This window comes from Urtica dioica, chromosome 1 (genome assembly GCF_054948205.1).
Source record: "Urtica dioica subsp. dioica isolate 48M chromosome 1, U.dioica_male_clone48M_v1_H2, whole genome shotgun sequence".
NCBI classification, from domain to species: Eukaryota; Viridiplantae; Streptophyta; class Magnoliopsida; order Rosales; family Urticaceae; genus Urtica; species Urtica dioica.
In genome coordinates, this window is record NC_142756.1 from 7,389,465 (window position 1) to 7,531,409 (window position 141,945).

At 40.3% G+C, this 141,945-nt stretch overlaps 11 protein-coding genes and 3 pseudogenes across 13 annotated transcripts in view; 8 read left to right on the forward strand and 6 right to left on the reverse strand.

The window, feature by feature from the left end:
* Window positions 1-3,836: 3,836 nt before the first annotated feature.
* LOC149406910 (GDSL lipase-like) lies at window positions 3,837-5,919 on the forward strand. Its single transcript, XM_089617941.1, has 5 exons — window positions 3,837-4,086; window positions 4,213-4,334; window positions 4,707-4,919; window positions 5,244-5,502; window positions 5,639-5,919. The coding sequence occupies exons 1-5, from the start codon at window positions 3,837-3,839 to the stop codon at window positions 5,830-5,832; spliced, it is 1,038 nt and encodes a 345-aa protein (XP_089474067.1). The 3' UTR covers window positions 5,833-5,919.
* A 6,669-nt stretch (window positions 5,920-12,588) lies between these two features.
* Window positions 12,589-18,436, forward strand: LOC149406911 (protein STRUBBELIG-RECEPTOR FAMILY 5-like). 2 transcript variants are annotated; one of them, XM_089609840.1, is made up of 17 exons: window positions 12,720-12,732; window positions 13,349-13,447; window positions 14,104-14,233; window positions 14,330-14,401; window positions 14,483-14,548; window positions 14,687-14,758; window positions 14,851-14,922; window positions 15,232-15,303; window positions 15,381-15,446; window positions 15,530-15,595; window positions 15,677-15,975; window positions 16,061-16,332; window positions 16,449-16,720; window positions 16,812-16,932; window positions 17,125-17,261; window positions 17,370-17,526; window positions 18,153-18,436. In XM_089609840.1, the coding sequence occupies exons 2-17, from the start codon at window positions 13,363-13,365 to the stop codon at window positions 18,279-18,281; spliced, it is 2,088 nt and encodes a 695-aa protein (XP_089465966.1). In that variant the 5' UTR covers window positions 12,720-12,732; window positions 13,349-13,362; the 3' UTR covers window positions 18,282-18,436. The 2 variants fall into 2 exon arrangements, with proteins under 2 accessions (XP_089465972.1, XP_089465966.1); XM_089609846.1 differs by lacking the exon at window positions 13,349-13,447 and having other exon boundaries at window positions 12,589-12,732.
* A 9,333-nt stretch (window positions 18,437-27,769) lies between these two features.
* Window positions 27,770-29,035, forward strand: LOC149406912 (uncharacterized). Its single transcript, XM_089617947.1, has 2 exons — window positions 27,770-28,324; window positions 28,523-29,035. The coding sequence occupies exons 1-2, from the start codon at window positions 27,770-27,772 to the stop codon at window positions 29,033-29,035; spliced, it is 1,068 nt and encodes a 355-aa protein (XP_089474073.1).
* A 9,844-nt stretch (window positions 29,036-38,879) lies between these two features.
* Window positions 38,880-40,420, forward strand: LOC149406913 (cyanidin 3-O-galactoside 2''-O-xylosyltransferase FGGT1-like). The gene is made up of 2 exons (XM_089609864.1): window positions 38,880-39,560; window positions 39,648-40,420. Exons 1-2 carry the CDS (start codon window positions 38,880-38,882, stop codon window positions 40,308-40,310), a joined length of 1,344 nt encoding a protein of 447 aa, XP_089465990.1. The 3' UTR covers window positions 40,311-40,420.
* Window positions 40,421-48,201: 7,781 nt separating this feature from the next.
* LOC149406914 (cyanidin 3-O-galactoside 2''-O-xylosyltransferase FGGT1-like) lies at window positions 48,202-50,269 on the forward strand. The gene is made up of 2 exons (XM_089609875.1): window positions 48,202-48,927; window positions 49,449-50,269. The coding sequence occupies exons 1-2, from the start codon at window positions 48,235-48,237 to the stop codon at window positions 50,136-50,138; spliced, it is 1,383 nt and encodes a 460-aa protein (XP_089466001.1). The 5' UTR covers window positions 48,202-48,234; the 3' UTR covers window positions 50,139-50,269.
* A 3,822-nt stretch (window positions 50,270-54,091) lies between these two features.
* On the forward strand, window positions 54,092-56,040 carry LOC149406915 (cyanidin 3-O-galactoside 2''-O-xylosyltransferase FGGT1 pseudogene; annotated as a pseudogene).
* Window positions 56,041-56,419: 379 nt separating this feature from the next.
* Window positions 56,420-59,259, forward strand: LOC149406916 (cyanidin 3-O-galactoside 2''-O-xylosyltransferase FGGT1-like; annotated as a pseudogene).
* Window positions 59,260-59,401: 142 nt separating this feature from the next.
* On the reverse strand, window positions 59,402-64,512 carry LOC149406917 (acyl-coenzyme A oxidase 3, peroxisomal-like). Its single transcript, XM_089609920.1, has 13 exons — window positions 63,926-64,512; window positions 63,618-63,735; window positions 63,384-63,491; window positions 62,220-62,392; window positions 62,021-62,120; window positions 61,592-61,666; window positions 61,382-61,512; window positions 61,050-61,185; window positions 60,820-60,939; window positions 60,461-60,607; window positions 60,273-60,377; window positions 60,081-60,182; window positions 59,402-59,901 (listed from the first exon to the last, which is right to left on the reverse strand). Exons 1-13 carry the CDS (start codon window positions 64,381-64,383, stop codon window positions 59,650-59,652), a joined length of 2,025 nt encoding a protein of 674 aa, XP_089466046.1. The 5' UTR covers window positions 64,384-64,512; the 3' UTR covers window positions 59,402-59,649.
* A 2,074-nt stretch (window positions 64,513-66,586) lies between these two features.
* Window positions 66,587-98,081, reverse strand: LOC149406918 (acyl-coenzyme A oxidase 3, peroxisomal-like). 2 transcript variants are annotated; one of them, XM_089609892.1, is made up of 13 exons: window positions 97,363-98,081; window positions 97,078-97,195; window positions 96,847-96,954; window positions 96,523-96,695; window positions 96,323-96,422; window positions 96,176-96,250; window positions 95,966-96,096; window positions 95,658-95,793; window positions 95,431-95,550; window positions 94,611-94,757; window positions 94,422-94,526; window positions 94,229-94,330; window positions 66,587-67,021 (listed from the first exon to the last, which is right to left on the reverse strand). In XM_089609892.1, exons 1-13 carry the CDS (start codon window positions 97,818-97,820, stop codon window positions 66,770-66,772), a joined length of 2,025 nt encoding a protein of 674 aa, XP_089466018.1. In that variant the 5' UTR covers window positions 97,821-98,081; the 3' UTR covers window positions 66,587-66,769. The 2 variants fall into 2 exon arrangements, with proteins under 2 accessions (XP_089466018.1, XP_089466025.1); XM_089609899.1 differs by lacking the exon at window positions 66,587-67,021 and adding an exon at window positions 93,214-93,843 and having other exon boundaries at window positions 97,363-98,022.
* Window positions 70,931-73,930, forward strand: LOC149406919 (cyanidin 3-O-galactoside 2''-O-xylosyltransferase FGGT1 pseudogene; annotated as a pseudogene).
* Window positions 78,960-83,738, reverse strand: LOC149406920 (acyl-coenzyme A oxidase 3, peroxisomal-like). Its single transcript, XM_089609910.1, has 13 exons — window positions 82,994-83,738; window positions 82,692-82,809; window positions 82,458-82,565; window positions 81,723-81,895; window positions 81,521-81,620; window positions 81,109-81,183; window positions 80,900-81,030; window positions 80,493-80,628; window positions 80,262-80,381; window positions 80,006-80,152; window positions 79,818-79,922; window positions 79,628-79,729; window positions 78,960-79,449 (listed from the first exon to the last, which is right to left on the reverse strand). The coding sequence occupies exons 1-13, from the start codon at window positions 83,449-83,451 to the stop codon at window positions 79,198-79,200; spliced, it is 2,025 nt and encodes a 674-aa protein (XP_089466036.1). The 5' UTR covers window positions 83,452-83,738; the 3' UTR covers window positions 78,960-79,197.
* Window positions 98,082-126,808: 28,727 nt separating the features above from the next.
* On the reverse strand, window positions 126,809-129,275 carry LOC149406921 (ras-related protein RABA1f). The gene is made up of 2 exons (XM_089609931.1): window positions 128,887-129,275; window positions 126,809-127,563 (listed from the first exon to the last, which is right to left on the reverse strand). The coding sequence occupies exons 1-2, from the start codon at window positions 129,105-129,107 to the stop codon at window positions 127,131-127,133; spliced, it is 654 nt and encodes a 217-aa protein (XP_089466057.1). The 5' UTR covers window positions 129,108-129,275; the 3' UTR covers window positions 126,809-127,130.
* Window positions 129,276-130,220: 945 nt separating this feature from the next.
* EMB2785 (elongation factor family protein) lies at window positions 130,221-139,168 on the reverse strand. Its single transcript, XM_089609956.1, has 19 exons — window positions 138,607-139,168; window positions 137,891-137,965; window positions 137,646-137,796; window positions 137,387-137,455; window positions 137,104-137,276; window positions 136,069-136,206; window positions 135,577-135,702; window positions 135,341-135,439; window positions 135,016-135,136; window positions 134,793-134,856; window positions 134,596-134,650; window positions 134,391-134,515; window positions 133,132-133,205; window positions 132,628-132,677; window positions 131,517-131,603; window positions 131,245-131,295; window positions 131,067-131,150; window positions 130,779-130,829; window positions 130,221-130,648 (listed from the first exon to the last, which is right to left on the reverse strand). The coding sequence occupies exons 1-19, from the start codon at window positions 138,925-138,927 to the stop codon at window positions 130,565-130,567; spliced, it is 1,998 nt and encodes a 665-aa protein (XP_089466082.1). The 5' UTR covers window positions 138,928-139,168; the 3' UTR covers window positions 130,221-130,564.
* A 2,011-nt stretch (window positions 139,169-141,179) lies between these two features.
* The window catches only part of LOC149406923 (rac-like GTP-binding protein RAC2), a 2,746-nt gene continuing 1,980 nt past the window's right edge, over window positions 141,180-141,945 (reverse strand). The window contains exon 7 of the mRNA XM_089609965.1: window positions 141,180-141,629. Within this exon, the coding sequence (XP_089466091.1) occupies window positions 141,531-141,629 (99 nt within the window). The 3' untranslated portion in view covers window positions 141,180-141,530. The remainder of the gene's footprint in view (window positions 141,630-141,945) is intronic.

The window sequence follows — 141,945 nt, forward strand, 5'->3', positions numbered from 1 at the left end:
ACTTCGGCATGATTTAAGGTTGAACACGGCTCTCTACCTACCAATGGAGACCCGACCTTATTCGGTTAATTACCTAACAACAAAATCAACGATCATATTCCTAAAATTCTTATTCAGAGCTCATAAACAACTCATCACGAGCTCGGATTATTACTTCCAAACAAAGTTCATTAAAATTTCACAAGTGAACTTCATTAACTTCAAACATTTTTCTCAAGCTACAATTACTGTTTCATTCACACATTTACGGAGTGCAACACGTACGCCGGGAGATCAACGAGGCGTTCATGGAAACACTGTTCAACCGGGAGATATGGCTCACCAAAGCGATCCTGCCAAATCGGCTGGGGATTCCAGCGCCGGGTTAAACCTGAAATGGGATGGGTTTCTTAGAAGATTTGGACATGGCTCAGTGGTGTATTGTTGCAAAGGCAGATAAGGTAAACAGCAACAAGAACAAAAAACAGAAAAAAAAAACCTTGCCCATGATCGTTGCCTCAATGAACTATCACAAAATTGGATCATGAATTTGGTTAAGCAAGGAAAATAAATTTAATTTCACGAATGGAGGGGGATATGAAATTTATTTTGTTTTTGGAAAGAGAATTGCTAATGATAGGAAGAAAAAAAAAAGATGTGTGAACTTGTGATTGAGAATAAATTTTTTATTGAAATGAGTATTTTTTTTTGTTTTTTTGAATAATTCAATTTTACATCACACGTCATATCATCAATTACACTGAATATTTAAGTATAAAGCTATAATCTTTAAACGTTGCATTTTTTAAAGATTGAACCATCGCCCTCTTGCAGAGGTCACTTCACATTCAAGAAGCTTTGCCACTCAAGTTAAGTCCTTGAAGAAGGTAAATGAGTATTTTTGTTTGGAGCGTGAAATACACATTTTTATTTTATAATTGACCATTGTGAGCGATAATCTCAAAGCATTAGTTAAAAGTCATGAGATAAATCGTGAAGATTTTGTGTCATCACTAATGGTTATTTTGGAATCATCTTCTTTTGTCCAGACATTAACACAGACTTTGTTCTTGATGGATTTTTATTTATTTATTTATTTATTTATTTTTTTTTTTTTTTTATAGCTATGACTAATTGTGGTTAATTATAATGCTTATTGAAGCTATATACCCAAAAATACTAGACTTGGACTCTTGACGTATACGGTATATTTTGTTACAAAGATATAATCAATGTTGGCATGAACGAAGGAATCTTTTTCTTTTAAGGCATATCTAAATGTTAATAACACCAAGATTGAAGAGAAAACGAGTCCTCGGTTGAAATCTGTCTCAGATTGAAGAACTGTTTTTAAGGCATGGACTTTTATCTTTTTTCTGCTTTCGGTTAAAAGACTGACGTCACAGTGAATTTTTTTTTACATGCCCTTGTAATGGAAAAGTGTGTAAGCCCATGGCAAGGTTTAAAATTTCGAGAAATTGCATGGAAATTGCGCCGAAATTGCAAAAATTTGAGAAGTCCGGCACATTTAGGACCATATGTGCGTTTCGCCATTTTGAGTCGCGAGTATTGCGTCGAAATTGCGTGAAAATTTCCATGTCGTTGCGTCCATCAATGTTGTTTAGCCCATAATATAAAACACAAAAAATCGTGTCATTTTCGTCACAGTTTCTGTCGCATTTCAGGTCGCAATTTCGATTGCGTCGTCCAAAAGCCGACCAACCTAGTGCAAATTCAACAATATTTATGAAAATTATGTGAAAATTGCGTTTATTTGTGTTTTTCAACATATAAATTATAATTTTTAAGGTTTTTTTTTCATTGGATGTTGTTTTTACTTGTTTCATGGTGAACATGTTATTGTTTTAATATTTTTTGGAGAGGTTACAAATTTTAAATTGATTTTAATTGGAAGTTAATTGTTAGGAAATCGTAATTATATATATGTATTCGTAAACAAGTATTTGAAAAATGATACATTGTTAGTGAATTTCATATATGGGGTAGTATATGAAATTATGATAAGCTTAGAACTTATTACGTATTTTTTTTATATTGTGTTTGACTTTGATATTTTTCAACTTATTATTTGTGTTTATTGTATGAGATTTGTAACTAACTAGGTCAATTTAAATATGTAATTTTGGATTAGCCTACGTTTGACAATTTTTAGGGATATAACCAAATGGCTTATGTGGCAATAATTAAGGTCTGATTTGCCTTTATTTCTTAACAAATTCGTCACTTTATCTCTCCTATTTTTTTTCAAATAATTTTTTTTTGCATCAAAACTTCAAAAATTCGTATCTTTCTCATACGAACTCGAAATTGAGTGATTTCAGATCCTACAAACTCGTGGCGTCGAGATCTTCAAAAATAGACCCATTGTGTTTGATGAAAAATTAAGTTTAATACATCATATTTACGTTTCCATTTATTTTTTTGATAATTTCAAAAAATTTCAGTTATTTCCATATTTAAGTAGTAACGTGATTTTTCCACATCTGTGGTATTAAACATGATTTTTCATCAAACACAATGGATCTATTTTTGAAGATCTCGGCGTCACGAATCCGTAGGATTTAGAATCACTCAATTTCGAGTTCATATGAGATAGATATGGTTTTTTTGAAATTTTTATGTAAAAAAAGTGTAGAAAAAAAGTAGGAGAGAGAAAATGACGAATTTGTTATTAAATAAAGGCAAATCAGACATTCATTTTGACTATTTTGCTACACTGCCCTGTTTGTATTTGACTTTGAAGTTCGAACTTATTATGGTTGTGTAATATGTGTGTTTGTGATTGAAACTTATTATGTATGTTTAGAACTTCTTATATGTGTATGAAACTTATTTTTTTTACTTCGAATTGTGCAACATTATTTCCGTCGCAATTTCTGTCGGCCACCGCAATTTTCTTCGACAAAAGAGAAAGTGGGGTAGTTATTTTTGCATAGTTATCTATTATATTTTGCACGATTACCTTTTATATTTTTGTATTAATTTTAATAATGAATTGCCTTTTAAATTTCTGTTTTGATCGTAGTTAAATAATGCAACTTTAATATTAACTTGATCCATCCATAGTATTTTCTTTCCTTTTTTGTAGTCCAATAGTTACGATATCAAGTTTTTTGAGTTAATTTAAGTTAATTTCCATTTATTTTACACGCATTAAGTTTTGATTAGCTGAAACATTGATTAGTAGTTTGTTTCTATGATTTATGTTACATAAGGATATTTTGGATATTTTATAACCGTTTATTTATGTAAATGGCTAGATTATAAAATTTACCAAACGTTGACTACATCCTTAAAACCATGTTTGAATTGGCTACGTTGCTAGATTACCCTAAAATATAATTTAATCTTCGAAAAATAAAAAGTTCTTCACTTTCATATCTGTGAAATTCTAAAACAAAAATTGTGTGCATTTTAACTAAAAAGTCGTTTTCTGTGGTTGAACTCACTTTAACATTAGCACATTTGATCGCAGTTATTAATTAATAATGATCAACTAGAATCAACCTGCGGTTTACTGAAGAGTTTAAATGTTTTATTTAAAACTTATGTACATGTTCAAGAACATTCAAATAAAATTTTAATTTTTTAAAATTATTTTGACATATATCAATTGCATCAAATTCACCAGTATACATCGAATAATATATATATATATATATATATATATATATATATATATATATATTAATGTGGCCAAAAAGCTCTCATGTCACTGATCACGTCACGAGTCATGACACACCCAAATTATTCTCTCTATATATAACCGTTTATAACACATCCAAACTCACATAATCCCTTGATAGTACATATATATCAACATGGGAACAAGAGTAATGAGCCACCACCGCTTCACCACCGTCACGTGCCTACTGCTCATCCTCGATGCCGCTGCGGTGGCCTTCCGGAAGAATCCAGAAGAAGGACACGTGGCATTGTTTGTGTTCGGGGACTCGCTTTACGACCCGGGCAATAACAACTACATCAACACAACTTTCAAAGCCAATTTCCCGCCTTATGGCCAGTCCTACTTCAGATTCCCAACCGGAAGATTCTCCGACGGCCGTCTCATTCCCGACTTCATCAGTAATGAAAATGATTCCTTCATCACCCCTATAACTACCTTGTTTAGGGTTTGATATTAATATTATGCTCAAAAGGGTTGTTAGTTTATGATGTTATATGTACATATTTTTATTATTAAATTTGTAGGCGAGTATGCAAAGTTACCATTAATTCCGGCGTATTTAAATCCTGGAGTTCACAACTATGCGTACGGTGTGAATTTCGCCTCCGGTGGGGCTGGTGCTCTCGTTGAAACTCATCAAGGTCTTGTAAGTAAAGCTTTAGTTTTTTTTTTTGTTTTTTTTTTATTACTTATAGTACTAATTTTGTGAGATTTTTTTTATTTTTTTTTATTACTTATAGTACTAATTTTGTGAGAATTATCTAACATTACTAATTATAGTATTATTCACCTCCTTGATGTTCAAATTTACTCTCTTTTTTATTTATAGCTATTTTTATTTCCCTTCGAGCAGTTAGTGACGTGTTTTCTTTTACATTACTAAAATTGTGAAAATATATGTTACGTTACTATTTTTATAGTATTATTCACATGCATGATATATTTGAATTTATTTATAGTATTCCTTCACTTGTTTGATGTATTCTAATATTATAGTATTTTTTTCTCTCTTAATAAGGTGGTAGACCTTAAAACACAGCTGAGGTATTTCGGGAAAGTGGAGAGGAAACTAAAGTGCAAACTCGGGATGGAGAGATCAAAGGCGTTGTTCTCCTCGGCTGTTTACTTATTAAGCATTGGAGTCAACGATTATCCCTTGCCTTTCACGGCCAAATACTCTAAGCAAGAATACATTAGCATGGTTCTTGGCAATATGACCCAAGTTATCCAAGTACGTAACTATTAGTGTCACGTTCTCACTAAAATATTCAAATTGGCTAGTAGATAAATTTTATTAGAAAAAATTAAACAAAATTATCATTTGAATTGATTAATAATTAGTAAAATATTTAAAGTTTCAATTTTCAAATAAATAGCTACAGTTATGATATCAAATTTTTTTTGACACTATAACTAAGTATTTTTTTTTAACAATTTATATAAGCAATTTATTACTTTCAAAAAATTAATCACAAGGTCCAAATATATAAACAAACTTTGACAACATATTTGTTAATTTTAATTGATTATTGAAATAACTTACCCTATTTTCTAGGGAATGCACAAAATCGGAGCAAGAAAATTTGGATTCGTGACACTACCACCGATGGGGTGTGTTCCAGGGGCGAGAATACTCGTACCGGGAAGTTCCACCGGTGCTTGCTTCGAAGAAGCTAATCAGGTATCGAAAATGCACAACAAACAACTTCATAAGCTCCTCGAATCGACTCAAACTCGCCTCCCAGGCTTCAACTATTCGCTCCACGACATGTACACTTCGATTACACAGAGACTAGAGAGTCCATCAAAATATGGTAATCCATTAATTAATGAAAAATTACCATTTAGAAACCTTGTTTTCCTATATTGAGGAATTCTATCATAATTGACTTTTGATCATGACCATGCATATAGTTTACTTTTTTAATAATTTATTTTGTGTGGATTAAGGGTTTAAGGTAGTGGATAAGGCATGCTACAGAAGGAAGAGAGGAATCGAAGAGTTTAAGGTGTGTGAAGACTACTTATTCTTTGACTCAGCTCATCCAAGTCAAAAGGCCTACAAACAACTTGCTGAACTTATGTGGACCGGACATTCTCTTCTCACAAAGCCTTATAATCTCAAAGCATTTTTCGAGCTTTAGTTATAAGTCAAGAGAGAAATCACTTTTATTTTCGTCTCATCAATAACAATAATAGTGGTTATTTTGTAATCATTTTCTTTTGTCACGCATGACCGCGCAAATGTTCCTATTAGGGGTTTTTTTTTTTTTTTTTTGGGTGTGTGTGTGTGGTAATAACTAAGATTAAAGCTATAACCAATTTAGTGATCTTAGGTGTTTGTGATTGAGAAATTTCGTTATATGGACCTCAAGATAACATAATATCAAGATTACTACCTCAAGTTAAATTCTGATAATTGACCATAAATGAAAATGTTATATATATATATATATATATATATATATATATATATATATGCGGTTAATTTACGTATGATATATTAAGTAACACAAAGAAAGAAAAAAAGCCCCTGAAAGATAAAAACTGGCGTGGAAACAAGATATGTCGTTTCACATTTGGATCATTGCTCTATTCAATGTTTTTACTCATGTGTCTAACTGACCCTTCATACAACTAAACACGTCTACTTTCCATATGGTATCGGCATTTTTGAGACTAGGAAATTGTAGAATTTGAGAGAAAGAGAATCGGAAAAGAGAGAGAGTTTCGAGAAATTTGAGAAATATATAATTTATTTGTTACTATAAATTGTGAATTTACAGGTATATATAGAATTACAGAAAAAGAGAGGAATTAAATGAGAATATTCCTAACTACCTACGTCGAAAAAGACAAAGTAATAACTACACACAACTTTCGATGTTAAAGTCTCAGTGGTGATTCCGAGGGCGTGACAACGTGATCAGTCTGGTTGGGAAGACGAGAAGGAGAAGAGAATAGCTGAATTTCAACAACACTCCCCCTCAAGCTCGATGGTAAATACCGAGAAGATCAAGCTTATTACACAGCTCGGAAAAACTAGCTCGATGGAGAGAGTTGGTGAGGGTGTCGGCCACTTGATGACGAGTCGGAATATACTCCATTTCAACAATCTTTGAATCTATCTTTTCACTGATGAAGTGACGATCGATCTCGATATGTTTAGTCTGGTCATGATAAACTGAATTATTTGCAATGCTTAGTGCAGCTTGGTTATCACACATAAATTTAAGAGAAATTGTCCAATTTGCCACCAATTTCATAACATTTTCCCACTTTCCACCAAAAGACTAATTTGACCCAAAATGTCACCGATATGTCAACAATGTTGACATCTATGTCAACAATGCTGACATCTAATAGTGAATGGCAAAAATAGATGTCAACATTATTGATATAGATAGTGGCATTTTTGGCTAAATTAGTCTTTTGGTGGAAAGTGGAAAAATGTTATGAAATTTGTGACAAATGGGGCAATTTCTCTAAATTTAATAGGATCCTCGAGCTTGATCTTGAGTTCGTCTAGTATCCGCTTCAACCACAAGCTTTCACAAACTCCATTAGCTAGCGACCTGAGTTCGACTCCTTCACTACTTCGAGCAACATGGTTTGTTTCTTGCTTCCCCAGGTGACGAGATTACCCCACACATAGGTACACATTCCAGATGTAGCTTTTCGATCTGATACAGACCCTGCCCAGTCTGCATTTGTGAAAATTTTAATTCTTCGGCTACTTTTTTTTTTCTTGAACCATATAGACTTGTTCATGGGGCGGATTTGAGGTATTGAAGAATTCTCATGACGGCTTCCATATATGGACCTTTGAGGGGTTGCTCATAAATCTACTGATCATGCTCACTAAGAATCCGATGTCAAGTCGGGTGTAAGTGAGGTAGATCAGTTTTCCCACGAGTTGTTGGAATCTTTCTTTGTCGGTGGCGACTTAACTGGTGTGAGCTGCGAGCTTGACGTTTGAATCTATAGAAGTATCAGCTGGTTTACGATCGAGCATGCACGTTTCTTTAAGAGGTCGATGGTGTATTTTCGTTGAGATAGAGATATGCTTTTTCTCAAACTGTGCGACCTCCATACCGAGAAAATATCGCAAACCTCCGAGATCTTTTACTTCGAACTCGGAAGACATGATCTGCTTCAATCTTGCTATTTACTCGAGATCGTCTCCGGTTATGACTATGTCGTCAACATATATACACTTAGGATGAGTGTTTGCCTCGGGTTGAGATCTTTGAGAATAGCATATGATTGGCTTGACTTTGAGAGTAGTTGCATTGCTTGAGGACGTGAGAAATTTCGAACCAAGCTCGAGGTGAACTGCTTCAGTCTGTATAAGGATTTCTTGAGTTTGCAAACTTTGGTAGCATTCTGATTGCTTTCGAAACCCGGTGGAATTTGGTTGTATACTTTTTCTTCTAGTTCTCCATTCAAGAAGACATTCTTTACATCGAGTTGGAGCAGAGGCCAATCTAAGTTGGAAACCATAGAGAAAATGACCTTGATGGTGTTGAATTTTTTGCTACATGTGTGAATGTTTCTTGATAATCAATGCCATAAGGCTGACTGTACATTTTAGCTACGAGGCGAGCTTTGAATCTCTCCACGGTACCATCCAATTTATGTTTGATTGTAAACAACCATCTACATCAGACACTTCATTTTTCGGGTGGCAGTTCTGTGATCTCCCAAATATCGTTATGTTCGAGAGCTTGGATTTCTGCATGAGTTGCAATTCGCCAAGCTGGGATCTGGAATCTAATCATCAAGGTTTACATTTGAAAATTCAAAATTGAATCCATCAACGAGATTGAAGTTAACAAATGCATCTTGAGTTCCTCTATCATAAAAATGCCCATCTTTTCTAACAGTTAATAATTCATCCACCATTTCAGGGCTTAGACTACATTTTCTATCATTGATAATGCGAACGGAGCTACTAAATGCAGCTTCGGATGAAACAGTCGGGACCGGTATCGAGAGTACGCCACTATTTTTGGCAATATGGGAAACATGTTTCCTTCACCAAGCCAATACGTCAAATGTGTCTCGTTTCAATCTCTAAAAAACCGGCACCATACGGTTAAAAAAACGGTAAATTTTTAAGTTACATAAACAAATCAACAAAAAAAGTAGCAACTTTTTTATTTCAATGATTCTTTCGTGGATGCGAGTAATGGTGTTTCGCAAATATCGTATGAGTTCACATTTTTTTTTTACCGATATACGAAGTTTTGGATTCACTATTGTATCCACACACAACCTTTTCCTTGTTGAGTGTACATATGTACAGCGGATCCAATCCGAACACAAGTTCACCTAGTTTTAAACAATTTGAACATTTTCAATCTCATTAAATCTGATGATTGATTCACTATTGTATCCAAAATGATATTTCATGGATTTTTCTCGTGCATCGGTGTAGTACTCACTTGGAAATACTCCTAGGTCACCCAAATTCGGGAAAGGAACAACAGACGTTCTCCAGCAAAGATTCGAATTCATCAACAATCTTCTCTATTATACAACACTCTCTATACAAATATAAAAGTTTTGAATACAAAATTACAAATAAATTAAATTTAATTTAAGAATATATAAGTGGTCAAAAGTATATAGAGGCTAAACTTAATTAGTAGAAAATGCTCTGGTCCTCCATACAAGAGTCAAATCAAGGGCAAAAAGCAAAAATCTACGAGACTAAAATATTACTTAGAGAATAAAATAAAACAAATTAATTTTAAAAAATGAGATAAATTCATCAAGTATTTATATAGTGTATTATATAGGAAAATAGTTGAGTGTGGTTTGAAAAAAAAAAGTTTGGAGGACGGAAACTGACGAACCGGAGGGCACTGGGAAGAGACGTGCATTAACCGTTTCCATGTCCTGAACCCGGTCGGAACCCGGTCGAACCGGACCGGATTCCATCAGACCGGATCCCTTTTTAAATATAAAGGATTCGGGCTTGTTTTCGGGAAACCTACCATCCCGCTTCAATTTGTGAAAGCTATACTTTTTTTCACAATTTTTAATTTATTTTTTTAATTTACTCCAAATATTTACAAATTAGCCTTTCCTCAAATTTTTTGCATATTAGCCCCCCGTAACTTGAATTCCTGGCTTCGTCCCCGTCACACAATCATTTGTTGTCGAGATTTATTTTTAACTAGATGTTCGATTTTACACTAATGATCAATGAGATGAATTTTCACCATTTTTTCTCACATTATTCACAAGATTTGTTATATTTTCCTCTTTACAATTGTAATTCATAAATCAAATACAGCACAACGACTCAAATACTCAATCCTCCTGACCCATTTCAGTCATCGATCTTCTGAGACTCTTTATTGGAGCTATTTGGGCTATTGGATCTGATCAAAAAGTCTAAAATGCTTCAAAATTGGAAAATAGGGTCTTGAGGGCGTACAACACTCAAAATCGGTGCGTGGAACGCGCAGAACGTTTAGTCTGGTGTCCGCAACGCAAAGTGATACTTAAAATGTCCATCACTTTTTACTCCGATATCCAATTATTGCAAATAAATATACTTTAGAAATCTAAGAAAAAACTCTATTCAATGGTGGTAAGAATTTATCCAGAATAATCGATAGAAAATCTCAAAATCATGCAAAATAGGACTCAGTGTTTCTTGTTCCGCTCTAGTAATTTGTTCGAAAAGTATATTCGAATCACTTCGAAATTGCTCCATTAGCACCAAAACACTTATAGCTCATTAGGAATCTAAAAACAAAAAAAAAAAAATAGAAAAAATATCATGTTACTTCAGAGTTCACCGTGTGAACCAGCGTCTCTACCAAAAAATATCTTCGGAGTTCACCGTGTGAACCAGCGTATCTATCAAAATTTGGTGTTGTCAAATGAGAAACAAAAGACACCTCAAGTTAATTGGAAAGATTAATATTTGTGACTGTTTTAAATCCTTTTATAAATAGTGTCTTTCAAATTCTAAACAATCATTTTTTTAATTATTTTTATAATAAATGAAACTATAAACAATATAAAAAAAAATTGAATATATCCCAAAACAGTCAACAAATATTATTTTGAAAAATACTATTTTTAAGATAAAAGCTCTAAACGCGCTATTATTGTGATAAATTTCGAAAACACATTTTCAGATGCAATTTCCAAAATTTTGTCTAACAGATATAATATGAAAATTGCTCCATTAGCACCAAAACACTTATAGCTCATTAGGAATCTAAAAACAAAAAAAACTAAAAAAAATATCAAAAATACGTGTACGTACACGATAAATACGTATGAAATGCACTTATCAGCTGTACTCGTAATAAAGACATTCATTAGTTTTCAAAATGCCTTGAAATCAAATTCCATCTTTCATAACTTCAATTGTAGCTGTGTATTAAGCTTCTACAGTCTACAGAGAGTCTCAACATGTTATAGTTGACTTACTATTGTCCCTATCTCCTGCATAGCCCCTTCACCTCAACCATGTTGCAGATAATTAACCCAATGCATATGGTACTGCACGTGTGTTTCATAGCCAACCAATATTTTTATTTCCTTTCTATGATTAGACATCAACCAGTTTCGAACACTTATGCATATAGTACATGTTAGCAATATTGTATTAATATTGATGTAAAATAAGACAAATTGCATGAAAAGAAAAACACATAAAACCAATGAATTGAAGCATACAAACCGTTGGCTTTAATTCTCAAACGTACACTTCGTCACTTCGTCCGGTCGAGCTCGTCCAGTCGAGCTGGAATGACTTCGTCACTTTGTCCAGTCGACCTAGCCCAGTCGAGGTGGAATGACTTCGTCACTTCGTCCAGTCGACCTCGTCCAGTCGAGCTGGAATGACTTCGTCACTTCGTCCAGTCGACCTAGCCCAGTCGAGCTGGAATGACTTCGTCATTTCGTCCAGTCGACATCGCCCAGTCGAGCTGGAATGACTTCGTCACTTCGTCCAGTCGACCTCGTCACTTCGTTCAGTCCAGCTCGTCACTTTTTCATTCACCTTAGGTCCGATTTTGGCAAACAAATATTCAATTTTATAGCCCTCGTTACGAGAAATCCGTATCACTTGGAATTATTAAATTCCGATGAGTGGAGCCCACTCAAAATGTTGCAACAAATCAGCCATACACATGTTTAATTCCAATAGTACATATGATTGAGCTTACTTCACTTGAGTAAGGAACATTTTTCATATGTAACCTTTATTAGATGCAATCTTGGAACAATTCAATCTAAGCTAGAAGAGTTGTTTGACTCGTAACTAATTTGGCCATAAGATAAAGGTTTGGATCAATATTCTTTTCAGACTTTAAGTGATTTAAGCTCAAAAATGATTTTCAACTTATTTCTAGACAAGTTTTAGATTCTTAAGCGTGTTTACTCAACACTCAACATATTCTTTTACTTTTATAATTTAAAAAGCTCATGAACTCATACGAGAATAAAATTTTAGATTCAAAAGTCTTCAAACATATTTCGAGCTCCATCACGCCGTCCAGGATTATTAAGGAACAAAAATCTTCAGTTCTTGTTAAGAAAACATTTTGTTGAATATCACCCAATTTACTGCTATTTTTTTTAAAAATAAAATAAAAAATGTATAATTTATAATATTTTAATTAATGTGACCTATTAACTTAAGAAAAATGAAAAGCTTCTGCATAGAGGTTGACTGCAACGGTGTCGGAGCGGGAAATTGCAACCAGAGAGGTAAATTTTAATAATAAAATTTTAGAGAGGGAAATTTAAAAAAGTCATATAATTTTAAAGCTAAAATTATAAAATCCCAAATATATATTGAAAAAGATTACAGTTATCGTAGATCAGTAAATCCCATGCTCAGCCACTGATTGCAGAAGGTTCGGCGAGTTATTGTAGAGCAGTGAAACTGAAAGCTACGAATGAAAACGATGAGAAAGAAAACCGCAATGAAGAAAGACGGCGGTGAGGGACGCCATAGCAGAGACGACGGCGTCGGAGGAGGAGAGAGACGGCGTCGCTGGAAACGGGAGGTTAGTGTAATGAAACCCTAAATGAAATCAACCTGGACCGACTATACTAGTCCGACTATATTGCGCGTGTTTTTAGCATAGATTGTTTATATGAGCGATGGAATTTTCGACGCCAAATCGTCACGTCGCTGATAATCCACTTTTGTCGTAGTGTTCGTAGCAGAAAATAAAAACGAATGGAGGGTCGAATTTATTTGCTGAGGTTTCGGATTTCGGCTTCTGACTCTCTCTCTCTCTCTCTCTCTCTCTCTCAATGGCTTCTCTAATTTTAGTATCTCCGTTTTGCCACAAACAAGTCAAGCAACAAAACGAGAAACCCACCACAAACTGATATCCGCAGAGTCTCTTACACAAACATAAAAAATAAAAGAAAATTAATCAAAAAAATTCCACCTTGGGCGGTGGAACGTAACAGCCTAGGTTGTTCATGTTCATTGATTCCACTTTTACCGTGCAAAACCTCTTTCGGGTTCATTTAGTTTCTCATTCTTGATCAAGATAAAGAAAAGTGGAAGAGAAGAACCGTCACAGTTTGGGCTTTCATTACTTTGTTTTCTGGGTTTCTCTGTGTTTCTGCGTGTGTTCTTTTTTTATTTTTTATTTATTTTGGTTTTAGTTTTACGTGGGACGATGAATAGCGAGATTCTCAGATTATGGGCATTTGTGTTTGGAGTCTTGGCAACTGGGGTTCTTTCAAAGACCAATCCGTCGGATGGTATGGAAATTCAATCTTCTGATTACATAGTTCTTGTCGATCGAGTTTATATGTGCGTGTGCGAGAGATACCGAATTTGCATTTTGATCAAACTAGCTAAATTAGGGAGATATTAATCCTTCCAAACTTAAGTATGGTCTGTGTTATACAGAGACGTCATTGTGAACATCGAATTCTATGTAATGTTATTTAGCACAAAAAAAGAAGTTGTAATGCAATTACTTTATGTATAGCTGGATGTAGAGATGTTAAAATAAAAGATAAAATTTTCAATTGGATTGTAAATCCTTTATGAATACTCAAATTTAGTTAAGATGTCTTTTGGTAGATACTTGACATGTACTAAAAATCAGCGAATATATCAAACCTTATTGTTTCCAAATCTTGGTTTAGAGAATTGTATTTTTGGTGGACTGGATAGTATGGACCACATTCAAGTTCGAAGGGCTTTCGAGCCGTCGAAGGAAAAAGGCCTTTGCTTACAAAGCAAACAAGACAGAAAGGTTATGGTTATGAACTTCGTAAAAATGTTCAAACCCAGTCAAAACAAATAAATAAACCGAATGAAAGCAGATGCTTATTGATAGTTATTAGGATGAATATTTATGTCTTATGGTAAATTTCTTGATTTAATGTTTGCTTACCTTTTATTGCAGTCTCTGCTCTTAATGTGATGTATAGTAGCTTGAACTCTCCTAAACTAAGTGGCTGGAAGTCAAGCGGAGGCGATCCGTGTGGTGATTCGTGGGAAGGAATAAAATGCTCCGACTCCGCTGTCACTGAAATGTAATAAAATAAATCCGTGCCTTGATTTGGAGACACATGTATAATGAAATTCCAAGTTTTGAAGTACTTATTCTAGCCAGTGACAATTTTTTGCAGAAATTTATCCAACCTTGGACTAAGCGGATCAATGGGCTACCAGTTGGCGAGTCTCACATCCGTCACTAACTTGTGAGTTATATTATTCACTTCAGTCCGTCATCATTGGAATGAGATGCTAAAATGGAGGTTTTTTGGTTTGTGATAGTACAGTGACTTGAGCAAGAACAAGATCAAGGGTGATATACCTTATCAACTTCCTCCTAATGCACAGTACATGTAAGTTTGATCAAAATTTGGGCTTGTAAAACTCGCTGTGACTCTATAATCACCTTGATACTTATCCTTTAATACATGATTAATTGCTTAGAAAGAACCTTTCATATTTTTATTAATGCTGCAATTCACATTATGCAGAGATCTGTCAGAAAACAGCTTCACGAATAACGTGCCGTACTCATTCTCTCAGATGACGGAACTCGAATACCTGTGAGAATATGTCTTTGAAGTTGGTTTGGTGTATATATATCATTGAAAGAAGTAATTCTCATTTTGTTTGGAATTTTCTGTTCTATATGCAGGAATATTGCTCATAACCAGCTCAATGGACAGTTGAATGACATGTTTGACAAACTATCTAAACTTAAAGAAATGTGATTTTCTAATTTTCCTCTGCAATCCATACCCTTCTCTTTATCTTTTCTTGGCATGACTTCCAAGTGAAGTTTTATTTTGTTTTTCCGCTTCTACATCAAGCGCGTAATTTTCAACAATGACTATCCCTCTATTATGTCTTCACACTTTTCTCTTCAAAGTATTTCCATACATTCATTTTGTCTGCTAAAGAGGCTTTATTCATTTTCAGCTTCAATTGCTTATACTATGGCTTCTTCTCCTTTACCGCCTTTTTCCCCCAAATTACATTCTTGCTTATATAGGTGAAATTTTGTTTGAAATGGCAGAGATCTTTCTCAAAATTCACTGACAGGCAATCTACCTCAGAGTTTTGGGAAACTGTCAAGCCTCGAAAAATTGTAAGAAAAAAACAAATAAAATGGAGATTCAGGACGCTCACAAAATATCGTCCACTGAAACTCGTGTACGTGTGCAGGCATTTGCAGGACAACAAATTCACCGGTCCAATAAATGTCCTTGCCAATCTTCCCCTTTACGATCTGTAAGTTGAATTAGGGTTATCTGATAAAAAAAAATTAAATGAAAATTCATGAAACCACTAATTTATTTTAAATTTTACTTCAGGAATATTGAAAACAATGACTTCTCTGGATGGATCCCGTCCGCGTTGAAGGGAATAAGAAAATTGAAGTCAGAATTTCTCTTAATCTTATTTCCTGATTAAAAATGATACCTTTTATTTTATTAATATATTTTTTTATGAACATGAAGGAGTGGAGGAAATTCATGGTCATCCGGGCCAGCTCCACCTTCATATGCAGGCGATTCCGACGAAAAAAAATCACAAGCGCAAGGCATGAAATCTGTTGTCACTGGAATAACCATAGCTGGAATAGCTCTAGCCATACTGTTCTTGCTTGTGGTTTTGATAGCTTTATTCTCCAAAAGATCGTCTAGACATTCTTCGCATTTCTTTGACGAGGAGAGGTTCAGCCGCCAAAAATCTTTCTCTCTCGCATCTCAGGAGCTACCAAAAGTTCTGAGGTCTGAGATATGCCACGACTACAAAGGTACCATAACTACATTTCCCTAAATATATCTAAAAATGTTACTAAAACGAGTTTTTTTTTTTGGGGATAATTTTTCTTTTCGTAGATCTTAGGTCGTCGTCCAGTTCGTTTGATGTTACGTCGTTTCAAAGATCATCTTCGGCTGCCAGTGGTAAGCCTGGAGCTCCTTCCAGAAAGCAATCATTAAGCGAAACAGAGTTTGTGAACCGACTGAATGCCGGGCGAAGCATGTCTAGTCATGCCACGCCTTTCCTCTTGGGAGACTTGCAGACCGCTACTGCTAATTTCGCTTCGGGCCGACTCATCGGCCATGGAACGATTGGCCGTGTTTATCGGGCAAAATTTACAGATGGAAAGGTCTTTTTTTTTTTTTTTTCAAATTCTCAAGTTTTCTCTAAATCATATTGCACTTTTCTGTTGTCAGTATTTGATTTCAGTAAAGATTAAGAAATTTGATCTAATCAAATGTTCAGGTGTTGGCAGTAAAAAAAATCGATTCCTCGCTTTTTAAAGGTGGAAGACCAGATGAGTTTTCGGACATTGTTGCTAAAATCTCAAAGCTTCGCCATCCAAACATTGCGGAGATTGTTGGGTATTGTTCGGAGCTAGGGCATAATATGATAGTTCAGGAGTATTTCAGAAACGGCTCACTTCACGAGTTCTTGCATATGTCAGACGAGTATAGCCGACCACTGACTTGGAATACAAGAGTCAGAATCGCTTTAGGAACAGCTCGGGCTGTTGAGTAAGCAATAATTTTGCTCTGCCAAACAATCCTCTAGTCAGATCATACCATGTTTTTTTTTACTCATTATAATGTTTCAATTATCATCCAGGTATCTCCACGAGATTTGTTCTCCATCAGTTATACACAAGAATATCAAATCGTCGAACATTTTACTCGACGCGGAATTGAATCCCCACCTCTCGGACTGTGGCTTGGGAATTTTCCACCAGGTGATCCTTCGCAACAAATCTCGCACTGTTCTTAATCACGAAAAGGGTGATTGTATGCTTACTTATCGAGTAGAGAACTATAGCTCTTTGAATCAACAATGCACAATGGAAATCTTCCTTTCTTCTCTCGCGTTCCTTCTTTTCTCGCGTTAATCTTTTCTCTCTCTCTCTCTCTCTGTCTCTCTCACTCAGCGGACTAGTCAAAACCTCGGCATTGGATACAATGCACCAGAGTGTACAAGGCCAACAGCGTATACACAGAAAAGCGATGTTTACAGTTTTGGGGTTGTCATGTTGGAATTGTTGACGGGTCGTATGCCTTTGGACAGGCATGTTCTCCCGAATCATCATTGATTTTTTTTTTTAATTTTTTTATATTATATATATTGTACATATTACCTCGTTACTGATTACTGTTAAGTTGCGTAATCTTTTAGCTCAAAGCCCAAACCAGAACAGTGCCTTGTGGTGTGGGCTACCCCACAACTTCACGACGGCGATGCCTTGGAAAGTATGGCGGATCCTGCTCTGCGTGGACTATACCCTCACAAGTCTCTTGCCCGATTTGCTGACACAATTGCCCTTTGTGTTCAGGTCAGAACTAGTTCCCAATTACTACTGTGATACCCTGCTATAAAGTTTTTGATAATACCAGAGGAATAAAATTACACCAATACAGAGCCTTAAAAATATATACTAGAATACAAGAATCACGAATCTTGTTCCATTAGATAAATTATTTATTTGGGCTCTCTAGATATGAAAACTCAAGTTTTTGTCATATACCTAACTTTTGGTAAAGTTTAAGTAAATAGCCACGAAATATTATTTATAAAGCTAAAAAAACATTAATAGTTATAAATATTAGTTAATAATTGTAAATAACCAAGATATAAATGGAATGCTAAAAACGTAACAATAATTTGTATATTATGATATACTATGACTAATCACGACAGAGGTCTTTTAGAAGTTGTATGCAGAGTTTAGATTATAAATCTAATTTTCGAACAAGATAATTACGTAACAATAATTTTGAAAATAGCCATCCACCACTCTCGACTCCTATAGCTGCTTAAAGCTTTGAATGTATTTGAAGCGTTGCTAGAGAAATAGCACAAAATTCTATACCTGAGAGAAAAACGAAAGCGAAAGAGATTTAGTTTGCAGATCTAACTAATCTGATATTTTTGTTTTTGCGCATATGATTTATACAACAGAAGGAGCCTGATTTCCGGCCGGCTATGTCAGAGATAGTGCAAGCATTGATGCGATTAGTGCAACGCTCGAGCATTAACAAGAGAGGAGATCATGGAGTTTCTGGTCAGCTAGATGATAATGAATTTTAGCTTTTATGATAACCAGTTCAGTTGTTGACAATATTATATTTTTCTTTTATACAATAGGCCTTTGACTATTTGGAACCTTGTAATCGATGTTATAACATAAAGGCAACACTACTAGGGAAAAAAAAAAAGTTCTACACGACACGAACAAGCGCAACAGGGGTATTCTTTGGTTTGGCAACAAATAAAATAAGCCCTTTTACTGTTTTTTTATATAAAAAAATAAGGTTGTTTACTTTTTATATACTTAATAGTGATGTTAGTAAGATAATTATCCAAATAGAAATTCCGTAGAGTATATAATGTTGCCTGAAATTTGATGTAGTTTGAAAAAAAAAAGAATAAAGAAAAAAAAAGTTTTTTCCGGTGAAAAATCCAAAACAAAAATAAAAATAAAAATAAATCTTGGATTTTCATATACATATAATAAAGTATAAAACTAAAGAATAATGACTTACCAATAAGAAAATAAGAAAAATCTTCCTGAAATCTCCAATAATTTGAATCTTAGAGAACGGGAGAGATTAAGTTCTGTAGGTTTTAAGTTTGCTTTCCTAATGATATATTGGTAAAAATGTTCGTACTAGTAAAATTTTAGATAGTATTGACTTGTAAACCGAATTGGACCCATTTTCACATTTAGAACATCAAATTTATTTCTCTCTCTAACAAATTGTAAAATATTTTATTGATGTAATATACGACCATCTTCTTTCCCTTTTAATATTTTATATGCTGTAATTTTACTAAAAAAAAATACATGAGAAATAAATGAGGGTGTCGTGGGGGGACTGAAGCAAATGGTCCCTGAACTTTAATAAATTGATGTAATTACTAGTAGATAAATAAAAAACATAGCAAACATGAGAAAGAAGAGTACAATACCAAATTTCACTAACACCTAAATAAAAAAAGAAAATTTTATTAAAACTCACACACAAAATCATCAAAGAAGTTACATGAGCAAATAAAATAAATGAGCCATAGTATTTATATTGGTTGTTATATCAATAAAGTACAACCATTTTAAAAGCAAAAAAAAAAAAAAAAAAACATACTTAAAAAAAAAAAACGGACAAAATATTGGTTGTCTTAACTACCAACGTGCATGATCTACATATGCGGAATGGCTTCAACAAACTAATATATTAACAATGCATTTCATCTACTTCCCTGCTTACTAATTTTTTTTTCTACACATTACTTCACCGGAGCCCAATTTCATTTATTCATCTTCGCACATTGCTATGCACCCATATGGTTGGCTATTGGCCATGACGCCATTTCTCCTCTTGGCCAATCACGTTGTAGCTGTTCATTTTATTAAAAAAAATAATTTATCAGTTCCCCAACCGAAAAAATAAATTTAATTTATTCTTTAAGTTAATTTGATTTATTATTTAGTTAATTAATTTATTGTGAATCTAATGAGATATTTTTTAATAAATTAAAACTTTATCTATTTTTCAAAAAGAGATTAGGCTATTGGACTACTAATCTAGTTGTCCAAAAAATAATGAAAATAGTCTCCAGTAGCCGTTTTTCATAATTTTTTTTTTTTTAAAAATGACACATATATACCATGTGTTTTAGTGAACTGTCGAGTTCATCATTTAATTTTAAAAAATGTTGAGTTTGTACTCTCTATTTAATTAAAATGATGAAATTATACCATAAAATAGACAACGGAGCTATGAATCTTTCTTTTATTGACTTTTCATTGATGTTCTATTATATAAGAAATCGAATCGAACCCAAACTACTACCCTAACCCTCAAATTCAATCTTAAATTAAAAATAGCTCTAAATCGAAATAGACGAATAAAAATCGTACCTCCCAAGAGATGGATTCCTTTCATGTTTGAATTGCAACTCCGAGTCTTAGATTCCCTGCTCGAATCAGTGATTTTGATAACCTATCGATTGTCGATTTTTACCCCTTTCTTTGATATGTATTTTCCATGATTTATAGACATTGTTTTTTTTCGTTCTTAAATAAATTACATATAGAGCGCGAATGAATAAGTGTAAAATAGGGTTTACATACATATATATTAGAGTCAATATCAATAAAAAGTTAATCAAAAGAAGATTCGTGGTCCAATTTTCTATTTTAGGGTATAATTTTGTCATTTTAATTAAACAGCAGGTACAAACTCGACATTTTTTAAAATCAAACGTTAAACGACATTTAACTAAAACACATGTATTGATACGTTATATATATATATATATATATATATATATATATATATATATATATATATATATATATATATATATATATACACACGCATGCATGGGATAATATATAAATTATGATCATTTAAAATATATATATTTTTTACCTAGGTCTGGGTTCTAATTTCGTAACTAATAACTACTTATTGATTGATGACTTTGTCAATAAATAAACTTGTTTATTTTAGTGCAAGTTGTGTGGAAAGATGTCGGTCGTTATGCTTCTACTTCTGGTGTGACATCTTTCCTCCTGTGTGCAGACTTTATTTAAGGAAAGTTTCCAGTATTGACAGATTGCTTCACTGGTGACTTGATTATGAGATATTGCCTCGCTGCTGACTTCATTATAAGATATTTGCCTCGCTGGTGACTTGATTATGTGATATTCGTTTGAGGCTGGGTAAGGAAACCCTAGATTTACTTCCAGGCTTGTGAAGCTGCTATAAAAGCCATGCGTTCCCCCTTAGCAGCCTTGACGCTTTTGATAAAACACTTAGAGCTCTTAGACGTGCAAGACCGACGGACTGGGAGGCTTTGTGTTTTGTTGATCGCGGTGTATTCTCTCAAACACTATTCCACAAAGATTGAGTGTCTGTGAGAGTTGGGTTTTGTGTTCGCGTGATTGAAGGTTCACGAACAGCTGAAGACTGAAGGTCATCCGAGCCAGGCGGTTGCTTGAAGGGTGGAATTGAGACGGAGCTCAAATTCAGGGGGAGTCCCTGACTAGGTGTTCACTAGTGGTAATAGTCTCTAGGTTTTTATTGATTTGATGATTGTAATCATATATAAACCTTGTGTGTACTATTGACTACAAGATAGTGAAATCCTTTCCACTGGCAGAGTGCCCCCAGACGTAGGTGTGTTTCACCGAACTGGGTAACCATATCGTGTGTACTTTGTTTTTGCACTGTTTGTTGTTTATCCATAATCTGTGTTCAAGCAAGTTGTCGGACACATTGTCAATACATTGTGTGCGACATCTTGTCTTCGCAACTAATCAAAATTTCAATTGGTATCAGAGCGGGTCCCATCTTGGTTCCAACACTCGGAGTGGTAGCCCACGGAGTGGTGGCCCACGGAGTGGTGGCTTGGACCCAAAGGGGGTGCCAACCGTGACCAACGTGGCCGTGACCAACATGGCCGTGACCAACGAGGACGTTGGTTCTTCAAGCGTGGGGTATTGTTACGATCCTAGTTGACTCTCACATTGTTAAGTATGATATTGACATGTGAGAGTCCCACATTGCTAAAGTATGGGCTTGGCATGTGGGTTTATAACCTCTTGGGCACCCTCTCCCTAATAGCTAGCTTTTGAGGATGAGTTCTACCCAAAGGGTTGTATCAATTGGTAGGCGCTCATGCGGGCTTTCCAGTAACCATAGTTGGTTCCATCGAGTACTGGAGGGCGATTGACTGAACCTCCCTCTCTGAAACTATCCATATCTGGTAATCAGAAAAAAAACAGGAAACCACCAAAAGATCTAGGTGCCTGCTCTGAGTAACTCTCGTGCACTTAATGCCATTTTTAACGGAGTTGATAAAAATGTTTTCAGGCTTATAAACACCTGCACTAGTGCCAAAGAGGCCTGGGAAATTCTTGCCGTTGCCTATGAGGGAACCACAAAAGTCTGTGAGCAGAAACTACAGTATCTCACAACTAACTTTGAAGCCCTCACTATGCTTGAAGATGAATCAGTTGCTGAATTCAACGTTCGCATCCGAGACCTTGGCAATGAATCCTACTCTCTCGGGAAACCCATGACCGATGAAGATCTTGTTCGAAAAACGCTGAGGGCTTTAAGCCCAAGATTCAAAATGAAGATCACGGCCATTGAAGAAGTCCATGACCTGAAAACGCTAAAGTTTGACGAACTCATGGGATCCCTCATGACTTTTGAGCTTTCTCTGCCCAAGATGGAGAAGAAATACAAAGGAATGGCCCTCAAAAGCTCTATTCATGAACAAAAGGAACATGTATACTCGGATTCTGACAATGATATTACTATAGCTATGCTGGCAAAAAATTATAGCAGGGTTATGAAGAGACTCAATCAGATGAATGATAAAAATGTCTCGCAAGATGTCAAGGACAATTTCCAACAAAGATTCTAGAAGAATATTAACCCTCACGGGAATGGTAAAAGTGGTGAACGCTCCGGAAAAGGGAAAGGTATTCAGTGTCATGAATGTGAAGGTTTCGGACATATTCAGAAGGAGCATCCCAACTTCATAAAGAAACAGAAAAAAGGTACAACGCTACTCTATCGGATGAAGAAGATGAAGATAGCGACTCCGACCAGATAAGTAACTTTGTGGCCTTTACTGCCTCTATCCATACTCATGAATCTAATAATGAATTTGGTGAATGCTCTCAGAAATTTGTTCTAGATGAAAAACTATCTGACGATGCCATGAATGATGCATACAGTACTCTGCACACCAAATGGGTTGAGGAATCCCAGATTCTCGATAAACAGAGTGCTCTTATCCTCACTCTGACTGAAGACAAGCAAGGCGCCTAAAAACCATTGTAGATCTGAAAAAGGAAGTCAGTCGGCTGAATGGATAACTAGATCAGATGGCTAAATCAGTCAGGATGCTGAACTCCGGGACTGACAGTCTTGACAAAATCCTCACCATTGGTAAATCTGCAAAGAACATGAAGGGGTTTGGATATACTCATGGTGCTTCATCATCCCACACCACTTTTGTTCCCCAAAAGCATGCTAGCCATATGTCACGAAACATGCCTCAACCATCTGGTAATGACAAGTTTCAAGATCTACATCAGCAACATCCCTCTGGACCAACCAGGTCACTTGTCAACAGACCTCATTGGGTCTGCCATTGTTGTGGTAGAAATGGCCATATTCGACCTTTTTGCTATCGATTATACGGGAGAAATGTCCGTCAGCAAAAGTTCGTTCACAGAAACACCCTTCCTCGCCGACAACCTTCTACTCGGTTGGAATGGAGAGTAAAAGACACGTCCTACCATCCCAATATTGCTTACACATCTCTGAGTGCGTCCATCGGGAGTGACTGGTACTTCGATAGTGGTTGCTCTCGCCACATGACAGGTGATCATACCTTCCCGACCAACATGAAACTTTACTCTAACTGTCATGTTACCTTTGGAGATGGAGTGAAAGCCAAAATTATGGGTAAAGGTCAGCTAAACTATCCTGGTATGTCTTGCTTGACTGAGGCTTTGCTGGTAGAAGGTCTTACTGCTAATCTTATCAGTATTAGTCAGCTTTGTGATATGAATTTACGTGTCAATTTTACTAGTGATAAGTGTGTGGTGGTAAATGAGGAACAAGATGAACTGATGCGAGGAACCAGATCTCGTGACAACTGCTACATGTGGTCTCCCGTTCAAAACACTCAGACCAACAACTGTCTCATGACCAAGGTTGACGAAACCAAGCTGTGGCATCAAAAACTTGGTCACTTGAATCTCAGGAGCATGCAGAAAATTATTTCTGAGAAAGCCATTATCGGTGTCCCCAATCTAAAGATTGTTGAAGAAAGAATATGTGGTGAATGCCAGATTGGGAAACAGGTCAAGAAGTCTCACAAGATGGTGCAACATCTTACCACATCTCGTGTTCTGGAACTTCTCCACATGGATCTGATGGGACAGATGCAGGTCGAGAGTCTTGGAGGGAAGAGATACGTGTTTGTGTGTGTGGATGACTACTCCAGGTATACTTGGGTTGATTTTATTCATGAGAAATCTAACACTTTTGCTGTTTTTGAAGCCTTATGCAAGAAGGTTCAAAGAGAAAAAGGAGAAAGCATCGGCAAAGTGATCAGAATTCAGAGTGATCATGGGAGAGAATTTGAGAATATGAGCTTTGCTAAGTTTTGTACTGCAGAAGGAATAGCCCATGAATTCTCTGCTCCCATCACACCGCAACAAAATGGAATTTTTGGAAGGAAAAATCGAACCCTTCAAGAAATGGCCAGAGTGATGATATTGGCCAAAGATATTCCAGCACATTTCTGGGCTGAAGCTCTCAATACTGCTTGCCATATTCATAATAGAGTTACTATTCGTCCAGGTACTTCCATCACTCACTATGAAATATGGACGGGGAGAAAGCCAAATGTGAAATACTTCCATGTCTTTGGTTCTGTTTGTTATATCCTTGTTGACAGGGATCCTCGACGTAAATTTGACCCTAAAAGTGATGAAGGTATATTTCTTGGGTACTCTAAAAATAGTCGGGCCTATCGTGTCTTTAACAAACGCACTAAGGCTATGATGGAATCCATAAATGTGGTGGTAAACGATGATCATGATGTTACTAACAGTACTAATGATGAAGATGAAGTTTTTCCTAGTGACACAGATGTCAGGATAGTTGCTGAGAACTCGTTGGACGACATCTCCTCTGGAAGCCCTAATGTCAGGACAGATGCTGATGACAAAGTGAGCGACATTGTTCCGGATGAAGGGACTCCTCCTGTGACTGAACAAAGAATTCCTTCCAGAAGAATTCAGAAAAATCATCCTGCTTATGAGGTGATTGGCGAAATCAATGAAAGAGTGAGGACTCGCCCAAAACCTCCTGTAAACTATCGAGAGATGATTAGTAATCTCTGCTTTGTCTCTAAGATTGAACCTAAGAATGTAAATAAGGCTATTGATGATGAATACTAGGTTAATGCTATGCAAGAGGAATTTGTTCAGTTTGAAAGAAATGAAGTCTAGGAGCTAGTTCCTAAACCCGACAATGTGAATGTCATTGGAACTAAGTGGATTTTTAAAAATAAATATGATGAGCATGGCAATATAACTCGAAACAAAGCTAGACTTATGGCGCAGGGTTATACACAGGTGGAAGGCGTAGACTTTGATGAAACCTTTGCCCCTATTGCAAGACTTGAAGCCATCAGACTCTTACTTGGCATCTCCTGTCATCTACACTTCAAACTTTTCTAGATGGATGTTAAAAGTGTCTTTCTCAATGGGTACTTGAATGAGGAAGTCTATGTGGTCCAACCTAAAGGCTTTGTAGATCTCAGCTTACCACAACATGTCTACAAACTCAGAAAAACTCTCTACGGCCTTAAGCAGGCTCCTCGGGCATGGTTATACCAGAGGTGGCATTGATAAAACCTTGTTCATAAAGAAAGAGGATGGCAACCTCATGATAGCTCAAATCTATGTTGATGATATCGTCTTTGGAGGAATGTCGAACAAGATGGTGGATCTTTTTGTTCGACAAATGAAGTCTGAATTTGAAATGAGTATGGTTGGTGAGCTTAATTATTTTATGGGCTTTCAGATCAGGCAAATGAATGATTGTATTTTTATCTCCCAAAGTAAGTATGCTAAAAACTTAGTGAAGAAGTTTGGCTTGGAAAAATCCTCTCACAAACGGACTCCCGCCGCTACTCATATTAAACTTACTAAGGATGAACATGGAGAATCTGTTGATCAAAGCCTCTACAAGAGTATCATTGGTAGTCTCCTATACCTCACTGCTAGCCAACCAGACATAGCCTACTCTGTAGGTGTGTGTGCTCGATATCAAGCTAATCCCAAAGCTAGTCATCTGACTCAACCCAAGCGAATCATAAGGTACATCTCAGGAACTGCTAATTTTGGCCTCTTATATACTTATGATACCTCCTCTACGCTTGTGGGATACTATGATGCTGACTGGGCAGGTAGGACAGTCGATAGAAGAAGTACCTCTGGTGGATGTTTCTACCTTGGAAACAATCTCATCTCCTGGTTCAGCAAGAAGCAGAACTGCATCTCCTTATCCACAGCTGAGGCTGAATACATTGCTGCAGGGAGCAGTTGCACTCAGCTCCTTTGGATGAAACAGATGCTTGCTGAATATGATGTTGGACAAGATGTCATGACATTATTCTGCGACAATATTAGTGCCATCAACATCTCTAAGAATCCAGTTCAACACAGTAAGACCAAACATATTGAGATCAGACATCATTTCATTCGAGATCTTGTGGAAGATAAAAAGATCAAACTCGAATATATTCATACCGAAAAACAGCTCGCAGATATTTTCACTAAGGCTTTGGATGTTAACCGGTTTGAAAATCTCAGATCCTCCCTAGGATTGTGTGTGATTGAACAATAGCAATTACTGTTTTTCGGAGGGATTTTTGGTTTTATCCTCTGTGTTGTCAAAGCTGGTACCTCACTGATTTTTGTTCGCACATGTTTCGTGAAAGTTCTCTCATGGGCCCATTTTTCTGGTTGGCCCATTCGACTAAAGTGCCGGGCTAAAATGCCATTTGTTCTTCTCTTGGGCCGGTGGATGACCATGGCCCATTCCTTGCTACGATGTCGTATTACTCCTTGCCATGCTCTCCTACATGCAGACGGTTGCGTTTTCGAGATAAACTGGGAAGTTACCTTCTGCTTATTTCTAATTTTCTCGCATTTTTCTTCGCCCCTCTTTCACACTATTTCCCTTATTTGCGCTCTCACTCCTCTCGACGGTTATCTCTGTGACAGTTTTATTCGAATTCCTGACAAAATGGTTGGGACCAGAAGCGGGATCATTACTACCATTCCTCCCAAGAAAGAGAAAACCGCGATGAAGGCGAAAGATGTCAAATCTAAGGGGCTCGGGTTAGAGAGTAATAGACACGGGGTCCGGGTTCGAGGTTTGCGATCCAATAAACGCGTCGATGGTCAGGCCGGAGGTGCCCTGCTCAAGAATCCTTCTCTCTCAGCCGCACGAAATGCCCTACTCAAGAAAACCGCTCTCTCAATCACATACATTACCGGAGAAGTAAGCACCAGCAGTTCTTCTGAAGAAGGAAGAAAAGAAGACGCTACTCCTGAAGAAGAAATCCACACTGGTGGATCCCCCATTGAGAGCCCTCACAAGGTTGTGCAAGGTAGCCCTGATACCTCTCTTCCCCCTAATGAAAATCCTAGGGACAGTGATATGTTGGATTCGCTCCTCGGTGAACAAGAGCCTCCTCCAGTTGATGCCATTGGCGGCATTCTGGGTTTAAGTGGAGATGTCGCGAAAGATGTTCCAACATCTTCTTCTCTGAGTCAAGAGGGGAAAACTGATCAAGTTTAGGATGGTGGAGAAGATATTCTTGCATCTCTGAAAGAGAAGGTCCAAAAAGCTGACGACGTATGTATTGCCACTCTTCTGTCGGAGAAGAGAAAGAAGAAGAGAAAGCTGTTGGAAGAAAGTGCTCAGGCTGCTCTCATCCCTGCAAAGAAGTAGAAGAAGAAAGAAAAGATGGGCATGATAAAGAAGCGTGTAAAGAAGCCTGCTGAGACTCCTATGTCTCCTACTGACGAGGGCCATGAGTTTGAGGAAGAGGAACCTGTGATCTCTCTTGGGTTGGGAACCAAGAGATCGGTGGGAGGGCAAAAGCTCCCAAAGAATGTCCCTGCTGCCCCTATGGACAATGTCTCGTTCCATAAGGAAGATGATATCCTCAAATGGAGGTATGTGTATCATCGAGCCATTTTTCCTGAAAAGGAATTGTCTGCTGAGGCTCTCAAGATAGATGCCGTTATTGAGCTTTTGCACGACGCTGAGATGCTTAGGACTGTCTCAAGCATTGGAGTATACTATCCTGTTTTGGTAAAGGAATTCATCGTCAATCTCTCCTCGTCCTTCGATGCTCCTGATGATGCTGAATTCCGAAAGGTCTTCGTCAGAGGACATTGTTTTGAGATCTCTCCTTATGTCATCAACGAGTACCTTGGTCGTGGGAAGATCATTACTGCCGATAGAGTTCCCTCTCTGAACATCATCGCTCAAGAAATCACGGGTGACGAAACCAAGGTCTAGCCTTCCAAGGAGACTTTGTCATCTGCTGATCTCTCTGCCAAATATTCTATCCTCTATCGCATCGCCATCGCCAATTGGGCTCCCTCCTCACATGGGTCGAGTATCAAGGCGGATCTGGCTCGCCTAATCTACCAGATAGGTACCCGTTCCTCCTTTGATTTTGGTGATTTTGTCTTTGATCACTTGGCAAAGCATGCCAAGTCGTTTGCAGTGAAGCTCCCCATAGGTTTCCCTTCCCTCATCACTGGTATCCTGCTCAAGCAAAACAAGAACATTCTGCGAAGCACAGATGTGGTGGGAAAAAGACCTGGTGTTCTCAACTTCAGTCACAAATTGTTTGATGGGAAACATGCTCAAGATCTTGTCAGACCTTCTACCGAGACATCTGACATCTCAGGGAGCAAACTTCGTTTGGGGATAATGACAGAAGAAGTTCAGAGGATTGTGTTGAAAGAACTTCTTGAGGAGATTGAGACTCTTAAAAGGACTATCGAGACTCTCTCCAACAGGAAGTCCAAGTGCGAAGCTCTTGTTCGTGATCTCACTGCTCCTAGTTCAGCTACCGCTTCTCAGCCTGGCCAAGCCACTGTGTCTGATGTTTCTGATGCTGTTGAAGACTCTGAGGATGCTGACAAGTCTGAAGACGATGAAGAAGGCATTGGCAGTGACCGGGTTGATGTTCGTAACGATGGTGATTTGGTTTAAATCTCTCTCTCTCTCTCTGTTCAAGATCTGGTCTGTATTATACAACTTCTTTTCAGACTTCTTTATGTTTGGTTTGTGCTACAGTTCATCATATGTTTCAGACTATGTTAAGTTGGTGTGTAAAACCTGAACATCTTTCTTTTGATGGTTTATATAATGCTGTTTGTTCAAGTTCTCATCCTTTTCAGGCCGCTGTTTGTTTCTCCCTCTGTGTTGGTCGATCCTTGCCTTTGGTATTATTTTGAGGCAATCAGGGGGAGAGGTGTCATGAGGTCATTTATTTTGTCCTCTTCTCTGGTCATGACGCTTGTATGAGAACTGTTCCTAAAAGTGCTTGCCTAAAAAATAGCCAAAGGGGGAGATTGTTGATACGTTATATGTTGGCTTTATTTTTTAGTGCAAGTTGTGTGGAAAGATGTCGGTCGTTATGCTTCTACTTCTGGTGTGACATCTTTCCTCCTGTGTGCAGACTTTATTTCAGGCAAGTTTCCAGTATTGAAAGATTGCTTCGCTGGTGACTTGATTATGAGATATTTCCTCGCTGCTGACTTCATTATAAGATATTTGCCTCGTTGATGACTTGATTATGTGATATTTGTTTGAGGCTGGGTAAGGAAACCCTAGATTTACTTCTAGGCTTGTGAAGCTGCTATAAAAGCCATGCGCTCCCCCTTAGCAGCTTTGATGCTTTTGATAAAACACTTAGAGCTCTTAGACGTGCAAGACCGGCGGACTGTGAGGCTTTGTGTTTTGTTGATCGCGGTGTATTCTCTCAAACACTATTCCTCAAAGATTGAGTGTCTGTGAGAGTTGGGTTTTGTGTTCGCGTGATTGAAGATTCACGAACAGCTGAAGACTGAAGGTCATCCGAGCCAGGCGGTTGCTCGAAGGGTGGAATTGATACGGAGCTCAAATTCAGGGGGAGTCCCTGACTAGGTGTTCACTGGTGGTAATAGTCTCTAGGTTTTTATTGATTTGATGATTGTAATCATATATAAACCTTGCGTGTACTATTTACTACAAGATAGTGAAATCCTTTCCACTGGCAGAGTGCCCCCAGACGTAGGTGTGTTTCACCGAACTGGGTAAACATATCGTGTGTACTTTGTTTTTGCACTGTTTGTTGTTTATCCATTATCTGTGTTCAAGCAAGTTGTCGGACACATTGTCAATACATTGTGTGCGACATCTTGTCTTCGTAACTAATCAGAATTTCAACATGGTATGTATGTGTCATGTTCCCTAATTTTTTTTTCTTTCCAATATTAACCGTTGAACCTTTTATTTTTCATAAATAATTGTTTGATTTTTGAAGTGTCTATCTTCCTCTTACTAAATGTTAACCAGATTTTAATAACTGTTGACAAGATTTCAATAATTGTTAACCAGATTTTAATAATTGTTAACCAGATTTCAATAATTATTAATCAGATTTTAATATACCACTATTTTGAAATAGATTTCAATAATGGTTAACTAGATTACAATAATTGTTAACCGGATTTTAATATATCAGTATTTTGAATTATATTTCAATAACGGTTAACTATATTTCAATAACGGTTAATTAGTTCAATCCTCCAAGACAACAATCTGTGTCCATTATTTAATCTTTATAAGATTTCTTTGTATTATGAACTTAAATATTTCATATAATCAAATATATGAATTGTGTGAATGAGAAACTTGTGGAAAAAAAAATCCATTATTGGCCTATTTGTTACATTTTACACGTTGGCAATAGATTTGAACCAAGATGTCGAGGTAGGGCCTCGTTTGCTAGCAATAATTAAAAAGATAGATACCTCAATATATATTAAATTATGCACGTTGTCAATATATTTGAACCAAGACGTCGAGGTAGGGCCTCATTTGCTAGCAATAATTAAAAAGATATATACCTCAAAAAGAAAAAAAAAGGATAGATCGATGGATACAGGTTCATATGTTTGGAGAAGCCTGTGTTGGGGTAAAGAGCTCATTATCAGAGGCTCGAGATGGAGGATTGGAGATGGAGAGAACACGTCTGTGGTTTCCGACCGTTGGATTCCCCGGCCCCCGAACTTTATGCTCAGCGATGCTCCTCCTATCCCAGACGAGATGCGAGTTTCAGAACTCAGAGATGTCAGGGGAGCTTGGAATATCCCTCTCATTACTGCCATGTTCTCCCCCGAGGATGTGGATGCCATTCTTAGTATTCCGGAAAGCAGAGGCGGTGGACCGGATATGCTTAGGTGGCATTTCACAAAAGATGGGGAATATTCGGTTAAGAGTGGTTACAGGGTTGCCTTGGATTCGACTATCATAGAGGGTCCATCTTCTCCGTCCGGAAACAGGGAGTGGTGGAATAAGCTCTGGAGTCTTAAGATCCCGCCAAAGGTTAAGCATTTCGTTTGGCGTGTATGTAAAGGGAGGATCCCGACTCGTTCCTTACTACGTAAACGGCGTATCATTACTGAGACTCACTGCCCGGTTTGTGAATCCGAGGAGGAGACTATTTTTCATGCGATGTGGGATTGTACGTGGTCCAGGAAGATGTGGAAGGTTGGAGGTTTTAAAGACACCATCCGGATGGTTCAGGCCGGGGATATCATTGGATCTCTTCTTCTTGCCTCGACGGATCTTAAGGTATGTGATTTTGAATTCTTTCTTATTATTATGTGGGAAATTTGGAATCACAGGAATAATGTATGCTCGGGGAGGAAGGTGGGTTCTCCAGAAGGCCTTCTTGAATGGGCCGGGGGCTTTATTCACGACTACCGAGAAGCGTGTCTTGGGACTAAAGATGAGAAGTCCCGGCGGAAGCCAGAAGCTTGGGAGCCTCCTCCGGTTGATAAGGTCGCCATTTCTTCGGACGCAGCCCTTCGCGTAGAAGAGAGACAGATATGCCTTGGAATCGTGGCGAGGAATGATAGAGGAGAGATCCTTGGCTCGGAAATTAAGGTTCTCCATCTTGGTCTCTCTCCCCAGTTATCGGAAGCGTCGGCGATTTTTCAAGGTATGATCTTTGCTATGGATATGGGTTGGTCTCACATTATTATTCAATCGGACTGCCTCGAGGTGATCTCAGTCATCAAAAGATCAGTGATAAACACTACGGAGCTTGGTATAGTGATTAAAGACATTTTTTTACTTACGCCTAGTTTTGATAGTGTTATCTTTAATTTTCACCAGCGTGGTTGTAATAAGGTAGCTCATGTTCTTGCTAGCTATGCGCTTAATTTTGTTTCGGGCGCCAGGTGGTTGGGATCGGCCCCTCCCTCTGTGTGTCGGGAGGCCGAGAACGACCTACATGGTATTAGTCCATAATGTAACCACGGTATTCCTCCGCCACTTAAGTGAGGGTTTCTAATATATTTTACGTGGTGCTGCCCACGATTTCAAAAAAACAAAAAAGTATAACTACCGAAGAAATGAATAAAAAAAGTAGTGGATTATAAAATTTTAAACCAAAGAAAGAATTACAATTCATGTAGATATAAATGGCTAAAAAAAACTCTCCCATCTCACATAGCAATTGGGTTAATGTCTAGCATGTGTCAAGAGAAAATCCTATGCGCGTCACTAGCTCACTTTTTCTCTTTTTTTCAAGTGACGAGCGACCATAAATTGACTTTCTGACGAAGTAAGAGCTTCAATGCGAGGAACCCATGACCCTTCGGTCCACGTGTGATCATAAGGTATAGCCTTTGATCTCATCGCGTGGTTCTTAAGTGTTGATCTATTTTTCGGTCCAATGTTATAATTTTAATTTATTAAAACAACATACGTTTCCGTCATTCCCAAATCGGAAGAGATTGTTATTTTCTTTTGCTCAATAAATTATGGGAGGGAAAATATCATATGCATCCCCTCCGTTTAGTCGAAATGATGCAATTATTCTCACAGTTTTTAAAAATATCACATCTGTCCATTCAGATTACCACTTATATCATAGTTATATCATAAAACTCATTTATATATCAAATATATCCCTTAAACTAAAATTTTATTGACTTTAGAGTTTTGACTTATTTACCCTAAATGTTATTCACCTATTTATATTTTATTTTATGAAAAAAATATATTAATGAATACCTACCATTTTGTTATTCTCAAAGATAAGAAATATTTTAAAAAGATATAAAATTTAGTGTGGAGACGGAAGAAAATCGTATTGGGCACATTTCCTTTTTCTTCTTCATCAAACCCACAAAAGTCCAAGTTCATCGGTATCGTTTTATTGGGCCGTCGGAGCCAATCTCCAAGCTCATCTTAAAATGAAGGAGGATTTTTTTTTTTTTTTTTTATAAAATGAAAATAAATGGAGATATGTTTTTTTTTATAAAATGAAAAATAAATAGAAGATCATATTATTATTGGCATTTCATATGTTTTTTAATTATAAAGTCAATTACAAATTATGAAAAGGATCATATTTGATAAAATACATTTTTTTAGGGTATAAACATGTTATAAATAGTAATCTAAAGAAATACATGTGATATTTGTGAAAATTGTGGGAATAATCGCAACATTTTGATTAAACAATAATGATACATATGATATTTTTCCATAAATGATTTATTAACAGATCTTGCTCTGCTTGGACTCTACCCTCACAAATCGCTTGCCCGATTTGCTGACACAATCGCCCTTTGAATTCAGGTCAGAACTAGTACTCTCGCTCAACCCAATTACTTCGATACCATATTATATAGTTATTGATAATTCTGGGGAATAAAAATAGACCAATACAGGGCTTTAAGAGTAGCTATAGTAAAAGAAAAAAAAAAGTACTTCATTGATAATATACTCAGTGTTATGCCATTATTTCACACACAACGAAAATTGTAGTTATATTATATTTCCCCAAAAGAGAACAAAACGTACAGATAGCCTAGTGGTAATCGCTGGCTGGAGGATTGAAGTGGGTGGTCCCCGGATCGAATCTCGGCAGCTAACACGCAAGGATTTATTTTGCTTTCGCCACGTCATCCGCCTAACTCACACTTTCTCCTAATGGGCCTTGCTTCTGCGTGGGCCTCCTGCCTGGTGGATTTCCCTCTGAAACACCAATCTTCCCCCCAGGCGAGCTCGACCTCCAAGCCGGGCTTGACCACAAGGCGAGCTCGACCCCCCGGGCGAGCTCGATCTCCAGCCACGGTCGACCTCCAAGCCAGGCTCGTCCTCCAGCGAGCTCGACCTCCAGCCTGGTTCGACCTGCAGGCGAGCTCTAGCTCAAGGCGAGCTCGACTTCCAAACGAGCTCGACCTCCAAACGAGCTCGACCCCCAGGCGAGCTCGACCTCCAAGCCTTGAGCTCGACCTCCAGGCGAGCTTGGCCTCCAGGCGAGCTCGGCCTCGAGGCAGGCTCGACCTCGGCCTCACGAGCCCGGCCTCGGCCTCAGCTCGACCTCGGCCTCATGAGCTCGGCCTCGGCCTCAGCTCGACCTCGGCTTCGTGAGCTCGACCTCGGCCTCAGCTCGACCTCGGCTTCGTGAGCTCGACCTCGGCCTCAGCTCGACCTCGGCCTCATGAGTTCGGCCTCGGCCTCATGAGCTCGACCTCGGCCTCATGAGTTCCGCCTCGGCCTCATGAGCTCGACCTCGGCCTCATGAGTTCGGCCTCGGCCTCAGCTCGACCTCGGCATCATAAGTTCGGCCTCGGCCTCAGCTCGACCTCGGCCTCATGAGCTCGACCTCGGTCTCAGCTCGACCTCGGCCTCATGAGCTCGACCTCGGCCTCAGCTCGACATCGGCCTCATGAGCTCGACCTCGGCCTCATGAGTTCGGCCTCGGCCTCAGCTCGACCTCGGCCTCATGAGTTCGACCTCGGCCTCAGCTCGACCTCGGCCTCATGAGTTCGGCCTCGGCCTCATCTCGACCTCGGCCTCAGCTCGACATCGGCCTCATGAGCTCGACCTCGGACTCATTTCGGCCTCGGCCTCAGCTCGACCTCGGCCTCATGAGTTCGACCTCGCACTAGTACAAAAAACAGCATTGGGTGCGACTTTTTTCGCACCTAAAGGTCGAAAGTCGCACCCGTTGATACCTTTAGGTGCGACTTTAACAATACCAAAAGCCCCAAAACCAACCATAGTTCATGAGATTTTCGGCCAAAACACTACCAAACCAAGGAAATTCGAGTTCAATCCACAAATTCGAGCTATAAACATCAACAATCGAGTCCAAACAACATATAATACTAACCAATTTCACTGAATTCAACTTGGATTCAAAACCCCCAAAAATTAAAACCAAGAACCCTAGATCTCAAAATCCATTTCGGGTTTGATTTTCTTACCGAGATTCTCGTGAATTTTGGACTCCTCGGCGTGTTATCTCTCCTTCCCGGCGTCTCTTTATCGGGCGGTGGCCACGGCGAGCTCGCGGAGGTGTTGCTTCCTCGACTGGAGCGCGCGCGATGGTGGAGGGGTTCGGCCAACAGCTCGCGAGGTAGAAGAGAGGAAGAAGGAGGAGAGAAGAGTGTGGCGGCGACGGTAAGGCTCGGTCATGCACTAGTGGTGGCTGAGAGAGAGTGGTAGTGGTGGCGCCACCACTTGTTGGTGCAGAGGCGTCGAGGGGTCGCGCGAGGAAGAGCGGTCGGAGGCTGAGAGAGAGTGGTAGTGGTGGCGGTCGGAGTGGTGGCGGCGACGGGGGTGGGAGCAAATGCAGGAGAGAAATCGGAGAGAGAAATTGCAGGAGTTCTTTTTTTTGGGTCTTTGGCGATAGAATGAAAACCCGAGCTGCTGCTTAATTTATACAGACTTTTGAATTTGGGTGCGACTTTGTCGCACCCAATGACACCTTTGGGTGCGACTTTGTCGCACCCAATGACCTGTGTCAGTGATTTCGGGTGCGAGAAAGTCGCACCCAATGACATTTGTAAAAAAAAAAGGGGGAGTTTGGCCGCGGAAAAATTTAGGAAAAATTTAGGTCATTTAGGTGCGACTTAGTCGCACCTATTACTTTGGAGAAAGTATTGGGTGCGACTAAGTCGCACCCAAAAGTATTAACACACTTTTGGGTGCGACAAGTCGCACCCAAATTTTGCAGCGCTTAATTGATTTTTGGGTCCGACTATTCGTACCTGAAAGCCTTTTTGGTGCGACTTTTAGGTGCGAATAGTCGCACCCAAAAGTCATCCGCACCGGAAAACTGTATTTGTAGTAGTGTCGGCCTCAGCTCGACCTCGGCCTCAGCTCGACCTCAGCCTCATGAGCTCGACCTCGGCCTCAGCTCGACCTCGGCTTCGTGAGCTCGACCTCGGCCTCATCTCGACCTCGGCCTCAGCTCGACATCGGCCTCAAGAGCTCGACCTCGGCCTCAGCTCGACCTCGGCCTCATGAGTTCGGCCTCGGCCTCAGCTCGACCTCGGCCTCAGCTCGACCTCAGCCTCATGAGCTCGACCTCGGCCTCAGCTCGACCTCGGCTTCGTGAGCTCGACCTCGGCCTCAGCTCGACCTCCAGACCAGATTCGACCTCCAGGAGGAAGTCCAACCCAAAAATTGTGAAGGCAATCCCAGCCCTGCCAAGGGCCAATCCCACCTCTGGTGAAACTCACAAAACCGGAGGACACCTCTGGTAAAGCTCACAAAACTGGAGGACACCTCTGGTAAAACTCACAAAATCGGAAGATCCCTCCGGTAAAGCTCACAAAACCGGAGGATCCCTCCGGTAAAACCCACAAAACCGGGAGATCCCTCCGGTAAAGCTCACAAAACCAGAGGATCCCTCCGGTAAAGTTTCCGTAACTTTTCACATTCAAAATCCTATAAATACCTCAATTTTTCCCTTTTGGAGGTAAGTTTTGGCTCACACTTACAAAACCTCAACTTCTCTCTCTAGAACTCAAAGCGCGACACCCAGACTAATGTTGAGCGTCGGAGTGCCCGCCGGAGGAAACCCCTCTGCGGTCCTTTAGCTTACGTCTCTCTCTTTTCTCAGGTGACGAGTCGTCGGAAATCCTTTTCCGGCACGGCGGAGGTACACGTGTTGAGACAACTTCTCCGTTCGACCACCGCGCGGTCATAGGGTCCGGCCCTAGACCGAACCGCGGACCGGTTCTCGTGTTGATCCATTTTCAGGCATTAGCACTCAGAATACAAGAATCACCATTCTTGTTCTATCAGATACATAATTTATGGTCTGGTTAATATATGATATTGATGGAAATTTTCCTTAACGAAAAAAACTCACACGATGCAAGCACACGAGTCGTCAAGTAATAAAATGCAAAGAGCATGATATCGATCCCACGAGAATTTTGATCAATTTTCGATGGAAACTTATTAGGTTTTCTTTTTAAGTATGAAAATATAAATATGAGGGTTTTTGATGTTTTGAGAATGAAATTAATTCAAAAGCAAGATTGAATAAAAGAGATTAATAATGATTAAAAAACTATAAAAAAAAACAAGAGGCGCGACTTCGTTAGTTCTTCTACTCGGTTGCTTTTGGTGACGATTCTAAGTTCGGGTTAGAGTGGAAAAACTTAGTCTAAATTCTCCTAAAACATCCACTCTCTAGAGTCTTTAGAGATCTAGCTATTTGACGAACCTACACCTCTCGGTTTGAGTTCTATTAAAACAAACAACCGCATTTAGCCCGGAATTTCAACGAACTACGTTTACCCCCTAGTCTTCGTATAGCTCTAAGTAGGTGAACGATGGACGGGTAGAACTCGCTCGTTTATCACCTCTCTGTTTCTAAATTAGTTTATGAATTCACTAATCAAGTAGCTAGACTAATTAGAGATAACAAACACTAGCCAAACACTTTTTTAAGGTGGAAGACCAGATGAGTTTTCGGACATTGTTGCCAAAATCTCCAAGCTTCGCAATCCAAATATTGCGGAGATTTTTGGGTATTGTTCGGAGCTAGGGCATAACATGATAGTTCGGGAGTGTTTCAGAAACGGCTCTCTTCACGAGTTCTTGCATATATCAGACGAGAATAGCCGACCACTGACTTGGAATACAAGAGTCAGAATCGCTTTAGTAACAGCTCGGGCTGTTGAGTAAGCGATAATTTTGCTCTGCCAAAAATCCTCTAGTCAGATCATACCTTGTTTTTTTACGCATTATAATGTTTCAGTTATCATCCAGGTATCTCCACGAGATTTGTTCTCCATCAGTTATACACAAGAATATCAAATCGTCGAACATTTTACTCGACGCTGAATTAAATCCCCACCTCTCGGACTATTCACCAGATTTCAAAAAATGTCAAAACATATTTCAATGGTTGTTGATCATATGTCAATGACTGTTAACGAGATTTCAATAATCGTTGATCAGATTTAAAATACAAAGATATTTTTATTAGGAGAAAAAAAACATGAGTGAGATATGAAAAGTGACGGACGTTTAATTAGTTATATAATTTTTTTCTCAAAAAATAAGCATACTAGTTAGTACCAAGGATAGTCCCCACATCGACTGGGTATTACGATCATGGGCTCTTTATAAGGCTTGTGGGTTACTCCTCTAATTACCAAATTTGGTTTTAGATGGAACCCCACACACTTTTAAGAGTTAGTTAAGTTGTATAGAAAAAAATAGTTTTGATCATATGAATAAAGCTCTAATAACAGTTAAAGATATATAACACATCCACGAATAGCCTTCATCTTTCATATATCAAAAAGAAAAACGCTGTCTCTCTCGGTCCCATAACTAACCAATAAAGGAAATTTGTACGATATAGATTTCATCTCGCGAGGTTTGCATTAGATTCAATAATTACTCTGAAAATTTTCAGAGCAAACTGAAATAAATAAAGTTGTTGTGCTGCCCTGCCCACATTTAAATCGACATATTATCTATTTATCGATTTCCTTCACTCAACCTTCACCGCACATCCATGGAGTCTTCTTCTTCTTCTTCTTTGCACATTGCTATGTACCCCTGGTTAGCTTTTGGACATATTACTCCATTTCTCCACTTGGCCAACAAACTAGCCAGAAAAGGCCACAGAGTCTCGTTCTTAATTCCCACGAAAACACAATCCCAATTCAAACACTTGAACGAATTCCCCGACCTCGTCGCCTTCGTCCCCGTCACCGTCCCCCACGTGGACGGCCTCCCGCCCGGGGCCGAGACCACCGCTGACGTGGCAGCCCCTCTGTTCCCCCACATCGCGACCGCCATGGACCGCACCGAGCCCGACGTCGAGATCCTCCTCCGCGATCTCGCGCCCGACGTGGTCTTCTTCGACTTCGCGTACTGGCTCCCCAAGCTCGCGCGTTCCTTGGGCTTCAAGACGGTCTACTTCAGCATCGTGAGCCCCGTTTTCGTGGCTTACATGATCGGCTATACGTCAACCGCGCCGGAGAGGCTTCTGGAGCCGCCGTCGGGATTCCCCGACTCCTCCATCAAGCTCCGCCGCCACGAGCTTCCCTACTTCATCGAGACAGACTCTCATGCTTTCGGAAGCAACATGAAGCTCCCCGAACGGATAGGAATCAGCGTTAGGGAGTGCGACGCCTACGCTACTAAAGGCTGCCGTGAGATCGACGGCCCGTTCGTCGACTTCACGGAGAAGGTTTGACGTAGTTCATTTTTTTGCCCTACAAATCTTATACTTTATTTATTGCATTTTAATCTCTCTAAATTTATATTTCTGGCGAAGGTATTCCACCGGGAGATATGGCTCGCCGGACCGATATCTCCTAAGCCGCCGGCTTCAGAGGAAAGCGCCGGACTCGACCCGAAATGGGACGGGTTTCTGAGCCGGTTCGAGCGTGGGTCGGTGGTGTATTGTTGCCTCGGAAGCGAGCAGAGGATGAGCCGAGGCCAGTTCGAGGAGCTCGTGGCGGGTCTGGAGCTCTGTGGACGGCCCTTTCTGGCGGCGGTGAAAGGGTTCGAGGACAGAGTGGGAGAGAGGGGTGCGGTCCACGGAGGGTGGATCCAGCAGCAGCAGATCCTGGCCCACCCCTCCGTCGGCTGCTTCGTCACGCACTGTGGAGCCGGGTCGCTCACGGAGGCCATGGTGAATCCGTGCCAGCTCGTCATGATTCCGCACGAGGGCGATCATTTCTTCCAGGCCAAGATGATCGGAAACACCCTCAAGGCGGGGATAGAGGTCGAGAGAGACGAAGAAAACGGGTGGTTTTGTAGGGGGAGCTTAAGCAAGGCCATTCATACAGTGATGTGTGATGAGCTAAGTAACGAATTGGGCAGAGAGATTAGAGTCAACCGTGCCAAGCTGCAGAAACTGCTACGGGACAAAGATCTTGAGGATGGTTATATTGATGATTTCAGTGACAAGCTTCGGAATTTAATTATTTGTTGATCCATATTTAAATTACTGTTTTTCAATAAAGTTGTTTACTACCAAAATAAGGTTATGGTTATGAACTGCGTAAAAATGTTCAAACCCAGTCAAAACAAATAAATAAAGGGTGATGCGATTATCTAGCTATTTTAAAGTTTTTATTTAGTAAAATAGTCCGACTTTCTAAAGTTGAGGCAAAATAGTTAAAATTTGACAAAATCTCGAAAATACCCACACACAAATATGTGTTGTCGTCGTTCTCCTCGGCAGCCAAATCGCCGAGACTTCGATGTCGAAGGTCAGCACTTCCTCCTCATTCAAACTCGCGTCCATGGCGGCTCCGGCGCGAACCGCGGAGTCGGAGTCGGCTTTTTCCAGCGCGGCTAGGATTTGACCGAGGTCTAGAGACGTCGCGGTCTGGAATCGAGCTCGAAGGAGCTTTGAATCCATCGCTGGCATCTCCGTTGTCCTCGTCGCTTTGGGGATCGTTGAGATCGGTCGTCATCACCACCACCGTCGATCATCATCTCCGTCATATTCGAAGGTGGTTTCATCGTTGATCGTCATCACCACCGTCATCATCATCATCTTCTTCTTCTAGTTTTTGTTTTTTTTTGTTTTTTTTTTTTTTTGAGGAAGAGGGGCTCGGGGCCTTCTATTAGAAGATGAGTATAATACTCACAGATACAGCTTTAAACTTTCTTGATCCAAAGAACAATAAAGACTTAGATCGGAAAAGATCGATCGCTAACGCTAACGCTAACGCCAAATACAGGTAAAAGTCCAAGTTGTGCATAAAATGCACAATAAAAATAGAGCGAACATCAAGCTCTATCAGATATCCCTTTATGGATGGTGGAGAGATCCAACCAACCGTAGCCCATTGGCCAGGAAGAAGACACGTCTTTAGTCTGCATAGACAAAAGCCTAACGGAATCCCCGAGCGGGAAGATGGACGACAGCTAACCTGTCTCCATACCAAAACATAATACAACACAGAAATGACAAAGCTGAAACTAAAGCAAGAACAAAATAGGACTAAGACCCAAGACAAATCAAACCCAACCTACACACAAACCAGAGTAGACCTCCTTTCGACCAAGATCGACGCTGCGAAGAGCCCGGCCAATCGCAACCAAAACCCCGAGACGAGCGGCGGAGAAGAACTTCCTCCACCAAAGATCGGGAGACAACAAAACGCCACCCAAAGACGGAAGCCCGAGGAGAGCGCCAGAAGGAAGGATGCGAGACCGTGATTAGCCGACCCAGGCGAAGAAGAACACCGGAGCTGCGGAACCGGAAAGATGCAGAAGGAATCTGAAAATTCTCAGATCTGGAAAAGAAAAACAGAAGCAAAAAGCTAACAGACAAAAGAGAAAGGCGCAAAAGGCACCCTCCAGGTCGGATCTCACCGCAGGAGCGGCGGTGGCTCCTCCTGCAACTCAAGGTTTTTTTTTTTTTTTTTTTTTTTTTTTTTTTTTTGAAAAGAGAGATATAGTGTCAACGAAATATTGTGTGTTCTTCTAGTTTATTAGAACAGTAGATAAAATTGTTTTGAAAGCAATATTACATTTTTTGACATCTTCTTTTTATTCATTTGGTTTATCGAAGGGTAGATTAATTTTTTTGAAAACAAGATTAAATTTTTTGACATCTTCTTTTTCTTTTCTGATTTATCGAAGAGTGGATTAATAAAGAAAGTGCAGTAGATTAAAATTTTGAAAACTTAGATGAATTATTTTCAAAATAATTAAGGGTATATTAATAATTTTATATTATAAGTGGCTAAAATGCATCAACCTGTGAAACTTTGACCATTTTGCTAAACACTAAGTTTAAAATGACTACTGCATATAAAAATCAATCAATAAATAAATAAACAAACCGAATGAAAGCGCATGCTTGCCATGCAGTCTCTGCTCTTAATGTGATGTATAGTAGCTTATTGGAATTAGTTTTGGTTTAGGTCGTTTAGCTAGTTAGTGGTCGTTTTATTCTCTTGTCATTTATGTTGTTATCAATAACTATAAATAACTCCTTTTGTACGTTGTTATCAATTAATGAAGAATATTCCTTTTTCAAATTTATTCTTCGATCTTTCTCTGCAAATCTTCGACGAAGCTTAGTCGTGAAATGGTATCAAAGCGATTCGCTCCGCTCATCTCCACCTTTGTCTAAAGCAGGATTTCGGCTTTTTATCCTTATCTCCAATCAACTTTCTTCTCCGAGTCAACCTGAAGGATCCAACAACATCAACATGACTACCATATCTACAGGTTTATACTGTTATTCTAACAGTACAGGTTCTTCTAATCACCTTTACAAATCATGGATTCTAGATTCAGGAGCTTCTAGACATATATGTGCATACAAATCTTTTTTTTTCAAAGTTTTAAACCTCTGCATAATTCTACGGTGACTCTTCTTAACCATACTATGATTCCTGTACATAGTTATGGTGATGTGTCCATTAAGAATTTAATGCTCGAGGATGCACTATTTTTACATGGTTTCAAGTTTAATTTGATATCAGTCAGTGCCTTGCCACAAGATTCTTTGGTCACCATAACATTCTCAGACTCAGATTTCATTATCCAGGATACCAAGTCGACGAAGACGATTGGCAAGGGTGAGATCGTTGATGATATGTATGTGCTGGAAAGTGAGAAACAATCATGCATCAACCATGTATTATCTCACGTCTGGCACAACAGATTAGGACATCTCTCCTTCAAAAGACTTGATATCTTGAGAGACAAGTTACATTTTTCTTCAGCAAATAAAATTGTACCTTGTTACATATGTCCTTTAGCTAAACAAAGACGTCTTCCTTTTATTTCTCATAATCATCTTGCTAGTAAAACGTTTGACCTCATACACTGTGATATATGGGGCCCATATTGTGTTACTTCTCATACAGGTTTCAAGTTTTTCTTGACCCTGGTGGATGATTGTAGCCGTTTTACCTGGATCTATCTAATGAGAAATAAATCTGATGTTCATCATGCTATTATATCTCGTTTTTGTGCTATGGTTTCTAACCAATTTTCTACAACTATTAAACAATTTCGTTTTGACAATGCCAAAGAATTGATCTTCTTTGATTTTTTCTCTAAGGCAGGTATTATTCACCAATTTTCCTGTGTAGAGTCACCCCAACAAAATTCAGTGGTTGAACGCAAGCATCAACATTTGCTGAATGTGGCAAGATCCCTCTACTTTCAATCTCAGGTTCCCATCCAATATTGATATGAGTGTATTCTCACCTCTGTGTATTTGATTAATAGGACTCCAAGTCCACTTCTTTCTAAAAAATGTCCTTATGAAATTTTATAGGCTAATGATGTTGATTATGATTTTCTGAGGGTCTTTGGTTGTCTTGTTTTTGCCTCTACCTTAAAGGCTCATAGAACTAAGTTTCAACCTCGTGCTCGAAAATGTGTTTTCATTGGATGTCCTCCTAATATTAAAGGATATAAGTTGCACGATTTGATCACTAGAGAAGTGTTTATTTCTAGAGATGTTGTGTTCCATGAATATGTTTTTCTTTTTCATGATCAAAAGACTAACAATGCTCAAGCTGATCCTTTCTCGGATCTAGTCTTACCTGTTCCTATAAGTTTCACAGATTCTATAGATCAATCTGCACAATCAATTCAGTCTAAGGACATTGAAGAGGCTCATATCTCTGACCCTGAGCCAGTTCTTCAACCTGGTATCCTACTTGAACCAGTCGCTGCAGTCAGAAGATCTACAAGACCACGAGCACCACCAACTCATCTGAATGACTTTCACTGCAACCAATCAGGTGTACATCTTCCATCTCTTCATCTTTTATCTGATGTTCTATCTTATGACAACCTTTCTAGCAAGTACAGATCTTATGTTCTTTCTATTTCTGATCACTTTGAGCTTCAATTCTACCATCAAGCTTGTAAATTTCCACATTCGAAACAAGCTATGAATGATGAGCTCAAAGCTATGGAAGACAATAAGACTTGGCCTATTGTTAATCTACCTCCTGGTAAGAAAGCCATTGGCTGCAGATGGATTTATACAAATAAATTCAATGCTGATGGTACCCTTTCTAGGCATAAAGCCAGATTTGTTGCAAAAGGGTACAATCAAAGGGAGGGTATTGATTTCTTTCACACTTTTTCCCATGTTGCTAAATTAGTTACAGTTAAGGTTGTTCTTGCTTTAATTTTTCTCAGAATTGGTGTTTAGCTCAACTGGACATCAATAATGCTTTTCTTAATGGTGATCTTTTTGAGGAGGTATACATGGATGTCCCTTTAGGTTGTTCTCTTCAGGGGGAGCAAAACCATATTGGTCCCAAGCCGGTTTGTAGATTACATAAGTCTATATATGGTTTGAAGCATGCCTCTAGACAATGGAATATGACGTTCACCAAGTCTATTCTTGATCATGGGTTTGTTTAGTCAAAATTTGATTATTCCCTTTTCACCAAGGGTACTTCAGATAATTTTGTTGCTATATTATTGTATGTTGATGATATTATCGTTGCAGGTCCAAACCCTTTGATCATTGCCGACGTGAAAGCTTACTTGCATTCCAAATTTAAGCTGAAGGATCTTGGTCCTTTGAAGTTTTTTCTCGGGATTGAGATTGCTCGTGTCGGGGATGATTCCCCCATATAACCATATTAATGCGGAAAAGTAATTAATTAAAAAGATAGATACCTCAAAAAAAAAAAAAAAAAAAAAAAAAAAAAGAAGTATAACTACCTAAGAAAAGAAATGAATAAAAAAAGTAGTGGATTATAAAATTTTGAACCAGAGAAAGAATTTACAATTTGCTAAAAAATGACTCTCCCCATCTCACATAACAATTGAGTTAATGTGGAGCATCAGTGTCAGGAGAAAATTCAACGCGCCCTATTAGCTCACTTTTTCTCATTTTTCAAGTGACTTTGGAGTTTTGACTTATTTATCCTAAATGATATTCACCTATTTATTTTTTATTTTATGAAAAATAAAATATATTAAATAATACCTACCATTTTGTATTCTCAGAGGTAAGAAATATTTATTAAAAAAATATTAGCGTGGAGACGGAAGCAAATCGTATTGGGCACATTTCACACATTTATTTTTTCTTTTTCGTCAAACCCACAAAAATCCAATTTCATCGTTATCGTTTCTTGGGCCGTCGGAGTCAATCTACAAGCTCATCGTAAGATGAAGGAGAAATTTTTTTTTTTTTAATAAAGTGAAAAGTAAATGGAGATATGTTTTTTTTAATGAAAAATAGATAGAAGATCCTATTTAAGGTATTGTGTGCATTTCATATATATATATATATATATATATTATAAAATCAATTAAAAATTATGAAAAGGGTTATATTTGATAAAATACATGTTTTTAGAGTATAAACATACTATAAATAATAATATGAAATGATATATGTGATATTTTTGAAAATTGTGAGAATAATCGCGGTATTTCAATTAAACACAAGATATACGTATGATATTTTCCCATAAATTATTTATTAAACACATCCTGCTCTGCGTGGACTCTACCCTCACAAATCGCTTGCCCGATTTGCTGACACAATGCCCTTTGCGTTCAGGTCAGCCCAATCCCCCGTGGCTCTGAAAATCCCGACCCTCGTGGTTTATGGTCGCTCGATCCCCGTGATCGTGTCGCGTAAGGCCCCCGTGCCTCCGAAAATCCCAACCCCCGTGGTTTAGGGTCGCTCGATCCCCGTGATCGTGTCGCTTAAGGCCCTCGTGGCTCCGAAAATTCCGACCCCCATGGTTTAGGGTCGCTCGATCCCCGTGATCGTGTCGCTTAAGGCCCCCGTGGCTCCGAAAATCCGACTCCCGTGGTTTAGGGTCGCTCGATCTCCGTGATCATGTTGCTTAAGGTCCCCGTGACTCCAAAATCCCGACCCCCGTTGTTTAGGGCGCTCGATCCCCGTACGTGATCGTGTCTCTTAAAGGTCATGTGGCCCCGAACATTCCGACCCCCGTGATTCATGGTCGCTCGATCTCTATAATCGGGTCTCTTAGCCCTCGAGGTATAATCTTTCGATATCCATATCGTGATGCCCCGAGGAATCACAAATGGAAAACCAAATGGTCCAAAGACATCAACGACGAAGCTCTCGAGGATTTCAAATTAAATTTCTCGCACAACAAGTCGCTCAAGAAACTGGGGGATTAATGTTATGTCGTTATTTTCACATGGTATAAATAACATCCCGAGAGAAAAAAATGACATATCAAGCCCATACACAAGGCCCAAGCCCACACGCAAACTCACGCGCTAAACTCCGGATCAACACTCATAAGATGTCTCTCAAATAACCTCTCAAAAGAGACTCTCAAAGCATGTTTTCAAGCTAGATTCTTTGACAAATCTTCAAGACAAAGCTATAACAAGACCACCCGGTCGGCAAAAAAAAAATGACCACCCGGATGGCCAAAGAAAATGACCATCCGGCCATCTTCACTCGGCCAAGATCACCCGGTCATCTTCACTCGGCAAAGATCACCCGGTCATCTTCACTCGGCCAAGACCATCCGGCCATCTTCACTTGGTCAAGACCACCCGGTCATCTTCACTCGGCCAAAGACCACCCGGTCGTCTTCACTCGGCCAAGACCACCCACTCGTCTTCACCCGGTCATCTTCACTCGGCCAAGACCACCCGGTCGTCTTCACTCAGCCAAGACCACTCGGTCGTCTTCACCCGGTCGTCTTCACTTGGCCAAGACCACCCGGCCATCTCCACCAAACCAAGTACTTCTCACCAAGCCCCTCGGCTCCTCTCGACTCCTATAAATACCTCACTCATTCACAACACAAAGTAAGTTTTCTCTCAACTTGTCAACAAATCGTTCACCAAGAACACAATACAACACGACTAATGTTGAGCGTCGGAGCACGCGCCGAGGGAAAACCCTCCGCGTCCCTCTAGATTCACATTTTCTTGTGGTTAGGTGAAGGTGCAAGGATTCGAAGACCTGGCGAAGAACACGAAGAACGTGGAAGATCCAAAGACCCGGCGACTCGAAGATCCAAAGACCCGAACACTTGAAGATCCGAAGAACACGATGAACACGAAAAACACGAAGAACACAAACACGTAGAAAACACGGAGAACGTGGAAGCTTCAAAGGGTTGAAGACTCAAAGAAACAAATACTCAAGAACTCAACAAAGAACGTGAAGAACACGATGAACGCGGAAGATCCAAAGACCTGGAAACTCAAAGATCCGGAGACCCAAAGATCCAAAGAACACGAACACGACGAGAAGAGAAGAACTTCACCAAACCCAAACTACGTGCGGTCATAGGGTCCGGCCCTAGATCGAACCACAGACGGTTCTTAGTGCTAATCCAAAAACGAGATTAACATTAACAAGATTAAAAAACTGTTAATCAGATTTCATAAAATGTTAACCATATTTTAATAGTTGTTGATCATATTTCAATGACAATTAATCAGATTTAATAATTGTTGACCAGATTGAAACACAAATTTTTGTTCGGAGAAAAAGAAAACGTTGTTGTCGAAATGGTTTAGAAATATTAGTGTGTTTTAAATTAATTATATAATACTTTCCAAAAAAAATAAGCATACTAACTAGTTAAGTTGTATGGAAAAAAATAACTTTTGATCATGAATAAAGCTCTAAACATTAAAGACATATAACACATCCATGAATAGCCTTCATCTTTCATGTATAAAAGAGAAAAGCGCTCTCTCTCGGTCCCATAACTAACCAATAATATGAAATTTGTACGATATAGATTTCATCTCGCGAGCTTTGCATTAGATACAATAATTACTCTGAAATCTTAGAAAGCAAACTGATATAAATGAGGTTTATGTGCTGCCCTGCCCACATTTAAATCGACATGTTATCTCTTTAACGATTTCCTTCACTCAACCTTCACCGCACATCCATGGAGTCTTCTTCTTCTTCTTCTTCTTTGCATATTGCTATGTATCCATGGTTAGCGTTTGGCCACATCACACCATATCTCCACTTGGCCAACAAACTAGCCAGAAAAGGCCACAGAATCTCATTCTTCATTCCCACAAAAACACAATCCAAAGTCCAACACTTGAACAAATTCCTCGACCTCGTCGCCTTCGTCCCCATCGCCGTCCCCCACGTGGATGGCCTCCCTCTTGGCGCCGAGACCACCGCTGACGTGGCAGCCCCTCTGTTCCCTCACATTGCGATCGCCATGGACCGCACCGAGCCCGCTGTCGAGATCCTCCTCCGCAATCTCAGACCCGACGTCATTTTCTACGACTTTGCGTACTGGCTTCCCAAGCTCTCGCGTTCCTTGGGCTTCAAGACAGTCTACTTCAGCATCGTGAGCCCTGTCTTCTCGGCTTATATGACCGGCAGCTACACGTCGGCAGGGCCGCCGGAGAAGAGGCTTTTGGAGCCGCCGCCGGGATTCCCCGACCCGTCCATCAAGCTCCGCCGCCACGAACAGCCGTACTTTGCTCACACAGGCTCTCAAACGTTCGGAGGCGGCATGAAGCTCCCCGATAGGCTGCGCATCAGTAAGACCGCCTGCGACGCCTACGCCTCCAAAGGCTGCCGCGAGATCGATGGGCCATTCGTCGACTACACGGAGAAGGTCAGGGACGGATTTAGTTAATTATTTGGGATTTGCGGAGGGACGAATTTAATTAGTTAATTTTTGGGATTTTGACGGAAATATTATTGAACTCAAATCATTTTACCAAACTCAACTAAATATAAAACTTGATAATCTATTACTAAATGAGCTGTGAAAAGACTGAAGTATCCATAATTTCATGACAGATGGGTCACGAAATATAAAATTTTGTGACAAATCTATCAAAAAATTAGGTATTTTGTGATCAATTTAAAATTTTTGTAACAGATTTATTGCGAAATAAGATAACGGTCATGAAAGTGTGTTTTTTTAGAAAAAATAATACAATCATCATCTTCATGAAGATTTGTCAAATTTTGAGTTTGGTTAATTTCGATGAATTTAGTAATATTTGTGTCAAATCCCTAATTTCGTCTTAGTTTCTAAAAGTTCCATAGAAATTTACAATTTACCCACTTGAACATTTTTTTTTTTGCATATTTCATAATTTGTATTTCTGGCTCTGTCCCCTGGAGAAGGTATTCAATCGGAAGATATGGCTTTCCGGACCGATCTCTCCAGAGCCCTGGGCTTCCTACGATAACGCAAGATTGGACCCGAAATGGGACGGGTTTCTGAGCCGGTTCGAGCGGGGGTCGGTGGTGTACTGTTGCCTCGGAAGCGAGCAGAGGATGAGCAGAGGCCAATTCGAGGAGCTCATGGCGGGTCTGGAGCTCTGTGGAAGGCCCTTTCTGGCGGCGGTGAGACCGCTAGAAGAGATGGCTTTGCCTGAAGGGTTTGAGGAGAGAGTAGGAGAGCGGGGTGCAGTCCACGAAGGGTGGATCCAGCAGCAGCAGATCCTGAACCACCCCTCTGTCGGCTGCTTTGTCACGCACTGCGGAGCCGGGTCGCTCACAGAGGCAATGGTGAATCCGTGCCAGCTTGTCATGATTCCCCACGAGGGCGATCATTTCTTCCTGGCAAGAATGATCGGGAACACCCTCAAGGCGGGGATCGAGGTCGAGAGAGACGAAGAAAACGGATGGTTTTGTAGGGAAAGTGTTAGCAAGGCAATTCAAATAGTGATGTCTGAAGAGCCGAGTAATGAAGTTGGTATAGAGATTAGAATTAACCGTTCCAAGCTGCAGAAACTGCTTCAGGACAAAGATCTTGAGGCTGCGTACATTGATGATTTCAGTGATAAGCTTCGGAGTTTAGTAATTTATTAATCAATATTTAAATTACTATTGTTAATAAACTTGTTGCTACCAAAAATTCCTAAACCGGCTGTGTGTCTATGTCACGGTGTCACCCATCATGGACCCAAAAATAGTAATTCGGTTTTTTCTTCATAAGTCTAGATTTGGTTCAATTTATAGCTGACTTTAGCTTTATCTTCCTCTTACTTTTCATCTCTTGTGAGTAAACCTGGCTTAGCGGTATACACCGCACGTCCCGCTACTGCCCCCGCCTGGACTCCCTTTATTTGACCAAACGAGAGTCCCGTCCCGTTAAGTAATGGGATGGTAGCAGGACCCGCCTAACGGGATTCGGACCCCGTTAGGCTTAAAATTTTTTTTAAAAAAAAAAGGTTTTAAAAGATTTTAAATAATTATATAGAATGATTTAATTGAAAAGATTTTAAACTAAATGAGTAGAAAGAAATAATAAAGAAGAATGTCAATTTAAAAATGGGCCTCTTAAAAAACCTCACCGGCCTCTAGAAAGGTGCGACGGCGAGGAAAAAGAGCACCCTTTACCTCGTTAATTATTTGAAAAATTATCCCGAACAAGGGCCGGGATATCCCTTAGTTATACAAGTTAGACTAAGCATTGATGTTTACATTTGCGAAATCAACTTCAAAATCGTCAAGAATATCAAAGCACATGAATGTTTCTTGTGCTCGATTTCTATGTTGAATCCAATCTTTACCACATGTCAATGCTTCGACCATCTTCGGTTTCAAGCTACATCTTCTATCGTCGATGATGCGGCCCGCGCTACTAAAAGCCGCATCAGATAGCACGGTTGAAACAGGGATGGTGAGGATGTCTTGTGCCATAGATGATAAGACCGGGAACTTCCTTGCGTTCTGTCTCCACCAAACCAAGAGGTCGATGGCTTCGTCATCCGGTTTGACTCACTCGTTCCGGTCATATTCTTGTATCTTCGGATGGGACCGTGTGTCGGCTGGGCTCGACTCGGTTGAATTGTCCCACCTTCTTGTTATTGAGGAGATTGGGCTATAAGCAGATGCGTTGACGAACACATTCGTGTATTGGTGTCTTCTTGGATACTACGTCTGTGATTGATTTGGTTGTGTTCGATATTGCGGTAGGAGTTTCGCTCGTAAACCATGAAAAAATCATAAAAAGCTTGCACGATCCTCGCAAGATCAAGTGCGACGTAATCTTGGTCCTCGAAATGATTTCTAATGTATTTAAGAAACTTTTTTAATCCACCGATTTTACATCGGCAGTCTAGAATGGCTCAAAAACCGTATAATAATGGAACCTTTACAGCCCCCCAATATTTTAAAAACTTGGCTCTCATTGCTTGAATACAATCTTCAAAAATTATTTCGTTTTTATATTTATCAAAATGCACAGCAATTGCGGTCATAGTATGAAGACCGAGAAAAGAAGTAGGAGTGTAAACAGCGGAAATATAACAAGTTTCTTTGTAAAAAAAACATCAAAAAAAGAAACAAATGATTCAGCCATCTTAATATCATATTCGGTGATAGCATCATCGTCATGTTCACTGTTAATGTAAGAAACAATAACATTGACATAATGCTCGGATAAAAAAGTTGGTCAACATAAGAAATGTAGAATTCCACCTAATTTGTTATCTAGATGAAACGTGCGCTCTTGGAGATCGTTGTGTCTATGGCGTCTCTTAAACTCGTCTACTCTACTGGTTGAACTATTGATCCAACTAATGTAATTCCTAATTTTGTTGATGGATGGGTCATAACTAGCGGCTCCAGCTTGAACTATAAGGTTTATGATATGGTTAGCACATCGTTGATGCAAAAAGGTATCGTCACAATGAAGTCTATCCTTTAACTCTCTAACCATGGCGTTGTTGCTTGTGGCATTATCTAAGGTTACGGATATAATCCTATCGGTCAAACCTCACTCAGTTATAATACTAACTATGATATCTAAGATGTTTTGACTAGTGTGAGAACCTTCTATCCTCCTAAAGGCAATGATACGTTTGTTAAGGTTCCAATCGTCGTCTATATTATGCACTACAACACTCATGAAATCCATCTTTGATTGATCAGTCCATATATCCGAGGTTAAGGCTACACTATACCTACCAGATGATATTGTGGCTTTCATTTGTTCCTTTTATCCTAAAAACCATTTTAGGATATCGGATCTCAAGGCTTTCCTAGACATGATTTGAACGTTTGGAATTATAGAACTGAATCTAACAAAGCCTTGAGATTTGATATGACTAAAAGATTGATCGGTGGAAACAAAATATTCTACTAAACCACGTGTAAAGAGTACATGATCGATGTGACTTACAGTGCTTGACGAGGCTCCAGATTGCGTCCCCTTGCAGTGCATGTGATGACTCCACAAGAGCGACATCCCGACTCTTGTGTTGTGACCGCTGAAGATTTTTCCACAATTGTGACATTTTCCGGCTTTTTCGCCGTTCGAAATCACCTCTTCAAATCACGTCCACACAACGGACCTACTTTGACGTTGTGATTGTTGTTGTGATTGTTGAGGTGGTTGTTGTTGTTGAGCACCTTCATATTGTTGTTGTTGTTGTTGTTGTTGTCGTGTTCGTCGTTGTTGTGTCTCCTCTTGTTGTTCACGTTGTCGAGGGCGTGGAACTCTAACGGCAGGATCGACTTGACTTTGACTTCGACGTTGAGGTGGTGGTGGTGATAGGTCTTCTTCTTCCTCCTCATCCTCTTCTTCATTTGGATTCTGGGTTTCATCTTCATCTTGTTCTTCATTTCGATTTTGAGATTCACGCATATGTTGATCGTATTCTTGAAATGCTTCATAAGCCACTTCAGATGGCAGAATTTGAGCTTGATACGCTTGCTCGGGATCCATTTGAGGGTAGTATGACACTTGGGTGTTTGGAATTTCGGTGAATTCAAAATGGCCGAAAGTAGGAGCAACATAATTTGGATCGAAACTTTATTCGGTGTTTAGGCCGGGGGCGTTTTGAGACAAGTGCAACTAATTTTCTTCAAATCGGTGCATTTGTTGACCTCGGGAAGCTCTTCCCCTTCGACCTCCTTGGTTGTGGGATGAGGATGCCATGAAAAATTGAGAGAGTTTGAGATTGAGATTGAGAGAGTTTGAGAGAAAGGTGTGAAGAAAATGAATGAAATTGAGGGTATTTATAGACTTTAGAAATAAATAGGTAAAAAATAAAAATAAAAAAGTCTCTGAAATAGCCACCAACGGCTCTTTTAAAACGGTCAAAAATAAAACGGCTCTTTTTTTTCGGCCGTTGGATCAAAAGGTAAAAAATAAAAATAAAAAAGTCTCCGAAATAGCCACCAACGGCTCTTTTAAAACGGTCATAAATAAAACGGCTCTTTTTTCGGCCGTTGGATCTTTGATCCAACGGCCAAAATAAAAAAAAAAAAAAAAAAAAAAATTCTCGCCCTGGACTAACGGGACTCTCGTCCCGTCCCGCCACAGTAGCGGGACTCCCGCTCCCACTATTGTGCCTAACGGTAACGGGGATTCCGTCCCGTCCCACTACCGTTAGGCCAGGCAGGCCGGTTTACTTGTGAGTATGGAATATGGATTCATAAATGACAGGTTCAGTTAATCACACTTGTATTACAGTTAAATATTAAAAATTGAAATCTAGCTTGGTTCAATTTATAGCTCACTTTACTTTTGTGCTTCCTTCGTTGCTTTTACTTTTGTCACTGTCAAAATAATAAATAAATAAATAAAATGCCCAATTGTTACCCCGAACGAAATATTGGCAATTGCTTTCCAATAAGTAGTGCATGAGTCATGACAAATGAGCAAATAAAATAACAAATGAGCACACATGTGGTTCAGTGGTTGCCTTCTGCTGTAACAAACTAGCATTATTGCACATATTAAAATCGAGATGTTGAACTTTGATATAATCTGAAACACTGCTCTTCTTTCTTTGAAAACACACACATCATCTATGGAGTCCCAATCACCTTCTACTTCTTTGCAGATTGCTATGTATCCTTTTTTAGCGATTGGTCATATTACACCATTTCTTCACTTGGCCAACAAATTAGCCAAATTGGGCCACAGAGTCTCATTCCTCGTGCCAACGAAAACGCAACCCAAAATCCAACATTTGAACCGAGTTCCTCGCCTCATTGCCCTCGTCCCCGTCACCGTCCCCCACGTGGACGGCCTTCCTCACGGCGCCGAGACCACCGCTGATGTGGCAGCCCATCAGATCCCACTCATCGGGACCGCCATGGACCGCACCGAGCCCGAGGTCGAGAACACCCTCTCCCGCATCAAACCCGACATCGTGTTCTTCGATCTCGCTCACTGGGTGCCCAAAGCGGCGCGTTCCTTGGGAGTCAAGACGGTCTATTTTTGCACGGCGAGCCCAGTCATGATCGCCTATCTGTCTGGCTACGAGTCGACCTCCTCTTTGCCGGTGGAACAGAGGCTTCTCGAGCCGCCGCCGGGGTTTCCCGACCCGTCCATCAAGCTCCGGCGACACGAGATTCCCTACTTTGTCGAGATTGATTCCCAATTGTCTGGGAACGGAATCAAGCTCGACGATCGTATCCACGTCAGTGTGACAGAGTGCGACGCCTTCGCCTCCAAAGGCTGCCGGGAGCTCGAAGGGCCGTTCTTCGACTTCCTCAAAGAACGCCGCGGTTGGGAAATATCACTCACAGGCATGTAAAATTAGTGGTTTTTCTTATAATTTTCCCAAAATGCTTTTTTTCTTTGAAACATTAAATAATTGAAACTGATTGATTAGCGAAATAGTTAAAATTTCAAGTTTTCAACAAAATAATTAAATTTTCGTTATCATAAAAAAAATTGATGGTCATTAAGTTTTTGTTGATGATTTATATAAACAATTTATCACTTAAAAAAAAATATTCACAAGCTCCACCTTAAAATTATTTTATCGCAATGTCAAAAAATTTATTTTATTTATTTAACTAATTTTAGAAAAATCTTAGTTATTTTGTAAATTAATTAAATTCAATTGCTTATTTTTCTTACACGCCCCTCTAAACTAAATTAAATATTAACTAGTATATTATTTTTATATATAATTCATATATATATATATATATTTTTTTATCAAAGGTGCTTCTCTCAATAAATTTCTGGCTTCCGCCACTTATCTTATTATATAGGTCCGATTCTCCCGGAGCCACCAGCTTCTGAAGACAACCCCGAGTTCGGAGATTTCTTGAGCCGGTTCGAGGCCGGCTCGGTGGTGTACTGTTGCCTCGGAAGCCAGACAAGGCTGAGCGTGGGCCAATTCCAGGAGCTCGTCCAAGGGCTTGAGCTCTCAGGTCGTCCGTTTCTAGCGGCTTTGAAGCCGCCGATCGGTGCCAGCACGGTGGAGGAGGCTCTGCCGGAGGGCTTTCGCGGCGACAGAGGGATTGTGTTCGGTGGTTGGATTCAACAGCCGGCGATCCTGGCCCATCCTGCTGTGGGGTGTTTCGTAACGCACTGTGGCTATGGGTCGATGATCGAGGGCGTTATGGCCAAGGAGTGTCAGCTCGTTTTGTTGCCGAACGAGAGCGACCAGTTTTTCAACGCGAGGCTGCTTGGGACGAGGCTCCGTGCCGGGGTCGAGGTCGAGAGGGACGAGAACGACGGGTCGTTTACGAGGGAGGGCGTTTGCGCAGCCATTAAGGCTGTGACCACTGGGAGGGATATTAGGGCCAACATGGCTGAGCTTCGTGAGTTGGTGCTCCGGGAAGGTCTTGAGTCCTCTTATCTTGATCGTTTTAGTCGGATGCTTCAAGCTTTAGTGGCTAAGTGATGACTGTTCTAAAACTAATAGAAGTTGTTGGAATATTAGTATTCAAGAGTATTCACTTATATGTGCGTGGCTGATTATTATTATTGGCAAATATTAGAGTGGGGTTCATTCAATCGGAATTTGATTATTCCAACGAGTTCTTAATCCTCGTTGCCAAAATCGGGTTTAGTTGAACGAGAAATTGATGCTCAAAGTATGTTAGAAAACACCAAAAATTGTGAAGGAAAAATGAAAGTGTTGTGGTTGATTGTGCATTTACATATGTTCCACTGCAAGAAATATGTGAACTTTGTAATGTTTATATATGCATCTCTCTCTCTCTCTCTCTCTCTCTCTCTCTCTCTCTCTCTCATTTAGATGAAGACAGGATCATAAATTGTTGCAGTGTAAATAATACACTGAAACTTTCTCTAATCTTGAGTTTAAATGCCACTTCAAATGCCTCCTAGTTTCTAATTTCCATCTACACATTGAATCCGAAACACTCTTTGTTCTCCTTCTTTGCACATTGCTAGGTATCTATGGTTCTCTTTTGGCCATATTACACCGTACCTCCATTTCGCCTACAAACTAGCCAAAAAAAGGCCATAAAATCTCCTTCATCATACCCGCAAAAACACAGTCCAAGATCCAACACTTCAACAAATTCCCCGACCTCATCACCTTCGTCCCCATCACTGTCACCCACGTGGACGGCCTCCCTCCCGGTGCCGAGACCACCGCTGACGTGGCAGCCCCTTGATAGGTGCGTTTATCACGCGTAAAACTCCTATTTCCTGAACCAAAAACCGACGAGTCCTCAAGTATTTTAATGTTTTTTAGTGGGTTTTTGAGTAATTTCAGGTTCAGATGAGCATTAGAGCATCTACAATCAATTTCGTGGAAAGATGATGGGATTCGGAGTAAAAAATGGTCAAAATGGAGTCAAAATTGAGATGGGCAAGAAACTTGGCGACTACGCGCGCCGCGCGACCTCCACCGCACAGAGTCTTATGCGCGGAGCGCGCATAACCTGAAGCTGAGTCCGCGCGCCGCGCATACGGGATCACAAACCACGAAATCGCACAGAGTCTTATGCGCGGAGCGCGCATAACCTGAAGCTGAGTCCGCGCGCCGCGCAGTGACTACCGCGCGCCTTCGGATTACTGGAATACTAAATTAGCGATTTCTGAAGATTTTTGACCCTTGGATCGAATTGGAAGGCTCAGATCACTCCGAAAAACATACAATCAGGGTTAAAAACGCCTCTTGTAACCTAATTAACTCATTCTAGTTTGTTTTTGAGTTTTTTTTACTTTTGGGCTGCACTTTTCTTTGGAGAGCTTTTGTTTGGGAGCGAAGTTGAGTCGACGATCCGACGAACAAGCAACCATGAACTTCCGTTTTTAATAGTTTTTCTTTCTTTCCTTCACTCTCCGTTACTTTTATTTCTCAATTAATTGATAGTTTCATTCTTCCCGTCATGAATCTCGTAGTGTTTTTTTAATTTATGATTATGTTGATTATTGTTTTGATCATTATGTTGTCAACTATGGATTCCGTTAGAGGCTAGATTTTTAGCGGGGTTGCGATGTAGCCGGGTTAGATTGGGTCAGGGGGTTTCGTTAGGGTGAAATTATGCTTTGATTTACTTAATTATTCATGCTTGTGTGGATGTGTTCTTAATGCGTTCTTTAGATTGGCCATCTTTAGGATTGTTTTTAGGAGAATTCTGTCACTCGAGAGAGGGCGAAAACTCATGCTCATAATCCATGCTTCGTTTTGGCCTTAGGTTGCTAGACGGCTTAAGCTTAATGTAATCGTTTGAATTCTCGTGTTTATTGCTCGTGATTGTTTTAATAGGATTAGAGGCCAAGAGGATATATAATCCGTCAATTGCGTACGTTGCTAGATCACTCGAGAGAGGCTAGTAATATCGTAGGGAGAATGAGATTAGCATGAGTAGAGTAGGTCAAGTTGTAGGAACCCGAAACCCCTGAGTCTTAATTTTCCGGTGAAGTCGTGACCCCCATTTTCTCTTATTTGAAGTTTCGTGTTAAATTTCCGTTGCTGTTTTGTTATTTTTTATTGTAGTTAATTCCTGCACCTCCCACCTTAATATAGTGAAATCAATTTGCTTTAGGTTGTTTAACTTCGCTAGAGTAACTAGTCTCTGTGGGATCGATATCCGTTACTTACGTAACACTATTACTTGTTCGATACGTCCACTTGCGTGCTAGTTATAAAAATATCGCAACACCCCTCAAATCCCACTGATCACGACCGCCATGGACTGCACGGAGCCCGACGTCGAGATCCTTCAGCGGTACCTTAAGCCGCAAGTAATCCTCTTCGACTTTGCATCTTGGATCCCGAAACTGTCGTGCCTGTTGGGCATTAAGACGGTTCATTACTCTGTGGTCGGCGCTGTGACGATGGCCTTCAACTCGCCTCCGGCGAGGTACCTTAACAGAGAAGATTTCTCCGAGGACTACCTGATGAATCCCCCGCCCGGATTCCCCAACTCCTCCATCAAGATCCGCCGCCACGAAGCTCGGGATTTTTCAAGAGAAGCTCTATGTAGTTCGGCGAAGACGTCCTTTTCTACGATCGGGTGTCTCGGAGCCTGAGCGAGTGCGACACCCTGGCCTTCAAGGCGTGCAGAGAGATCGAAGGCCCATTTCTCGGATTCCCCGAGAGAGAGGTTCGAGAAACCGGTGTCCGTCTCGGGGCCGGTGATACCCGAACGGCTCGCGCCAAGCCTGGACGAGAGATGGCCCGAGTGGTTGGGCGCGTTCGAGCCGGGCTCTGAGCGGACACCAGTTTCTAGAGCTTCTGTTGGGGTTTTAGCTCTCGGGGTTGGCGTTTCTTGTGGTGATGAGACCGCCGATCGGCTCCTGGAGCGTGGAAGAGGCTTCGCCGAAGGGGTTTGAGGAGAGAGAGAGAAAGTCCATTAAGGGTAGACACAGCAACAGTTGATTTTGGAGAACCCTTGTGTGTGGTGCTACTTCACGCACTGTGGTTTGGGGTCGCTTTTCGAGGCTTTGGTCGGCGGGTGCGAGCTCATTTTGATGCCGTTTTTGGGCGATCAGATCTTCAACGCGAGGCTGATGATGGAACAGACTCAAGGCGGGGGTTGAAGTGGAGAGTGGTGAAGAAGACGGGTCGTTTGCGAGGGACAGCGTGTGTAAATGCCAATCCGAACGGTGATGGACAGAGATCGTGGGGATATCGGGAGAGAAGTGAGAGCAAATCGAGCTAAGTTGACAGAGCTTCTTCTCAGGAAAGATTTAGAGTCGTCTTATGTCGACAAGTTCAGCAATAGCCTTTGCAAATTTATAATTTTGAAGTGATCTTCTCAATTTATAATGTTGACGTAATGCTCTCATTAAGCTAGTTCTTTATGCTGCTCCATTAGAGAGCTTAAGGTCGGACTACCAGGATTGTATCGATCGCTCTAGAACAAATTAAATTTTCACACGTTTTAACAGCACCATCAAATACACCTTATTACATATCACACATCTTATAATATTATCTATTTCACATATAAATTCAAATGCCACATAAATTTACTTTTCTTACAACCATACAAGAGGTCGACAACTTGATTGTCACCAATTATTCTCCTTGTATTATTAAGACATTAAAACATATTTTTATATAGAGCTATAAAGAGACAGGGAAGCGGGATAATAAACTCACCCGTTTATTAGAACAAACAAGTAACAGCAGATCTGAGCTTAGTGCTGAATCGTAGAGGACCATGAATTGGACTCAACCCAGTTGAAAGCAATGGGGCTCAAGAAAGCGTCAGGAATCCCGAATGAACTGACCAATGCAAGAGCGTGCGGTCGGAGCTCGTTGCACAGTCTCATCACTTCTTTTCTGACTGAAGCTGCCTTTTCTGCGCACAAGAGGCCGTATCGGAGGAACGCTGAATCTTCTTCTATGCAAATTAGAGCATACAACGACCTCAAAGTTCCTAGCACGTTCTGCACGGATCAACAGGAAAAACTTCAGTAAATCATCAAGCTCATCTACTGAATTATAAACAGTACCTAGCATTTCGAAGTTCTTGACGAAATTCATGTAAACTAAGCAGTCCATGAATTACCCACCATGTTCGTATAGTATATATCAAAATAACGAGAAACTCCAAATGCGTAGATACCTTTAAGGAACCATCGGCTACAGCAGCCTCGGCGTCCAAGAAAGTCTGCAATATCATGCGATCTGAGAAAGCCCTGCCTAAATCTTCTGCAAGCTGATAACTCTGTTCCAAGAAAAGGTACAAAACAAGGTGAGAGCGATGGCAGAGATGTTAGAGAAGACGACTGTTTGAGGAAATAATAATTATTCTCACCAGAGCGAATGCCTTCTCTTTGCTCTCTCCGAGTTTCATGAGTTGAGACACCTCTGCCACAAAAAGTTCCAAAAGGCGTCGCTCTCTCAAGCTGAATACATCCATCTGTGACGTGTTGAGTGATGATAAATATGTCCAATCATTACAGCTTCCTATAAAGATAATCTGCATAGAAAGCTCAATGTCACCTGAAATTGGCTGTTTCTCAGAGATGAGCTGTTAAGATGCAAAGGAAGTACAGGGCAGGCCTTGTTCATGTGTTCTAATCCACATTTTTTAAATGGTTTATTTCGCTTCTGGGCTGTAATGTATTCTCCAAAGAGTGCCTTGCTTACCTGATATAAAACTCAAAAATCAGACTGCTAGGTCAACTACATAGAAAAAGAATATGAAGAAGAAGAAGAAGAAAGAAAAAGTATATCTCTGGAATGAGTAAAATTCATTTTTTTTCACCTCCGCTTCGTCAATATCATATAACCCTAAAGCTTATCAAATTGTTTCAAGTACCATAAAATGTATATCATGAGAATGAAAAGGAAATCTGTACCTGTTGCATGAGGACATTGTTGTCTCCCTCAAAAGTCAACTGCACATCATGTTCACCTTTTAAAACACCGACGCGATTTTCTGACTTTAGACCTTGGCCTCCACAAGCTTCACGGCACTCCTGCTTGTAGACAGTTTAATTTAGATCTTGGGACTCGTAATAGAGGATGGCCATTTGCTTTGTTTCTTATATGCAACCATACATTTATGTCAGAGTACTTTATAACCAACCTGCAGAGTTCGCATGTTATGCCAAGTAAACGTAGCCTTGAACGAGCTTGACACGACATGGAGTGTTTTGTTTGTCTCCGGTGTTCTCTTCATATATATCATTTTCAAGTAATTTCCCGCAGAATTCATGGCATATCTGAGAGACAAGAACCGAACATGCAAGTTTACTATAAAATACAAAGGAAATATCTGGTTTATTGTGAGCTATATGCAAAATCATAATGAGTAATGAAAGAAAGTCACGAGTTGCTCGGGGACGTACCATCACACTTGCAGCAGCTAGGCCAACCATTTCCAATAAAATTCAAAAGGAAACCTCATTGAATACTTACGTTTTAGCAAGAAGAGGTATGAGTCTCCTTTGATGACCGGGATAATTAAGCAATAGAACTTCTGTCCCATTTGGTGCAAGAGAAAAAGCCCTCTTTGACAATGCGTAGCGAATGGCAATTGCCAAACCAACCTGATAGGGAACACCATGTATCGAAGAAGAGACTAAATTAATTTGAATGAAACGACGAATCAAGCCTATAAAATATTACCTTCGATTGGCAAATTGCAGCGAGTGAAACATATACACGCCCAAAAGTCAGGGGAGCCAAGAATGCTGCAAACCTCTGAGTAAAATAAACAAAAAAAAATTAGGTAACTAGCCAGTTAAAACGTTTGAGATTGCTATATAGCCACGTTTCGTAAATATTAGGTATATAGCCATTAAGATGACGTGACATTCCTGATTTTTCTTTTCATTGAAATAAAATCATGGGGTATTTACGTCAATTTACACGTGTAAATACATGGACGTGATTATTTATCTAAGATTTACGAAACGTTGACTATATAGCAATGTATAACTGTAAATATGACTATATATCTAATGGACCTAAAATAAATATATAAATATGACTATGAATCTGAAGAAAGATACACTTAGTAAAAGAAATAATCAAAAGATGTTCTCAATAAAGTACTTGATCCGGGTCTTTTATCACACTCGAATAGTGGCCATCTGGGGAAACATCAGCTACTGAATTCAATAGATTTTCTCTCGGAATCCGCAGGTTGTCAAACCTGAAAAAAAAAAATAGTTCAAATTTCTCAAAACTCCATTTTTTTTAAGTCCTCAAATATATATATAAACATGAAAACCAGTCAGCTAAGGGCATTTACCATATCCGACCATTATCAACGCCATTTAGACCAGTTTTGTGACCACAATCAGCAGTTCGGATGTTGGGACAGACATTTCCATCCTCATCCCTGATTTGAGTTATAAACGCATGGACTCCTTGGTTGCTCCCTTTAATTTCAAGCTGCGAAAAGACTATCGCGTGCGTCGCATCCTAAGCACAAATATGTAACATCAGTGAATAAATGTGACAGCGCTGAACAAGGCCTAAAGCATACGGGGGCTTAGGTATTGGAAATATTGAAGATCACAAGAAAGGGCTGTTATTAGCCAAATGGCTATGGCGGTTTCCTTTAGAGACCGACTCTCTCTGACTATAAGGTTATCAAAGCCATCCACGGTACTATGGAGAACTGTTGGGATCCTGACTTATAGTTATCCCTTTGGGAAACCATCCGTAGCCCATGGAAATCAGTTTACTCAGTTTCAGAAGATTTGTTTTCAACAGTTTCTTGGTCAGTAAGACACGGCTCCTATAGTCAGTTTTTGGAAAGATCCGTGGCTCTTTGACGACTCTCTTGAGTTCAAATTTCCAGGCCTCACTCGTATCAGCCAATCTGTTAACGCCACGGTCAACTAGTTTGCTACGCCTTCCTACTCTGCGCACAACTACACAATATGCTTTTAACGGCACTATATTTTTTTCGGCGCTCAGCCCAAAAAAGCGCAGTTAAAACTAATTTTTTTATTCGGGCCAATAGAATGAAGTGCAGTGGAATATATCACGCGGCATTTCTATATAAGCGCAGTCTAAACATTTGGTCCAATCAAATCGCGACACGTTGGTCGGGGACATCTCCTGGGATTTGAAACTTGCAAGAAATCTGACCATAAGCGGCTAGAACAGCTTTTTTGCTTATTTGGTATCGGAGAAAGAGATGTATTTTCGACGTTTAAGCTTTCTCGCTCAAGGTTCTCTAGGACAATATATATTTAAGAGTATCGGCTTTTGGACCTAACCCTTAATTCGGATTTTTCCAGTTTTAGCCTTTCCGATCTCTCCCAAGATTGGCCTAATACGATCTAGCTTGTACTTTACTTTCTTCCAGATGAACCTTCTGAATTTGTTTTAAAAAAAATTTCGTTTCTCTTAAAAAAAAAATTAATAAATCAAACAAGCCATTTTCAAGAGTAATAAAGCTCACATTAGCTGCCCCAGCGATCCAGTATTTCTGAGCTGATTCACAAGGAGTGATCATGACAAACTCGCATGTATTTCTATCATAAGTTGTCACCGTTTCAATTCCTCGAACCTGGAAAAAAATTCGTCCTAAACTAATTAGGAAAAACGAAACCGAAAAAATAATAAAATAGAGAGCTACACATTTCCTTCTTCCTTTCTCTTACACTAATTTTTTTTAAATAGTATATATCCGTACATTACTTCCATGGCCCAACTCGGACATTGCAAAACACCCTTTAATTGCATAACTCTCAGTGGCCTTAAGCCATTTCTCGTGGTGTCGCTCTGTCCCGAAGAACTGAATAGCCCCGCCCCTGAAGTGAATTGAATGTATAATATCAAATCTCATAAATTCAGATATTTCACTAGAGATTAGTACAAAGCACAAACACAAGACAAAGCTTACCCCCAAAATTATTGAAAAGCACAAAACAAATCCCACCCTCAAACTATAGTAGTATCTACCAAATAAATAATTAAACAAATTGTCTTGAATTTATTTACCACAAGAGGAATTGAGCAACGAGCTTAATACCGAGCGAATGATCATAGATCCCGATGACCTCGAATAACGCGAACTTTCTCAGCTCGGAATCGATTCCCGTGTCCGTAAGACATCCCTTGAATACGCCGCGATCCAACAGATACGAAATCCTCTTCATCGTCATCTCTCTCTGCTGTTGCATCGTCTGATTGTAATCCGGCGAGACGAAGACTTTTCCGGCGACGATCCGCGGATTGAAGAGGTGGCTCTGAGTCATGAGGCCGAAGAGCCAGTCACGGTCCTCGAGGTTGTGCTCGTCGAGAAGAGACCTCATCGATTTGGGATCAAAATCAAAAAGCTCGGAGAGCTCCGGCGGAGAGTAATTGAGGCACGGACTGGCAATCAGACTCGACTCCGACGAAGTTTGGAGACGGAGGTGGTTGGAGAGGACTCTGGTCCGCCGCGAAACGCTATCCATGTTTCTCAAAGGTCCTTTAATGGAGTTAGGGCTCTCCAAAGTTTACTTCAGAGATAAGAAATGGTTTGGGGGTATCGGAGACTGGAAAATATCAAAATGATGGTGATTTTTTTTTTTTTTTAAAGAAGATGAAGATTACTTTTCTTTCTTAGCCTTTAAATTGAAAATTAGTTTTCAAGGAAATTAAAAGAAGAAAAAAAGTACGTTGGACTTCTGCGCGGGATAATAAATGTAATTGATAAATTGAGAGCCCGTGACTTATTCGTTAAGGCGATTGATTTTTTTTTAATGGAAGATGACGTGTGATTTTTTTTTTTTAGCATCATTTAATTAAGTAAACCAAAATGTGCTGAAATTGCAAGGACAGCTTCATTTTCCCAACTTACAGCATTAGAAAGATGATGGGGCAGTAGGAGAAAAGTGATTTTAAATTTACTTAAGATGAAAGGTTTGGTAGTTAGGGCCGTCGGATTTAAGATGAGTTGAATGAGCGAGAGGCAGTCGGAGAAGATGGCAATTTGGTCGAAGTTGCGAGTGCGAGCAAGATGAAGGCCTTCGAAGATCAATGAATCTTCGGGTGTATGATACACTTCATCTTGCTTCGGGGGCGAGCAAGACGGCAAAATGTCGTAATATATATTGTTTTGAGTTCATTAAAAGTCGTACACTTTATTTTGATTATTAGCATGAACATTTATAATAGGAATCTTTAGTTCGAATCATTTAGGGAGCTCTTCTACGTTGACCTCTAAAGTAATTTTTTATATATTGTTTTGAGTTCATTAAAAGTCGTACACTTTATTTTGATTATTAGCATGAACATTTATAATAGGAATCTTTAGTTCGAATCATTTAGGGAGCTCTTCTACGTTGACCTCTAAAGTTTTTTTTTTTTTTTTTTTTTTTTTTTTTACTTTTTCACTTTTTTTCTTTGTACTTTTAGCGTGTTCTTCTTTGAGGCCGTCGATTTTTAATTTTTTTTATAAATATTTTTTCCATGTCTATATTTATATGAAGAAAAAAATCAACACACAAAATGACGAGAGGCATAATTTGTTCTTTTTAAAACACGATTTGTAAAAAAAAAAAAAAAAACACGAATTTGGACTTTCATCAAACTTATAGTGTGCTTTGATAAATTAGAAAACTCAAACCATGTAAATTGATCATGAACATTGCACACAAATTCATAAATAAATAAATAAATAAAACACTTCCTTTGTTAATGATAAACTAGTAAGTGAAAGACTTGAAATGATGAAAATTAGAAGAAAAATAGATGGTTGTATTTGGTGTTTTTGTGTAGAAATAAAGATCATGGAATTAAAGAATGAGTAATTTTTGTGAACATCACCTATTAAAAAACCCTGATTTGAAAAAGAAAAAAAAATTGAAATTGCTGGTGCTTGGCTTTGGCAACCACCAACTTCATGTCTCTTAATAGTTAAATTATTTATTATAATATTTTATTTTTTATTTTTTTTCGTGCACCCACTAGTTTCCACGTAGTCCCTAGGTGTATCTATGACTAGACCGGTGATAGTTAGGAGGAGAACTCAGAGGCCGCGTCGGTTGGTAGTAAAACTAGTTGTAGCATCTACATTTACGAGGGTCACAGAAGGATTGCGAAGTGTACCTCTGAACGGATTTCTTTTTATGTAGCGGAGGCAAGTTAGTCGGATGCTATGGAAACTCACATTGTCGAAAGCTATCAACCGATGGTATTTTGGTCTTTATAGCCTTTATTTTACCAAGAGTCAATTTGCGAGATACCGACGGTGTATCGTGGTATACCATCGATATTTTAAACCTTCATTTGTCTCCGTACATCTCAAAAATTAGTAATTCTCGTTACATATATCCTATTCAAATGCTGAAAATGAGTCATCGATGATTTGAATTAATATATCTTTAATTTGAAAATTACACATTAGAATGTATTATAGTCATATCCAACAAAATGAATGGTGAATTTATAATTTTGGAGTGATCTTTCTCAATTTATAATGTTGACGTAATGCTCTCATTAAGCGAGTTCTTTATGCTGCTCCATTAGAGAGCTCAAGGTCGGACTACCAGGATTGTATCAATCGCTCTAGAACAAACTAAATTTTCACATGTTTTAACAGCACCATTAAAATACCCCTTGTTACAAATCACACATCTTATAATTAATATTACTTTTGTCACATATAAACTCAAATGCCACATAAATTCACTTTTCATACAACCATACAAGAGGTCGACAATTAGATTGTTATCAATTATTCTCCTTGTATTATTAAGACATTAAAACATGTTTTTGTATAGCGCTATAAAGAGACAGGGAAGCGGGATAATAAACTCACCCGTTTATTAGAACAAACAAGTAAAAGCAGATCTGAGGTTAGTGCTGAATCGTAGAGGACCATGAATTGGACTCAACCCAGTTGAAAGCAATGGGGCTCAAGAAAGCGTCAGGAATCCCGAATGAACTGACCAATGCAAGAGCGTGCGGTCGGAGCTCGCTGCACAGTCTCATCACTTCTTTTCTGACTGAAGCCGCCTTTTCTGCGCACAAGAGGCCGTATCGGAGGAACGCTGAATCTTCTTCCATGCATATTAGAGCATACAACGACCTCAAAGTTCCTAGCACGTTCTGCACGGATCAACAGGAAAAACTTCAGTAAAAAATCAAGCTTATCTACTGAATTATAAACAGCACCTAGCATTTCAAAGTTCTTAACAAATACCCACGTACAAAATAGTTCATAAATTATCCAGTAAATAATCTGATGAAAGTTCAGATAAATTATTAATATAGTATCAATAATAACACATAAACATTGTCAGGCCTGAACACCAGTGTATTAGATTTTAAAATCGCCAACGGTAAAATTGGAGTCATTTGGTATTGTTTAAGGTACCATCATGTAAATATAGAATCTCTCCCATAGAGTAAAAAATCCGAAATGTGTTTAAGTTGTTTCCAAACTCGAACTTTTCAGCCATTTTATTGTAGATTGTGTTAATGCCTGAAAATGGATCAACACAAAAACCGGTCCTCGGTTCGGTCTAGGGCCGGACCCTATGACCGCGCGTTGGTCGAACGGAGAAGTTGTCCCAACACCCGTACCTCCGCCGTGCCGGAAAAGGATTTCCGACGACTCGTCACCTGAGAAAAGAGAAGAGAGTGAGCTAAAGGACCGCGGAGGGGTTTCCTCCGGCGGGCACTCCGACGCTCAACATTAGTCTAGGTGTCGTGCTTCGAGTTCTAGAGAGAGAAGCTCTGATGAGAGAGAAGCTTTGATGAGAGAGAGACAGAGGTTTTGTAAGTGTGAGCAAACTTACCTCCAAATGGGAAAAGTGGAGGTTTTTATAGAGATGTGATGATGGGTCGGGGTAAAATCGTCATCTACTCGCCCCCCCCCCCCCCCCAAATATGAGCCTGGCTGGAGGTCGAGCCTGGCTGGAGGTCGGGCTTGACCCGGAGGTCGACCCTGCTGGAGGTTGAGCCTGGCTGGAGGTCGACCCTGCCTGGAGGTCGACCCTGCCTGGAGGTCGAGCCTGGCTAGAAGTTGGGCCTGGCCTGGAGGTCGAGCCTGGCTGGAGGTCGACCCTGCCTGGAGGTTGAGCCTGGCTGGAGGTCGACCCTGCCTGGAGGTTGAGTTGGAGTTTTCCTTGCCCTTGGACGGGTCGGGATGTCGCCCCCATTGCCCCTAGTAAGGCCGAGACATTTCTTTCCTTGCCCTCGGCGGGGCTGGGATTTTCTTTCCTTGCCCATGGCAGGGCCGGGACTTTCTTTGCCCTTGGCAGGGTTGGGATTTTTCCTTCCTGGCCCTTGGCATGGTTGGGATTTTCCTTCCTGGCCCTTGGCAGGGCTGAGACTTTTCCTTCCTGGCCCTTGACAGGGCTGAGACTTTTATTTCCTGGCCCTTGGCAGGGCTAGGACTTTTCTTTCCTGGCCCCTGGCAGGGCTGGGATTGCCTTCACAATTTTTTGGTTGGACTTCCTCTTGGAGGTCGAACCTGGCCTGGAGGTCGAGCCTGCCTGGAGGTCGAACTCGCCTGGGTCGAGATCGCCTGGAGGTCGAGCTCGCCTGGAGGTCGAGCCTGCTTGGAGGTCGAGCTCGCCTGGGGGTCGAGATCGCCTGGAGGTCGAGCTCGCCTGGAGGTCGAGCTCGCCTGGAGGTCGAGCCTGGCTGGAGGTCGACCTCGCTTGGGGGTCGAGATCGCCTGGGGGTCGTTGTGTCTATGGCATCTCTTAAACTCGTCTACTCTACTGGTTGAACTATTGATCCAACTAATGTAATTCCTAATTTTGTTGATGGATGGGTCATAACTAGCGGCTCCAGCTTGAACTATAAGGTTTATGATATGGTTAGCACATCGTTGATGCAAAAAGGTATCGTCACAATGAAGTCTATCCTTTAACTCTCTAACCATGGCGTTGTTGCTTGTGGCATTATCTAAGGTTACGGATATAATCCTATCGGTCAAACCTCACTCAGCTATAATACTAACTATGATATCTAAGATGTTTTGACTAGTGTGAGAACCTTCTATCCTCCTAAAGGCTATGATACGTTTGTTGAGGTTCTAATCGTCGTCTATATTATGCACTACAACACTCATGATATCCATCTTTGATTGATCAGTCCATATATCCGAGGTTAAGGCTACACTATACCTACCAGATGATATTGTGGCCTTTCATTTGTTCCTTTTATCCTAAAAACCATTTTAGGATATCGGATCTCAAGGCTTTCCTAGACATGATTTGAACCTTTGGAATTATAGAACTGATGAATCTAACAAAGCCTTGAGATTTGATATGACTAAAAGATTGATCGGTGGAAACAAAATATTCTACTAAACCACGTCTAAAGAGTACATGATCGATGTGACTCAAGTGCTTGACGAGGCTCCAGATTGCGTCCCCTTGCAGTGCCTGTGATGACTCCACAAGAGCGACGTCCCGACTCTTGTGTTGTGATAGTTGAAGATTTTTCCACAATTGTGACATTTTCCGGCTTTTTCGCCGTTCGAAATCACCTCTTCAAATCACGTCCACACAACGGACCTACTTTGACGTTGTGATTGTTGTTGTGATTGTTGAGGTGGTTGTTGTTGTTGAGCACCTACATATTGTTGTTGTTGTTGTTGTTGTTGTCATGTTCGTCGTTGTTGTGTCTCCTCTTGTTGTTCACGTTGTCGAGGGCGTGGAACTCTAACGGCAGGATCGACTTGACTTTGACTTCGACGTTGAGGTGGTGGTGGTGATAGGTCTTCTTCTTCCTCCTCATCCTCTTCTTCATTTGGATTCTGGGTTTCATCTTCATCTTGTTCTTCATTTCGATTTTGAAATTCACGCATATGTTGATCGTATTCTTGAAATGCTTCATAAGCCACTTCAGATGGCAGAATTTGAGCTTGATACGCTTGCTCGGGATCCATTTGAGGGTAGTATGACACTTGGGTGTTTGGAATTTCGGTGAATTCAAAATGGCCGAAAGTAGGAGCAACATAATTTGGATCGAAACTTTATTCGGTGTTTAGGACGGGGGCGTTTTGAGACAAGTGCAACTAATTTTCTTCAAATCGGTGCATTTGTTGACCTCGGGAAGCTCTTCCCCTTCGACCTCCTTGGTTGTGGGATGAGGATGCCATGAAAAATTGAGAGAGTTTGAGATTGAGATTGAGAGAGTTTGAGAGAAAGGTGTGAAGAAAATGAATGAAATTGAGGGTATTTATAGATTTTAGAAATAAATAGGTAAAAAATAAAAATAAAAAAGTCTCTGAAATAGCCACCAACGGCTCTTTTAAAACGGTCAAAAATAAAACGGCTCTTTTTTTTCGGCCGTTGGATCAAAAGGTAAAAAATAAAAATAAAAAAAGTCTCCGAAATACCCACCAACGGCTCTTTTAAAACGGTCATAAATAAAACGGCTCTTTTTTTCGGCCGTTGGATCTTTGATCCAACGGCCAAAGATCCAACGGCCAAAATTAAAAAAAAAAAAAAAAAAAAAAAAAAAAAAAAAAATTCTCGCCTGGGACTAACGGGACTCTCGTCCCGTCCCGTCACAGTAGCGGGACTCCCGCTCCCACTATTGTGCCTAACGGTAACGGGGATTCTGTCCCGTCCCACTACCGTTAGGCCAGGTTTACTTGTGAGTATGGAATATGGATTCATAAATGACAGGTTCAGTTAATCACAGTTGTATTACAGTTAAATATTAAAAATTGAAATCTAGCTTGGTTCAATTTATAGCTCACTTTACTTTTGTGCTTCCTTCGTTGCTTTTACTTTTGTCACTGTCAAAATAATAAATAAATAAATAAAATGCCCAATTGTTACCCCGAACGAAATATTGGCAATTGCTTTCCAATAAGTAGTGCATGAGTCACGACAAATGAGCAAATAAAATAACAAATGAGCACACATGAGGTTCAGTGGTTGCCTTCTGCTGAAACAAACTAGCATTATTGCACATATTAAAATCGAGATGTTGAACTTTGATATAATCTGAAACACTGCTCTTCTTTCTTTGAAAACACACACATCATCTATGGAGTCCCAATCACCTTCTACTTCTTTGCAGATTGCTATGTATCCTTTTTTAGCGATTGGTCATATTACACCATTTCTTCACTTGGCCAACAAATTAGCCAAATTGGGCCACAGAGTCTCATTCCTCGTGCCAACGAAAACGCAACCCAAAATCCAACATTTGAACCGAGTTCCTCGCCTCATTGCCCTCGTCCCCGTCACCGTCCCCCACGTAGACGGCCTTCCTCACGGCGCCGAGACCACCGCTGATGTGGCAGCCCATCAGATCCCACTCATCGGGACCGCCATGGACCGCACCGAGCCCGAGGTCGAGAACACCCTCTCCCGCATCAAACCCGACATCGTGTTCTTCGATCTCGCTCACTGGCTGCCCAAAGTGGCGCGTTCCTTGGGAGTCAAGACGGTCTATTTTTGCACGGCGAGCCCAGTCAAGATCGCCTATCTGTCTGGCTACGAGTCGACCTCCTCTTTGCCGGTGGAGCAGAGGCTTCTCGAGCCGCCGCCGGGATTTCCTGACCCGTCCATCAAGCTCCGGCGACACGAGATTCCCTACTTTGTCGAGATTGATTCCCAATTGTCTGGGAACAGAATCAAGCTCGACGATCGTATCCACGTCAGTGTGACAGAGTGCGACGCCTTCGCCTCCAAAGGCTGCCACTACAACAAAAACTGGCAACAGCCGCGACAAAAGTCGTGGCTGTTTCTATCAAAGTCGTGGCTGTTGGTACTTCAGCCACGACAACAGCCACGACAAAAGTCGTGGCTATTGCTCCGTTGCTGTTGACCAACAGCCACGACTTGTCGTGGCTAAAATCAGCCGCGACAAAACAGCCACGACTAGTCGTGGCTGTTGTCGTGGCTGAAGTACCAACAGCCACGACTTTGATAGAAACAGCCACGACTTTTGTCGCGGCTGTTGTCAGTTTTTGTTGTAGTGGCAGCCTTTGGAGGCGAATCAAGCCCGCTCCAATGAAAATTTGCAACTAGTAACAGCCACGACAAGTCGTGGCTGTTGTCGTGGCAGTTGATTATTTAGCCACGAAAATTGTCGTGGCTAATCTATAATCTCAAATAATGAGCGCGAGAATAAGCCTGCTCTACTGAATAGATGAAAATAGAAACAGCCACGACTTGTCGTGGCTATTCCAGAGAATAAAATTTGTGGTTGTTGCCATTGTTTGTTGTAGTGTGACTGTTCTAAAACTAATAGAAGTTGTTGGAATATTAGTATTCAAGAGTATTCACTTATATGTGCGTGGCTGATTATTATTATTGGCAAATATTAGAGTGCGCTTCATTCATCGGAATTTGATTATTCCAACGAGTTCTTAATCCTCGTTGCCAAAATCGGGTTTAGTTGAACGAGAAATTGATGCTCAAAGTATGTTAGAAAACACCAAAAATTGTGAAGGAAAAATGAAACTGTTGTGGTTGATTGTGCATTTACATATGTTCCACTGCAAGAAATATGTGAACTTTGTAATGTTTATATATGCATCTCTCTCTCTCTCTCTCTCTCTCTCTCTCTCTCTCTCTCTCTCTCTCTCTCTCTCTCTCTCTCTCTCTCATTTAGATGAAGATATGATCATAAATAGTTGCAGCGTTCTGTAAGTAATACACTGAAACTTTCTCTAATCTTGAGTTTAAATGCCAGTTCAAATGCCTCCTAGTTTCTAATTTCCATCTACACATTGAATCCGAAACACTCTTTGTTCTCCTTCTTTGCACATTGCTACGTATCTATGGTTCTCTATTGGCCATATTACACCGTACCTCCATTTCGCCTACAAACTAGCCAAAAAAAAGGCCATAAAATCTCCTTCATCATACCCGCAAAAACAGTCCAAGATCCAACACTTCAACGAATTCCCCGACCTCATCACCTTCGTCCCCATCACTGTCACCCACGTGGACGGCCTCCCTCCCGGTGCCGAGACCACCGCTGACGTGGCAGCCCCTCAAATCCCACTCATCACGACCGCCATGGACTGCACGGAGCCCGACGTCGAGATCCTTCAGCGGTACCTTAAGCCGCAAGTAATCCTCTTCAAATTTGCATCTTGAATCCCGAAACTGTCGTGCCTGTTGGGCATTAAGACGGTTCATTACTCTGTGGTCGGCGCTGTGACGATGGCCTTCAACTCGCCTCCGGCGAGGTACCTTAACAGAGAAGATTTCTCCGAGGACTACATGATGAATCCCCCGCCCGGATTCCCCAACTCCTCCATCAAGATCCACCGCCACGAAGCTCGGGATTTTTCAAGAGAAGCTCTATGAAGTTCGGCGAAGACGTCCTTTTCTATGATCGGGTGTCTCGGAGCCTAAGCGAGTGCGACACCCTGGCCTTCAAGGCGTGCAAAGAGATCGAAGGCCGGCCCATTTCTCAAATTCCCCGAGAGAGAGGTTCGAGAAACCGGTGTTCGTCTCGGGGCCGGTGATACCCGAACTGCTCGCGCCAAGCCTGGACGAGAGATGGCCCGAGTGGTTGGGCGCGTTCGAGCCGGGCTCTGAGCGGACACCAGTTTCTAGAGCTTCTGTTGGGGTTTTAGCTCTCGGGGTTGGCGTTTCTTGTGGTGATGAGACCGCCGATTGGCTCCTGGAGCGTGGAAGAGGCTTTGCCGGAGGGGTTTGAGGAGAGAGAGGGAAAGTCCATTAAGGGTAGACACAGCAGCAGTTGATTTTGGAGAACCCTTCTGTCGAGTGCTACTTCACGCTCTGTGGTTGGGGGTCACTTTTCGAGGCTTTGATCGGCGGGTGCAAGCCCGTTTTGATGCCGTTTTTGGGCGATCAGATCTTCAAAGCGAGGGTCGAAGTGTAGAGAGGCGAAGAAGACGGGTCGTTTACGAGGGACAGCGCGTGCAAAGCCATCAGAACGGTGATGGACAGAGATCGTGTGGATATCGAGAGAGAAGTCAGAGCGAATCGAGCTAAATTGGCAAAGCTTCTTCTCAGGGAAGACCTTTTGTCGACGAGTTCAGCAATAGCCTTTACAAATTGAAGGAATCGGCCAGATTAGGTTTTTTATTATAGCATTTACTTGGTCAAAGATTTGATATTATCCTGTAGATAATTAGTTTCCTTAGTTTCCTGATTTTTGCATATATTTAGGAGTTAATATCGTATATCTCTTTGTAACCATACGTACCATGTAACCTCTATTTAAGGGGCTTTCTCTTAAGAAATAAAATCATCCGATTATTTCCATAAGCTTTCATGGTATCAGAGCATACTCCTTATGGAAAAATCGGCCAACCCTAAAACACAAAATACCTCTCCCTCTATTACCCAAATCAGCAATATGGAAACATCCCATTCATCAGCCGTCCATTCGTCTATGCTCATAACCGGGCATAGACTTACCGGGCATAATTATCTAGAGTGGGCTCAGTCCGTCAAGCTTGCGATTGATGGGAGAGGAAAGCTCGGCCTCTTGACAGGTGAAACCAAGCAGCCGAAGGAAGGAGACGATGGATACACCACCTGGAGGTCGGAGAACTCACTGGTCATGGCATGGCTTCTCAACTCGATGGAAGCCTCAATTTCCAAGCCACACATGTTCTTGAAGACGGCCAAAGAAGTCTGGGACTCAATCAGAGAGACGTACTCTGATCGTGAGAATGCTTCGCAGGTCTTCGAGCTAAAGACAAAGCTGTGGAAATCCAGGCAGGCTGACCGAGATGTGACGACCTACTACAACGAGATGGTGACGCTGTGGCAGGAGCTGGACCAATACAATGACGACACATGGGAGAGTAAAGCAGATTGCGCTCGGCAAAAAAAGCATGAGGAAAATGACCGGGTTTATGTCTTTTTAGCAGGTGTGAATCGTGATCTTGATGAGGTGAAGGGAAGAATTCTTGGTAGAAGACCGTTGCCCTTTATCCGAGAAGTCTTCTCTGAAATCCGAATCGAAGAAAATCGAAGAAAGATCATGCGTGGCACTGAAGGAACTGGCGATCAGATCCCGGAGACATCTGCTTTGTTTACACACGGAAATGAGGAGAAGAAGAAACCGTGGTGTGAACACTGCAAGAAGCCTTGGCATACAAAAGAGACCTGCTGGAAGATCCATGGCAAGCCAGCGGGATACAAGACGAAGAGAGAGAGAGAGCTCTTCAAGCTAATATGGCCGATACTTCTCAAGAGCAGTCAGCCAACTCCGAGCAGCCACCATTCACTAAGGCTCAGATAGATCAGATCCTAAAGATGCTACAAACCACACAAAAAGTCTCTAACTCTGATATTCCCTCGTGTTCCTTCGCAGGTCCTCTGTCCTCTTATCTTTGCTCTAAAGAAAATAATGTTTGGGTTATAGACTCGGGTGCCACAGATCATATGACCTCAAATTCAAGCCTTTTTTTGTCATATAAACCTTGTGCGGGAAATAGGAAAGTAAAAATTGCAAATGGTTCTCTTTCACCAATTGCAGGGATAGGAAAAATAAAAATATCTGATTCCATCTCTTTATCACAAGTCCTTCATGTTCCCAACCTAGCTTGCAATCTTGTCTCAGTTAGCAAAATTACCAAAGAGCTTAATTGTTGTGCCTACTTCTTACCTGATTCTTGCGTTTTTCAGGAACTAACAACGGGGAGGATGATTGGCAATGCTGAGGAGCATGATGGACTCTATTTCTTAGAAGATGGATCAGCCACGAATAAAATAGGTCAAAAGGCTTCTTGTCTTCAAATTTTTTCTTTCCCGGATAATAAAGAAGTGTATTTACAACACTTTAGACTAGGACATCCTAGTTTTTCTTATTTAAAAAGGCTGTATCCCAATCTTTTTATAAATAAAGACCTTTCTTCGTTTCATTGCGAAATTTGTGCTTTAGCTAAACATCATAAAAGTAATTATCCTAGTCGGATTTATACTCCTACGACGTCTCCATTTACACTAATTCATAGTGATATCTGGGGATCATCTAGAGTATCTACATCAAATGAGAATAGGTGGTTTATGACTATAATTGATGACCATACCAGAATTAGTTGGGTTTACTTGCTAAAAGAAAAAAGTGAGGTTGAAACCATTTTTAAATTTTTTTTCAACATGGTTCAAACTCAATACAATGCACAAATTAAAATGTTGAGGAGTGATAATGGTCGAGAGTATTTTTCAAAAAGTTTACAAAAAATTTTTGTTGAAAAATGTGTCATTCATCAAAGTTCATGTATTGATACTCCAGCTCAAAATGGTATTGCGGAAAGAAAAAATAGACATCTCCTTGAAGTTACGAGAACTCTTATGTTCTCAACTAAAATTCCAAAATATCTTTGGGGAGATGCTTTACTTCATGCTACATATCTTATTAACCGCATGCCCTCTAAAGTATTGGATTTTAAAACTCCAATAGATGTTTTTCAAAAATATTTTCCTAACTCTCGAACCATTAACTCCATGCCTTTGAAAATTTTTGGATGCACTGTTTTTATTAAAAATCCTATTCGGACAGCAAGTAAACTCGATCCAAAAGGTAAAAAATGTGTTTTTCTAGGAGTTCCACCTACTCAAAAAGGATATAAATGTTTTGATCCAACAACTAAAAAAATGTTTATCACCATGGATGTTGTTTTTTTTTTAAATGAAGCTTTTTATGATGGCTATCTTCAGGGGGAGAATCATAATGAAGATACAAATTTAAAGTGTCTAGAGTTAGATTTTCTAAAACCAGATGAAATGGGTGATTTTTTAAAAAATAATGAAGATGGTAAAATTAATCCTAATTATAATATGGAACTTACTGATCAAATTAATGATCATGAAAGTCAAAGTGAACCACCTCACATTATAAATGAAGAAAGTGAATCAGGTGAAATAAAAAAGAGGAAGATTTTAAGTCCTTTTGACAAATTTTATACGAAGAGGAACCGGAATCAAGAAATAGAGGTTGTCATCGCTCCTACAGTAGATCATGAATCCGAGCCGGAAGTGGTTAGTGATAAAGGTAAAGAAATCCTAGAAAGTGATCTCCCTATAGCTCTAAGAAAAGAAAAAAGGTCTTGTACTATGACTCCTCTATATCCTATGTCTTCCTATGTCTCTAACACTCGTCTATCTGTGTCCTTCAATACCTTCACCACAATGTGTCTTCTCTTGTCATTCCTAAAAAGTATACAGGAAGCTCTATCTGAACCCAAATGGAAAGTGGCTGTTATGGAGGAGATGAATGCACTTGAGAAGAATCAAACATGGAGGCTTGAAGAGTTGCCTCGTGGGAAACCGGTCGTTGGCTGCCGATGGGTATTTACACCCAAGTTCAATGCCGATGGGAGTTTAGAAAGGTACAAAGCGAGACTGGTTGCAAAAGGGTATACTCAAACCTACGGCATTGACTACATGGAGACATTTGCCCCAGTTGCAAAGCTGAATACAGTAAGAATCTTGCTCTCCATTGCCGCTAATATGGACTGGTCTCTTAGACAGCTAGATGTAAAAAACGCTTTCCTCAATGGGAAGCTAGAAGAAGAAGTCTATATGAGTCCACCTCCGGGATTTGAAGATGAGTTCGGATCCAAAGTATGCAAATTGGAGAAAGCCTTATACGGGCTGAAGCAATCTCCGAGGGCCTGGTTTGACAGATTACAAGGATACAAGCAATCTCAATCGGATCATACCCTCTTCATAAAACACTCAAATGACGGTAAAGTGTCAATTCTGATTGTTTATGTGGACGATATAATTCTAATAGGGAATGATTTGATCGAGATGGAGGCTTTGAAAAGGAAACTTGCTACAGAATTTGAAGTAAAAGACTTGGGAGAGATGCGATACTTTCTGGGAATGGAAGTTGCTCGGTCAAAGAAGGGAATCTCAGTTTCGCAGCGCAAGTACATCCTCGACCTACTTCAAGATACTGGAATGACTGCGTGCAAGCCTGCAGATACACCAATAGATCCGAACTTGAAGCTGGGAAATATCAAGGAAGGGGTTCCGGTCAACACACAGCAATATCAACGTCTGGTAGGCAGGCTAATCTACTTATCACACACGAGGCCAGATATCGCCTTCGCGGTAAGTATGATAAGCCAGTTCATGCACTGTCCATTTGAGGAACATCTTGAAGCGGCCAACAGAATACTACGCTACCTAAAGAGCTGCCTCGGAAAAGGTCTCCTATTCAGAAAAGGAGAAGACAGGGGAATTGAAGCCTTCACCGATGCCGACTATGCAGGGTCGGATGTGGATCGAAGATCTACTTCCGGGTATTGTACGTATGTCTGGGGCAACTTAGTAACATGGAGAAGCAAAAAGCAGAGTGTGGTGGCAAGGAGTAGTGCTGAGGCCGAATACCGATCAATGGCTAATGGAGTGTGTGAGTTGCTGTGGATAAGAAAAGTCCTTGAAGAATTGAAGCTAAAGATTGAATTGCCAATGAAGTTATTCTGTGACAACAAAGCTGCAATAAGTATTGCTCACAATCCGGTTCAACATGATCGGGCGAAGCATATTGAAGTGGATCGGCATTTTATAAAGGAAAAACTGGACGCAGGCGTCATTTGTATCCCATTTGTAGGAACAACCGAGCAAACTGCGGATGTTCTCACAAAAGGACTGTTTCGACCAATGTTTAAAAAGATGATTTCCAAGTTAGGCATGTATGATATATACTTGCCAACTTGAGGGGGAGTGAAGGAATCAGTCAGATTAGGTTTTTTATTATAGCATTTACTTGGTCAAAGATTTGATATTATCCTGTAGATAATTAGTTTCCTTAGTTTCCTGATTTTTGCATATATTTAGGAGTTAATATCTTATATCTCTTTGTAACCATACGTACCATGTAACCTCTATTTAAGGGGCTTTCTCATAAGAAATAAAATCATCCGATTATTTCCATAAGCTTTCACAAATTTATAATTTTGGAGTGATCTTCTCAATTTGTAATGTTGATGGAATGCTCTCATTAAGTGAGTTCTTTATGCTGCTCCATTAGAGAGCTTAAGGTCCGATTACCAGGATTGTATCAATCGCTCTAGAACAAATTAAATTTTCACATGTTTTAACAGCACCATTAAATACCCCTTATTACAAATCACACATCTTACGATTAATATTATTTATTTCACATATAAATTCAAATGCCACATAATATCACTTCTCTTACAACCATACAAGAGGTCGACAACTTGATTGTCACCAATTATTCTCCTCGTAATAATAAGACATTAAAACATGTTTTTGTATAGAGCTATAAAGAAACAGGGAAGCGGGATAATAAACTCACCCGTTTATTAGAACAAACAAGTAACAGCAGATCTGAGCTTAGTGCTGAATCGTAGAGGACCATGAATTGGACTCAACCCAGTTGAAAGCAATGGGGCTCAAGAAAGCATCAGGAATCCCAAATGAACTGACCAATGCAAGAGCGTGCGGTCGGAGCTCGCTGCACAGTCTCGCCACTTCTTTTCTGATTGAAACTGCCTTTTCTGTGCACAAGAGGCCGTATCGGAGGAACGCAGAATCTTCGTCCATGCAAATTAGCGCATACAATGACCTCAAAGTTCCTAGCACGTTCTGCACGGATCAACAGAAGAAATATCAGTAAAAAACAAGTTTATCTACTGAATTATAAACGGCATCTAGCATTTCGAAGTTCTTGACGAAATTCATATAAACTAAGCAGTCCATAAATAATCCACTACGATCATATAGTATATCTCAAAATAACGAGAAAGTCCAAATGCGTGGCTACCTTTAAGGAACCATCGGCTACAGCCGCCTCGGCGTCCAAGAAAGTCTGCAATATCATGCGATCTGAGAAAGCTCTGCCTAAATCTTCTGCAAGCTGATAAGTCTGCTCCAAGAAAAGGTTCTAACAAGGTTAAGCGATGGCAGAGATGTTAGAGAAGACGACTGGTTGAGTAAATAATAAGTATTGTCACCAGAGTGAATGCCTTTTCTTTGCTCTCCCCGAGTTTTAGGAGTTGAGACACTTCTGCCACAAAAAGTTCCAATAGACGTCGCTCTCTTAAGCAGAATGCATCAATCTGTGATGCGTCAATGTGATGATATACATGTCAAATTTCATAACGTCCTACAAAAGTAATCTGCAAAGAAAGGACGATGTTACCTGAAATTGGTTGCTTCTCAGAGAAGAGCTTGTAAGATGCAAAGGAAGAACTGGGCAGGCCTTGTTCATGTGTTCTAAGCCCAATTCTTTAAATGGTTTATTTCTCTTCTGGGCTGTAATATATTCTCCAAACAGTGCCTTGCTTACCTGATAGACAACTCAAATATCCTAAAATTCTTTTTTTCTCCTCCCGTTCATCGATAACAAGCATATAAAGTGATTGAGAAAGTGTTGTGTGAAAAAGAAATATCGATACCTGTTGCATGAGGACATTGTTGTCTCCCTCAAAAGTGACTTGTGCATCATGTTCACTTTTTAAAACGCCGACACGATTTTCAGACTTCAGACCTTGCCCTCCACAAGCTTCACGACACTCCTGTTTGTTAATCCAATTGATATAGATCAGGCAACTCGTGACAGAACATAGATATTTGCTTTGTTTCTATGCAGCCATACATTTTCATGTTAGAATTACTTGATAACCGACCTGCAGAGTTCGCATATTATGCCATGAAAGCATAGCCTTGAACGCGCTTGACACGACGTGGAGTGTCTTTTTCGTCTCTGGTGTTCTCTTCATATAAATCATTTTCAAGTAATTTCCCGCAAAATTCATGGCGTATCTGAACGATAAGAATCACACTGGTAAATTCAAGAATACTAAGGAAATATCTGGTTTATTATGAGCTGAATGCATAGACATGATGCAGATAAATTTTGTAATTACGTTAATTGATTCATACAAGATCATTATGAGCAATGAAAGACGGGCAATAACATGTAAAGTAACAAGTTACTCGGGTGAAGTATCATCACACTTGCAGCAGCAAGGCCAAACGATTTAAAACAAACTGAAAAAAAAAAAAAAAGGAAACCTCGTTGAAGAATACGTACGTTTTAGCAAGAAGAGCCATGAGTCTCCTTTGATGACTGGGATAATCGAGCAATAGAACTTCGGTCCCATTTGGCCTAAGGGAAAAAGCCCTCCTTGTCAATGCGTAGCGAATGGCGGTTGCCAAACCAATCTGATAGGGAACACAATGTATGAAAGCAGAGCAAAATTTATTTGAAGGAAGCCATGAATCAAGCCTATATAATATTACCTTTGATTGGTAAATGGCAGTTACCGAAATATATACACGCCCAGAAGTCAAGGGAGCCAAAAATGCTGCAAACCTCTGCATAAAATAAACAAAAAATTAGGTAACTACCCAGCTTAGGCATCTGAGATTGCTATATAGCCGATGTTTCGTAAATATTAGGTAAATAGTCATAAAGATGACGTGTCATTCCTGGTTTGCCCTTTCATTGAAATAATATGATGGGGGTATTTACGTCAATTTACACGTGTAAATACATGGACGTGACTATTTACCTAAGATTTACGAAACGTTTGCAAATGGCAATATGAATATGACTATATATCTAACGGACCCTAAAATAAATATGACTAAGAATCTGAAAAAAGATACACATCGTAAAAGAAATAATTAAAAGATGTTCTCAATAAAGTACTTGATCCGGGTCTTTTATCACACTCAAATATTGGCCATCTGGGGAAACATCAGCTACTGAATTCAACAGATTTTCTCTTGGAATCCGCAGGTTGTCAAACCTGAAAAAAATAGTTCAAATATCTCAAAACTCCATTTTTTTTTTTTAAGTCCTCAAATATATATAAACATGAAAACCAGTCAGCTAAGGGCATCGGTATTACCATATCCGACCATTATCAACGCCATTTAGACCAGTTTTGTGACCACAATCAGCAGTTCGGATGTTGGGACAGACATTTCCATCCTCATCCCTGATTTGAGTTATAAACGCATGGACTCCTTGGCTGCTCCCATTGATTTCAAGCTGCGAAAAGACTATTGTGTGCGTCGCATCCTAAGCACAAATATGTGTCACAACAGTGAATAGATGTGACAGCGGTGAACAAGGCCTAAAGCATACGGGGGCGTTGGTATTGCTAATATTGAAGCGCAGTGGAATATATCACACGGCGTTTCTATATAAGCGCAGTCTAAACATTTGGTCCAATGAAATTGCGACACATGGCCCTATCAGTGGAACTATTTGAATGCCGTGTATAACGTTGGTCGGGGACATCTCCCGGGATTTGAAACTTGCAAGAAATCTGACCATAAGCGGCTAGAACAGCTTTTTTTGCCTATTTGGTATCAGAGAAATAGATGTATTTTCGACGATAAAGCTTTCTCGTTCGAGGTTCTGTGAGACAATATATATATTTAAGAGTATTGGCTTTTGGATCTCAACCCTTTCCAGTTTTAGCCGTTCCGATCTCTCCCGAGATTGGCCTAATGCGATCCAGCTTGTACTTTGCTTTCTTCCAGATGAACCTTCTTAATTTTTTTTTTTTTTAAATTTCGCTTCTCTTAAAAAATAATTAATAAATCTAACAAGCCATTTTAAGAGTAATACAGCTCACATTAGCTGCCCCAGCGATCCAGTACTTCTGAGCTGATTCACAAGGAGTGTTCATGACAAACTCGCCTGTATTTCTATCATAAGTTGTCACCGTTTCAATTCCTCGAACCTGGAAAAAAAATTCGTCCTAAACTAATTAGGAAAAACGAAACCGAAAAAATAATAAAATAGAGGCTACACATTTCCTTCTTCCTTTCTCCTACACTAAATTTTTTTAAATAGTATATATCCGTACATTACTTCCATGGCCCAATTCGGACATTGCAAAACACCCTTTTATTGCATAACTCTCAGTGTCCTTAAGCCATTTCTCGTGGTGTCGCTCTGTCCCGAAGAACTGAATAGACCCGCCCCTGAAGTGAATTGAATGTATAATATCAAATCTCATAAATTCAGATATTTCACTAGAGATTAGTACAAACACAAGACAAAGCTTACCCTCCAAAATTATTGAAAAGCACAAAACAATTCCCACCCTCAAACTATATCTGTATCTAACAAATAAATAAATAAACAAATTGTCTTGAATTTATTTACCAGAAGAGGAATTGAACAACGAGCTTAATACCAAGTGAATGATCATAGATCCCGAGGACCTCGAATAACGCGAACTTTCTCAGCTCGGAATCTATTCCTGTGTCCGTGAGCCATCCTTTAAATACGCCGCAACCCAACAGATACGAAATTCTCTTCATCGTCATCTCTCTCTGCTGTTGCATCGTCTGATTGTAATCCGGCGAGACGAAGACTTTTCCGGCGACGATCCGCGGATTGAAGAGGTGGCTCTGAGTCATGAGGCCAAAGAGCCAGTCACGGTCCTCGAGGTTGTGCTCGTCAAGAAGAGACCTCATCGATTTGGGATCAAAATCGAAAAGCTCGGAGAGCTCTGGCGGAGAGTAATTGAGGCACGGACTGGCGATCAGGCTCGACTCCGATGAAGTTTGGAGATGGAGGTGGTTGGAGAGGACTCTGGTCCGCCGCGAAACGCTATTCATGTTTCTCGAAGGTCCTTTAATGAAGTTAGGGCACTCCAAAGTTTACTTCAGAGATAAGAATGGTTTGGGGGTATCGGAGATTGGAAAATATCAAAATGATGGTGATTTTTTTTTTTTAAAGAGGATGAAGATTACTTTTCTTTCTTAGCCTTTAAATTGAAAATTTGTTTTCAAGGAAATTAAAAGAAGAAAAAAAGTACGTTGGACTTCTGCGCGGGATAATAAATGTAATTAATAAATTGAGAGCCCGTGACTTATTCGCGAAGGCGCTTGATTTTTTTTTTTTTTAATGGAAGATGACGTGTGATTTTTTTTTAGCATCATTTTATTAAGTAAACCAAAATTTGCTGAAATTGCAAATTGCAGTGACTGCTTCATTTTCCCAACTTACAGCATTAGAAAGATGAGGAGAAAGTGCAATAGTCGAAGGAGAAAAGATTTAAGATGAGTGAATGAGTGAGAGGCAGTCAGAGAAGACGGCAGTTTGGTTGAAGTTGCGAGTGCTCAGGGGTGCTATAGCCCTCCCTCAAAATAAAAATTGCATTTTTTTCACGATTTTTTAATTTACCTCAAATATTTACAAATTAGTCCTCCCTCAACTTTTTCGCATATTAGCCCCTTTAACTTCAATTTCTGACTTTGTCCCTGGGTGTGAGCAATACAGCAAAATGTCGAAATATATTTTGTTGAATTTCTTACTTTGTCCCTGGGTGTGAGCAATACAGCAAAATGTCGAAATATATTTTGTTTTAAGTTCATTAAAGTCGTTCACTTTTTTTCTTTGCACTTCTAGCGTGTTCTTCTATGGAGGCCGTCGATTTTTTTTTTATATAAATATTTTTCCTTGTCTATATTTATATGAAGAAAAAAATCAACACACAAAATGATTAGAGGCATAATTTGTTATTTTTAAAACACGATTTGTAAAAAAAAAATATGAATTTGGACTTTCATCAAACTTATAGTGTGCATTGATAAATTAGAAAACTCAAACCATGTAAATTGATCATGAACATTGCACACAAATTCATAAATAAATAAACACTTCCTTTGTTAATGATAAACTAGTAAGTGAAAGACTTGAAACGATGAAAATTAGAAGAAAAATAGAATGGTTGTATTTGGTGTTTTTGTGTGGAAATGAAGATGATGGAATCAAAGAATGAGTAATTTTTGTGAACATCACCTATTAAAAAACGCTGATTTGAAAAAGAAAAAAAATTGAAATTGCTGGTGATTGGCTTAGGCAACCACCAACTTCATGTCTCTAATAGTTAAAATTTTTATTATAATATTTTTTTTTTTTTTCATGCACCCACTAGTTTTCACGTAGTACCCCTAGGTGTATCTATGACTAGACCGGTGATAGGCCGCGTCGGTTGGTAGTAAAACTAGTTGTAGCGTCTACATTTATGAGAGGGTCACAGAAGGATTGCGAAGTGTACCTCTGAATGGATTTCTTTTTATGTAGCGGAGGCAAGTCAGTCGAATGCTATGGAAACTCACATTGTCGAAAGCTATCAACCAATGGTATTTTGGTCTTTATAGCCTTTATTTTACCAAGAGTCAATTTGCAAGATACCAACGGTGTATCGTGGTATACCGTCGATATTTTAAACCTTCATTTGGCTCCGTACATCTCAAAAATTATCAATACTCGTTACATATATCCTATTCAAATGTTGAAAATGAGTCGTCGATGATTGAATTAATAAATCTTTAATTTGAAAATTGCACATTAGAATGTATTTACATATACACGTGTCACTCCCACATTGGGCTGTGCTATCACGTTAGTTATCACTGTATATAACCAACTTTGTAGAATTCATTCAGACTAATGAGAATTCTCTCGATCTAGCTTCATTTGAGCAGATCTAAAACTCTTTCTCTCTCGGTGATTGACCGTAATATGGTATCAGAGCAAGCTTTCCGCCATTGTTGAGCTCGTTGAAGCTTTGTGCTGGAATTCTCCATTGTCTGGTCTTACTCTGTTTAGCTATGGAAGAGCAGAGCAATTCCGTGGTTGAATCTCCTGTGTCTGAAGCTTCGCGAAGGTCACTCATCGATGATCCACTTAGCTCATACTATCTTCACCACTCAGACAACCCAGGTACTGTGCTTGTATCTCAGTTGCTGAATAGAGATAATTATGCTTCCTGGAATAGATCTATGTTGATTGCCTTGTCTGTCAAGAACAAGCTCGGTTTTGTTGATGGATCGATTCCGAAGTCAGATGGATCTGATCCTCAACTACTGAATGCTTGGAGACGTAACAATCACATAGTCATAGCTTGGTTGATGAACTCGGTCTCGAAAGAGATTTCGTCGAGTCTCTTGTTTGGTGAGTCTGCAGCTGAGATCTGGACAGATTTGAACGAGAGATTTCAACAATCCAATGGACCAAGGATCTATCAGCTCAAGCGGGAGCTGACTAACATGTCACAGGATCAGAAATATGTTGGAATGTATTTCACTAAGCTGAAGACAATTTGGGAGGAACTGAACAATTTTCACCCAAATCGTACCTGTGGAACGTGTACTTGTGGTGGAGTGAAGAAGCTGAACGAGTTTTTCCAGAATGAGTATGTCATGACTTTCCTTATGGGATTGAATGATTCTTTTGCTAGTGTGAGAAGTCAGGTGTTGCTCATGGATCCAATTCCAGCCATCAACAAGGTGTTTGCATTAATTACTCAAGAGGAGAAGCAACGCAGTGTTGGGAATGATCATGGAATTGTGGAGAATGTGAACACTGTGGCCATGGCAGTCAAAGATGATATTCAGAAGAAGATGTACAAGAAGGAAAAGGAAAAACCAGTTTGTGCTCACTGCAAGTTTCCTGGACACACCATGGAGAAATGTTACAAGCTACACGGCTATCCACTCACAACCTCACAGCTCTTTGACCAATGCAACCAGATGATGTCAATGTTGGCCAGCCACATGAGTACTTTGTCTGCTTCTGGTTCCAATACTGATGTCAATCATCTCTCCTACAATGCAGGTGCTTGTTTCTCTGACAGTCTTTCTAGTAACAAATCTGGTGATTATGCTATATGGATTTTGGACTCAGGAGCTACTAAACATATCTGTGCTGAGTATTCACAATTTTTGAGACTGAGATCAATAATTAACTCCACTGTCACACTGCCTAATTACACAGTGATTCCAGTGTATCAGTGTGGAGATGTGGCTCTCAATCGTGATCTAGTGCTGAGAGATACTCTATATGTCCCTGGTTTTAAATACAATCTCTTGTCTGTACATGCTTTGACTGAAGATTCGAATTTTGAGGTCACATTCACTGCTAATGGTTTTACAATCCAGGATACACGGCTAAGGAAAACGATTGGCAGGGGTGAGAAATGTGAAGGCCTGTACATCATCAATAGAGACACTGGTGTAGCAGCTCAAATCAATCAGACTTCCTCGCAGATTTGGCATGACAGGTTGGGGCATCTATCATTCAAGAAGTTAGAGCCTCTTAGAAGGGTGTTGAATTACACTTCCAGTAATAAACATTGTCCCTGCACTGTTTGTCCACTTGTTAAGCAAAGACGATTACCTTTTACTGCTTCCAATAATCTGTCTGAGAACATTTTTGATTTGATACATTGTGATGTATGGGGCCCTTTTCACATTCAATCTCATTCCGGACATAATTATTTTCTCACTCTTGTTGATGATTGCTCCCGGTTTTGTTGGGTTTACTTGATGAAGCAGAAATCTGATGTGCATCACTTAATTCCCAGATTTTGTGCTATGGTCCAAACTCAGTTTAGCAAAACAATAAAATGCTTCAGGTCAGATAATGCTAGGGAGCTAGTTTTTGCTGATTTCTTCTCAAAACAGGGGACTCTACACCAATTCTCCTGCGTTGATACCCCACAGCAGAACTCTGTGGTTGAAAGGAAGCATCAACACTTGCTCAATGTCGCTCGAGCTCTCTATTTTCAATCACGCGTTCCCATCAAGTTCTGGTCAGAATGTGTTCTCACCTCTACTTATCTGATCAATCGAACTCCGACAGCAGTCTTGGGGAACAAGTCACATTTTGAGTGTCTGTATGGGAAGCCAGTAGACTACACTCCTCTACGTGTTTTCGGTTGTCTTGCCTATGCTTCCACACTCAAAGCTCATCGGACTAAGCTTGAGCCTCGTGCTCGTCGATGCGTTTTTCTTGGATACCCTGCTGGAGTAAAAGGATATCGGCTTTTGGACATTGATAAGCATGAGTTCTTCTTATCAAGAGATGTTGTGTTTCATGAACACATCTTCCCTTTTGCCTCAGCTGGTGATTCGGATTTTGATGTCGACCTTTTCCACGATCTTGTTCTGCCGGCTCCTCAGCCTATACAAAGTGATTCATATGATGATCCCATTACGATGAATCAGGATTCTCTCTCTGACCCTGCTCAGACAAGTACAGCACCATCTCCTCAACCTCCAATGGAGCCATCACATCAATCTCCAATGGTCTCCGTTGATGACAACTCTCTTTCTGAGCCTGCTGTGATTCCTCAACGTCGCTCGGCGAGACAGTCAAATCCGCCTTTGCGCTTAAAGGACTATCATTGTTTCTTGGCAACATCAGCAGGTACTCATTTGACCTCTCCACATACTTTGGACATGGTGGTTGGTTATGAAAATTTATCGTCGGCATACAAAGCCTTTGCCCTTGCTGTTTCTGTGCATTCCGAGCCACAATTTTATCATCACGCCGTCAAGCATACGCATTGGCAAGATGCCATGCGTGTTGAACTTGATGCCATGATTGCCAATAAAACCTGGTCGGTAGTCACGCTTCCTCCTGGTAAGACTCCCATTGGCTGTCGTTGGGTTTTCAAGAACAAGCTCGGGTCTGATGGAATGCTAGTCAGGCATAAACACTAGTACAAAATATAGCATCAGGTGCGACTTTTTTCGCACCTGAAAGTGCAAAAGTCGCACCTGAAAGTACTTTCAGGTGCGACTTTAGGTGCGACAAAGTCGCACCCGAAAGTCCGCACCTGATGCTTTTAGGTGCGAAAAGTCGCACCTGAAAGTGTCTTGATTATCAGGTGCGACAAGTCGCACCTGATAATCAAGACTTTCAGGTGCGACTTGTCGCACCTGATGCTCTTTCTCTTTTTTTTTTTAAATAATATGCTGATTTTATTAATTTTTATTCTAAATTTAATTATATAATAATTATTTCACAACTTTTTCGGTTACAAAGAGTCAAAATGAATCACATAGCCAAAATGAATCACATATGCATTAAAACCAAATGTACAAAGTTCAGACTTCAGACAATCCTTAATTCAAATTGAACAAGTAAACAAGAAACTTTAGATCAAATTGAAAGTATAGTTTTCATGAATCCATTTGTGTATATATAAGTCAACCTAAACTAAAACAAAACATTAAACTGATACACAAACACGGCACGTACACACACTCTCACACACACACACATAGACGGAATCAGCTCAAGATTCTTGATTTGCGGGTACAACACAATTATGCTTCAATCACCTGCAAAATGACATTACAAATACACCAGTCAGGCCTCAACATTTTTAATCGGAGTTATGGCTATTAAGAAGCAAAACAAATACAGTCGTTACAATCACTCACACACACTCATACGCACATACACACGCTCACTCACACACAGCCATACTCTCTCTCTCACACACACACACACACAGAGAACACACACTCAACTCAACGCCAAACACACAAACACAAACACTGTTTACACACCAAACACAGCCTCCGTTCATAAGATCAAATCATAGCCAATTGACTAAATAGAAAGAGAACATGGCACACAAAAAAATACATGAACCTTCTTGGTAAAAGTGCAAAACAAAACAACTTCGAAACATCCTCGGTCTGCCTTGACCTCAAACAATCATAAACAAAATCATGTGAGCCAAACCAGACAAAAAAAAAAAAAGAACGGCTCGGGACAGCAGCTCGACGGAAACATCGGTCAAATCTAGTCCTTTACCTAAAGCATTTTATAATTAAACCAACTTAAACACACAGTCAAGCACGTAGAAAAAAACTCACAACACAATCACATAACCTAAATTCATATTCTCAAATCAGTCTCAGTCCTGAAACAACAAGGAAACTTAAGAGAATTCAGTTCCAATCATGAACTAAACCGAGCCAAACATTATTTCAACAAGAAATCTGAAATTGCACGTGTAAATATCCAATTTTACACCTAAAATCAAAGACCCAACAAACCATTTACTGATTCAAGTTTCATAAATTGAAAACCCCCAATTTATTTTCCAATTTTCGGCCAAAAAAATCAATTAAAATTCAGAAACCCTAGCTCAAAGAATTTCACATAAGAATAACAACAAACCGAGCCCAATCCAAGCCAAAAACCCACTCAAGCAATGTAAAAACAAACAAACAAACACATGTTCTAAGAATAAAAAAATCCCCAAATTTCAGCTTGAAAAACCCTAAATTCGAAATCAAAATTAAGGGTTTTCGAATTACCTTTAACCTTTTCACGTGATGGGTTCGTGCTATGTTGTTCATGGGTCAAAACTTCTGCTCTACTGGCTTCGTACGTCTCTCTCCGGTTCGACGCCTGAGCCTCGTGGCTTCGGTTTACTCGCGCGCGCTCGAGCTGGCTATACGTTGTTGAGTCGAGTAGTGGCGGAGAGAAGGAAATGCAGGAAGGCGGCGATTTTAGGGCTTGGTCGAGCAAAGAGAGAGCTAAGAGAGAAAGAGATGGTAGAGATTGGATGAAAGAAAAGAAGAGACGTGCTAATTTGAGAGACAGTGAAAAAAAGAATCGGTTTCAGAGTTAAAACGAAAAAAAACATCGCCTAAACCAAAATATTAGACGAAAAAGAAGTTGGAAATTTTTCCCTCTAAATTTTTTTGACTTTTGGGTGCGACTTTGTCGCACCGGATAGTTTTTTTTACTATTGGGTGCGACTAGTCGCACTTGATACTCAAAAGCAAAAACAATTTTTAGCGAAATTTTTTATACTTCGGGTTGACAATCTGGTGCGACTAGTCGCACCTGAAAGTCATTTAGATGCGACTTTTAGGTGCGACTAGTCGCACCTAATAGTCATGCGCATCAGAAAACCAAATTTGTAGTAGTGAAAGCCTGACTGGTGGCAAAGGGTTACAATCAATTGGAAGGGGTTGATTATGTGGAGACCTTTTCTCCAGTTGCCAAACTTGTGAGTGTCAAGTTGCTTCTTGCAATTACTGCAGCTGATCGTTGGCACATGGTCCAACTAGACATCAATAACGCCTTCTTGAATGGAGATTTGTTTGAAGAAGTTTATATGGACCTGCCACAGGGCTATTTGACGCAAGAGGAGCGATCTCAACTTGGCGCACGGCCGGTTTGTCGGCTTCGATCACAAGTCTATTTACGGCCTTAAACAGGCTTCTCGACAGTGGAACATTAAATTCACTGCTGTTGTACATCAGCTGGGTTTCGTGCAATCTCAGGCTGATCACTCACTTTTCACACGTGGTGAGGGTGCTCATTTCGTTGTCATCCTGCTATATGTCGATGGCATTATCCTTGCCGGTCCAGATTTACCTGCTATTGAGTCTGTCAAGCTATCTCTGGGTGCTTTGTTCAAGCTTAAGGACCGTGGTGACTTGAAATATTTTTTGGGGTTGGAGATAGCTCGTTCCTCTGATGGCATTGTTGTGTCCCAGAGACAGTATGCCTTACAACTTCTTGAGGATTTTGGTTTCTTGCATGCCAAGCCAGTTCATACTCCGATGACCCCTCGTGTTACTTTGACTCATGATGATGGTGAGCTTCTTAGTGACCCTACCCATTATCGCAGGCTCGTTGGCAAGCTCTTGTACTTGACCATCACTCGCGTTGATATCACTTTCAGTGTGCACACTCTGAGCCAATTTATTGCAGCTCCTCGTATGCTTCATCTACAGGCTGCTCATCATTTGCTCTGAGACACTAAATCACAGCCTGGCTTAGGATTACTTTATCCTTCCTCGTCCTCTATGCAGCTCAAAGCTTTTTCGGACGCTAATTGGGCCACCTGCCATGATTCTCGCAAATCCATCACTGGTTTTTGCGTCTTCTTAGGCGAGTCTTTGATTTCCTGGCGTTCCAAGAAACAGACCACTGTGGCCAAATCGTCGGCTGAGGCTGAATATCGTGCCATTGCTGCCGCCACTAGCGAGGTAATTTGGCTCCGTCAATTGCTCGATGCCTTCAGGATCAAGCAATCTTCCAAGCCTGTGTTGTTTTGTGATAACTTGGCTGCTATTCATATTGCCACGAATCCGGTGTTTCACGAGCGTACCAAACACATCGAGATAGATTGTCATTTCATTCGACACCATCTCAACCACGGTGCATTGAAGCTGTTGCCGGTTCGGACACGTCAACAACTCGCTGATCTGCTGACTAAGCCCCTTCCAGCTCCACTGTTGAGGTCATTGATGTCCAAGCTGTCTCTACACAACATGTATCGTCCACCTTGAGGGGGCGTATTTACATATACACGTGTCACTCCCACATTGGGCTGTGCTATCATGTTAGTTATCACTGTATATAACCAACTTTGTAGAATTCATTCAGACTAATGAGAATTCTCTCGATCTAGCTTCATTTGAGCAGATCTAAAACTCTTTCTCTCTCGGTGATTGACCGTAATAGAATGTATTATCGTCATATCCAGCAAAATGAATGGTGAATTTTCTGTAAATGAGAATGAGAAAACTTGACCCTGTTGAAGGCTATAACCTTGCCAATTTCTCCCAAAACATAAATTCGAAGCCAATTGCCAATTTATTTTTCATTTTCCTTCCATGCGTTCAAAACTCTAATGTGTAATTTCCTTCATTTTCCTTCATCAAAGATTGTCTACATTGAGTCGAATGGGGCTGATAAGGAATCTGTTGACAGGTTGCATTTCTCATTAATAATTAGTCTATTCTTAGTTTCCTTAATGTTGATTAAACGTCGAATCTGTTAGGTATTAGTTGTATGACAAGGCGATCTCACTCACCTAATCTATTTTCTTTTTTTTTTTCTTCTTAGTTTCTTAGTTGGCTATTGTTGTGAGAGGGGAGAAGGTGGAAAATGACATCAACTAATAACAATTTTGATATTTGGGATCAAAATAAGTCAAATTATGCTTTTTTTACACTTTTACTAGTAACTGTATACCTATATATCTACGACTGTTATTATTTGTAAATTTATAAGTCTATAATTTATGACAACTGTATATTTTCATATCTACAGTTACTAATAGAAGTGTCCAAAAACATTGTTTAATTTATTTAGGTCCAAAGTTTCAAAATTGCTACTATTTGTAGCCATTTCCCAATGCCATATAAATTGATAGAAGAGTTCCGAGCATTTCTCACTTGGAAGGTCCGAATTTAGGTCAGACTGCACAACTTGAAAGGTTCACGTACTTGTCATACATATAGTATGATTTACTAGGAGAGAGAGGTCCATTTAGAATCATGATCAAAACTAAAACATAAAAGATATGTGAAACTTGAATCTATACACAAAACTCCGCGTCTATGTTATACAAAATAAAAAATTGAAAACTATACCCATCTGCGCCACCACGGATATAAATAACCTAAACTATTTCTTGAAGCATCAAATTTTATAAGAAAAAAAAAATAACATTGAATTTTCCCAAAAAAAAAAAAATTAAATAAACTTGAAATTTTTCAGCAATAAAAAGAAAACCTTCGAATTGTACTTAAATTACCATCAAATTCTTCAAAACAGTCATTAAATTTTCCACACACATACACAATAAATATAACATTTATCAGACCATAAACTCGCACCATAAATAAATTAATTAAAAAACAAACTTTACTGACTTTTTGACAGCACCATTAAAATACCCCTTGTTACAAATCACGCATCTTATAATTAATATTACTTATTTCACATATAAATTCAAATGCCACATAAATTCACTTTTCTTACAACCATACAAGAGGCCGACAATTAGATTGTTACCAATTATTCTCCTTGTATTAGAAAGACATTAAAACATGTTTTTGTATAGAGCTATAAAGAGACAGGGAAGCGGGATAATAAACTCACCCGTTTATTAGAACGAACAAGTAACAGCAGATCTGAGCTTAGTTCTAAATCGTGGAGGACCATGAATTGGACTCAACCCAGTTGAAAGCAATGGGGCTCAAGAAAGCGTCAGGAATTCCGAATGAACTGACCAATGCAAGAGCGTGCGGTCGGAGCTCGCTGCATAGTCTCATCACTTCTTTTCTGACTAAAGCTGCCTTTTCTGTGCACAAGAGGCCGTATCGGAGGAACGCTGAATCTTCTTCCATGCAAATTAGAGCATACAACGACTTCAAAGTTCCTAGCACGTTCTGCACGGATCAACAGGAAAAACTTCAGTAAAAAATCAAGCTTATCTACTGAATTATAAACGGCACCTAGCATTTCGAAGTTCTTAACAAATACCCACGTACAAAATAGTTCATAAATTATCCAGTAAATAATATGATGAAAGTTCAGATAAATTATTAATATAGTATCAATAATAACACACAAACATTGTCAGGCCTGAACACCAGTGTATTAGATTTTAAAATCGTCAACGGTAAAATTGGAGTCATTTGGTATCGTTTACGGTACCACCATGTAAATATAGTATCTCTCCCATAGAGTAAAAAATCCGAAATGTGTTTAAGTTGTTTCCAAACTCGAACTTTTCTGCCATTTTATTGTAGATTGTACAATGAGTTTTGTTACCTTTAAGGAACCAGCGGGTACTCTAGCCTCGGCGTCCAGGATAGTCTGCAATATCATTCTATCCGAGCAAGCTCTGCCTAAATCTTCTGCGAGCTGATAGCTCTGTTCCAATGAAAGGTAAGGAAAAAAGGTGAGACAGGTGACAAAGATTATAGAGAAGACAACTGTTTTAGTAAATAATAAGAATTATCACCAGAGTAAATGCCTTCTCTTTGCTCTCCCCGAGTTTTAGCAGTTGAGACACTTCTGCCACAAAAAGTTCCAATAGACGTCGCTCTCTTAAGCAGAATGCATCCATCTGTGATTTGTTAAAGTGATGATATATACGTCAAATTATGATAACTTCCTACAAAAGTAATCTGCATAGAAAGGTAGATGTTACCTGAAATTGGCTGTTTCTCAGAGCAGAGCTTGTAAGATGCGAAGGAAGAACGGGGCAGGCATTGTTCATGTGTTCTAAGCCCAATTCTTTAAATGGTTTATTTCTCTTCTGAGCCGTAATATATTCTCCATAAAGTGCCTTGCTTACCTGAAATACAACTAAAAAATCTGAGTGCTAGGTAACCTTCATAGGATAAGAATATGCAAAAATAACAAATACATCCCTGGGTTGAGTCATTTTTTCTTCTTGCATTTTTAAATGTTAAATATATAACCCTACAGTTATCAATTGGTTCGAATACATCACCGGGACCAACTTTTTATATCTAGAATATGCTAAAAGTAAGTGTGTGTGTGTGTGTGTGTGTGTGTGTGTGTGAAACATAAGTAAATCACGGAATTTTGTGGAATTATTATATCTGGCTCTGGCTGGGCATAATTTGAAAATAGATCATTTAGTTACAAAATAAGGGCCCTACCGCTAGATCAACAACTCTTAGGTTTTAGATGCATATCCTCTGTTGTCTCAATGGGTTGGCAATTTACGAAAGCCTATTGTAGTTGTACACTTTTACTCGATGTTTGGTCATACGAATTTTAATTTGTTCATTAACAGCCTAGATTAATAAAAAACTTCAGCGTAGTCGGAGTTACGCATTCAATCTTTTCTTTCAATCACATGCGCATCTTAATGCATGTCTCGCCTAGTTGTGTTACTTACGATTTTTTGTCCACAGTCTTAAGATATCAAATGCCCATATGTCCATTTTCATATTCATAATCAAGTATTCAGTAGCATTCCGTGAAAAAGAAATCGGTACCTGTTGCATGAGGACATTGTTGTCTCCCTCAAAAGTCGACTGCACATCATGTTCACCTTTTAAAACACCGACGCGATTTTCTGACTTTAGACCTTGCCCTCCACAAGCTTCGCGGCACTCCTGCTTGTAGACAGCTTGATTTAGATCCTATGTCTCGGGATAGACCATGGCCATTCCCTTTGTTTCTATATAATTAATCGTTCATTAAAGAGTACTTGATAACTGACCTGCAGAGTTCGCATATTATGCCAAGTAAGTGTAGCCTTGAAAGCACTAGACACAACATGGATTGTTTTGTTTGTCTGCGGTGTTCTCTTCATATATATCATTTTTAAGTGATTTCCCGCAAAAGTCATGGCGTATCTGAAGGACAGGAACCAAATATTCAAGTCAATTCAAGAATAATAAGGAGATCGCTGGTTCGTTCTCAAGTATATGCATGGTGCAGATAAGAATTCTATTGAAGCTAATTAATATTCCACACAAGGTTATTGAATGTAATGAAATATAGGTAACAACATGTCTGGAAGCTTACGTTTTAGCAAGAAGTGGTATGAGTCTCCTTTGATGACTGGGATAATCAAGCAATAGAACTTCGGGCCCATTTGGTACAAGAGAAAAAGCCCTCCTTGACAATGAGTAACGAATGGCAATGGCCAAACCAACCTGATGGGGAACGGATTATATCAAAGCAGAGACAAGTCTGATCTGAAGATAATAAGGAATCAAGTCTATAACATCTTACTTTTGACTGGTATATTGCACTAACTGCAATATTTACACGCCCAGAAGTCAGGGGAGCCAAGAATGCTGCAAACCTCTGAATAAAAGAAATATGATTAAGATTGTAAATAAATATAAAGTAATAATCAAAAGATGTTCAAGAAAGTACCTGATCTGGGTCTTTTATCGCACTCAAATATTGGCCATCTGGGGAAACATCAGCAACTGAATTCAATAGATTTTCTCGCGGAATCCGCACGTTGTCAAACCTGAAAACAATAGTACAAAGTTCTCCAACTCAATTTTTTTGGGTTCTCGAATAATATACAAAATAACATGAATACCAGACAGTTATGGTCACGCTATTACCATATCCGACCATTATCAACACCATTTAAACCAATTTTGTGACCACAATCCGCAGTTCGGATATTGGGACAGACATTTCCATCCTCATCCCTGATTTGAGCTATAAACGCATGCACTCCCTGGTTGCTCCCGTTAATTTCGAGCTGTGAAAAGACTATCGTGTGTGTCGCATGCTAAACACAAATTAGAATACGAATCATATTAGTGAATAAATGCGACTCCGAAAGGGCCATGTAAGACACGAATAAACTAAAAAAAATTATAAAAAAATAAAAACTAATACACAAATTTAAATAATCCATTTTTACTAGTAATAATACTCACATTAGCTGCTCCACCAATCCAGTACTTCTGAGCTGATTCACAAGGAGTGTTAATAACAAACTCGCCTGAATGTCTATCATAAGTCGTCACTGTTTCAATTCCTCGAACCTGGAATAAAAATCAAGTCCTAAGCTTATAAGAAAAGAAAAAATCATTCTAAAATATAGAGCTACACGGTTTTTCTTTTTCCTCTCTCATATACTAAATTTTTAACAAACAGTACTTCCGTACATTACTTCCATGGCCCAACTCAGACATTGCAAAACAGCCTTTGATTGCATAACTCTCAGTGTCCCTAAGCCACTTCTCGTGGTGTTGTTGCGTCCCGAAGAACTGAATAGCCCCGCCCCTGAAGTGAATTGAATGTATAGCATCAAAATTCAAATCTCACCACCACTACAGATTTTTCATTACAGCAGAAAACAATCCATATCACCAAATCATTAAACATCGTAACATCAACAATTTTAGTATCTATTGGATAAACTATAACTAAATTCTTACTAGTATATTTACCACAAAAAGAAGTGAACGCCGAGCTTAATACCGAGCGAATGATCATAGATCCCGAGGACCTCGAATAACGCGAACTTTCTCAGCTCGGAATCGATTCCCGTGTCCGTGAGCCATCCTTTAAATACGCCGCGATCCAACAGATACGAAATCCTCTTCATCGTCATCTCTCTCTGCTGTTGCATCGTCTGATTGTAATCCGGCGAGACGAAGACTTTTCCGGCGACGATCCGCGGATTGAAGAGGTGGCTCTGAGTCATGAGGCCGAAGAGCCAGTCACGGTCCTCGAGGTTGTGCTCGTCTAGAAGAGACCTCATCGATTTGGGATCAAAATCGAAAAGCTCGGAGAGCTCCGGCGGAGAGTAATTGAGGCACGGACTGGCGATCAGGCTCGACTCCGACGAAGTTTGGAGACGGAGATGGTTGGAGAGGACTCTGGTCCGCCGCGAAACGCTATCCATGTTTCTCAAAGGTCCTTTAATGGAGTCAGGGTTCTCCAAAGTTTACTTCAGAGAAAAGAATAAGGCTTGGGGTTATCGGAGACTGGAAAATATTAAAATGATGAGAGACTATTTTTGTTCTTCGTCTTTAAATTGAGAAATTGGTTTTATCAGGAAAAAAAAAAAAATTTGAGAAATTGTTTTAAAGGAAATTAAAATAAGAAAGGTTCGCTGGACTTAAGAGAGGTAATGATTAGAATAAAGAAGTTTGCTTAGTCAATTAAATCTGTTAGATAACATCAGACAGGTACATAGCGTAAACTAGTTGAAGAACTTAGCCTTACATTCATTTAATCAAAATAAGAATGTTCTTAAAATAAATATATATATAAAAAAAAAAAAAAAAAAAAAAAAAAAAAAAAAGACACTAGAGCATGTGAGTTCTGGAAGGAATAACCGATGGCACGTGATTTGAGTTGTTGTCATCTTATCTATGTTGTTGGTTAGTTGGGACACGTGGCATTGACGTAGATGGTATATTTATTCCTATTATCAATGACCGTGTCAATGATAAACATAGTAAGAAAAAACGACAAAAATAGTAAAAGTTTTTTTTTCCCCCTAAAACGTATAAATATTACATGAAAATAAAAGGACAAAAAAAGTATTAACTATAAAATTTTAGAGGAAATGGCGGCAAAAAAACCCAATATTTTTGGGTTATTACACTTATGTACCCAACGTTTAAAATTGGTGGGTAAAGTACCCAAACCCAAGAAGTTACTACTCCGTTGGTACCTTGGACGTTAAAAATGAACGGAAGGCGACATGGCTGCATCTTAGGATACTTGTGAGAATTTTTTGTATATTAATTACCTAAAAAATCAAATAAAACATTGCAAAATACATTGTAAAAAAGAAAAAGAAAAGAATGAATGGAAATAAAACAAAGCTCTCCTCTCAGTAAAAAAAAAAACAAAAAACAAAGGTCTCCTCCGCAATGGAGAGGAGTCTGATTCCAATACCCAAATCAGAGTCCTATATCATATACACACACACACAATACCAGAAATGAAAAAAAAAAAAAAAAAAAAAAAAAAAAAAAAGAAATACCCAGCAGGATTAGTAGCATGTGGTGGTGACAGCGGAATCGCTTTCCACGCTGCGTCAGTCGATATGCATATCCGTCCTCGCGAAGAGCCTCCAATGCTCGTGGATTTTGGCTCTCCATATTTTCTTGAAGTTCGTTTTTTCTTCTCCGAAGCTATCTCTCTCAATCACCCAATAGGTGCTCTTTACCGAGAATTGTCCTGAATTCGTTCCTCCCCACACAATTTTGTCTCCGAGGATTCCAGGGAGGGGACGAATTTTCAGAATCTTCCTCGCTAAATCTGGAGAGAAAATATGGTTTATGAGCGGTGGGGCATTCTAGGTGCCAAAAGAGTTTCTGGACCAATGGATTGAATGGAGCTCGGTTGAGCGGCAACTCGAACCACGGAATCCAGGCATCGTTCCACGCATCCACGGCGTGACCATCACCGATAACCCATCTAGCTCCCCGATGAAGAACCTGGGTGGTCGAAACTAAACCACAGAGTCATTCTGTGGTGACCATTAATTCTTTTATTTTATTTTCTTTTCTTTTTTACAATGTTTTATTTGATTTTTTAGGTAATTAATATACAAAAAATTCTCACAAGTATCTTAAGATGCAGCCACGTCGCCTTCCGTTCATTTTTAACGTCCAAGGTACCAACGGAGTAGTAACTTTTTGGGTTTGGGTACTTTACCCACCAATTTTAAACGTTGCGTACATAAGTGTAATAACCCGAAAACATTGGATCTTTTTGCCGTCATTTCCCCAAAATTTTAAGAACTACCACATCATAGTATTTATCCATTTAAAGATGATCGTTTATCACCGTCAGAATTAGGTTGTATAAAAGTTAACTAAAAATTAACTAAACCGATAATTAAATTGACATTTCGTAGTTCATCTTTTATCAATTTGTCAGACCGCCCACACGCTTTGAAAAAGAGTCAGCGTTATCTTTCTGTTTTTTGCTCAGAGGCGTTATCATCAGCTTGCACATGGATATTCGTGTGGATTTTCGAATTTCGAGGCAATATCTATTTATAATATTCGCTGCACGTAATGCTGATGTATACATTTTTCTAACCGCCATCACGTTTAGTTGTTTGTTGACTCTTTTTTTGTTTGTGATAATTTCAGTATCTCAAATACGTTAAATGATGAAGTTTTGAAAAGTATTTACCTTTTTACATAAATATTCTTGTATTTAACACGCATGTCAAATATCTTTCTCTTCGGTCTTGACTCTTGAGTATTATGTCCATCATGGTGCTAGAGAGAAATACAATGTCTGCGTGCTTTGTGTATTCATCGGCTAAAGGTCTTAGAATATTCTATCAAATGGCTTATGTAACAGTGAAATCATTGGACAATTAATTAATGGAAACGTTTAATCTTTATTTTTCTCTATATTTTAGTTATTTGTCTTTAGGCATATAACAAAGTGTAAGGGTATAAGTTCGTAATTTACCTTTATTGATTATTAGTCTAGGGTAGGTGATTATTAGTCTAGGGTAGGTGATTATTAGCTACCATTCTATGTGTTTTTATTACTTTTATTAATTATTTATTTATGTTTTACACTCGTTTATTACTATTGTTTGCAGTTTTTCAACTTATTATTAAGTATATTATTTCAACAACTGTACACTTATTTAGAAATTTCATCCTATTTATTGTATAAAATTATGTTTTATTATTTTTTATTGTACAAAATTACATAACCATAAGCAGCTTACTCTCTTGAGCAGTGTAAATCCATACAACAACATTATCAATTGTCATTTTGATGAAATTCAGGAGAAATTAAACGAAAAAAAATACAACTAAAAATAAATGATTTAATACAAAATTAAACAAAAAATTGGCTACATAATCCACATAAACGCTGACAATTGTGTTTTAGCCAACCTTTCGTTAATAATCTGTAAATAGTCAATATGCTTACGTGGCATCTTATTAATTGACTTTTTTTACACATTTGCCCTTATTAATTCGGTTCCTAATTATAATTTAGGCAGTTTTCTTTTTTAATCAAACCGATTAAGAAAGTAGTTAACGTGTTTTTTTTAATTTTTGGACATGTGGATTTTGAAGATTTCAGTGGTTGAATTTTGATGGTTAGTTTCAATTTTCGTGGCAAAACATTAATATACAATCTGTGTTGTCGCAGTTTTTCGGACAACGATTTAGGAGTCGCAGACGGTTAGACCCAAGGCCGGACCAAGTGGTCTCGTCTCGACTCGAGCGTGTCGGGCTTGGTATCACAAGCCGTCCCTTAGCTGTAGGTGATCTCTATCTCGTCCAAGCACCTGAAACGTGAACAGAAAGGTGTGAACTACAAAGGGGAAACAGATGGGTTGCCTCTGTTTACCTCTCCGACGCTCAACATTAGTAGGATTGAGGTGGTTTGTAGAGGGTTTAGTGTTTAGAGGTCGAGACTTGAGAGAAACGAGCGAGTTACGAGTTCGACAGCGTTTCAGTACTCAAATTCGGATTACCTGGACTAGGGGATGGACCCCTCTATTTATAGGCGACCAAGGGACGTATTGAGGGTCCCTTGGCCGAGTGAGGCTGAGTCGGCCATCAGCCGAGTGAGGCTCGGCCGGCCGATGGCCGAGTGAGACGATGGCCGCCGAGGGAGATTCACTCGGCCAATGGCCGAGTGAAGGAATGGACGCCGGGTGAGCTTCACTCGGCCATTGGCCGAGTGAAGAGTCTGGGCCGAGAGAAGACTCACCCAGCGGCCGACCGAGTGAGCTGTTGGGCCGGCAGGGGGCTTCATTCGGCCTTCGGCCGATCGAGCGTGCTGCGCCGCCTGGGGCCTCACTCGGTCATTGGCCGAGTGAGCATGGTGGGCCGGCTGGAGACTTCTGTTGGAATCGATCTAGGGTTTAAGAAAAAGTTTAACGCTTCGTTAAGCGGCGGAATTTTAAAAATTTTCTTTTTAAGTAAAACTAGTTTTTACTAACCTAGACAAGAGCATGTACATGTAAATAAAAACTAATATGAGCTATTAAAGTTACTAACCTTTCTTGAAGCTTGAACCTTGTAGAAGCTTTTGGAAAGTTGCAACGCTCGTCTCCCCTCGCAGCACGTCTCTCTTCCTTTCCTCGGCACCTCGAGCAACCACGAAAGTTTCTATCACTAAATCACTCGAAAAGAAGGAATCAGTGAGTGGGCACTTTTAAACACTACGACTTGAGAACGAGTCTCGAAGTCGCAGAGCTAAACACTAGGTCGAGTGAGGACCTAGGTGCCAAGACAAGAAAAAATCGAAAATAAACTAGAGAGAGAGAGAGGATTTCGGCCACAAGTTCTAGAGAGAGAGTCTCTCAAATCTCTTAAACTTGGATGAATGAATTGTGAGGAAATGAGGCTCCTATTTATAGGAGAGGTCTCACCTTCAATAAGGTAGTTTCCTCTTCTATAGAATATCACATATTCATGAGAAAATATTGCCTTATTTCCTCATGAGTCACTCGGCCAAGGCAGCCTTCTAGAAGGCTTGGATTTGTTTCTTTTTTTGTTCCTTGCCTTGCCTTTGACTCACTTGGCCGAATTCCCTTAAGCATCCTCATGCAAATTTGTTTCCTCTTTTTCTTTTGGCAAGTATCTTGATACATTTATGCACAAAATATTCTCTCTTTCTTGGGTATTATGGGCGCCCAACATTTCTAGAAAAGACTCCTAGAATTTTCTTCACTTGTTCATGACAACATAAGAAAAGGCCCATTTAGAATTTTCAAATAAAATTCTTATGAAATGAAATTAATTCACAAGGCCCAATGATCAAGTCATGGCCGAGTGAAACATGTCACAAAATGACCTTGTCAAAAAATTTATTGACATTCATTTCATCCTTTGTCTCAAAAGACAAAAATACCCTTTTAACTATTTTCGTTCTTGTTTTGGCTTAGCTTCCAGTTTAACTATTCCTATCGATGTGATTCGTGACAGTGACCTCATGGACCCAAATGAACAAAGCTTTAGCTAAACACTTGGACTCAAAAGTTCACAAACCTTTTCCAAGTTTAGCTTAATGCCAACTGACTCCACTAAAGAGCTGACACTGAAAATCTCTCGGTTCAAATGAATTTATTTTCTACTCAAGAATTCGACCTAATTATGATGAGCGGATCCACTGAATATTATCTATGTTTACCCTTCATGAATGTCATCAGCTAGTCGGGATTTACTAAATTACCATTTTACCCTTCTAGCTGTTATTTCCTCAACTCCTTTGTCGCTTGTGAATAAGTTAGAAACAATGTATTGACGAGGAGCTAACAAGTCACATTGTTTCATCCAAAAGAGTCAGGACTCAATTTGGACACTGGCCAGTTCATTTATTCACATTCCAAGGAACAAAGCATGAGGTGACATACATTGCATTTCAGCAATCTTGTACATGAATTCCATATCTATGAGAACTTCACAAAGTTACTCATGACAGACTCACAACTTAGTACTTCACCAATAGGCCTTGTTCGGAATCACATAGTGAGTCCGAACTTTGACTTTCTCAAATGAGAATACTAAGGTGTGAAATGGCATGTCTCATTTCAGGATTAAGGTAAGCATGATGCAATTCATACATAGTGACTTCGAGACATAAGAGGTTAAATGGTTTGTTCTTATCTTGTCTCTAGAAGTGCACTGGTCAATTCAGTACCTTCGGAAGATACCTAGAAGAACTATAGAGTTCCTAACTCTCAATGCCTCATAACCAGACATCATAGATTCTTCTAACAATCATACTGAGGTCAATAGTCCTTTGACCCTAAGATTGCGAATATATCGTTTTAAGCAAACTACGAAGAGTTTGTTCATGCAAATCTACATTTGTCTCTTCGTAAGTTGTTTAGTTTGTTTATGGACTAAAAGACTATGGTTTTATCATAAAGCTTCAGACAAGGAAGATTGAATGAACGTTTCAACTTTTTATTAATGAATAAGCAATTACAAGCAAGAGTCTTCGTAAGACTATATGACATCAAATGTACATAAATAGACACTACTACTCTTCTTGTGGGCACCATTGACAACAAACTCCCACTTGACTCAAAGAAGATGTGAGTAGTCCTACATGCCTAATCCCTCTCGAAGTTGGTCGAAGACCATGTTCGCTAGGGCCTTGGTGAATGGATCTTCCAGAGATCTACTTCACCTCCACGTCTCCGCGTTGCGCGATCTCTCGAATCAAATGGTATTTCCTCTCAATATGCTTAGAGCGCTTATGGCTTCTAGGTTCCTTTGAGTTAGCGACAGCCCCACTATTATCACAATAAAGGGTCATGGGCTCGTCGACGTTTGGAACAATTTCCAAATACTTAAGGAACTTTCTAAGCCATACAGCCTCTTTGGATGCTTCACAAGCAGCCACATATTCTGCTTCCATTGTGGAGTCAGCAATGCAAGATTGCTTAATACTTCTCCACACAACAGCTCCACCATTAAGGATGAACACAGATCCCGAAGTGGATTTCCTGGAATCCTTATCCGCTTGAAAATCGAAGTCGGTATATCCCGTCATAGTCAGGTCAGTACCTGAGTATGTAAGCATCAAGTTCCTAGTTCTTCGAAGATACTTAAGAACATGCTTAACAGCAATCCAGTGCTCGGGTCCAGGGTTGGATTGGAAACGGCTAACTACGCCAACGGCGAAACAGATGTCAGGTCTAGTGCAAAGCATAGCATACATAAGGCTTCCTACGGCAGAGGCGTAAGGAATTTTCCTCATGTCTTCAATCTCTTGTGCAGTCTTGGGAGACTGGTCCTTAGAGAGTGAAACTCCATGCCTAAAGGGTGTTTGACCCCTCTTGCAGTCTTGCATCGAGAAGCGATCCATCACCTTATCAATATAAGATGCTTGAGAGAGCGACAGGGTCCGGTTTTTCCTATCTCGAAAGATTTGGATCCCCAGAATGTACGCGGCTTCTCCTAGATCCTTCATATCGAATTGCTTTGCTAGCCAGACCTTAACCTCAGATAACTTACCCACGTCATTATCAATGAGTAGTATATCATCGACATATAGTACCAGAAACACAACTTTGCCTTCGTGTATTAACTTGTAAACACAAGGCTCATCTATTGACTGTTCAAAGCCGAAGCTCTTTACAGTTTCATCGAATCTAATATTCCATGACCTAGATGCTTGCTTTAGTCCATAAATGGATTTAAGCAACTCACAAACCTTGGTCTCTTGACCTTTATCCACGAAACCGTCTGGTTGAGCCATGTAAATGCGCTCGTCAAGATTGCCATTCAGAAAGGCTGTCTTGACATCCATTTGCCAGATCTCATAGTCGAGAGCTGCAGCTATGGATAGGAGTATGCGGATGGATTTAAGCATCGCGACTGGCGAGAAGGTTTCTTCATAGTCAATCCCTTCTTGTTGGGTATAACCCTTTGCCACAAGTCGTGCTTTGAACGTCTCGACGTTCCCATCAGGACCCTTTTTCTTCTTGTATATCCACTTACACCCTACGGGTTTAATCCCTTCAGGAAGGTCTACAAGTTTCCAGACTTTGTTGACATACATCGAGTGCATTTCAACTTTCATGGCGTCAAGCCAAAGGTTTGATTCAGAACAAGCCATCGCTTGGCTATAGGAAACAGGGTCATCCATGTCGGAGACGGCTACAAGAGAGTCTCCATAAGACATGTACCTGTCAGGCTTTTGAGTAGCCCTCCCACTACGTCTAAGTACTACTTGACGAGATTCTGATGAGTTAGGTTGTGTTTCAGTTGGGGTAAGAACAGTTCTTACAGATGAGGTAGAAGCTTCCTCACCCAACTTTTCTTCAAGCACAATTTTGCTTCTAGGTTTCGCATCCTTCATAAAGTCCTCCTCAAGGAAACGAGCATTCGTGCTAACGAAAGTCTTATCGTCCTCGGGACTATAGAAAGTAAAACCTTTAGTTTCCTTCGGATATCCTACAAACAGGCACAATTCTGACCTACTAGCCAACTTGCTAGTCTTTTGCCTCAGCTCGTGTGCAGGGCAACCCCAAATTCGGATGCGGCCAAGATTCACTTTACGGCCAGTCCATCGTTCATAAGGAGTACCAGGAACCGTTTTGGACGGAACTTGGTTCAGAATGTAGGCGGCTGTTTCGAGGGCATATCCCCAAAAGGAAAGCGGGAGTGATGAGTAACTCATCATTGATCTAACCATCTCCATAAGAGTTCGGTTTCTTCTCTCTGACACTCCGTTTTGTTGAGGTGTGCCAGGCGCGGTAAGCTGAGAAGCGATACCTTCTTCTTTAAGAAAGTCATCGAACTCTCCAGACATATACTCACCACCTCGATCAGATCGAAGGGTTTTGATCACTTTGCCAGTTTGCTTTTCCACTAAAGCCCTAAAGACCTTAAATACGTTAAAGGTCTCGGATTTGTGTTTAAGCAAATAGACAAACCCATATCTTGAGTAGTCATCAGTGAAGGTAACGAAGTATTCGTATCCTCCACGTGCCTGTTGGTTGAGCGGACCACATACATCAGAATGTATTAGTTCCAGCAACTCAGTGGCTCTTCGACCCTTATCGGAGAAAGGTCGCTTAGTCATTTTTCCTTCTATGCAGGATTCACAAGTAGGTAGTGAACCTATTGCAGAGGCTTGGAGTGGACCATCCCTCACAAGTCTCTTAATCCTATCTAGACTGATATGACCAAGTCTTAAGTGCCAGAGGTATGTTGATTTTGTTAGATCGGAGGATTCAGAAAGTTTGATCCTCTTTGGCTCCCTAATTAGATCGTTATCTATTTCGGTGTCTAAAAGAGAAGGTTGAGTGGGATAGATGTAAAAAAGACCATTCTTCATACATGCATCAGTGACGAAAGAATTAGCAGGAAACGAAATACGAATTCCATTCTTAATGAACTTTAAACAATAACCTTGCTCAAGAAGACGAGCAACGGATATTAAGTTCTTCCCAAAGGTAGGAACAAAATAAACATTATTCAAGTTTAAAGTGCGGTCTTCAAAAGACAGCGTCACGGATCCCACAGCCTTCGCAGACACCAGGCTCCCATCACCCCATTTGAAACAGAACTCGCCTTCCTCTAAAATTTTGGTTTTCTTGAAACCATTCAAGGAACAACAAATATGGTTAGTAGCAGCGGAGTCAAGAATCCACGTTGATACATTATCAGCTACTAAGCATACTTCGGTAACTAGTACAATACTATGTTCCTTTGCTTTGAGATTGGCAGGACAGTTCTTCTTATCGGCCTTGTGAGGTCTCTTCACAGTTCCAGAGGCGGAGGCTTTTTGCTCAGTAGCATGTGCCTCTCCTTGATTCCTCTTTTTCTTAGTGAGACCTATAGCAGTGTGAAGTTCCTCCATAAGCTTGGTAACAGTGTACTCTAGCTTGTTTATGGAGTAGTTCATCTTGGAGGTATCAAGAGATGCGGGGAGAGTTTCTAAGATCATATCTATGATATTCTTCCCATCAGTCTCAGATCCTAGGATTTCCATTTTATTCAGAAAACTAATGATCAGTATCATGAAGTCTCCAACAGGAGTCCTAGCCTGCATATGACAGTTCATAAACTGTCGGACTCCTTGTAGCCTTGTTTGACGCCTTTGCCCTCCAAACATCTCAAGGAGATTGTAGAGCATGTCAGCGGCAGTCTCGAAGTCACGATGTTGCTCTTTCAGCATATTGTTCATAGATGCCAAGATATAGCACCTCACAATCTAATCGGATCGAAGCCAGGCCGCTAAGGCGTCATTGTCCTCTTGAGTTGAATCATCATTCGTCAGAGGAGGACACGGGGTGGTGAGTACCCATTTGTGCTTGTTAACGGTAGGTATTATGTCGAGGTTACGTTTCGAATCTACGTAGTTTTCGTTTTCGAGTTTGTTCGAGGAAAGAAAGATTGAGAGAGGGTTGAGAGACATATTGCCTATAACAGTTGAAACAAGTTTATGATTAGTCTTTGGTTTAGGATTTAAGTTTCATTAAGACTTTTGTAAAACCCAAAGGTGTTATAAACCAAACGATAATTTACTCCCTCAAGAGAAGGCCGCAAAAAATCTCCATTTATAAGTAAATGACACATCATTAATGCTAAGCCAAGATGTCAATACATCTATTTTGACTAGCCACCTTGTAAATTGGTTTGATCACTCATATCCTTTCGCAGAGCCTTAAGGAAGGATACTAGGGATTGAGCCTAAGTGTGCAACCAACCACTTAGTCCAAAAGATCAGCTTTGAAAAACAATCCCCCAAGGGGAGGCCTTGCCATCATTGCATCATTCTCGGACGTAGCTCATTGAGCAATGATCGAAGCAATAACGCCTTGGAGTACTCACATTTAAGTGAGGGTCGCAAGAGCGGCTCTTAGTCCCACGTTATTGCATCTTTCACTAGTGTTGGGGATCGCGGGTTACAAACAACGAATATAACCCTCCCACTTAGTTTTTGGAGTTGGTTCATCGACTCTTTTAAGTTCGGAAACAGATTTCCTAGTTAGAGAGCGACAGAGCGGACAACTAGAAGATAATCCTAGATCGACATGTTCAGAGCAGTATTAGTGCATAAAGGCACAAGGGACATACTCGATCTTTTCCTATTTTCTATTTCGGGAAAGTGCGTGAGGGAAGTGTGAACTTCAACTCACTCGAACACTTGAAAGTTTGAGATTACACATCTTTTTATTTTTCGGTTTTGTCTACAAAGAGACCTCCCACTCAAAATTTCAAGAGCATATAGATTTTGAACATATGTGATATAGATATAGTTTTGAAAACATTTTGAAAACTTATTTGATTTGGATGACAAAATATTTTCAAGTTTGAAAGTGAAAACGGTTTTTCAAAATTCAAACTTGTTTTGTAAAAATTCAATTTCAATTAAACTTTCAAAAATCAAAACATTTTAATCTTACACATCATGTTTATAATCATATGAAAAACATTTTTGCTCAAGAAAGTTTTCTCATTAGAGTTCTATAACTCATGGTAGTGGGGTTTGAAAATCCGGATTTCTAAAAAACTGGAGTTTCAGACAGCCGCGCACCTCGGAGTAAAATCGCCATAACTGGCGGCTCCAATGTCCTTTTGAGCCGAAACCGTGGCATTGGACAGAGGACAGACAGAGCTTTAATTTGATTCAAGAATCATTAAATTTCGATTTCTGAGCAGAGAGTTATGCCGCTTTTAATGCGGGTTTACATTCCAGCTCGAAGAAAAAGAAATAAATTAAAGCTTCGTCCTTTTAGGTGCGAAAAAGAATCTAGTGTAACGGAACGTTTTAAGATGTTGTTTAAAGCTTTTATATGTGTTTTATTAGCAAGGTAATAACATAGAATAAAAGAAATAACAACATGCATAAAACGATTCAAGTAAATAAACGAAACTAGCAAGAAAATAAAACTAGTCACAAAATTTACTCGAAAATTCTCAAACCTTTAAAACACGTTTTTCAATATAAAAAATTAAAAACTTTTAGAACTGATTCTAATGTGTTTTAACATCATCCCAAACTCATAGAAAATCAACATGGTTTTTAATTTAAAGGCATGAGCAATAAATTAAAAAAAAAACTAAGATTACAATTCTAACTTGTCACAAAATTAGTAAACTTTCGAAAACGATTTTCAAGCTCATAATTTAAAAACATGCACATGCATTCCTTTGACCATAGCTCTGATACCATTTGTTGGAATCGATCTAGGGTTTAAGAAAAAGTTTAACGCTTCGTTAAGCGGCGGAATTTTAAAAAATTTCTTTTTAAGTAAAACTAGTTTTTACTAACCTAGACAAGAGCATGTACATGTAAATAAAAACTAATATGAGCTATTAAAGTTACTAACCTTTCTTGAAGCTTGAACCTTGTAGAAGCTTTTGGAAAGTTGCAACGCTCGTCTCCCCTCGCAGCACGTCTCTCTTCCTTTCCTCGGCACCTCGAGCAACCACGAAAGTTTCTATCACTAAATCACTCGAAAAGAAGGAATCAGTGAGTGGGCACTTTTAAACACTACGACTTGAGAACGAGTCTCGAAGTCGCAGAGCTAAACACTAGGTCGAGTGAGGACCTAGGTGCCAAGACAAGAAAAAATCGAAAATAAACTAGAGAGAGAGAGAGAGGATTTCGGCCACAAGTTCTAGAGAGAGAGTCTCTCAAATCTCTTAAACTTGGATGAATGAATTGTGAGGAAATGAGGCTCCTATTTATAGGAGAGGTCTCACCTTCAATAAGGTAGTTTCCTCTTCTATAGAATATCACATATTCATGAGAAAATATTGCCTTATTTCCTCATGAGTCACTCGGCCAAGGCAGCCTTCTAGAAGGCTTGGATTTGTTTCTTTTTTTGTTCCTTGCCTTGCCTTTGACTCACTTGGCTGAATTCCCTTAAGCATCCTCATGCAAATTTGTTTCCTCTTTTTCTTTTGGCAAGTATCTTGATACATTTATGCACAAAATATTCTCTCTTTCTTGGGTATTATGGGCGCCCAACATTTCTAGAAAAGACTCCTAGAATTTTCTTCACTTGTTCATGACAACATAAGAAAAGGCCCATTTAGAATTTTCAAATAAAATTCTTATGAAATGAAATTAATTCACAAGGCCCAATGATCAAGTCATGGCCGAGTGAAACATGTCACAAAATGACCTTGTCAAAAAATTTATTGACATTCATTTCATCCTTTGTCTCAAAAGACAAAAATACCCTTTTAACTATTTTCGTTCTTGTTTTGGCTTAGCTTCCAGTTTAACTATTCCTATCGATGTGATTCGTGACAGTGACCTCATGGACCCAAATGAACAAAGCTTTAGCTAAACACTTGGACTCAAAAGTTCACAAACCTTTTCCAAGTTTAGCTTAATGTCAACTGACTCCACTAAAGAGCTGACACTGAAAATCTCTCGGTTCAAATGAATTTATTTTCTACTCAAGAATTCGACCTAATTATGATGAGCGGATCCACTGAATATTATCTATGTTTACCCTTCATGAATGTCATCAGCTAGTCGGGATTTACTAAATTACCATTTTACCCTTCTAGCTGTTATTTCCTCAACTCCTTTGTCGCTTGTGAATAAGTTAGAAACAATGTATTGACGAGGAGCTAACAAGTCACATTGTTTCATCCAAAAGAGTCAGGACTCAATTTGGACACTGGCCAGTTCATTTATTCACACTCCAAGGAACAAAGCATGAGGTGACATACATTGCATTTCAGCAATCTTGTACATGAATTCCATATCTATGAGAACTTCACAAAGTTACTCATGACAGACTCACAACTTAGTACTTCACCAATAGGCCTTGTTCGGAATCACATAGTGAGTCCGAACTTTGACTTTCTCAAATGAGAATACTAAGGTGTGAAATGGCATGTCTCATTTCAGGATTAAGGTAAGCATGATGCAATTCATACATAGTGACTTCGAGACATAAGAGGTTAAATGGTTTGTTCTTATCTTGTCTCTAGAAGTGCACTGGTCAATTCAGTACCTTCGGAAGATACCTAGAAGAACTATAGAGTTCCTAACTCTCAATGCCTCATAACCAGACATCATAGATTCTTCTAACAATCATACTGAGGTCAATAGTCCTTTGACCCTAAGATTGCGAATATATCGTTTTAAGCAAACTACGAAGAGTTTGTTCATGCAAATCTACATTTGTCTCTTCGTAAGTTGTTTAGTTTGTTTATGGACTAAAAGACTATGGTTTTATCATAAAGCTTCAGACAAGGAAGATTGAATGAACGTTTCAACTTTTTATTAATGAATAAGCAATTACAAGCAAGAGTCTTCGTAAGACTATATGACATCAAATGTACATAAATAGACACTACTACTCTTCTTGTGGGCACCATTGACAACAAACTCCCACTTGACTCAAAGAAGATGTGAGTAGTCCTACATGCCTAATCCCTCTCGAAGTTGGTCGAAGACCATGTTCGCTAGGGCCTAATCCCTATCGGAGAATCAGTGATTCGGGACAGCTTCGACTGTTCCGGCGTCGACTTCCCGAGTTCTCTTTCGTTCGCGAGCTTTAGAGGTCTGAGGAAACGTTTCGGTATCCCGGAGTCCGTGTCGCTACTGCGACCATTACCTGAAGATCTCCCCACTCGTCCTCGGAAGGGATACGCCGCCGTCCACGAGGCTAGTCTTCGCGGGGGGTTGCGACTACCTTTTCAGCCCGTGATCCAGGACCTTCTAGCTCGGCTCGGTGTCCATGCGGCCCAGATGTCTCCATCCTTTTACCGTATGGTGGCTGCCTGCCACATGATGCTGCACCGAGCGAAAGGTCGAACCGTGACGGCCGACGACATCAGGAATCTCGTGGCCGTCTTCGATGTTCCCGGGAAACCCGGCTTCTACAAGGTTCAGCACCGGAAGCGATTCCCCATCCTCACCAAGCTGACCTCGAAACACCGATACCCTTGGGTGTGGGTGTCCGAATCTGCCTTCGGGACGGCACCTCTCGCCTTTGGCCCCGTCGCTGAATTCCCGGCCGACTATGGCATCGAGAGCTCCGAACTCGCGCTCGTGATCGGAGCGGTCCCCGACTCGAGGCGGCAAGGATCGCTTTTCGAGTCCCCGGACCTTATGGCGAGGACTGGGTGGTTCGTGCCTAGTGACGATGTTCCTTTGTGCCCTGGCCTCGACGCGGGGGCCACGGAGGATCCCGAGTCCGAGGCGGGGGGTTCGTCAGCTCCTTCCCCCGATGCGGGGGTTACTGGCCGCGCATATACTTTCGCGTTATCGTGCTATTATTGTTTTCCATTATTTGTGCTTATCGTTATGTTTTAACTGACATACGCTCTTCTCTCCTCTGTAGGAACCATGGCTCGGCGTCATCGACCGCGCACACAAATGCCGAGAGCAACGCCCACTGATGATGCTACGATCGCGGCCCGCCCTCCAGCCGAGGCCCGTCGCGGGGGGTCGCCATCGCGGGCGAGGAATGAAGCGATCTCCTCCAACAAGTGACCGTCGTCGTCGGCTTCTCTCGGGTCACCGTCCGGACACAAACGCGCTCACACGTCGACGGTGTCAGACAGCTTGGACTCCATGCTCTTAGCGGAGGCGGCAGAGTTGATAGACCAGTGCTCCCGAGGGATCCTTGAGACCTCCTTGCGGGATTTCAAGGGTCTGCTGACAACGAGCGATCTTGAGCACTTCCAGAACGGGATCGGCGACGCCCGAAAGGTATGACTCGTTTTCATGTGTTATGTATGGTTGTCGTGCTTATTGTGATTATCCGTGTTTCCTTCGTTTCCACAGATGCTCGCGCGCCAAGAGCGGAGCGACCGCATTCTCCGAGATATGCTACGACGCATGCAGATCATGGAAAAGGAGAAGACGAGTATGACGGCCGCGCACGCTGCCGCCCTAGCGGGGGTTCGCACCGCCCAAGAGTTTGAGGCGCTCGAGAAGGAGCTGGAGCGAGCTCGCGGAGAATCGGCCGCCGAGAAGGCACTTCGTGAGAAGGCGGAGCAAGCGGCTGACACCTTTCTGGGGGAAACGAAGAAACTCCAGGCGGCACTCTCGAGCCGGGATGCGGAGCTGAGCATCGTCCATGCTCGGCTATCGGCGAGCGAGATTGCTCGGGTTAAGGTCGAGAGGGAGAGGGATACCCTTCGGACGGAGATGCAGACCCTTGCCGAGGAGAAGGAAGACGCCGTGCGATCCAAGACTGACTTGGAGGACGACTGGGACTTGGCGTTGGAGGCAGCTCGTTACGAGGCGGCCAGGCGAGTTCGGGAAGCGACCGCGAAGGAGAATGCGTCTCGCGGGACCACGTTTTCCTTTTTCAACACCATGTTCCCTCCTTACGATGACGAGCTGCCGGAGGACGACCCGCATCCACGAGTCCCCGCCGAGGCTGCGCAATCGACGACCCATCAGCCGGATGGAGGAGCCGTTGGCGGGTTCGGCGCTTCTTGCCCCGAAGAAGATGAGGAGCAGATCAATTTCAGCTCGGAGTAGCCAACTTTTCTTTAGTTCTTCGCGCAACTGTTTAGCGCTTACGTATCGTTTGCTTTCGGATTCTCATTCGTTCGGCATGCATCGTACTTTCTTTGTTTTTATCGCCGGTTTGATTGTGTGACATTGTCTTGCTTTGGTTGAAGTTTTTACATTCGTTATGCGTCTTATTTTCTCGATCTATCATGCTCAGTATATCGGTTTGCGCAATTTGAATAGTGCGTGTCTTACGAGCCCGGCTTACTATGCTTAGCGTGACCGGTTGGCACGGCTTACTGCCGCATTTGGCAACGAAGTTTCCCGCGGACGCTGGCTAGACCAGTTTCATCCGGCGGGTGCGATTTTCGGCCATCCATTCGTGACTCGCTGCCTATCGGCGTGCGCGAGATGGGTGGCCGTCGCGCTCATCCTTCGGCGACTACGCTACCTATCGGCGTGCGTATCGGGACGAGTTTGCAGTTCCCAGTGAGCGTGGTACTTGTTGGTACGCGTGTCACGTTTTGGGTTTTGACTGCCGGGATCGACAATCCGGTGCGCGGACGTGATCCATCGATGCCTTGCTGCCTATCGGTGTGCAAGGTGCATCGGTGCGCGAGAGGGTCGCAGCGAAAGACGTACGAGGCCGGAGGTCCGGTGCGCGGATCCAACTTGTCGACGTTTCGCTATCTCTCGGCGTACGGCCTCAACCCGTGCGAGAGCGTCGCACGAGGAGGGTACGGAGTCGGAGGTCCGGTGCGCGGATCCGATTTATGGGTGTTTTGTTACCGCTTGGTGCGTGAAAAGTGGAGTAGGCGGGCTTGTTACCCTCACCTTATCCTCCTTAGCCCCCCGAGTTTCTTGGGTGCTCGTAGAGGAGGCTAGAAACTAAGATACAATGTTTTGAAGTGAAATGTAATTCATTAAATTATTGAAATGGTTCAAAAATTACATCCCAGGCCGTTGGCCAAACTTGAAATTTTAAATTGTCTTTGCTAGAATCGAAAATTACATGAAAACAACAAAGCGAAAAAATGGGCGAATGAACATCTACTGATAATATTGCCGAAGGTGCGCAGCGTTCCACGGGTGTGTGAACACGAGTCCCTCCATGTTCTCGAGCTCGTACGTGCCGTTGTGGATGGCTCGGCGCACACGTTACGGGCCTTCCCAGGTGGGGCCTAGAACTCCCGCACCTTGCACCTTGGTGTTTTGGAACACCCTTCGAAGAACGAGGCTTCCGTCGGCGAACTTCCGCAGCTTGACCTTTGAGTTGTAGTATTTCTCGACTTCCTCTTTTGCGCAGCAAGTCGGGTGAGTGCGTCCGACCTCCTCTCGTCTATGAGGTCTAACTCGAGCCTGATCGCGTCGTCGTTGGTGGCTTCTTCGTACTCCTCGATGCGCAAGGTTGGTAGCTTGGTCTCGACGGGCACCACGGCCTCGACGCCGAATGCGAGAGCGAAGGGAGTTTCGCCGGTCGCATTTCGAGCGGTGGTGCGGTATGCCCATAAGACCATGGGGAGCTCGTCGGCCCAAGCCCCCTTTCTTTCCTCCAGCTTCTTCTTCAAGTTCTCTTTGATTGTTTTGTTAACCGCCTCGACTTGACCGTTGGCTTGAGGATGGCGGGGAGAGGAGAAAGTCTTGCTAACGCCCAGTTGTTCGCACATTTCTCGGAGGCGCGCGTTGTCGAATTGTTTCCCGTTGTCGGTTACAATTGACGCGGGGATCCCGAAGCGGCAGATGATGCTTTTCCAAACGAAGCTCGTCGTGTTCGCCTCAGTGATCTTCGCTAGCGGCTCAGCCTCTACCCACTTTGTGAAGTAATCGATGGCCACGATCGCGTGCTTGTATTGCCTCGGGGCCGTAGGTAGCTCGCCGATGAGGTCGATTCCCCACTTCGCGAAAGGTCGCGGCACAATGATTGGAACAAGAGGGCCGGTGCTTGACGCGGGATGTGGGCGAACCTTTGGCACTTATCACACCTTTTGGCCAACTCGTGGGAGTCCTTTTTCAAGGTCGGCCAAAAATATCCAAGTCTCAGTAGCTTCAATGCCAACGATTGCCCAGCGGCGTGGTTTCCGCACACCCCTTCGTGCACCTCGCGGAGGGCTTTCCTCGCCTCGACTTCGGTCAGGCAGCGGAGAAGGGGCATGGAGTAGCCTCTCTTGAACAAGTTATCCTCCCTCATTGTGTACTTCGGCGTCAAGCTCCTCAGCTTTCTTGCCTCTTCTTTGTCTTCGGGGACGACTCCTCGCTTAAGGAATTCCACGAGTGGAGTCATCCATGAGGGAGGCGGAGTCTCGTCAACTACTCCCACGTCACCTCTCGAGACGTAGGGTCTGGTCAATACCTTGATCGGGACGCTGCCTTCGCCCTCCTCGTCTATCCCAGACGCGAGGCGGGCCAGGGCGTCAGCGTCAATGTTCGCCTCTCGGGGAACTTGGACGATCTCGAACCACGACAGGGCCTCTAGGTTCTTTTGGGCCTTGGACAAGTATGCGATCATGTGTGGCTCTTTCGCGGCGTAGTCGCCCTTAACCTGGTTCACAATTAATTGCGAGTCGCAATGGATGCGCAGGTTTTGGGCGCCTAACTTGTTCGCTAGCTCCAAGCCAACGATCAGAGCCTCGTACTCAGCCTCGTTGTTGGAAGCCTTGAACTCGAACCGCAGGGCGTATCTCAGTTTTTCCCTATCGGGATTTGTGAGTACAACGCCGGTGCCAGCCCCCCGGGCGTTTGACGCGCCATCCACGTGCAAGTCCCAAATCGGCCCTATCGGGTTGTTGGTTCTCTTCTTCGACGACTCGCTGTGGTCATCCTTCTTCTCTTTCGTGCCCTTACTACTCTCGTCGCCCTCGTCGGTCGGGGGCGCGCTTGTGAATTCGGCGATGAAGTCGGCGAGGGCCTGACCCTTAATGGCGGTTCTCGGCTGGAACTCAATCCCGTATTCCCCCAGCTCTTGGGACCATATCGCCATTCGAGAGGAGGTCCCTTTTTGAAGGGCCTTCTCGATGGGATGTCCTGAGCGGACCACAATGGGATGCGCTTGGAAGTAGGGCCGGAGCTTTCTCGCGCTCATGACGAGGGCGAGGGACAGTCTCTCGATTTCCGGGTATCGTGTTTCAGCGTCGAGGAGCGCCTTGCTAACGTAATAGACCGGCCATTGTACCTTGTCTTCCTCGCGTATGAGAACCGCGCTCACGGCCCTATCGGAAACCGCGAGGTAGAGGTACAAGGTTTCGCCATTCTTCGGCTTCGCGAGGAACGGGGGGAGGTGAAATAGGCTTTCATATCGCGGAATGCTTCCTCGCACTCCCCCGTCCAAACGAACCCGTCGGTCTTCTTCAGTGCCTTGAAGAACGGTTGGCACCTGTCAGTGGCTTTGGAAACGAATCGCGTCAGGGCGGCGATCCTTCCCGTCAAGCTTTGAACTTCTTTGACTTTCTGTGGCGACCTCATCTCTAAGATCGCCTTAATCTTCTCAGGATTGGCCTCGATCCCGCGGCGGCTCACCATGTAGCCCAGAAACTTTCCAGCCTCGACCCCGAAAGCGCACTTGTTGGGGTTGAGCTTCATTTTGTAGCGTCGCAGGATCGTGAACATTTCCCTAAGGTCTCGAACGTGGTCGTGGGCTTTGAGGCTTTTCACAAGCATGTCGTCCACGTAGACCTCCATGGTTTTGCCAATTTGATTGGCGAACATGCGGTTCACCAGCTTTGATACGTCGCTCCCGCGTTTTTGAGGCCAAAGGGCATGACCTTGTAACAGTAAAGTCCGCGGTTCGTAACAAAGGTGGTTTTGATCTGATCCGGCTCGTGCATGCGGATCTGGTTGTAGCCTGAATAGGAGTCCATGAAGCTCAGCAACTCGTGGCCCGCCGTGGCGTCCACGAGCTGCTCGATCCTCGGGAGAGGGAAGCTGTCTTTCGGACAGGCTTGGTTGAGATCTTTGTAATCGATACAGATCCGCCACTTCCCGTTTGGCTTCTTGACCATCACCACATTGGACACCCACTTGGGGTGCTCCGCCTCCCTGATGAAGTCGGCGGCGAGAAGTTTGTCAACTTCTTCACCAATGGCTTGGTACCTCTCCCCGCTGAACGCCCGTCGCGGTTGAACGCGCTCGGCCACTCTCTTGTCGTCGTTGAGACGATGAACCATGATTTCGGGGTCGATCCCCGGCATGTCGGCGTGTGTCCACGCGAAGACATCTTTGTGCTCTCGGAGGAAAGCGGCGAGCTCGGTTCGGACTTCAGACGAGAGTTGGGCGCCTACCTTAACCACTTGGTCAGGCTTGGCGTCGTCCAACGCGACGGGAACGAGGTCGTCCGGTGTCTCCACCTTTCGACGCTCGACTTCGTCCCTTTGGTCTAGCTCTCCGAAGATGCCTCCCTCCTCTAACTTGCACGGGAATTTGTCCCCGATTTGGAAGACGGTGCTCACCATCTTTCATTTCCCTTTTCCGTCCACGCCCTGGATGTAGCACATCCTCGCCATGGATTGGTCTCCCAGCATCACGGCGATCCCTTTCTCGGTCGGGAACTTCATCATCAGGTGGTACGTGGACGTTATGGCTTTCAACCGATTGAGAGTCGGGCGGCCGACGATGATGTTGTAAGCCGAGGGTTGATCCACCACAAGGAACGACACGATGTGGGTAACCTCGAGCCCCCCCGGCGTACCGAAGGTAACCGGGAGGTCGATAGTTCCCTCCGTCATGACCCTCTCCCCGGAGAAGCCGAAGAGCGGGGTTGAGATCGGGGTCGGTCTCATCCCGGATAGCTTCATCCTTTCCAACGCCGACTTGAAGATTATGTCGGCGGAGCTCCCATTGTCGATCAGGATTCTCCGGACGAGGTTGTTGGCGACCGGGGCAGAGACGACTATCGCGTCGTTGTGTGGATGGAGTACTCGCGCCGCTTCCTGCCCGGTGAAGAACATGGATTCGAAGGGGGCCGGAGGAGGGACCTCGCGTATGGTTGATGTAGTGCGCTATTTTCCCTTGGGAAACTTCGCGCACGTACTTCTTCCTTTGCGTAGCCGAGTCTCCGAACTCCGGGCCGCCCAGAATCGCGCCCACGACGTGAAGTTGCGAGCTCTCCGGTTCTTCGTTTGTCGCGCGGTCCGTGACGGTCACCATCGCCGGACCTTTCTTTCCTTGCCGCGGGCGGCCTCCGTGCGCCGCGGCCGTCCCGATAGTTCTAAGGACGTATTCTTTCAGCTTTCCATCTTGAATCAGGGCCTCAATCTGACGCTTGAGTTGATAGCATTCGGATGTCAGGTGCCCGTGATCCTGATGGTAGTCACAGTACTTGCTTTGATCCCTCTTGGCGGGATCCTTCGTGAGAGGGGTTGGACTTCCCAACTTGTCACGGTGCAGAGCTAGGATTCGCTCCGGCGAAGTGTTCAGAGGAGTGAATGGCGAGAACTTTCGGAAGCTATCGACATGTGGCGGCCTCGGCCCGGGGAGGGAGCGGCCGTTAGGGGCCTGGTTTCCCTTATTCCTCCTCTTCCAAGGGTCGGGACGATCTTCATCTCGATCGTCGCAGCGGCGACTCCCCTGTCCTCCTGACTTTCGGCCATCTCGGCCATCGAGATAGTCCTCGACTCCCATATACGTACGGGCTCTCGTCATTAACTCCGCCATGTCTCGTGGGACTCGGTGAAGCGAGCGAGGTATTGTCTCAACGTCTGGTCTCTTCCTTGTCGGATAGAGAGGAGGTGGGTCTTCGGTTTCTTTTGCGCCACGAGGGTGGCGAATCGGGCGAGGAACGCCTCTCGTAAGGCCCGGAAAGACGGGATGCTTCCCGGCCTCAAACTTCGAAACCACTCAAACCCCGACCCTGTGAGGGTCAGGCTGAAGGCTTGGCAGAGGGTGGCGTCCGTCTGCCCTTGCATCGTCATCCACGTCTCATAGTGTTGGACGTGGAAGTGGGGATCCGTACGTCCATCGTAGGGGGGAATGGACGGTAATTTGAAGTTTCCCACGCATGGTTGCGCGAGGACTTGTGCGGCGAAGGGAGAGTATGATTCCTCGATCCCTCCGTACGGCCTTTGCCTCCCTGACTCCCTCATTTCTATGATTTGATTTTGGAGGCTCTGAATCATTGTGACCATGTCGAGCCCGTTAGCGGGGCCGACCGTCGGGGCCACGGGGGTCACCGGTTGGCGCTCGTTGGACGCTTGGTCCACGACATTGGCCTGAGGCCGGCCGAGAGTTGCGGCGGGGAGCGCGTCCCTCCGAGAGTTTAGCCTTTGGCGGAGATCCTCCCCTCGGGAGTTTCTCTGCGCCGTCAAGCGCTCTCTAAGGTCCACGCTTGGCGCGGGGCGAGGCGAGGTCGCCCTTGGTCGAACCGTTCGGCGGGCGCTTCGGCTATCGGCCCCATCATCCACCAGAGTCGCTCTCTCCTCGGCGAGGGGCCGTGTCCGGCCGCCTCTTGAAACCGAGGGGGCGAGTCCCCGGGAATGTGACCGTGCTTGCTGCCGCGCTAGGTGCGACGGCCCGGCCAAAGCATTGTTAGACCTCTCGGGCCGTGTAGGGGCAAGGTTGGGCGTTGCCTCATTGGTCCTCGACTCCCCCACATACTCGGGGTCGGAGTCGTCTTGGGCGGACCTATCTTCAATGTCATAGCCGAGGAGGTCGGCTATGAGCGTACCGTCGACGCCGGGGCGGTCAAGGAGCTCCGCAAGCCGTCGGGCCGTGTCCTCTCGGAGCTCGGCCTCGGGGTCAATCATCGGGTCTTGGGGCTGGCTCTCGCTATCGCGAGGTTGCCCTTCAAGACGATGTGCGAGGCGTCGAAGACCGTACCTCGAGCTCGTCGCTCGGGTACCCGCGGAGGTGGTGGGAATGTGACTCATCTCTCGAGAGTCGTGAGAACAAAGGGAGAAGACTGGTAGAGGGAATGCGTCGTCAAGGTCGAGAGATCCCCTCTTTCTAGCGCCAAAATGTTGTCGCAGTTTTTCGGACAACGATTTAGGAGTCGCAGACGGTTAGACCCAAGGCCGGACCAAGTGGTCTCGTCTCGACTCGAGCGTGTCGGGCTTGGTATCCCAAGCCGTCCCTTAGCTGTAGGTGATCTCTATCTCGTCCAAGCACCTGAAACGTGAACAGAAAGGTGTGAACTACAAAGGGGAAACAGAGGGGTTGCCTCTGTTTACCTCTCCGACGCTCAACATTAGTAGGATTGAGGTGGTTTGTAGAGGGTTTAGTGTTTAGAGGTCGAGACTTGAGAGAAACGAGCGAGGTACGAGTTCGACAGCGTTTCAGTACTCAAATTCGGATTACCTGGACTAGGGGATGAACCCCTCTATTTATAGGCGACCAAGGGACGTATTGAGGGTCCCTTGGCCGAGTGAGGCTGAGTCGGCCATCGGCCGAGTGAGGCTCGGCCGGCCGATGGCCGAGTGAGACGATGGCCGCCGAGGGAGATTCACTCGGCCAATGGCCGAGTGAAGGAATGGACGTCGGGTGAGCTTCACTCGGCCATTGGCCGAGTGAAGAGTCTGGGCCGAGAGAAGACTCACCCAGCGGCCGACCGAGTGAGCTGTTGGGCCGGCAGGGGGCTTCATTCGGCCTTCGGCCGATCGAGCGTGCTGCGCCGCCTGGGACCTCACTCGGTCATTGGCCGAGTGAGCATGGTGGGCCGGCTGGAGACTTCATTCGGCCCTTGGCCGGGCGAACACGCTGGGACGTCTGAGGCCTCATTCGGCCATGGGCCGAGTGAGCATGGTGGATCTCGTTCGGCCATTGGCCGAGCGAACATATGGAGAAGTTCACTCGGCCATTGGCCGAGTGATGGGCCTGGGCCGAGAGAAGGCTCACTCGGCCATTGGCCGAGTGAGTTGATGGGCCGGCCGAGTGTGGGCTGGAAGCTAGGGTTTCACTCGGCCATTGGCCGAGTGAGCTTGCTCGGCCGCCCGAAATGTCGATCGAGCCGTCGGACCTCGTCGGGCCGATAACAATCTGTAAATATATCATTCATTTATTGCTGAAATTTGATTTTAATAAAAGATCATTCCCTATTTATTAGCAATTAGCTATGAGAATCAGATCACGATGATTTTATTCCTTAATTGTGACTAAATTAACGATTTTGTTGCTTGTATTTGTGTGATATCAAAATTCAAACTGGATGACGCTCATTTTTTGGATTCTTTCATTTTTGTTCGATTTTTCATGATTTTGAAGAAAAAAATACGTCCTAATTTACATTTATGTTGTAAATTGGTTGTAAATATCTACTAGAATACTGAAAATTCCAAAAACTCAATATCATCAACACAAAAATATTGAAAATTCCAAAAACTCAGTATCATCGACACAAAAATATAGTCAAGAACCCCCTTTCAATCTCCAACAACAAAAATTAACAGATTGTTTGATTTATGCATGTCTTCAAAAACTCATAAACTCTAAATATACATAACATTTCCACATAGACGAGATTAAATCTAAATAACACAAATTTACACAACATTCAATCGATTAACATAACCTGGGCATTTTATTTACAATTATTTAGCAAAATAGCCAATTCAAACCTTTAAAATTGCTAAATAGCCAAGGTTTTGTAAATACTAAGTAAATAGCCAGATATCATTTAATACACTCCTAAATTTACAAAAACGCCCAAATGATTCCCGCCCATAAGTCACAGCAGTTGACTTAAAAAAAACGTGATTCCGAGATTTGAGGGGAGTAATAAATGCAAATTTAAAACCGATCTACTCACAACCTCTTATCACACGGCAATTAAGAAAAACAAAAACAAAATTCTGCCAAAAAAAATTTCCAACTCGCGTCACTTTCTCCGACGAACTGCATCCAAATTCTCCGACTACCGCAGCTATTTTCAAAACAAGCTCCTCTCTCCGACTGTAACAGGTATGCATGTGTGATTTTTTTTCGATTGGAACTCTTATGTACTAATGTTCAACCTCGATTTACATATTAAAATATGGAAAAAATGTTTTTTTTAATCGATTATGAAAATAGATGGTATTGCTTATTCCTCTCCCTATGTGTAATGAATCTGTGGATTATTGTTCATTAATCCTAAAATTTACACAAAACCCTATTCATCACAATGAAATTTGGGGGATCCGACTATTGTGATCCTTTTGAATGTTTAAATGTTGTTGGATTGGGTTTGATGTATAAATCTTGATGTGTTATATCTAGATCTTGATGCGTAGTGAAATGAAATCATGTTTCAGTGTGTTAGTGTATGGGTCCATTGTGAATGCGTTTGAAGATTTTGGGTGTTTGGATATTAGAAGAAAATAGGAGTCGACATATTCTGCAGTAAATCTGAGTAAATATCGGACACTCTAAGTTTTTTTACCAAATCTTTATTTTACACATATTTACTGCAGAATATGTCAATCTTTTCAAAGTTGCCGAAATACATTAAAAAATTGTGACGAAGATATTTCCATGTATTTGCTGCTGAATATGTCAAGTTATGAATTTGTTATATCTAATGAAATTAGAATATTAACGTGTATTTATTGCAAACAGGGTTAATATGACCTAACTACGACGGCGAGAACAAAAATAACTGCCGTCAGAAATAAGACGCTCACAATAACGCCGTCTACCGAAAACAGTTTGTAAATTATGTTGATTACATTCTGTATTTACACCACCTGACAATGGATTATGGTTTTCCAGCCATTGACGTTCAAAAAGCTTAACTGCAGCATAACAATGATAGTAAATATACGTAAATACAATATTAATTTTATGAAAACCTGTGCGAAAATAGCCTAAATTTAAAATAAATAAATAAATAAAAAAGCATATAGACCTGATTCATTCATGTGCGTTGGAAATTTTTTTTTTTAAATATTAAACAAGACAAGATAAACGATAAATTAAGCAGTAAATATAAGAAAATAATATATAATAGGAAACAAATAAATTGCAACTGCCACGTCCAAATTAGTTCCTACATAAAGGGAATCATTAATAGACTAAATCCTGTTCACACTTAATCAGGAAATAAATTTCAAAAAAATTCGGGAAGTTATATAATCCGAAATTTAAAATAAAATTCAAAATTCAAAACGCAACAAGGGCAATTTCGGATATGAAAAAACATATTATTGGGCCACGTCATCCGAGTGGCTATTTACTTGGTATTTACAAAACCTTGACTATATAGCAAATCATAACGTTTGATTTGGCTATTTTGCTAATTTACCCTTTTATTTATTATCCTTGATCCGGGGGTAACCTATTCCTTTCCATAGCCGAAGTCTTTTTAAAAGCTATGTTAGACTCCACAACAGCGGAATCAGCTATTGGGTTAGCCATTTTCGTTATTACTTTCCGAGTCCGAGGGACTATTGCAGTTGAATTTCTTAATTGCATTCAAGGTTAGAAAATGGGAACTGCATTATAGAACTGCATTAACTCTCACTGTTCTTATAAAGAACAGAACTTCATAGTATGCATTGATTAACCTACGGCTTTAAGGAAAGCATTAAAGATCACTATGGCAGAATAATGATATAAATGCAAGCATTATTCATAACTAGCTAGAGGTGATAATAAGACCATTGAATAGGACTGCATTTCAACACGAAACTCTTGTTAACTATGAGACTCTTAGACCCGGAATAACTACATTAACGGTACATTATTCATATCATTAACTCATAGAATCAATCTCTAGAAGCATCAGACCCAACTCATACAAGAAACTATAGCATTATTCATAACTTCATTAATACCAATGAGAACTCCCATTATTAATGAGAAAAAGAGATATTAACTGCATTGTTGTGTATTAATACCAAGACCTATACGTAGGTGAGGCATCGAAGATGCTCTACCGAGGCATCGAAGATAACGGACTGAGATGTTGAATATCAATGCTTTAAATTAAAGTAAAGGGAGTCATATTAATGTTATAGGAGTTATGTATAATGGTATTGGACAGCGCCTCATTAAAGATATAGAACCACTGCACTGAAACATTCTGGAGCTACAAAGATAGTTATTAAATCATTAGCACCACATAAAAACATTCCTCCTAGAGTAGTTGTTAATATGAATAACAGAAACTCCGTTATAGCCATTTCTGTACATTCAATGTACTCTACGGATAGAGGAATACATAAAGTTGAACATAGTAAAATAAGAAATTTAAAGATTTCGTTGAAATTGTTCGTTTGGAAATTTCCTGAAAGCTAATCATAGGTTCTTCTCTCCATCGGAACAATAGGGCCGTTACAATTCCTCCCGGAACAAAAGGATCAAAACCTTCCACACCCCACGCTGGATTTACAGCTTGTAAACTTTTGGGGTAGATCCACATGGAAACATAAAACTGAGTCCAAAATGAAAATTAAATCCACATGGAACCATGAAACTCAGAAAGAAGAAAAAGAGAGGCGCAAAATAGAGGGCCTGGGGCAAGAGTGGGTCGGAAAGGGTCGACGGAAATGTTATCCTCGGCCGTAGGGTTTCGAAATCATCGTTAACCTCGGCCGCGGCGTCATCGGAAAAGCCTCTAGACGGGGGAAGAAAGTAGAGGGGCTGGGGCAAGAGTGGGTCGGAAAGGGTCGAGAATTGGCTCTGAATCGCTATTTTTTTTTCAGTTTCAAAAATGGGTTTTAAAGGAGATTTGTAAACAACTAGCCTACTTATACATGAGACTTTTAAATTATAGCCAAACTATCCATTTATTTAGGGAAATAGTCCATATTTCTCATACTTCCAAAATTGCCCTTGATTTCATAAAACTTTATTCTTATTTGTTTGTTAATTCCAATTTTTTTTCCAGTTATTCATTATCGGATTTGAATCATGGAATCGTTCGCCAAATCGGAGACATGTATTTTGCTTTTTCGAATGGTAAATAATATTTACTATCGAATGACCGGACTGTAAATATTATTTACCATTTAAGTTTCAGCGTTTCGGTTATGGTGTTCTATGGGTTAATCGAATTGGAAATAATATTTACCATATTTTATAGTTAATCTAACAAAGAATTGATCGGAGATACGGGCTAGGGTTTCGATTATGGTATTCTATGGGTTGATCGAATTGGAAATAATATTTACTTACCATTTTTTCCAAGTATGAGAACGGAGACGTCTTTGTCGGTTTCGGAAGTGGCAAAATCAGAAAATTGGTGGCGGAAAAGGAGGTCGGAAGCAATATCGGAGGATTGGAGTATTCGAAATCGACGGAGAGTTCGGAGGCAATATCGGAGGATTGAAGGATTCGGAGTCGGAGGCGAAAATTTTGGTGTGTATTTGATGAGGGGTAAGATAGGAATATAATATTGTTTGGTAGTGGATTTGGCTAGTTACCTAATTTAAGTGATAGTTGGGTTAGAATTTTAAAGAAGGTAGTTAATTTGGACTAGATACCTAGCCGGCCCGTTTTTAAAGTGTGTAAATGGTTATTAGTGGTTCGACAATTTAGCCTTATTTTCGGGATTCTAATTAATGCACAATTTTTTTTAATATTTGGGGTGAAACTTGAGGGGAGTTATTTGACGACATTTAAGTCTTTTAACATTGTGTAAATATATTGTTGTAGCTATTAACAGAAAATTAATATAATGTTGGCTAAAATCAAAATTACTAAAGCCGTGTGCCTATATACCTATATAACCCAAAATTAAATCCTTGTTAAGAGCTGGAAGTACATAATCAAATCAAAACTCCGGCAAGAAGCCAAAGCTCCGAGGCATTGCTCTATTGTTAGATATACAACAATCCCTTAGGTCTCGCTCCTGGACAAAAAGAGCAAGGCCATTGACAATCTCACTGGTGATTAAAGAACATATCTTCATTAAATCTAGAGATACGTCGCTTATTTGGGTGATCATAGTTGGAGGCTTAGAGCGACTAACGAAGATGAAAAGACTTGGAATTGCGAGGTGAAGATTTTGTTGCCTTTCACCTTTTGCTATTTGAATAACAGACTCAAACAGAAAGCAAATACCATGAGAAAGAAAGAAAGAAACCAACTCCTACACCTGATTTTTTAATTGATTTTCAAACAAATAATAAGGTTCCCAGAAAAACAAACAATTGTATAATCCAATCCAAGTACAAGCCCAAAATAGCTCCTTGATTCGGAATCTTGAACAAACGAATGTAGCTTTATATATAACCCAAAAAAACAAACACTGATCCCCTAACAATATATATATTTTTAGATGACCCCCAAAAAAAAAACTACCACAAGACATAAGAGGTGACTAAAGCCCCCAAGAGTATCTTAGAGCACAAGAAATATCACATCCTACATTCTTAATATTCGAGAAAAGAGAGAGCGACTATACAGAGCAACACCCGACTTTCTTGACAGCAGACACGTCATCCTTGTTTCCGACAGTTATGGTCTGTCCCTTGGGCAGCGCGGCGGGGTCGTCCCCGACCTCGAGTGCCTTCCTGCTGGCGACCCGGTAGATCTGAGAGAGGACCTCGGTGAAGGCGGTCTCGACGTTCAGGGACTCGAGCGCAGAGGTCTCCATGAAGAACGTGCCTTCCCTCTGAGCGAAAGCCTCGGCTTCTTCGGAGGGGACGGCCCTGAGGTGGCGCAGATCGGCCTTGTTTCCCACGAGCATGATCACGATGTTCGCGTCCGTGTGGCCTCGAAGCTCCTTCAGCCACCTCTCCACGTTCTCGAACGTCACGTGCCGAGTCACGTCGTACACGAGAAGCGCTCCCACCGCTCCCCGGTAGTACGCGCTCGTTATCGCCCGGTACCTGTGCAAACCCAATTTGAAGCCGAAAAAAAATTAAAAACTGAGTTCTAGTTCCTTTCGCATACTCAATTCGTACTTTATATCATATGCCCTTTGGATTAGCTTTGAATTCTAAAAAAAATTATGAAATATATAACAGACTAATATTGCTATTTAGCCAACGTTTCAAATATAGTGTCGCTGAATCTGACGCGGCAAAGTTAATTTCGATTCATTTCTGTTATATTTTGAATATTTATATACCGTTAATTTGTATGAATGGCTATTTTGCAAAATAATAGAATGTTGGCTATTTATCAAAATTTAAATTTGTACATGGCTAGTTAGCTATATAACCCTTTATTTATTCATGAACTGCAGAATTAAGTTGCTTTGGAATTGAGATTCATCCAATCTTCCATTTTCAATCCTAGTTATAATATTTAGAGAACATGATAATATTTCAATTGAGACCGCAAAACAAACTAGGACTCGGTCTCTCTGTTTGAAATATACATTTTAAAGCTACAATTAGTTCACGTTGGTTTGTCTGCGCCAACCAATTCGAAATAGAAAGACTGAGTCCTACTTTGGTTTTGCAGACGCAATTCAATTATATCACGTAATTTGAATTGAGTTGAATTATGTAACATTTTATAAATAGGATTGAATACGGAAGATTGGATCTCAATTCCAAAGAATCTTAATTCCGGTACTGTCGATGGAAGGGAGAAAATAAAAACTAAAATGCACTCTTATATTTGAAAAAAATTAAATAAACTAAAAATATTCCGTGAACAGAAATTCTGTTTTGGGGCCGGACGTTCCATTCCATTCCGTTCCGATAGCCCAGGTTTGGACCAAACACTTACAACCCATAATAAAAAATAAAAATAAAAAACTAATTTGAAATCTACAATTTTTTTGTATTTTGAAAAGATTAGCGACTTGGAAACTCAAATCTAAAATTGAATACGTAAACAAAATATCATATATATTGTTCAGATTTCACGAAACTATTGATCAATAATGGGATCACTGCATTCATATCTCAAGAAATTTGAACCGAAATGATAATGTTTGACAACAGATGGAAAAGCTAACATATTGATCGTTTCTTGGGACTAATTATCAAATCGGATAACAAATGAATAAGATCAACACGTCAATTTATCTGGCCTCTATTGATCATGTTTATCAACAAATAAAAAATAAGTTTTACGAAAAAGAAACGTGAAAAAAAGCTAAAGATTGCTATTCCGACGAATTTGTACGAGCAATTACGTATGATCGTTGTTTCGAGATTTAAAAAGGCAATGAGAGAGAGAGAAGAAGAAATGGAAACCTTTCTTGACCAGCAGTGTCCCAAATCTGAGCCTTGACAACCTTATCGTCGACATGGATGCTTCGAGTGGCGAACTCGACGCCGATGGTGGATTTGGATTCGAGACTGAATTCGTTGCGAGTAAATCGGGACAAGAGGTTCGATTTTCCGACTCCGGAGTCGCCGATCAATACCACCTTGAACAGGTAATCGTAATCGTCGTCTGCTCTGTAACCTCCCATATTTCTTTATGCTGAATTATTCGATTGCAGATCTAGGGATTTGAGAGAGAGAGAGAGAGAGAGAGTTTATGTTTTCTGTTTATGTTGTACCGTTTGTGAGAGAATGAGAGGAGAGAGGGAGTTTCTGATACATCACACGAGAGAGGGAGAGACGTTTAAATCTAATGCTATTTGTTTTTGTGTTTTTTTTATTATTATTATTCTATTGGTGAGAAATGGTTTCTTGCAACCTTATTATTTATTTTTTATTCTCATGTTTCATTTGTACATTAGGCCAAATTGTAAAAATAATTAATGAATGTGCAAAAAGATAGTTTTAAAAAAAATGTAAAAATAGCCTTTCTCATGGTTTTTATTATTTTCTATACTTAATTCTAAATTTATCTAGAAAAAGTAAATTTATTTTGTGTTACCTTTCTCTCTTTTCTAGAAGGATTGACGGACAAAATTTGTGAAACCCACGAAGGGAAAATGTAATAATATAATTGTCATGCCGGGGAAGCATACTATATATATTTTGTGTAGACTAGCATGTTCACTTTGAATTGTTCAAGGTTTAATTATTTAGTGCACAGGTTTGACATTTCTTTTGTCGGTGAACTAAGGGGATTAGTTAACGTTGACCAAATTCAATGGGTTTGTGCCTAAGCACAATGACTTAATTTAATATGCTTTCTTTACTGACCCATGTGTCTTTTTTTTCTTTTTCTTTTTTTTTTTTTTTTTTGCTCAGAATGACCCTTGTGTCTTTAATTTCAAGTAAACAGTCATTAACGCAAATATAAAGAACTTGGACGTCAAATTTTTATAACAGAATTTTATAGCAAAAATTATATATAGAAAAAAAATCAAGTAATAAATATAAATTATAAAGTTTTGTGCAATTATTTACGTCACAAAATATACGCCTTCATTTAGCTCAAAATCTAGCTCTGTATAGTTAACAGCATCCAATTACTTTATAGTTAACAGCATCCAATTACTTATAAGAAAAATATAGAAATGCGAATTCCATAAATGGAGGGCACACCGTAAACTAGAGGTCTTCCTTCATAGCAAAATATGAACCACAAATAATATAAAAAGTTGAACAGTTATAACACACAAGCGATGTCACGAAACTATTGAGCGGTTTCTCTGAGTCATATGCTATAAATGTATTTATTCAAAATAATAAATATCCTCAGGTTTCACAAGAATATCACTTGCATTAGTGGCCAATAAATAACAAACCTACCTGTAATTATACATTTTAAAACAGAAGACATTGATGCGCTTCAGATGTATAAGACCTATTTATCCATAAAGTTACACCTCTCAAAACCATTATTTTCTTCTCTACGAAGCACAAAATTGAGGGATTAAATAATGAATTACATAAAGACCTATTCTGGCAAGTAAAAGTGCAAAATAAATTTCTGTAAAAAATTTTCTTTTATTTTAAAAAAATGGCTTCTTCATTGCTTGGCTTTTTGCCTCATGCTTTTACGCTTGTTAACGTCCAGGTACTTCTTCCTTAATCTGATGGCCTTTGGGGTAACCTGCATATGACATACATAGCGATCGTTAATCATAATCAAGTTGATCAATGGAAATAAGAAAATGAAAAAACTATATAAATAGCATAATTAATGGAAAACGAGAAAGATAAATTGATAGTCCGAAACTAACCTCAATAAGCTCATCAGCAGCGACATACCCTATGGCTTCTTCAAGAGTCATCTGCAATTAAGTGAAAACAGAGGGTTGGTTTTTGGTCATACATAAGTTTTTTTTTTTTTTTTTAAAACTCGAAAAATATATTAAAAAGAGGAAAAAAGAAAGCTTCTACTATGAAGAAGCAAAATACAAGCTAGAAAACGCTGGGCCAATCTCTAGAAAGAAAAGCAAGATATGAAAAAAGTACGTAAGTGAATGGCAACGAAAAGAAAAGCAAGATATGAAAAAAAGAGTACGTACGAGACGCGGAGGAGTTAGTTTGACGTTTTCGTCCCTGCCGGCTGATCGAATGTTAGTAAGCTCCTTAGACTTGACAGGGTTGACCTATACAATTATCAATATCATTCAAATGTGAATATCAGTCCCATGAACATAGGTAAAAGTCATCAAACGAAAAGCAATTGATTAAAGAGCTTACATCTAGATCCGAGTCTCGTGTATGTTCACCAATTATCATGCCGTCGTATGTCTGCATAGCATTAGAAAAGATTTCTTGAGTTAATCTAACAAAGTACAATAAATTTCTTACCAGGATCAAAGCCCCAACCGAGTTCCTTGGCCATAGAATTAAAGAAAGAAAAATAAACAAATAAATAATTAAAGTTTTCAATGGGGAAATTTGTAATTGCTAGAGTGATTTCTGAAGAAAAAATATAAGGTGCCGAGTAAAAACTGGTTCTGTGAAACAACCTCCATCCCATGAGACACAAAAAGAGTTCCTCGAGGCTCCAAACTCATCAGTGAATAAGCAGTGATTGTACCATGAGCCATTGATATCTGTTCATACACGGAAGAATTCGATAAGCACTAGCTACTGCAGTAATACCCAATGATATCAAATATGAATGAAAGAAATGCAGTACATCCATGTTTAAAATGCCTAGTGTTGGCACCTAAGGAGAATTTAATATGTTAGTGAAATAGTGTGCAACTTTGAGGCAGAATGATTTGGCCGGGTATAACGGAAGAGAAATTTTATTTTATAGACTTAAAAGTTAACGAAATATCGAGATTAGACCTCATATTTCAAAAATATCTAAAAATAGACTTTTGTCCCAATTTCGGACACAAATACCCTTTCGAACAAATAAACTCATTTCACTTTCACTCTCTATTTTCTCAATCTCTCATTCGGTCTTTCACGCACGATTCTGACGAGATATAACTAAATTCGACGAGATACGAGGGAATCCGACGAGCTATGATAATGTACGATAAAATTCATACAAATGAAATTGCGTTATAACGTACGATAATATACGATACTGTTCGATAATATACGATACAATACGATGAGATACGATACATTATAATTATAATGTACGATAAAATTTATACTATTGAAATTACGTTATAATGTACGATAATGTATGATACCGTACGATAATGTACGATGCTATACGATAAAATTCATATTTTTGGATATTTTAAGCGGAAAAGGTCAAATTCACGTGAAACTTTATCCTTCTAGGTTATCATAGCTCGTCGGATTCTCTCGTATCTCGTCGATTTAGTTAAATCTCGTCGGAATCGAGCGTGAAAGATCGAATGAGAGATTGAGAAGATAAAGAGTGAAGGTGAAATGAGTTCATTTGTTCAAAAGGGCATTTGTGTCCGAAATTGAGACAAAAGTCCATTTTTTGATCTTTTTAAAATATGAGGTCTAATCTGTCCATAAAATGAAATTTCTCTAACAGAAAACATGTTTTCAGTGAACGAAATAATTAAGTACAATCTGTCAAAAATAATATTAACTGTAGTACACGAAGAAAAAATAAGTCTAAGACAAAGCATAACGAACCAGGACTCCTTTCCTGACATTTCCAAGGTGGCCTCGATGCTTTTCATATCCTACGAGAAATGAAGTATCAGAGAATATTAAGAAGAATTCTCATACTCACAATTACAAGGTGCCCAAACCTTACATATCTAGTCATAAAAAAAAAAATAAAAAAAGGCAAAATGAAAACAAGTGTTACAGCCCTTAGGCCAAACCACTGAAGCTAGGCTCTATCAGAGGCAATGGACTGCTCATAGACTTAGCAAAATAATTCATCTCGTAATTCTCACTCGTAAAATCATTTTAGCTTTGCGTTCTACACTCTTGGAATTTAAGTCGAGTCATATGAAATCAAAATTATTTAAAACTAGGAAAATGTACTGTTTGCATCAAGGAAACCAACTAGTTTTGAGTCAGAGTCTTTCCTTGTCCAACAAAACCCACGTCAAGAAAAATGTCACTTGAAAATCAATTCAACTATTGACTACCCGAAATATGTAACAGTAAAAGGATTCGATGCCATACTTAGAAACGCGCGATGCATAAATCCGGTTCCACGTGTATCAGTGCTGAAAACACTTCTGTACCCAACAAGACCCCTGTAGCACACCAACCAGATAGAAGAGAGTAAATTTAATTTGCAAAAGGTTTGAGAAACACCACCGTAGATTATCAAGAAACTGGAGTACTATAATAACCAAAATACTGATTACATAACATAATTGACACGTTGATTATGAATGGCATTCAACTGATGATACTAATATGTGAACAAGTATGAAACAGGATATTATCAATTGATAATGGAGAATCCGAGTACTTAAGAATCTAACTATGAAAAAAAAAAAAAAATCAGCAGAAAAGAACAGGGCTAGGTGTGTGACAACTTAAACAAAACAAAATGGGTTATTAAGTTATATAGCCACACGGTTATAGTGAATTGAGATATAACCCACCTTTGGTTAATTTCTTGTAAATAGCCAAGTTAACTTATTAACATATTAATAAAAGACTTATTTAACTTAATAGGCTGCCACGTATGCAAGTTGGCTATTTACAAAGTATTTACCAAAGGTTGGCTAATTTACAATTTCTATAGTTTAGGTGCCTTACGTAGCCAATTTTTTGAAACAAAATAGCAATGCCTTAAAAGGAATTTTGTTATCCGATGAGATGTACGCCTAAAAAATAAGTATTGTACTCTTGTTCTGGAATTAAAAATAAACATTACATTACAACCACATAAAATTCAGCTTATGCAGAGGCATTTTCTAAATGGGATTAATGGACTGGAATTAAATGTAATCTTTTACTTTTTCTTGAAATTTAGGAATTTTCTAATTTCCTTTTATTTCTAATATAATATCACTTAAAAATATTTATAAAATATTTAAAAAGGTACTTCTTCCCATACATTATTAATGGGGATTAAGCAGCTGAAATAACTTAAAAAGGCATAAAAACATTTCAAATAGGTTGATTTTAATATTTTGAGTTTCAAAACCTCGTATGCCTCAAGGTTTTAAATAGCACGAAGGGTTATATCTCAATCTATCTGAGGCTTAACTCTCAATATACTATACTAAGGTTCAAGTCTTAAGGCGGAACCCATCACCTAGCCTCGAGGCTTCCGCCTCAAATGCTTTTCGAAGTGACAACAAATTGGATTTGCGAGATCCTATTTTCTTAGGTCGAAATTCACTATTTACTGAAGTAAGATCTTCGACAACTGGAAGAAATTAGACATATTTCGAATAATAGAAATGAAAAAAATATATGCTAACCTTGACGGACAAGTCAAACTCAATCTGGTCCTGCTGTCAGCCCCTGGAACAGGACCCATATCACTAACCTCAGCTCGCCTATGAGACAATGCTTCCATGACAAGACCAACGTGCTCCTCGTTTACCTGCGCTAGAACTCAGTATATGTCCAGCACAACTTTTCATATTACAGCAAAATAGCATTTCCTTAAGTAGTAACTCTTACCTCGATGGTAACTTCTTCAACTGGCTCAAGTTTCTCACCATTTTCAGTCTTGTACCTGATTCGTCATTCAAGAAAAACAAAAATGATACAATATTCAAAACCTACGTCAGTAAGAATTTAACCACGATACAAGGGAGAAATGGAAATGAACAGCCAGAAAAATAAAAGAATGAGCAATATTAGAACCCAAAACTTACATGACTTTAGGTGGTGATACCGACAGTTCAAAACCTTCGCGCCTCATATTCTCAATTAGGATACCTTTTACACAATGAAAACTTCAATCAGCTGACCATTAAAATGAATTTCCTGTAAAGCGCATGAGCCTCTTACAGTTGGAGGGTGGAGAAAGTTGTTCCCTCCTCTAGAAATAATATTTCAAAAGTAAAATGTACATTTTCAGGCTTAATCGAGACACACCTAGTTGAAGTTCTCCTCTACCCTGAACTTCAAATGATTCAGACAATCCGGGGATAACATTGATGGCAAGATTTGTCTCTGCTTCGGCCATTAACCGATCGCTAATTTTTCCTCCAGTCAACTGCAGCCATTACAGAAAAATGTTTACCCATAACAGGTGATGTACAATTACATGAACAACTGCTTCCATTATGTATATCTATGATTTCGAGCAAGATTACACTTAAGGCCAAGGTTATGCCATGTAGTATATAGTTTTACATGTGACTGAGAAGTTCAGAATTAACATGATATCAGGTGTAGAAGCAATAACTTGATGACTTACATGGGAACCATCACGACCAGCCAATGGCGAGTCATTCACACCAAAAGTCATGGAAATGGTTGGGGGGTCCAATTCAACAGTTGGCAATGTAGTTGTGACCTGATATACACATAAATCGGTAAGGAAAAATGAGAGTGGGTTTCCCGTTCTTGCTTTCTTTCCATGATAAGAAAAGATATATGTCTAGTATCCACTAGGTGGGGACAAGGTTAAGATCGGTTAGAGTGTACTATTACCATTGTGTTTGCAATTGTGTGACCAATCGATGGACTAGCTAATCCAGCCATTGATATGATGTCACCAGCTCCAGCACTTTCAATCAGAACTGTTTCAGTGCCTCTCTTTTTCATTAATTTCAGAACCTATAAACAGCAAAGGGAAGAAAACAAAAATATGTTAGGAAAAAATAGAAATCACAAAACCAATTACTAACAGCTAAATTTCTTTCCCAATGTGCTTGTGTCAAAGAAAGATGGAATAAAGCTATATAAGTATCATACAAATAACTCATCATCAATACAATATTGGCCGTATATCATAATTAAAAATATAAATAAAACGCTTGACCCCATTGCAAATATTAAAAATACACTTGCAAAGTGAAATTAGTGTGTCAGAAGGAGCAGTCCAGTTAAGCTCTATTTTCAAATGCCCAAAATATTATAAGTGAAAAAATTATAGATATATAAATCTATTATATTCAACTGACAGCATGTGAACATACATACCTTTCCTTCTTCAACTTTGTGGATCACCGAATCTCTCTGGGAAAGTCCATGGACCTTATCACCAACACGAACAACTCCGCTTGTAACACGCCCAGTCAATATTCTCCCAAGATAACAATCTTTTTCCATCATGGAAACCTAAAAAGGGTATATATATTAATGTAATTAAATGACATAATGTTGAACTTGGTTAACCAAAGTATCAAAAATTGTTTGTACAGGTACACATTATATTACGCAGCTTGTTCTTTACAAAATAATATCAATCAGAACTCAAAGCATGAAAAACAGAATTACTCAAGTTGATTATGAATGTACCATAAGATGTCAAACTAAAAAATAATAATAATAAAATAAAAATAAATAAATAAAAAATATGATCCCTAGGTTCCCTGTCTGACCCCACAAAATTAGGGGAACTGGAATCACTAGCAATTGCTACACCATTTAGAACCTAGGACCTCTTGGAAATAAACCAAAGAGCTGACCACCCAACCAAAAAATATCACGTATTAGATGCCTATTGAACAATATGAACTATTTTTACGTCTCGCTATTTTACTTCAAATTTTGCTACCGGCAGCTAGGAGGTTCGAAGAAGGATTCAGAAAGCATAAAAGATCTAGACCATTCTAGATGGAACTCAAAATGTGTGGACTCTAGATATCTAAGAAACAAGTTTTAACTTTTTGGAACTTTGTACATAGTAGAATTAGAACCCTCAAGTAACACTGTTGATTTGTGCATACTCTCTTATATAGCTTGCATCCTACCTTTCCAAGTTGCATTGAGAGTTATGAATGGTTAGTCACCCCCTCGTGTGTGTCCATCCACAAAAAGTTATGAATTTTTTTTACTCAAATCCATCACTCTCGTCTATGTGAGTTTTCTTTGGAGTAAAGCTAACTTAATTTTGAGAACAAGCTAATCCAACCATGTTTCCAAAGCTCATATGCAATCACACACTCAAAGACATGAGCAGATCAATTATAAAGCCACTATATCACCCAAAAATATTATATAACCGAGACCAACCAGCATTTGGAATGGCGCTTCGAGGTCTGCCGTTGGTTGAGGAACATGTCGTACGATGGTATCAAGTAACGAAGACATATTTCTCGCATTTGCCGGAGGATCTTTGGTAAAAGTGCTCGAAGCCCATCCTTCTTTGGCAGAGGCATATAAAACGGGAAAGTCTAGCTGCTCCTCTAGATACATACAAAAAGAATGTTAGCGTAACTAATATTTATACATAGAAGCAAGCGCAAAGTGTAAGAAAAAACTGAGGTTAGGACAATGTCTTATTAGATTTCCGCACCTGTAGCACCAAGATTTGCGAAGAGATCAAATACCAGACTCTCAACTTCATCGCACGTGTCTTCAGAAACTACATTATTATAATAAGCAAAGATGTCAAACAAATCCATACAAGCTCTGAGTAAGCGAAAAATGCAATCCTTCCGCAGAGGAACAATGTAGACTTTTACATGGGAAGAATTCAAAGATCTGGTACATAATCTAATGCTGGTGGATTAGCTGTTTTGTGACGGATAATAATGTCTGACGCGCATTTATACCTGAAGGTCGGTCAACTTTGTTGAGAAGAAGAATAGGACGTAGTCCGTACTTCAAAGCCTTTGCAAGGACAAACTTTGTCTGTGCAAGCGGACCTTCACCAGCATCGACAACCAAAACCGCTCCCTCAACCATACCAACAACTCGCTCAACCTGTAAACCATTGAAAACGATAATAATGAAAAAAATCATTGTTGTAAGGACACACTTTTCCGTATTCTAGAAAAAGGCATTAGCAAGGACATACTTCGCCGCCGAAATCTGCGTGCCCAGGAGTGTCGACCATATTTAATTCATTGTCATTCCACGAGATGGACGTAACCTACAAAAAAGCAGGAATGGAATATATTTAAAAAAATGATAATTCATATGATGTAGCGAATAACTATGGGCAAACTTATTAAGAACAGGCTCAACGGTATAAAAAAAAAAATCTCGCACATACATCTGTGTGTGTCGCATGTTTAATACAGGAAAGAAGACTTAGATAAACTGATTTCACAGACAAGACTTCATCGAGAAAACTTTTTCAATATTGATACCAATCCCTCTGAGCAGCGGATCCTTAGACTAATAAGCACAAAGTTTTAACCTTTAAAATATAGAGAACCATCTTATAACAGAACAAGTAACAGTCAATTGTCACATTTACAAATCAATCAAAAGGATATTTAATTTAAGCTTATACATAAATACAAAACTCTATGAAACGAGCAAAACATAAAGAATCCACCTTTATCATCAGCACAGAATCGAAATCATGTACTCTAACCTAAACATCTCAAATTCGGAATCATAACTAGCTCACCAGTGATAATATTAGCAACAAGCATAAGAATACTTAACTTAATTTGCTACTCAGATACTATTAAATTAGCGAAAAGGACATAAAAGCTCGATCAACCACAACATTCACAGCAACGACAATCCAGGACAATTCGCATCTCGTCAAATTGGACCGACCTTGGATGCGATGGTGATTCCTCGCTCGCGCTCGAGGCTGATGGAGTCCATGGCTCGATCGTGGGGGATATTGGCGCCGCACTGGCGGAGAAGCCGGTCCATGAGAGTGGTCTTGCCGTGGTCGACGTGAGCGATGACCGCCACGTTTCGGAGCCGCGCCGGGTCCAGAGAGCTGTCGTGCGCGGTGGCGGCGGCGGCCGGAGCCGACGAGAATGATCGGGATGGCCATACGCGGGACCTGAGAGCCGCCGTGGGAGAAGAGAGGGGTTTGGATTTCCTCGCTGATGACCAGAGAGATCTAATCAGCGGACCCACCACCATCTTCGGTTGTGGAAGATTTCAAGTCCTCCGCAACTAGTCTTTGGATCAACTTAGGGTTTAACGATTTTTTTTTTTTCACCTTCAATCTTCAACTGAGGGGTTTAAGTTCACAAGTACCGGTGTTTTTTCTTTTCTTTTTTTTTTCTCTTCTCGTAAAACTTGGTTATTTATATCAATTTTACTAATTTACTTTCTAATTTAGAAAAATTTTGAATTAAAAATAATAATAAGTCGAATTCATATGTTGAAGCTGATTCGGGGTCGGATACTTGCGAATTCGGATATGTAGACGCATATTGTATATATTCTATGTGACTCTAAGATCCAAACAAATAATTGACCGAAACTAAAATAGTAAGACACAAGAGAATTGACTTTGGATCTTATTTAGAGTTTTCTACTAATAACAACCAACGAGATTTTAATAATTGCATGTTCTCAAAATGTCTTTCTTCTCTCTTTGAGTTAGTGTACTTGTTTTTTCTCATTTTCTTTTCACCCCTTTATTTTCTTTTATTGAATGATAACACAAAATAGATTTGTGTATTTAAAACATACAAACGACAACAACAACAACAACAACAAAAATGTAAAAACAACATGTGGGGTCCAATAATATTGAAAAATTCTAAAATCTCATTTTTTTCACTTTCTTTTCTAATTGCTCAATTTTACAACGTTGATCAAGTCGCAATAATTTGAAACTTGATTTTCGCTACCGCCATATTCTCATGTGTGTGTGCTTTCTTAGCATTCACAGACTCATTGGTGACATCTCAAATGAAGTATAGTTATATGTCGATGTGCATCGTGAATGGGTTTTTTTATATGTTGAGTGAGTTTTCCATCTTGATTATGTAGGTTTTGAATATGAATTTAATATTAAAATTGAGTATTTTAGATCCAAATATCATCATTCTACCTTTTTATCAACATCACGATTCTACTTAATAGTAACTAATCGAATACAAAACGCATTCATTCTTAAGATTGCAAATTAAGTATTCTAAACTATTATAAAATTCTCAAATGTGGAAAATGGTTATCAAGTAAAAAAAAATAACTAACTAAGAAAGAACTATATTGCAATTATGTATTTTATTTTATTTTTGTCGATAGTTTAAAGATGAAAAAAGTAAATTGTAAACGGACATTGAATTCTTACAAATACGTTCCAAAGATGATTACAATAGTCGTGAACTAATATTGGTGATTACAAATATCAAAGAAATGTGACTATATTGTTGTGGGTACAAATCCTCCCAACAACAACATTGTTGATGTTGTACTTGTTATATTAGCACCACATATAGCATATTGGAAAAAGCTGATTTTAACTCTTTTATAACCGACATTGTTCGGTATGTGAAACGAAGCAAGATCAGAAACTCGGGTAAACCATCATGATTTTGGATGGGTGATATCATTAATACCAAGTTCATCAAATAAGCAAGTATATATAGCCAATACAGCCAATACGATGGAAAGCCAATGAACGTCACTCATTAATATCGGACTCGTGGGCCCAAGAAAACGATTTGGTCTAGGTCTAGAATGTAATCTCCAAGCTCGGGTGCACAGCTCATAACTAGACCACCAAGATGGGACATCCAAGTCTCAACTCGGCCCAAACAAACGGCAGTTGACTGAACTCCCCACGAGTCAACCCGTTATTAGCATTCCCCCTAAGGCCCTCTTAGCTTGGATTGGTCTAAGGATCATACTCTTTCAAACAGTTATCTGAAGACGAGGACGCCAAAGACCTGTCAACGCACGATCTTCCCAACCGCTCCTCCAAGACTGGGTTAGACGAGATACGTGACGAACAACAACAAAGGGAAGATCAGATCTAAAGCACTATGTGTTCCTGAAGAAACAGAGCTCGTATACCATCCTCGAGATATATAAATAAGAGGGCTAGAGACAGAATTCGACATTTTTTTCTTTGCACGCACAATAGTTTTCTGACCCGAGCTCTCCGATTTGTGATCTTTGATATAATAACTTCATTCAGCTTCTTCTTACTTATTTCGGCTATTATCTACATTTTCAATTCAGTAAAAGTCTCCGCGCCATATATCCTTACTCGATTTTATATTTATATAATTTCATTTTTTCTACTTTCATATTTCGAAGTTGATTTTGTTAAGAAATTTTGAGACTCATTAACAAAATTCAAATCGAAATTGTTCTTCGTGAATAATCGAGACTACATTGAGGTGAATTCTCACATCAACAAGCACCATAAAACATGTAAATTTTGTACTCTCATAAATCTAATATGGTAAATGTTGAGACCTAACATTGATCTTGCTTATTCTATTTTGATGACCAACATTACAATGCATTTTGCATGAATCAACGAAAAAAAAAAAGGAAAAGAAATAAATTCACGAGAAGCACAAAAACCACAGCATAATTACAAAACGGAAAGCTTACGAAAACATATACTAATAGGAAAATAAAACCAACATCAACAAAGGCCAACAAGTTTGTGGCATATAGAGATAAAAAAAAAAAAAAAAAAAAAAAAAAAAAAAAAAATAAGAAAAGTAAGAAAAAACTTTTAAGGAGATAATGGCCGTTACAAGATTTTTGAAACTTTAGAGGAATGCACATGGTCTTGCCTTCTTTCTCTTTTTCTTCGGTTTCGGTGGTTGCAATACAACTTTGATCGCCGCGTCAAACACACCCTTCACATTCTGCAAAATAATAGTAAAACATAAGTAAATATATATAAATAAAAAAGCATCAAGTTGGTATGATAATATGATATTATGGGTGTTATTTCATCATATCGAACAAGGATTTCTAGTAAAGCTTCCTAATACGTTAGTATTTCCAATGTGTGTGTGTGTGTGTGTGTTTTTTTTTTTTTGTCTATTTAGTTTTAGCACATGCTTCTACTTCACTCCAATTTATAATACCATCTTATTAAATGGTAGATGTTGATTTGACAAGCACCAATCGTTATTTATTTAAGCAGTAGTCTTGTTTTGTTGTCTAAAATCCAAAATC

Coding starts and splice junctions, on each gene's coding strand:
- LOC149406910 (XM_089617941.1), top strand. CDS start 3,837: ATGAGCCACCACCGCTTCACCACCGTCACGTGCCTACTGCTCATCCTC. Junction 4,335..4,706: donor TTGAAACTCATCAAGGTCTT/GTAAGTAAAGCT, acceptor TCTCTTAATAAG/GTGGTAGACCTTAAAACACA. Junction 5,503..5,638: donor AGAGAGTCCATCAAAATATG/GTAATCCATTAA, acceptor GTGTGGATTAAG/GGTTTAAGGTAGTGGATAAG.
- LOC149406911 (XM_089609840.1), top strand. CDS start 13,363: ATGAATAGCGAGATTCTCAGATTATGGGCATTTGTGTTTGGAGTCTTG. Junction 16,721..16,811: donor GGAACAGCTCGGGCTGTTGA/GTAAGCAATAAT, acceptor ATTATCATCCAG/GTATCTCCACGAGATTTGTT. Junction 17,262..17,369: donor GGTCGTATGCCTTTGGACAG/GCATGTTCTCCC, acceptor GTAATCTTTTAG/CTCAAAGCCCAAACCAGAAC.
- LOC149406912 (XM_089617947.1), top strand. CDS start 27,770: ATGGGCATGATAAAGAAGCGTGTAAAGAAGCCTGCTGAGACTCCTATG. Junction 28,325..28,522: donor TCACGGGTGACGAAACCAAG/GTCTAGCCTTCC, acceptor CACTTGGCAAAG/CATGCCAAGTCGTTTGCAGT.
- LOC149406913 (XM_089609864.1), top strand. CDS start 38,880: ATGGAGTCTTCTTCTTCTTCTTCTTTGCACATTGCTATGTACCCCTGG. Junction 39,561..39,647: donor TCGTCGACTTCACGGAGAAG/GTTTGACGTAGT, acceptor TTTCTGGCGAAG/GTATTCCACCGGGAGATATG.
- LOC149406914 (XM_089609875.1), top strand. CDS start 48,235: ATGGAGTCTTCTTCTTCTTCTTCTTCTTTGCATATTGCTATGTATCCA. Junction 48,928..49,448: donor TCGTCGACTACACGGAGAAG/GTCAGGGACGGA, acceptor CCCCTGGAGAAG/GTATTCAATCGGAAGATATG.
- LOC149406917 (XM_089609920.1), bottom strand. CDS start 64,383: ATGGATAGCGTTTCGCGGCGGACCAGAGTCCTCTCCAACCACCTCCGT. Junction 61,186..61,381: donor ATACCTCTTCTTGCTAAAAC/GTAAGTATTCAA, acceptor CTTGTCTCTCAG/ATATGCCATGAATTCTGCGG. Junction 60,608..60,819: donor ACAATGTCCTCATGCAACAG/GTACAGATTTCC, acceptor GTTTTATATCAG/GTAAGCAAGGCACTCTTTGG.
- LOC149406920 (XM_089609910.1), bottom strand. CDS start 83,451: ATGAATAGCGTTTCGCGGCGGACCAGAGTCCTCTCCAACCACCTCCAT. Junction 80,153..80,261: donor ACAATGTCCTCATGCAACAG/GTATCGATATTT, acceptor GTTGTCTATCAG/GTAAGCAAGGCACTGTTTGG. Junction 79,923..80,005: donor TGAGAAGCAACCAATTTCAG/GTAACATCGTCC, acceptor GACGCATCACAG/ATTGATGCATTCTGCTTAAG.
- LOC149406918 (XM_089609892.1), bottom strand. CDS start 97,820: ATGGATAGCGTTTCGCGGCGGACCAGAGTCCTCTCCAACCATCTCCGT. Junction 96,251..96,322: donor CGATAAAAGACCCAGATCAG/GTACTTTCTTGA, acceptor TCTTTTATTCAG/AGGTTTGCAGCATTCTTGGC. Junction 96,097..96,175: donor GTGCAATATACCAGTCAAAA/GTAAGATGTTAT, acceptor GTTCCCCATCAG/GTTGGTTTGGCCATTGCCAT.
- LOC149406921 (XM_089609931.1), bottom strand. CDS start 129,107: ATGGGAGGTTACAGAGCAGACGACGATTACGATTACCTGTTCAAGGTG. Junction 127,564..128,886: donor GACACTGCTGGTCAAGAAAG/GTTTCCATTTCT, acceptor GGGTTTGCACAG/GTACCGGGCGATAACGAGCG.
- EMB2785 (XM_089609956.1), bottom strand. CDS start 138,927: ATGGTGGTGGGTCCGCTGATTAGATCTCTCTGGTCATCAGCGAGGAAA. Junction 134,857..135,015: donor TAGAGGAGAACTTCAACTAG/GTGTGTCTCGAT, acceptor ATTGTGTAAAAG/GTATCCTAATTGAGAATATG. Junction 131,604..132,627: donor ATGTCAGGAAAGGAGTCCTG/GTTCGTTATGCT, acceptor GTGTATGAACAG/ATATCAATGGCTCATGGTAC.